The following is a 144179-nucleotide window of genomic DNA, read 5'->3' as shown; positions in this document are numbered from 1 at the left end:
GTGTGCTTAATAAATACCACATAATACAAGGAATAAATTAATATATTTACACTGTATTTTCAAAGCGTCTTTATTTCTGATAGATATTAATTGGTTGTGGTCTTGTCACTCACTTTAATTATGTTTTTTCATACAGACTCTGTAGGAAGTATAGTAAAATACACACACACACACACACACACACACACACTTAAATGTCTGAGACTCTGTTGGTCAAATAACTACAAAGAACATAATTTTGAAAAGTAAATATTCTTTAATTATCTAATTTCTAACTTCAGTGTTGTGTGTTTCATTTTCTAAAATAGTAGAGATAAGACTTATAAAAATACAGGAAGATATTAGCCAGATCCATTAAGTCTTGGAATCTTCAGAACACAAAAATATGCTTCCAGAGCATCGGAAATCCACCCTAATAAAAAGGTTGATGCTACATAGCACATAGGATTGTCAGTGAAGGATGAATACCCTAACTAGAATGATGACACAAGGGTTAGCATTCATCTCAGCAACTGAAATACTGTCCAGTTTCAGTTTGTGCTTCTTATGCCAAGGTTGAGGAAGAAGTAAGGAATAAGCTCAATTTTCGCAAGTGATAAGATTTATAGACTTGACTGCTCTTTCTACAGCATCCTTTTTAAAAAAAAAATCAAGCATATGTGACTTCTCAATATGCTTCTAATTATTACTTAATATTTTAAAGAATAAAAATGGCATCAATGTTACAAATAAGATCAGCGATCTAAATCAAAATAGTTTTCATTCTTACAAGCCCTATATTTTGTGACTCTAGTTTCTGTCTGCTAATACCTAGGATAATTTCGGGCAATGTCCAAAAATCAAAGAGAAAATGATGTTAATCTCTGTAAGTATTGAATACTTACAAAGCAATAGCTTTCTCCTCTGCATATTATGTTTTATGCATTTTTAGGCAAACTCAAAGTCAGCTTCCAAAAGTATTCATCACAGGATTATAGAGACAAAGAGATGGTTCTTTATAAAGATTAAATGACTTGCTGTTGTACAGATAGTCAGTACTGGAGAATGAATTTAGAAACAATGGAATTTGGAGTAGGCGAGCTTTAAAAACATCTTCTGCATCTGATAACTTAGTCATAATTTGGCATGAGGTTCTAATGAGCCAAAAGAAAATCTCTCTCCTTTTGTTCTTGATCCCTTTGTCTGCTATTTGTACCTTGTCAGTCTATAGGCTATTAGCTTTATTGGCCTACTCAAGGATTTGGCATATTTGATGTGCATATTTTGTTTCTAACTTGCTTGGGGTTTGCAGACATGCAATAGTGTAGTTTTGTTATCCAGAAGGAAGAATTGAAGTCTAAGCCCTGACATTGTCAAGCATGCCGAGTAGAGTATGTATGACTTTTAGGTAGATTCTGGAGTTGTGTGTGTTGAAACAGCTCCTGCATTGTGGAAGGCTGAAATTCATCAGAAATGACACACTGGTGGAGACATTGGACCCAGATCCCACTGTTCTTGCTTTGGGCAGGCCCAGCATTCTATTTCCTGCCATAAAGTTGAGAGGAAAATGACTTTCTTAGGAGTGAAATTTTTAACCAAGTGTCTGAAAAACAATCCTGATTTTTTTTTTCCAACTGGAATGAAAAACTGAGCTTTGAGGAAGTGAGAGGCCAATTGGAGAAAGAACGTGTAGGAACAAAGCATGTCATGCTATCTGAAATGAAAAGTCTTGACAGGTGAATAAAAGGACACTGAACTCCAGTGAAAGCCACTGGGGTGAATAAACTACATAGATGGTGAAGGTGAGGGCCAATAAAAATACAATTATGTAAGAAAAAGAAGACTGATAAAGTGTAACAGTATTCAATGAGTGAGCTAATGGAAATATAAAACACATTGATTCAAGCCAGTTAAAAACACAAAGGTGAAAAATACAAGACAAAAGAAAAGAAAGAAAGAGTAACTACTTTTGAATTATGGCAGTGGGCAACAACCATTAGAAATTTTTAGTGGTCTGTGATATGTTGCATGTTAGGTCTGTTAGCTTTCTGCCTCTGTGACAAACCACTTGAGGAAAACAACTTAAATAGGAAAAAATTTTCAGCTCATAGTGACTGAGGTTTCAGAGGTTTCGGTTCATAGTGACTTGGCTCAGTAGTTTCTGGGCCTGGGGTGAGGTAGAAACCTTAGCAGGGATGGAGAGGCAACCAGAAACCAGAAATAGGGACAGGGAAGAGAAACACCCAAAGGGTTCATAGGTACAGATTCCAGCCCCACGACCTGAAGCCTGCCTTGTCCAAATAGGCCCTACCTGACAACAATCCCATTGAATATGAACTCATTAATGGATTAGTCCATTGATGAACCTAGAACCCTTATGAGCAAATCGTTTCTCAAAAGCCCATCAGCTGGCAACTAAGCCTTCAACACAATAAACTTTTGGGTGACAATTTGGATCCCAGATGTAACACTATTGTTTGAACATCAACAAGAATTCAATGTTTGTGGCTTTCCAAATCCACACAGCCTCTAAACTCAAGATGTCATTTTCTAGGACTAATTTCTATTCACCAGAGAACACATACTTCTTGTAATGAGAGTCAACAAACACCAAGCCTATCCTTTGCAAAACAGTGCAGGAGTTGGCACTGAGACAGACATTCCAGGGAGGCAGATATATTTCTTCCAATTTTTTGGCATAAGTAAGAAACTTGAGGTTCAGGAACACAATTTACTGAAAGACCAGGCATACCTTTTTTGCTGCATGACTTTCTTTCACTAACCAAGGAACTTGATCTGGAGCAGCAGAGTTAACAGTTAATCTAACAGCAGAGTTAAATTTGTTGTTCTGGATTTATTTTAGTGTGTTTCTTTGGCCAACAAAACTTCATTTGAAAGCAGTTTTGGAAACAAACCCATGCATGTAGTATTGGTTATTAATGTATAAAATATGTATGTTTCTGTAAAAATACACATCTGAAACTTGTGCTGTAAATAACAGTTGTATTTTCTAAAAAGATCAGTTAACATTAAATGCTGTCATCTATTTATGGTTGTTTTAATTATGTATTATTCCTAAGTATAAGGAGTGTATTTAAAGTTCTAAAATAATTATAATAACAAATTAATGCATTTGCCGTTTGAAAGAAGCTGGAATATATACAACATGCTTGCAGAAAGGTAACTTAAATGTGCACAATGTCATCTCTATGATAAATATACACATGTCTCTAAGTTCAGTAAAAATAAAAGGCTTTTTCAAACAATCTAAACACACGAGAAATAATAGGAGGGAAGGTAATAGTTGACAATAGTTGACAAGGACTGAATCCGACTCAGGCAAGATGAGTTGGCATATATTTGGTGCCTATAGAAAAGAAGATATGAGAGAAAGAGGGATTGAATTTGCTATGCAGAAACTCAGAAAACAGGAACCAGCCACCTTATAAAGCGTGAAAGCAGCATGAGAATGAATGCCATGAATCTGTACGTGCAACAGTTAAACACATTGGGTTACCTGTCTATTAGACTGGGATTCTCACTTGTGGCTGCATTTCCGTGTCTCCAACTGGTCAAATTTACAACTGTTCCTCATCAGCTGAAGTTCAACTTCTTTAGTTATTGAACTAGAACATTTTTTACTTCAGTTACTCCAGATTAAGTGAGAGACAGGGTCAGGTTCAGGGCTAAAATTAAGATGACAGATTGTACTGACATCTGCATATTCATAAGCTCTCCACCTCTTCTTCTAGAAAACAGATCAGGAGGACACTTCCCTATCCAAGTAGAAGAAAGGAGTGCATTTTGCTAAATCAGAATTTCCTTAAAAAATTAAAATTAATAAAATCTCTCACATAAAACTTTTCTTATTAATCAAACACCCTATAATAAGATTCAACATTAACAAGTTGCATGCTAATATATATCTATATCTATGTCTATATCTATATCTATCTATCTATCTATCTATATATATATATATATATATATATATACTTGATGTTTAAACAATGAAAATTGACAGATAAGGTCCACAGATAATTGAAAAATCAAAAAGAAAAAGCAAAGAAAAGGCTTTTAGGGAATAAAAAATAAATAAAGAACACTTAAAAGTGACAGTAGCATATTATTTTAAGAGAAATAAGCAAAGAGCCAATACATAATAATGAAGAAATAGAATATTGGAACAGATCAGTAGCAGATGAAATTGAGTCTGTAATAAAAAGTGAGCTATCAGTGAAAAAGCTAATACTGGTGACTCCTGCAATGATTTCTATCAAATGTTTAAAGAATTAATACTTTTCTTTGCTTCTTTTTTTTTTTTTAAAGAATTAATAGTTTTCAAACTCTTCCAAAAGTGAAAAGATAGGAACACTTTCAAACTCATTTTATAAGTTCAAAATTAGCATGATGTCAAATCCAGGTAAGGATACCATACAAACCAAAATGTAATAGGCCAGTATCCCTGATGAAAATAGATGCAAAACTCCTCAATAAAATAATTGTGAATTGAATTCAACAGCACATTCAAGGACTTGTATACCCCAAACAATGAGATTTACCTAGAAATGCAAGGATAGTTCAACATATATAAAATCTATAAATGAAATGCAACACTTTAGCGGGACAAAGGACAAAACCATATGACAATTTCAACAGATGTGGATAAAATGTTTCATAAGACTCAATCTTTCATGATAAAAACTTTCAATAAATTACTTAAAAAGAATACAAACATAGTGAAGACCACTTAAACACAACAAAGGTCCTTCTTGACAAACTCACAGATTGCATCATGTTTACCATAGAAAATTCAGAAGCTTTTCCCCTAATAGGCAAAACAAGGCAAGGATGCCCACTTATATTACTTCCATTACAATACTAGAGGTTCTAGACAGAGCAATTAGGCAAAACAAAGAAATAAAAGGCATTCAATTTAGAAAGACAGATCACATTCATCATAGGGAGTTTGCACCTGTACATGAAATAGTTTGCTTCCTTTTTCCCTCTTCCTCTCCCTCTCTTCAACCTCACACTCCCTGTTCCTTTGCAAAAGCTTTGCTTCCATTTTTCCTCCTATTCTTCTTTTTCTCGTCCTTTTTTTCTTTTCCCCACCATCTTCCCTTGTTTCCTTTCTCATTTGAATGTTTTCTTCTCATTTCTCAACATCTATTATACATTTTGACCCTCTGCCCACATTGTTTCTCTTACAAAGATATGACCTTTATTTTGACATCCCTGAAGATATCATCAAAAATCTGTTAGATATAGGGGATTAACTTCAGTGGTTCAAGTGCTTGCCTGGTAAGCATAAGGTCACAAGTTTGATGTCCGGTACCAAAAAAAAAAAAAAAAAAAAAAAAAAAGTGTAAAAAATTATTAGGTGTAGAATAATTCAGTGTATTTGCAGCATATAGAATCAAAATACAATATTCACTAGCAAAAATGTTCATATGTTAATACTGAAATGTATATATATATATATATATATATAGGCATAATTATTGTGAAATACATGTATGTGTATATGAAATACCTATAACTGAAAACCATGAAACACTGATGAAAGAAATAGAACAATTGTATTTTGTATTCTTAGGTTGAAGAATCAATATCATAAAATCAATATCATACTATTCAAGGAGTCTACAGATGAAATACGATCTCTGTCAAAACTTCCATGGATGTTTTCATGGAACATCCAAAGAGAAAGAGAAAGAGAAAGAGAAAAGACAAAACCAACCCCAAAATTCATATGGAACCAGAAAAAGACCTTTAAAAAGCCAAAGTCATCTTGAACCAAAACAATAAAGCTGGGGGCATCACAAACATACTACCAGCTATTGTAATGAGTGTAGTGTAGTCTTGGCATGGAAACAGAAATAATGAAATATATGCTACTGGAGCAGAACAGATAGCCCAAAAATCCTAGTGTGCATTTGTATCAATTAACTTTCGATGGAGCTACAAAGAATACATTGTAGGGAATACTGTTCTTCAATACATAGCATTAGGATAACTAGGTATGTACATTCCTAAAAGTGCAATTAGACTCTTGTAATACCCTATATACAAAAATAAATTCATACTACACTGAAGAATTAAATTTAATATCTAAAAGTATAAAATAATTACAATAAAACAGAGGAAAATCTACATGACACTTATTTACACTATGGTGTTTTCAGATACAAACCTCTTGGTATGGACAACAAAAGCAAAAATACGTGAATGAGATTATATCAAACTGGGAAGCTTCTGTAATGTTAAGAAAACAACAGAGTGAAGAGACAGCCTGTGGAATGGGAGGAAATATTTATAAAGCACTTATCTAATTCCTACTATCCAAAATGTATAAGGAACTCAACTTTGTAGTACGAAAAAATAAATAACCTGATTGACAACAGGCAAAAGAACCAAATAGAGATTTCTCAAGATCGGTCAAATGGTCAATTTGTACATGAAAGAGTGCTCAAGATGACTAGCAGTCTTAGGAATACAAATGAAGACCACAGTGAGATGTCACTTTAGGCTCGTTGGAATGCTTTTAGCAAACAGATGAGCTGCAGCTGTGTAAGGAGGAATGTGCAGTAAAGGGAATCCTTGCATACTCTGCTGGGAATGTGAATTGGTGTAACCATTCTGGAAAATAGTCTGAATGTTCCTCAAAAATTAAGAAGGAAATATCACATAATCCAGGAATCCCACCTCCTGGTGTATTTATCCAAAGGTTATGAAGTCATGGTGTTGAACAGATAACGGCACACTCATGTTCACCGAGCCTTGGTCACAATGCCAGTAGCCGTGAGAGGAGTTAAGTTCAATCCAACAGGAGATGAATGAATAAGCAAGTGAGATTCCTGTCTATATCTACTTACATATCGCTGTCTCTAAAATGGAAATATTTTAAAAAAAGAAATATTAGTTACTGTAAATGACTTATGTGAGGTGAAATAAGCCAGACATGGAAAGGCAAACTCCGCATGTCACTTATACAGAGAAACTAAAAATATTGAGCTTATGTTATTAGTAGAATGGTAGTCACTGGGGGCAGGAATGGGACGATTGAGGAGATGTTGATCATAAATTGGATAGGGGGAATAAATTCAAGAGATCTATTGTACAATAAGGTGGCTAACCCTGTCAATTATTGCATTCTTTAAAATTGCTAAGGCAGTAGATTTTAAGAGTTCTGACCATAAAAATTGATAAGCATGTAATATAATATGTATCTTAATTAGGCCTATTCACCCATTTTTAAATGTATGCATATTTCAAAAAAATTATACATAGAATTTTTATAATTTTATTTTTATCTTATTTTATTTCATTTTTTGATATTTGAGTTGGGGCCTCACTATGTAGTTCAGGTTGGATTTGAACTCACAATGTAGCCTAGAGTGACCCAACCTTATGGAACTCCTCCTGCCTCAGTCTCTTTAGTGTGGGGATTGCAAGAATGTGGCACCATGGCCTGCAAATATTTGCAATTTTTAATCAACAATTTAGATTAATCAATTTGTTAATTAAATTAGAAATAACCAAAGATACCATATGTATGAAGAAGGACAAGACTCGAAAAGTAGAAACAACAATAAAAATGAGGTTTTAGATAGATAATGAAAATTTAATAGGTTATATTTATGCAGTTGAAAACATCTCTCTAGAAAGCAAAATGACAGAATAGACAATGGATGATGTGGGTAAAAATATAATGTAAGAAAATTAAATGACCCATTGTGGAGATCCTATAACTAGTTCCAGAAAAGCGAGAACAGACTATAAAGCAGAGAAAATTATAAAAGAAATTATACAACAAAAGCTTTTACTATTTTTAAAGTCATGTCTCTGTGTTGAAAGAGAATACCAAATAATAACTGCAAATGAAATCACAAAAGAAAGAACATTGCTTAGGAGCCAGTGTTGCCTATTGTTACAAAAGCCAGGAAAGAGTGACTGGAAAAAGTTACAAGGTTATTTTGTCTCCTATGCCATCTCTCTCCTTTTCGATGTTCCTGGCATTGAAAACCATACTTCATGGTATTGAGAACCAAAGCCCATTGTACTTGTTATCTGTCATCTGTGAAACGTGCCTTCCTCTATTTTTATGATGGTTGCTTTGGTTCCTGTCATCGCATCTGTGTGACAGCCCAGCAGGAGGGGAAGAAATGGAGAGTGGGATCGTCTCCATTTTGGTGCAGAGCCTCCTGGAGAAACTATACCAAATTTCTGCTCACATCCAGTTGTTCCCAGATAAACAATGAATGTTGAAATAAGGACATTTTTCCCCTACAAAGTTTCAGAAACCAATTGTCCTTCAATGCATTCTTTCTTACGTATGTTCTAAAATCTAACCAAGGGTAGACTAAGATTTGATGAAGGAAGTCGTTGGATTTCAGGCAGGCCAATCCAATGCAGGAGATTTACAAGGTGAAATCTGGCTTAACGTGAGACCGAGGGAGAATTAAGTACAGAATGGAGCAGGTCTGAGCAAAGGATTTTGTTTTGCCTTGGGTGGATAGAACCCAAGCTATGATGTGAAAGGAGTTCCTATTGCCTAGGAACCTGTCAGGTGGACAGCTCTGCCAGCTGAGAGTTGCAACACTAAGCCAAGGAGACATTGGTAGGAATGAGACTGGAGTTAGAATGTACCTAGAATTTTCAAGGATGCATCACTTTCTTGGAAGAGAGAAGAAGAGAAGGTGGATACTTCAGCAAGCCTAAGGGTAAAATTGAAGCACCAAAGGCTTGTATCAAATTTTAGAAAGAAATACAGATACCACGCAGAGCAGTAGAAGAATCAGGATTTTGTTTCAGCAAAGGTAAGGGTTGGCTACCCCACATTTCCCTCAAGAGGAGAGTAGAGCAAAACAGACTCTTCTTTTACGTGCTTCTCCTTTGGGAATGTTGGAGGCTGTCTTGGACAGTAAATTTATTCAGATGCACAGAGAGCTTTCAAGTAGAGTCTTTGTTTGTTTCTTGACACAGGGGATTTCAGGTAGAGTCCAAAGCTGGAATTGCAGCTTGCACTCAAAGGTTTCTCAAGATTTAGTCAGCAAGTGAATGTGCTGCATCTCCAGAGCAAGTGACTGAGCTCTCCAGGGGTGAGATGGACCTATCTTTGCAGAGAGAATAGAATCCTACTGGAGTCTGAGATACTTGTGGATGGATAGTTCCTGGACTATAAGCATTTTCTGGTGAATAGGAAGAAACTCAGAAGAGATGTTGAAAGCAATGGTGTAGAAAGTCATAGTGAGAACTAGTGTAGGGCCATCTGTCCAGGTTGTGCTATGAGGTGAGATTAAAATATACCGTGGATGTTTAATTTTTAAAAAAATAACAGTAAATTATGCACTACATTAATCTTCTTCAGTTTACCCGATCCCATACATATAATTTGAACACATATATCCTATCATTCTCAAACTTTCCAAAGTGGTTCCTGGAGTTCTCTTTTGTATCTTTAGTTGTGCTGTGATAGCAGACATGCTGTCCTGAGTCAACTCATGGCCATTTACCTTTCATGGCCATTTTCACTTTGAGGAAGAGTCAGATGTTGCACTGTGCTAGATCCAGTAGATAAGGGGACAAGGACACACCACCATGTTTTCAGGAGCCTTTCTGTTGGATGACACTCAGTAGCAGAATCTACCTTTTTTAAAAATGACACCAGGTAAAGACACTCATGAGAGAACTTCCAGAGCCACAAAAGTTCTAAGAATGATTGGATCAGTGTGTTTGAAGTGATTGGAAATGTTCTGGAAGGAGATGACTGGGAGTGCTTTTCACTATAATACATCTTAAGACTTCACCCTATATTTTGATCACGCACCACATTTTCAATTTTGTTATTATCTGTATATTACAATGTTGTGATTTCCATGAAGAACAATATTATTATTTAGTATCTGATTGAGGAACTGGATCAAATTAGATTCCAATCTGCCTGAATGCAACTCTTTTGAAGATCATTTCCCATTCCTTTTCCATGTACACTAATTAGCTGAGAAAATGTTTCTATTTAACTGTGGATTAGTGGTTTTTGAAGAATAACAGATTGTCCTTCACAGGATTTAAGAATGACAATATTAAAAGGCGGAAGGAAAAGTTGGGTTCTAGGTATGAGAGACAGGCCATAAAAGGCTGGGATGTAAGCCAGAAAAATATTGGACTGAGTATTGAAAAAAAAAATAAGATTCCTTTCAAAGATTAAAGACCAGATGAGGGTTAGGGTTGTTGATGGAAGCATGCATTTTAACTATTCGGGGTTGGAACAAACTGCAGTTAGCTAGTAACTCACTGCTTGCTCCATGATCCTAATCATATATGTCAGAATATACTGCAGAAGGAAAATGCTATTATAGAACTTTTCTCTCAGTGGAGAACCCTAAGGATTTTGTGAGAAGTGTACTTTCAAGATTTTTTTTTTCTGGAGTAAAGGGCTTCCAATTTAAACCCTGTTGAGATTTGCTCATCAGTCTTTGTTAAGCCTTCAATATATTTTGACAATAGAGCATAATAATAATTATTGTATTATACATACTTGTAACTGCCTAAATTAGGATATGCAGAGAGTGGAGAAGAGGGGTGAACATTTTGTGTACTTTATTAGCTCATTCATTATGTGAGGTGACATTGGTTATGTTGAGATTTGTATAACAATCTAGTTTGAAGTATGGATTTTTTTCATAAAACAGCATGGGTATATCATGCAAAAGTAATATGAATGCTAAAGTATATCCATCATAGATTAATAAAGAAGAGGGAAAATCATTTTACAAATGGGACACAGAATGCATTTGCTGTCATAGCTGCCAGTTGGTTGTCTGATAAAAGAGCCGATGCAGAAGAATCAGGATGCCGTTATGGTTGGTAAAATGGCACTTCAGCCTAGTGAGCAGGATTCCACAGATCTACAGAGTAGTGGACCTCTGAACACACTAGCTCGCTGTGCTGCTGGAGTCTCGTTCCAGCTTCTTCTCTCAGAAACCTTAATTATTCTAGCACATTACCTCTCTGGGCTGTAATGAGCCATAATGTCTTCATCTGTCAAATGAGAGGTTTGGAAAAAATCTTTTCCCAGTTTCAAAATATCATATTATAATTTGGAGTAGCATGGACATACAGTGACAAGCTAGAGCTCTGAGGATGGAGTACTCTTGCTGACCAATTTTAAGAGGTCAGTTCCTATCTAAGAAACACTGTGGAAAATGCTTACAAACCACTGTGTCAAGGATGTCTGAGAAGGAAAAAACCGACTCACAAGTCTCATACTGCTGGGTATGTGGAGCGGATGGGGAATGTTTGATCAATTGGCTCCCTTGGCAATGTCCTACTGTGAGGGGATGGTTTAGGACGCCCTCATTGTATTAAAGAAGCAGGAAGGAAGGAGATCTTGCTGTCAAAAAGCTGAGTGAGTCCGAAAGCAGCAGATTGCGAAGGGTATGTATGTGTGCACGTGAGTGTGCATGTGTGTTCACATGCAGGAAGCCCTAGTCCTGTTGTACTTTTCTTTTGCTTTTAGATATTGTTTAACAAATTCAACTTGAACACTCAAAATCAAAATATGTTCAGGATCTCTCTGTCTCTGTCTCTCTGTCTTTCTCTGTGGCTCTCTCTCTGGTAAAGTACATACAGGTAAAAGTTTCTTTTTATTATAATTCCAAAACCTTGTGTTGAAAGACTAAACTTTGAAATCTGTCAACATTTAAAAGAATTAATTTTCTGTGTCCTTTCTATTATAATGTTCAGAAAAAAAGGCAGAAATTTTTTTAAAAAATCATATTCTGCAATGAAATGCCAAAACACATGAAAATTTAGTCTCTGGCCAATGAATTGATGAGCGATACGGGGAACTTTGGAGTACATGAAGAAAGATACAAAACTTACGAGTTAATACCATGAATTTTGTAATCAGACAGGTATAGTTTGATATCTCTCCTCACCACTTACCAACCATTTGACTTTGGACTATTAAAGTCTTTCAGACAAGATTGACTGATTTGGAAAAGAAAGATTATATCTTGTATCTCCTTGTGTGAAAATTGAAAGAAGCGATGTGTGGGATATACTTAGCACAGCGTCTGGAACACAGTGCCTGATGAATTGTCATTACAGTCTTTAACACTCACTCTTCAATAGTAGGTACTTGAAAAGCTTTTGTCTTATTAGTATTTCTGACAGTCATAGGTTCAGGACACCCCAGTGTCATCCTCACTATTGGCATTATTAATGCAACTCTATGACAAGGCTTCTTCCCTGACAAGTCCACCCACGAACACATTACTGTGCGTTCTTCCCTTGTGTGGTCTGGGAGTTAAGACTCATCATCGTACCTCATGAACCTGCTAAGAATTACAGGAAGGGGAAGAGCAGAGGCTTTGACAAGGAGCACTTCTGGGCGAGGAGGAGAACTTAAAAGTTGGTGGAAGCAGACATCATCGACTATGAAAAATATGATTGATCGTAAAGGACCAGGCCCAGACTCGGTCTTTTGTTTATTCCTTTATTCCTTCCCTGTCCATTCTTTCCCTCTCCTCCTCCCATCTCCCTCTTCCTGTTCTGTCCTTCCTTCCTTCATCACCTATTTTCACCCTCTTCTTCTCCTCCTCTCCTTTCTTTCCTCCTGTTCTCTTCTCCTTTCTGCCTTTTCCTTCTCAGTTACCCCATTTTCCTTCCAATTCCTTTCAAATTTCTTAGAAAGTCATCTCCACAGGGAAACCAGGAGCCCAACAGATTGAGCAGGACTTAAATTGAGAGGACAATTTTTGCAGTCTTTCAAACTGCTTTCTGTGAAACCTCAGAAAGCTTCACATTGAATTCAGTTAAAATCGTAGATCATTTCTTTCAAAAATTAGACCAAAACAAAACAAAGCAAAACAAAACTTCTCATATCCAGCAAAAACAAACAACAAAATGTGATATTTGATCATTATTAGTTCTCTGGAGAACATAAGGCATGTCGTGTGCCTTGGATTTAATTTGCTTTCATATAGATTTCATGTCCTGACTCCTTTTTTAATGCATGCATATGACCTTCCTATAAATGTGTAATTGATTAGAAAGGAGAGCCTTCTGCTCTCATTGCTCTTGGAATTCAACTTGCACACGTCTCCTCATGTAAAGTTATACAAGGGAGTTCACTAGTTCAGCGCATGTGTACTATGCTCAATTAAATGCCAGGCTGAGCCGAGGCACAGCTGCTCCACTCGGGCTCTTATCATGGCTTATTAGACAATTGTGCAATAGCGAATGAGCTCTGCACACTGTGTCATGACCATATTGTCTTAAAGATAGTGTCAGATGTTGCTTGCCTAAATTAAACACACATATACGTGTAACAGTGAAAACAGAATAAAAATAACTGCTCTTCCAACCAGAAATTGATCATTAATTAAAAACAGGAAGTTTCAGAAGGTAGAATTTCATGATAGCTATCATAAATATTACCAGAATCAGATGACACAAGTTAAGTTATACCAGCCTCGAACAGTGCTTTGTACACGAAGTTCTTATTGTGGTTTGTGAAATTAAAATTTCTAAAAGTCACTTCTGGGTGAATTCTGATAGCTTCCGGTTCTGAAATAAAATCTTTACCATTAAAACAATGCTCCCAGCATTTGTTAGTGCAACTTGAGCCGCTTAGTGTTGCTAAGAGAGTGTACGTAAAAATGTTAATCTGTCAATATAATAGTCTTTATTGTACAATTTGGAACTATTACGCTGTAAGTAAAGGTAAAGCACAAGAATACGAAGATACTCATTCAACCCTGTGCTATTGATTTTGCAACAATCATGGTAGATGAGTAGGTAAGGAACACACATTACTGCCACTACTTTAAAATAGTGTTTGAAAAGGACATTAAGAGGGTACTTGTGGGGAATTGCTTATTTCAAAAAGCAAAATTACATGAAACCATTGCAATTCAATTTCCAGGTATGAACACTGTGTGTTACCTCAGTTTGCTGCTTTTTGTAAGCCCAGATAAGTAAGTATCAAATATCCATGTATTGCTAGGTAAAATCTTTTAATTGCATACCACAAGAAAAGTGGTTAAGTCTTATGTTAATTTTAAAAATATGCCATCAAATGAGTGGTCAAAAATATATGGGGATGAAATTAGCATATATTTCAGCAAGTAATGGCTGGAAAAGCTACAAGAATTTTGATTTATATATGAGCAGTTTCCAAAATGCACTCAGATAATTGTGGTATGTTGTATAGACAACCACTCACTATTAAGCAGATTGATGAATAGCTTGCAAAACAACGTTGGTTTTGTGATAGATTTTTCCCGTTTTTAAAATGTACTCTTTATAATGCAGAATTTTTAGCATTGTTTGTGGTTGCACAGATGAGTTCCAAAGTTCACTTTTCAGTTGAGGTTAGTTGCTGCAACCAAAGGCCAAGATTTACTACAAATCTTTCAAATAATAATCAACAAAATTTTTATTCAAAACATGATAGTTCTTGCTTTTGTCTCTTATTGACATTTCTAAATAAACTAAAAGAACTCTATGCCAATGCTACCCTGCCATATTAATCTCATTCAGAACTGTGTAAAAAATATTAGTAAAAAAATTGAAATTTAAAGGTTGGATTCAATATGCAAATAAAGTAAATTAGACACTTATGCATCTCTGAATGATTGTGATAAAAAATCAACATTTTGATATATGAGATTCCTTCATTGTTTACTGAATATCTCAATCTTTCAAGGTATATGGATCTCATATATGCAGATATATTTATACACTGAGAAGGGACTATATTTGTTGAGAAACTTTGTGAAATGTAATTCTGAGGCATGGGCTGGTTATTGAAATTGGAAGTGAAAACTTTTATTACTCCTTTTTCAAATTTTTGGATGTGGTTAACTGAAGACATGAAAATGCTAAGCAGAGAGTTAAAAATTAGTCATCTCTGTAATTTGGAATTTTTCTTTCTTCTAAACAACTAAAACAAACACAGAAATAAATAATATATTTTACTGAAATCTGATTCCAACTGTCAGTCATAATATGATTCCAAGTTTTACATTTGGTCTAATAATCTTACTTCTGTTAGGCTTTGAGCAACTATTACAAATTCAAAGTGATAAAGTAACATCACACTGAAAATACATTTTCATATTGGACTGACTGCTTGAGATTTCATTTGTTTCATTTCAATTTTTTCCCCTTCTTTTCACTTTCATAGTTGTGTAACCTTTCATTTATATTCCTGGAACATCTGTTATGTGTCAGTAATGTTTTGGGTTGTGAGAATTTAAGGGTGAAAAAACTGGACAAGTTTGCTGATTACAGGAAAGCTGTATTTTTTTCCTCCTCAAAAAATCGAAGTGCTGTTAAATTTTTGAAAATAATAGATCGGTAGTTTCACTTCCACAGTAAGGAAAAGCAACCTAAGTCTGCAAATTCTGCTTTTCTTAGAGAGGAATGGAAATGGAGCAGACCTGGAGCAGAAATCAGAAGTGAGCAAATAGCAGACTTTATCACTGAGGCGGAAGCAAAAAAGGATGTATTTGGTTCAGAGTGATCTGAAAAGTTTTGGATTTTTATGTGGGCCCAGAATTTTTAAAAATATAAAACCCATAAAACCTATCACTTTAACAAGCCTCCCATTTGGTGTGGAGACCACAAAGGACACAGCATAGCCACACAGTGGATTTGGGTTTGTAGTTTGACACTTGGTCTCTAAAAGGTTCACCGCCACTGGTTTGGGCTATACGCTAGGGGAAGAAAAATTGCAATTTTAGACTCTAACAGGACCCTCCAGATATGACATGTTAGGGGAAAGGGGCCATTTTTTGTCTCTGAAAATTCCACAAAGATGCTATTAATGTTACTTGAAGGGAATATTTAGCCTGCTTAAAATAGTTTAACAATAAACATCAAGAAAATTGAAAACTAATGGATTGTTTCTGTGGTGCCAGATTTCCTGGCTTGAGTTAGGAAATCAAATAAAATTCCATCGGTGGATCAATTGCTTTGTTCTATGTCAGATCAAAACAGATACTAGTGTAACCAGCCAGCTTAATATCTGCTCAGATCCCCGCACCCCGTTTTCTTCACTGCAATATTCTTTGCACTCTTCTAAATAAGAGTTCAACTTTATTAGTGAGAATTAGGGATAATAATTTTGGAAATAGGGTCCTGAGTTAATGCACATTTAATAATAGTAATCAATAGAAGAAACGGATGTTTAAGTACTAAATGTTCACAGTGTCGTCACTGATATTTGTCATTATATTCACAAAGGGCGATCAAGAGAAAGTCAGCATGACATAAAAGAAAATGAACTGACTTTAGGGCCAGATAGATTTGGGCTCAAATTCTGGTTTTCATATTTGTGGTCTGACTATGGATAACTTACGGTACTGAGGTGACTGGCTTCAATTTTCTTATTTGTTAAACAGAGTTAATCATATTCACTTCATTAATAATGAGGCATATATGAAATAATATTCAGTAGTAGAGAATCTAATGTACTCCTGGCAGCAAATAATTAAACTAACAATATTTTCTTTAGGATTATATATAAACAAGCAAAACACATCTAATTATTCTGGTATTCCAGCATTTATGGACATATTTATGGAAACTTCCTCTGTAACCTCAAATCCCTTTTGTGTTATAAATATGTGACAGGATTCTAATTTCCTTTGCAAGTTCAGAGCAAAAGTCCATACCATTAGTGCTGAGGTACATGTGAAGCAGTTGCGGACTGTGTTTGCCTGACAGGAAATATACAGGGGTTTTAGGAACCACATTTGAAAGAGTGTCTCTGGATTTGAGTTTGAGGCTGGGCCAAACTGAGCTAATACCTAGAGTGAGGACTGTACTGAGTAGGAGAGGGCTGTAGTTTCTGTTTTGCAGTTGAGCCAGATTTATGTACCTGTTTCTCTATGGATGTCAGAATTTAAGATTGCACACAGCAATCTGGGATCACACTTAAAGGATCAATGAAGCAGGAAAGCGTCATCACACACATCAGTGTAATGGTGATACTACTTTCGTGATATTAAACCAATGTACTTGTCAGCCTCAAATCATGTTTCCTTTTAGAATTCCATTTCCAGGGCTGAGCAGTGAAGCTTATTGCCTTAGGGAAAGAGAGAGTGGTTCCTTCCCAGAACCCATAGGTCACTGATGCGCTTTGAATCTCAAAGCTGGCTGTTTTTAGTACAAGGTAATAATAGTGGAACTCAAACAATGTCAGAAGGGAAAAACTTGTTCTAAATTCTATTGGTCCTTATTTACAAGATCCTTGATCACTAGAGAATAGAATGAATAGTTTTTAACTGTGCCAAGGGGAACAGATAGAGGTACCCAGGATGGGTCAGACTGAGCTGACCGGCTTCCATCCTATTTAATTCCTTCTTTCCTGTTCAATAGTGTGTGGATCAATGGTGAGTGTAGTAATAGTAAATTTTATCATACTAATAGGCTTTTAGTGCTAAAATTCCCTTCTCCTGGAGAGATAAGACCTTGTTCATTTTTACTTATTTTCTTCACCAATCCATATTAGAAAAAAGATATCGAAAAAAGAGTTGGTTCAAAAGTATCTTTTACTCATTCTTATCAGCCGATACCTTTCACTTATCTTTTAGTATCATAAATAGATTTGTTTTTTATACCACAATCACAAAAGTCTAAAGTTTAACACATTAAAACAAAACCACAGACACTTTTATTAATTCTGATTTTGGTGTTTGCCCTAGAAGATGTTAATCCTTTCTCCACTGCCAACCCTTCCTGACTTATTTACCCACCATCCCAAACCTCAGCTGGTTAAGAACACTGATCTATCCATGTGCTTGTAAGTCAAGGACAGGCAACCTCGCATAGTAGACATAGACATTTTCTAGGAAATTATAATTCTACTTGAATGGATGGCTGATAGTTTTGAAATTACTTTAATCTCTCTTATAGGTTGAATAATGTTCCAGTAGCAAATGTCAGTGTCTTGACCTGATGTATTTCTAAATATGCCCTTATTTGAAAATGCCTTTGTAGATGGTCAAGATGGGATCGTTAGGTTGGGTGCTAATTTAATATGATTGCTACGCGTATAAAGGAGGAGAAATTTGGACACATAAATAGGTTGAGAGGAAGAGAATATAAAGATGCAGGGAGATAGAGACCACAAAGTGAGGAATGCTAGACTCCTTCAGAAGGTTGGAGAAGGGCGTGTAGCAGATTATCTCTCACCTCTGCCAGAAGAAAACAATGCTTTGGGGTTCTACACTGCATGACTGTGAGACAATGCATTCCTGTTTCTTAGGAAATCACTTTGTGGCATGTTGTTATGCCAGTCCCATCCCACTGTCGATGGTTTTCATTGGAGAAAATTAAAAAGCTCATGAGACATGGCTTCTAGAAGGTATGACTAAGGCTTCACCCTAACTCACCCCATCATTCCTAGACGGTCCTTGCCAAACATTTTATTGAACACACTGAAAAAACTTCTACATATTTCCACCTATTTCAGGGTAAAAAGTCATCTCCAGTGACACTCATATACAAGTGTATATAAATCACAGAGGAAGAGGATTGTTAAATGCCTTCTTCATTTTTCAAGGAAAGACCCCTGGTCCCGTATCTGGATTTTCAACCCTGGGACTCGGGCCTCTGGAAACATGCCTTGAGGTAATGAAGGCAAGATCTCAAGCCTGCAACAATTTTCTCCCCTTCTCTATTAAATTCTATTTCTTCCCTGAAGCCATAAAACAAAGCTTGTGTCTTCAGAGCAAAAGAGAAATACAGAGTGGGTAATTATCCTGTTAATTTTAAGAGTATAATTTTAGGCCCCTAGGTGAATACTTTTTATTGGAATTATCCCGTTTGGCTAAGTAGAAGAAGCCAAAGAAAACATGAGTGAAACATATTTTTGTTTTGTTCCAAATCTGTGGCTCCTGACCTTTCAGAAAGTGGTTTGAGCTTTGAAAATGAATTCCTCTCATTGCCAGGTATTCCATTAATGTGCAGGAGTATTTTTGTGCTATAGTTTAGCAGGCAAGCAGTGGTATTGTGTAAGCTGTACCATAGGGAACAGGGTGTGATTAAAAACATTTGTGGCTCATCGTTAAATATAGAAATCATTATAATTGGATTAATTTAGGAAATACACTGTGATGTCTGAGTTTCCCCTTGAGAGCCAAATGTACATTAAGAGCTAAATTTTCAAAAAGGATGAAGTTGACTTTCTCTCATAAAAAATGTGGATTCATAATTCAGACTCTCTTAATCCCAAGCCACACTAAAGAAAGTATAATATGTTGTTGCCATTCTGAGTGGTAATTTTACTTGAATCAAAGCCATCTTCTCTTGAAACTCTGACTATGAATTTCTGCAGACAAACCTTTCAATGCTCCATGAAAATTGACTCCTGCAGGTACACCAGGGCCTTAGAAAATGCCACTGGAAGCTGTTACATCAATCTTGGTAGGAGAAAGGAGAGTGACTGGTACAGGAACTGTAAGTGATGGAATAGTCATAGAACAAAATACTTGCAACATAGCTTTTGTTATGTAACATTACTCGTGGCATGTCTATCAGTAATATTGTCAGAAGCTGTAATTGAAAAGATGTATTAATTATTATCAGTCACCTCCAGCGATCCTGCAGCTGATAGAGTGATGCCTTTATAAAAGGATGATACAGATGTTGTCTGGTGTGCAGGAAGCTGCAGAGATAGAATTTTTTTTGATAGTAGGTTAAGATGCATGGGATTGGATTTCCTGTTAGCATCACTCTTAAGTGCCTGGATGCAAAACTCCTATAGATAAAATGTGCAGCTTTCTTCCTGCTTTCTCATTTCAGTTCTGCTTTGGGAAAAGAAAAATGAAGACCACTTTGTGCTCACCCCGCTCAGTGGCACGGACTGGGAGGACTGGGGGAGGCTTCGGCTCCTAAGCAAGTCTGAAACATTCGGCTGCTTCTTGCTCAGCCTCCGGCCCATCCTCCCCTTATGCGTGTCTGTGCAGAACCAGTTGTGATAAATTAAGGCAGCTCCGAGCCTGCCCCTTGTTTTCTCCATCTCCTCCCTTACAAGCTGCAATTTTGTAGAGACAGGTAGTGGGTTGTTACGAGAAAGTAATAGATTCGCTACAAGTTGGGAGAGGCTTTTCACTATTCAGCAGTTGTTTTTAATTGAAATTGGGAAAATATATGCAGAATAAACCATGGTCATTTTCAACTTCATTCTTCTCCCAGCAATTGAAGACAGTATGTGGAATTATAATAAACTCTCTTGTGTCTTCTTTGTTAGGTCAAAGTCTATTTGACAAAAGCAGGAGTCAGAACAGTTCTTCCAAAGCAGCAGTGACAAGGTGGCAGCAGTGACACTAGGAGTCTCTCCAGCTTGCTAGAAATGATTCCAGTGTGACGGGGTAGAGAGTGGAGAAGGGCACCCCAGAGAGGCCATCCCTACAGCGAGGAAGGAGGGAAAATGACAGTAAAAGTCTGTCATTTTTCCCTACCAGATCCTGTCCAGTGAGAGAGAGAGAGAGAGAGAGAGAGAGAGAGAGAGAGAGAGAGAGAGAAGAGAGAGACAGAGACAGAGAGACAGAGAGACAGAGACAGAGAATGTGTGTTTCTGGAACACTTTTGTGTCATTATCTTCCAATTGTTACTGAGCATTTTCAAATATTGAAACTCCAGTAAAAACGTTGGTAGAAAAGTGTTCACTATTTATGGTATTTATGGCACAAAAACCAGACTAGGGGAACTGAGGAGGAAGTGGTGGCTAGCAGTTTGCTTATGGGTAGTTCCTGATAATGAACTACTTGGCTAGATGCTATCAGATTTCCCACTAATAACATTTTTTTTGATCATCACAGTTATTAAGTTAGGTTGTTAATTTAATTATAAGAATATTATATCATCATAATTTGATCTTCAATATTCCAGACTCTTTTGAATTATTCAACAAAGTTAAACTTAAAAGTTGCGTTTGTTTTCCAGGTGTTATTTTTGTATTGAAATCTGAGTACAAATGTTGGAAATTCAGACTCTTAACAATTATGTGTGTCCCCAGGTGACCTGTGATTAAAGGCACTTTCAGACATGTCTTTTTCTTTCTCTGATTTCACACAAATCCACATTCAAGCACATATTGGTTTCTTGCAATCACAGTGTTTATCTAATTTGGAGTCAACAGGTTTGAAAATATCTTTCTCCTTGTCTACCTCTAAACAACGTACTTTGATGCTAAAATTCATCAGCTATATTAAAGAAATGGGAGTTTAAAATTTGCAAAGTATTTGGCTCTGGGAAATTTCCTTTCTGGAGTTGTTAAATTTCCTGGTGAGATCTGTTCAGTATCATTAAAAATATTAATCCACTACAATCTTTCATGTCTGCTAAAGGAATTTAAAAAGTAATTTTGTTCTTCGAAATCTCAGAACATTGAATGCTATAACTCTTATTTAAATCTTCTCTATAAAACTCAAGGAATTGAAAAATTAAGTTGTCTAAGCTATTTTTTAAAAACTCATTTTCCCAGATGAACACCTTTTCTTTTCCTTAATACCCTTACTTTTTATGAACTAATTTCTCCCAACACACAATTTGCCTTCGATGTATGTAACATACTATTTGAAAAGTTTGGACCAGTCAAAAACAGCTGATACTAGAGATTATGCATCCCTTCCCTCTCAGTTGAGAGCTCTGAAATGTCATCACCTTTCATCTTTAAATTACCTTACAACAATTTGGAGGGGCTAGAAGGTCATATAGTACAATGGTTAAGAAAATGGGTTTTAAGGTTTGAAGGACCCATTTAGAAATACTGGTCTCTTCATTTTAGGCAAATTATTTAATATCTCTCTTCCTTCATTTTGTCAGCTATAAAAATGAAGATAATGATAGAATCCATCTCATTGCCATGAGGGTTAAACGAGATATTATAAGGGAAGTATGTCACGTGTCATACACATGCACTAAATTGAAGATGTTAAGATGTTGGTTTATCACTTTAAAGGTATCAAAGATTCTGCCCAAAAATAGAAATTTATTTCTTAGACACTATTTTACCTTCTTGGTATAATTTATTATTGGAGAACTACTGTCTTAGTTACTTTTACCTCATTGCTGAGACAAAATACCTGACACTTAAAGTTAAAGGGAGGAAAGTTTATTTAGCTTATAGTTTGTGGAGGTTTCAGTCCATAATCACCTGGCTCTGAGGAAGAGTGACATGGCAGATGGCTATTACAGAGGAGAGACTGTTGTGCCCACAAAGTAACAAAAACAACCAGGGGAGATCAGTTCATGGCAGCCAGAAGGTAGCAAAGCAAGCAAGGGAATGGGAGATAAGCCTCTTTCTGTCCCTTTTCTTGTATCCAGTCTGCTGGAATAAGGGTGGTGCCAATCCAGTCAGTGGACTGATCCACCAATAAACCACCCTTAATCCCAATATTCTTAATCCTAGCATTGCACTATGAATCAATCACATACTCTGGATTCAGTGACCTCCGGAAAATCCCCATCTAAAATTGCATGAGGCTTTGGGGGGACATCTAGACACAAACCACAACAACAGCCATTCTAAATTATTTAATAAAAGAGTTAGCCTTTGTTTAGGATATTTGTGTTTTCTAGTTACAATGTGGAGTTCTCAGCCTATTGCAGATTTTACAAAATGGCCATTCTAATTCCAGTGGGCACAGGGCTTTCTGAAGAAATATGCATGCCCTAATTCAGATTCTGCAATTAGTGTATCATGCCTGGAAAAGGATGAGCAGAAACTTCTGATATGGTTTTGGTTCGTGAGTGTACAACAAGCTGCTCTGCTGATACTGGGAAGAGTCCCGGTGCACTAGAGGTTACTAAAATTGAATTCAGTCTCACTTGTCACTCTCTGAAAGGGCTTGTTGGCTGAGCAATTCCTTTGGGGGTGTTAGTTTTTACATATATTGGGTTAATAATTATGCTTCATAGTGTTGCTAGAATTAGACATGATATGTACAACTCATCAGATCCATATTTGGTAAAAATAAGTGTGTTCTTAATCTCTATTTGTTAAATTTTTTAAAAACTGTACACTGCCTTAGGTCTGTTGGTGAATTACTTTCTAACATTTCACCAGTGAGAAGTGAACTTTATAGTGCTTATCTGTGTGCAAATACTTCACAGCTCTTCTTTTTTGGCCCTCATTTAGACTTGACTTTGGTAATTCCTGCGCACTGGACAAAGGATATTCAGAGGCTTCGTGTGCTAGGATTTTCTGCTGTTCATTCTGCAATTGTCAGTTTTCAGCTGTGAAGAGAACATTTTATCTGAAGATGTGAAGAGAGTATTTTATGGGGTGTGAGTTGGTTTACCATGCCAGATAGATTAAAATACATTAAATGCAATTAAACAAATTTCATCAAACCTCTGATGTCTTTGACTACAAAGGGACATACCGATTTCAGAAAATGTACAGTTCAGATTCCATGCAATATAGCAATGTTTAATCTTCAAGTGTTTATCCTCTTTGGGAACTGAATTTATGCTTTGTGATTTGAGTTCCCTCTTTACTCTGCCTAATGGACTGATTAGTACTTACAAGGACAAGAAGACCTAGGCAACAAGCTTTGACAAATATTCTTGGATGCATTTCTTGGTCTATTAAAAAATACTCACACAATTTCTGAGGCAGCTATTTTAATGCTAATTTAACTCTTAAAACATTGACAGTGTAATAATTTCTCATTAAACATAACTAAGTGTAGTCATTTTATTGTGTTTGAAGATCAAACAGTTTACAACAATTGACAATGTATACATTTGATAAATATGAACTTACAATTTATATCTAAAATCTTTATGATCATACTGGACTACGTGGCTTACAGTTATTTGGACTGTTAAGTGTTACATTAGCAGTAACTATTGTTTGTTATATTTTAAATAAAACATTTAATGATTTTAACATATATGCTCTCTCTTAGCCAAGCTTCCAAATGTATGGCAGAACACATATTTTTAACAGACAAGTTTATGTGGATGAAAAATGCCTTGCTTAACACAATATTGAGGTCTCTGGTTTTCCCACTGTTTGTTTCAGACCTGTAATTCTTATTATGTGAAGTTCCTTTCCAATTTATGAAAAAATCTGGTCTGCAAATGATTTGGCCTTCAAGATTCTTTATGCAATCTCATGTACTCTGATTTCTAAACCTGGAAATTTACAGTGGCCAATGGGTCTGACACATTGGGTCAGTGTAGAAAACAATAACAACAGGAATTTAATTCTTTTGGTAGAATTATAAACAAATTTATTAAAATGACTGTAAGGGAAAATATAAAGCCACATGTGACATATATATATATATATATATATATATATATATATATGCATGCATACACGTAGTGGAACCATGTATAATATCATATCTCAAAACTTTAGCAAGTATTTTCAGAAAATAAAATAATAAACGTACCTTGGGATGGGTGCGTTTTGTGAGATGGATATTCAAGGTGGCATGATGACCTGGTCCAGGCTTCCAGTCAAAGGAAATACTCTAGTTCTTTTTGTAAAGTAGCTATGACTTTGGGTGTCACTTGTTTTTCCTGTATTTCAGTTTTCTAATGTGCATAAAACAAGCAAATATCATCCTTATACATGTTTTGAGAAGTTGGTTGAGGTAAAGCACGTGAAAAAATGAAATTCTATGTCTCTATGTCTCAGACAGAATAAGTGCTCAAGAAAATGTTTGCTCCAAAAATCAGCCTTGTGCAGTTATGACTGTATAAAACACGGTCATGCAAACCAGAATGCAAATGACATAGTATATCTCTCCGGTTAAGAATACCAAATTGCAGTTTATCCGTAATACGGGTTTCAGTGCCTCTTCCCATGATTCGTGGCCTCCATCAGCGGATTCAGGAGGAGACCTTGGACAGATACTGACCCATTCCTTCGTTCTTTATCATTCTAGCCTCATCACTATTTGCTTGAAGACCTCCAGATTGAACCACATTATTCTTTCTGTTTCTTTTTCTATTTTTGGTATCAGAAATCAAACTCAAGACCTTGTGCTTGCCAGGCAGGTGCTTATGCCACTGAGATACAGTCCCAGTCCTTTTTTTATTTATCCCCAGAAAGAGCTCTAGAATCTCAATTCATTCCACTAACATCATTACACTCTTTCAGGAAATCTTGACACAGGATAATCTGAAAATTATGGCCAATTATCCACAATGCCCTCTGGACACTCAGCATCTAGCAGAGCTTTGCCTCCTTGCTTTAACAAGAAGCTTGGCTCCTGATGCTACTGTGCCTTCTCCAGTGGGGGTGGTATTTACCTTGTTCACCTTACTGTTTCCATTCATTTTCCTAGCCATCCTTCATAAACCCTCCCACCTTTGAATCTCACGTCACTTACCTTTCTCCACTACCATCCTTGTTTAGATCACATCCCAATCCTTGGAATGCTTCCCCCCTCCATTACTTGAAGATTTGGCTCTCAGCTCGTTATTTCTATATCCAGATCTGACATAATCCTTGGTGATCTCACTATCCCAAAGTGGATCAGTCTACATGATGGACCTTCACGTTGATATCCTCCTGCAGTGATGATGTCTCCCACAGCCTGGAGCCAATTGTGTACCCTCACAGTCACATGTTCCATTTATAAAGGTCATTCCATAATCCCAATTTCATGATTCTCACTCAAGTCCACCACCCGTTATTTTCTAAACTCAATTCTTTTAGTATCTTGAGTCCAAAAATCTTTACATCTTTCTGGAATCTCCATCCAGTGATTGTCCCATTTTCACTGTCCATTGTGCATCTTATGTTCTTGCTTCCTCCTTAGATTTAATTTCATATTTAACTAGTAAAGTCACCTTATGTCATTTATCCTCATTTTGCTTAGTTGTGAAAGGGTCTGTTTTTTAGACTTGGAGAATATGTTGATCAAATGTTCTTTTGAAGAAGAACTTAGCAATCAGAGAGAGGGATACAGCTACCTAAGTGAGGGTGTGGCTGTTAATAACCTCCTAGATTTTAACAACTTTTGGTTTACTGTTAACTCCTTAGGGTGGCCACAGATAATGCCTGAGTAGGGTGTTGATTCCAAGGGTAGCTGTTTCCTCTACGTGAAGGACTTCTATAATAACCTCCGGTTCTGCTGGAGGAGATTGTCAGTTGGCATCATGGTTTGTTGGTTCTCTTTCCAGTCTTGCTTGCCACTCCTTCCATTTCTGAGGCATTACATCCCTTTTAATTCCAAATTCCGTCTCAGCAATTGGCATAACAGGCAAAAGTACAACCCTTGTAAGGTTGTATCTCTGTCCATTTTGTATCTACACATGGACACTGATTTTTAGTTTCACTTTAAATTTATGATCAACTAGATGAAGTGGGTCCTTTGTGCTGCATGGCAATAATCCTAAATTTTCTTAGTCCATTTACTATCTGATCCTCCTAAACTACTATTTCACATCCTGTTTTACTCTCACCTTCTACATATTGATAACTGTCAAATTTATCTTTCCATGCCAGAATTTATTCTAAAGCTTCAGGCTCAGTTATGTATGGTCTAACCTCCATCTGTGCTAAAAGTTTAAATAGGCTCCAAACAGAATGGATCACTGCCTCCTTGGTATTGGTTCAAACCTGACGTTCTTATAGTTTTTCTCAATTTTGTTTATGGTAGTTTCATTTTTCCATACTCCAAGACATCATGATTCTTGAAGCTTTGCATTTGTCTCTAATTTATTTGAGCAATGAGCAAATGCTTTGCCTTTCACTTTAAGGTATGCCCTGGATTTGATCACTTTTTATGAGGTCTTCTACTATAATCCATGTGGAAGTCACGACCTTCTTTTACCTGGATTGCTGCACAGTGTACTAGCTGGTCTCTCTGCTTCATTCCATGTGCTTCATAGGACCAAAGCTATAGTGTCGCTGTTGAGGTATAAAAACGAGTTCAATCATTACATTCTGCTCAAATGTTCTCAGTGGTTTCATTTAGAATAAAAACTTGTAAGAGCCAAAGTTTTTAAGAACATCTAAGAGTCTGATGTAATAGGAGCACTTGTTACCTTTCTGACCAGTTTTTCCTTGCTTTCTTTACTCTTCCACAAAATATTTTGGCTGTTCTTTGAACACTCTAGGAATTTTATTATCTCATAATTTTTGCCTTTTCCTGGAAATATCTTCCTTTGGATATTTACAATGCTCACTCTAAGACTTCTTTCAAATTATTAAAATGGAAATCTTTGCTGGTCAATCTATTTCAAATTAACTGTCTTCTCCTCCAGTATTCCATACTCTCCTTTTGTGCATCATATAACTTCAAAGCACCTATCACCATTCAATATACTGTTTTACTTCTTTTAAGAAGTTTCAGATGTTGTTTTTCCACTTCTTTATTTCCAGTGCACAAAACAATGATAACATGTACTAGGTACTCAGAAATGCTTGCAGAATATTCAAGTATAAATGAATTCCTTCATGGGTTCCCAGCATCTTGTTGGCAGGTCTAGAGATTAGAAATAAAATGCGTATCTAATTTATGCTTTGTTCTTTTTATTACCTAGCTGGGTAATTTTATTGTGCCTTTGTATATCCAAGTAAATTAATATTTTATTAGAACCCTTAGTTATTATAGCCCCTAGGAACATCAGAAGTCCTAAGTACAGTAGAATTAGAGACTTATTGTCCATCTTTGTACAGAAAGCAGTGCTAATTCTTTGGTGTCCTGACTTTTAGAGTTTAGTGATGTTTAATTCAACCTTTAATTTGCATGTTTTGTCAATTGTTTAATAGTTTCAAATGGGTAATTCTCATTTTAAACAGAATAACTTAACAGCCTAGTAGAAATCAAAACTGTGTTATTTAATCTAGACCAAGAGATGTTGCAAGCATTCCAATTCTTGAATATTTGAGTTAATTAAAATGATTTTCTGTAGTAACAATTCTGATTAAAGCAGAAGGTCTAAATAATTAGCTTTCAACATAGAAGTTTAAACAGAAAACAATTTGAATTTCCTTACTGCCCTATTACCATTTATATAATTATAACATTTCACGATTTATCTCTAGCCCAGATCTCTACTGATTGCCTGACCCAGACACATCTACTCCTCTACCTACTGTATATTTCTATCCAATTGTGTCTGTTGGCATCAGAAACACAATCTAGCTCATGGGTTTAAAGCTCCCTTTATTTATTTATTTATTTATTTATTATTATTCTTGCTTCAATGAATGCTATCACCTCCATTCAGTTTCCCAAGACAGAAATTGGGTGTCACCACAGATCATCTCTGTGTGCATTGTAGAATGTTGAATGCAAAATTGATTAAGGTAAAGATAATGTCTTAGAGTGTACATTATCTGAAAAAAGAAATGGTAATAAAATTACAGTTTCACCTCATTGTGGTTATCGGTAAGAGTGAGGGAAATAAAGTCTTTTCTCTAAAATTACATTGGAAATTTATGAAAAATTCCCTCTACTAAATACTGAAGGCCAGATTTCCAGGTTCTGAATTAAAAAGAATAGTTTAAATTGAGATATCAGTCAAACAAATGCACAAATGAATTACAAATCTTGAAGACTTAAATCTGGTATGATTCATTTGTATAGCAGTGTATAGCACAATATGTAAGGCATAATATGTAAGGCAGTAAATGTCAAGTAAGAAGTTACATGAATAGATATGGATAAGCTAAGTCCTGCATTTCATGCTGAGAAGATGTGGGCAATAGGCAACCATAGAAAGATGTTAAGTAGAAGTATACATGGTGAGACTTGATTTTAGGTTCACTGCTTTAATTGTAGGGAATGAACAGTAAAAAGTAGAAAAGATTGGAGGGAGATGAATTAGAAAGCTTTTGTTTCAGTCCAGGAAGACAAGCAAGGATAATAAGAAAAGAGCAGGTGACAGATATAAGCAACAATCCAGGGTAAATTTTTAAGTGTTAGGTTATTAGTCATGTGCCAAGTGATGAAAGGGAACTAGTTAGAATGACAGGTTTATTGTTTTAGAGATAACAGAGAGTTTTCTGCTAATATCTAAAAGGGAGGTAGGCACTTTTTAGAGATAACATGAGTCCTGCTTAGTATATGCCAATTTGACAATGTCAGAAGATGATATATACAGAAACTAGGTGAATAGGTAACTCTGAGACTAAGAAGTCATGGAGGATATTGTAATGGAAATCATCAGGCTACAAGTGTTCTTTGGCATCACTGGGGTGGATTTCTCAAAGAGGAAAAATAGAAAAGAGAATGAATTGCCAAGAATAGAACCTGGAAGAAAAATAAATCAATATTTGGGTAGTATACGGGTCCCTGAAGAATGTAAAGAAAAAAAAAAACACAATAGTCAACATGATATGGAGAACTAGAAGAAGATCTAGAATACTTTATTATTTGAAAAGTCAGGAAAGCTAAATTCCATGAGAGTGGCTTCACTAACTTAAGGGCCAAATGTGTTTATTGAATCTGGTATTAGAATTTGGGAGTGAGATGGGTAATTGTAATTTTAGCTGTGGAGATAGAAATGGGAATTGGTTTACAATGAATAGTTTACATAAAACAACATAAAAATATCAATTACTCTTTTAAGGCCTTAGTTAACAAAAAATGACAAGAAATTGAGTTTGGGGTAGTGGAATTTAAATTTATGGGTATCTTACAGACAAGGAAAACAATGCTTAAAAAGATCAAATAATTTGTCTAAAGACACCTGGTGCTATGGTTTGTATCTAGATGTTCCCCCAAAGCCTCATGCAGTCATGGGGTCAGGTTTCTATAATTTGTGATTTATTCATGGTCCAATTCTGGGTTTATGGATGTGAATGCTACACCAACCCTAGGATGGATAGCCTACAAACACATAAGGGACAGAAAGAGTCTTTTCTTGTGCTCCTCCCCTACTTGCTCATGTTACTTTTGCTATTCTCCACCACTATGAACTTTTGTCCTCTACCATGAGCCACCCTGCCCTGGACCCAGCATATTATGAACTGAAACCTCCACAAACTGTGAGCTAAATAAACTTTTCCTTTCTTAATTCTTGGCATCAGGTATTTTTTTTTCCTCAAAAATGAGAGAAAAGTAATTAAGATAGAATCTGCTACGAGGAGTAGGGGGTCATTGCTTGATTATACTTGACCATGTGGTTCAAAAGTTTTTGAGAATGGCTTGTGGGAGTGTTTGGAAAGATTTGGAGATGTCACCTGAAAGAGTAGAGTGGGAGTACCTTAAGCTGTTCTGTATGGGAGATTTGGGCAGAGCTCAAAATATTAGTTGATTGATAGAAATTCTGCTGGTAGACACCAGGTTTGGGAGGTTTCTGCTGGGAAGAGGGACTGCACTAGTTGTTAGACTCCAGATGCATGTATTATGGTTTGGGAAAAAGTTTGTCTGTATTTTTATCTTGTCCAAAGACTTTACCTGAGACTGAGAAGGGTAGTGGACTAATTAATTTGGCAGAAGAAATGTCCAGGCAGTCAAATGCTGAGTCTGTGGTGTAGATATTGTTGAGGGCTTTTAGACAGATAATGTTGTGAATCAAGAGCTAAGAGCCCAGAAGAATGACTTAAAATGTTGTGAGTTTGGCCAGAAAGAAAGCTCTAGCGAAATCATGGATTGCAAAGATACAGCTGAGGAAATGTCAATTGCTGAGAAGGAACAGGAGGATAGAAAAGATGGCCTGAGGGCATCACAAGAAGCAGCAAGTTTCCACCCTTTGCAGCCTCAAAACTGGAAAGTGAAAGAATTTTCTCTGAGATGAAAGCCACAGAATGCCAGAACGGTAGGCATTTCACCGTATGTTGGAATGACAGCACCAGGTTTCAAAATGGTAGTAGCATAGAGAATTCATTATTCAGAATTAGGTTCAGAGTGTTCAGTGATACAGGTAATCAACTCCTACATCAAGAGAGAAGAAAACCTGGCTACTGCTCTAGCTAGCAGCAGATCTTAGTATCATTCACACGGTGCTGCTTTAACATACGTGCAGAATGCAAGGGCTAAGGTGCTTCCTCTTTCATTTCAGAAGAAGGCCTGGGAGGCTAGGCAGTGTACCCCTGAGAAGGCAATGTGTGAAGCCAAGGGAGCAGCAGAGACCACAGAAGTTAGGAGAAGCCAGGAATGTGGATCATCTGAGGAAAACTGCAAGGAGGGAGCAAAGCAGGCCAAGGAGAGAAGCCATGGAGCTACTACCACTACCACTGGAAGTGCCATGGGGTGGAGCCGCAGAAACCCTTTGGTGCTCACAACTTGCCACATGTTCCATAGGGAAAATACAAAGTTTAATGTTTGCTCTTCTGAATTTTGGACTTACTTTGATCTCAATTCTTTGTAATCCCCAGTTTGTACCTTTTGGAATGGCAATGTCTATCCTGTACCTTTGAATGTTAGAAGTGCTTAACTTTTCATTTGGTCAAAGGTTCACAGTGAAGAGTTTGTCTTTGATCTTGGAGGAGTCTTGCAACTTGGATTTTCCAGCAATGCTGAAACTATTAGGATACTAGCAACTCTTAGATATGGACTAAAATGCCTTTTGCAGAAAGGGATGTACATGAGTCTTTGGGAGACCGGGGGCATAATGATATGGTTTGTGTCTAGATGGCTCCCAAAAACCTCCTACAGTCATGGGGGATAGGCTTCCAGTCTGTAAATGATTCATTGTCCAATGCTGGGATTATGGATGTGGGTGCTGCATCCTCCCTAGGGCAGGTAGCCTGCATACAATATAAAGGAGGGAAAGAGCCTGGCTCTTTTGATCCTCCCCTTTATGCTCTCTTTGCTTTTGCTGCTTTCCACTGCTGTGAACTGTTACCCTCTGCTATTTGCCACTCTGTCTTGGAGCCAGTTGAGTATGAACTGAAACCTCCACAAACTGTAAGCTAAATAAACCTTTCTTCTGGGTGCTGGATATTTGTTCTAGCAATGACAGAAAAGTACCCAAGACACTTGGTTTTAACTGTTATATTCAAAATTCATAATTTTTGACTACAAAATATATTTTTGTTTAAGTAAAATAGACAATGTAGCATTTATAAGTAATAAAATTGTAAAAAAAAAAAAAAACCACCCCAATATTCTATCCTTTTCCCACTATACTGCATTTCTTTGCAACCGTAGCCACATCTTGTTTTATCAAGATAATCTTGGCAACCAGGGAGAAAATGGGTTGAAGAGGAGGCTGTGCAAGCTGCATGGGAGGCGGGGAGTGAGAGTTGTCAAGGATATCTTTAGGGTTTCTGGGTTGGCTGGCTGAATTAATGGTGATACCATTACAAAGAAAAGGCAACACTAGTGAAGAAGCTGTATACTGTACTGGGAAAGGAAGAAGGAAGAAATGGGAAATTGGATGGAACTTGTGATAATGAAGGCTTACAGTTCCTTAGTATCTACACTACAGTGCATTTTGGCATTCTGTACCCGACCGATTTTTCATCAGTAAAAAGAATTTTATAGTTAGTGGAATATCAAACAGATATTCCACTAAAGAAAAATAGTAGACTGAATAGAAACCACCTTATTTGGGAGCAGCTTAGTTGATTGCTGGAGTAATGTGCTAGGTGGGATTTTTAAGCAGTGAAATGGGCTAAGGTCATAAACACAGCACTTTTGTGTGTGTATTGATAGAAGAGAAAGTTGTGGAAACTAATGAAGAGGCTGAACGAAAACACGAGGAGAGAGAAACATGTTGCCTAGCTTTTTCAGGTGAAGAACTTGTCTTTTCCCTCTAGAGATAGAACTTTCATCTTTTCATCTTTCTGTTTGTCAGAGTTCAATTATGATAGGAAATTTTTTAACCCACTATTTATCTGGACACCATTTAGAAATTTGCTAAATAAAATAACTAAATAGTAAAAGATAAATTAAAATGTAACTTGAATCCACTGCTCCATCAAATATAGAGTTTATACTTATATCTTTTGGAAACACAAACCTTAAAAATAGTTGTCTGCTCAAATTATTTGGTGTAAAAGCCTAGTGACAAAGAAAAACACATCATCATTAAATGAAAAAAAAGAAGTCAAAATTAATGCTTCTTAACTTTGTCAGCAGGCCCACTGACTGGTACTTTGGAAGTTACAAAAATCGAGCAGAGCAAAAAACAAATTTTAAATGAAATCTTTAACAAACTTCATTTTCTTGATTAATGAGGGCAATGACCTTTGAGTGCATGGTCCAAACATTTTTGAAGTGAGTTCCAATGAACGCAATGTTTTCTTTGTGTTTTAGAGTGTGTAAGTATTCTGATGGCAATATCTATATCACAGCCTTTACTTCTACTACTCTGAAAGACTGAGGTCAGAACAATGGCAGAAATCATCTGTAAGCAGCCTGGGTTTAAAAATTTCAGCTGTGCATTTGTTCTCCTGGTATTCTTCCCTAAAAATTGCCCTGAGAGCTGCCGGTAAAGAAAGGGTCAGTATTAATTACAGCAGGTTTAACGTTCCTGCATATTGCAGGAGACGTGAGGATAATAATAGTCTCCTACCACGTACTTTTGCATTCTGTTAATGAGCCTCAGGAAGGCAACGTGCCAGGAAGACTACACAGCCTTCTACTTTTGCCGGAGGTATCTGCGTTTTAATCCGAAATATCTGTTTAAGTTTCATTTCCCAGAAGAGACGCGAATGAGTCTACTCTGTCTTATGAAACCCTTCACTGTGCCAGTGAGTGATCTTCATGTTGCAGTGCCGTCGATGCACTCCAGGTCTGCAGCAAGTGTTCCTGAAAAAGACGCCTCGGTGCCTCGCTTCTTCTCTGGATATAGCGTTGGCAATAGTCCAGTGAGACTGAGAAAATACTCTCAAATTAGGCATGGGCTAGTGATAATTGCTAATCATTGAGTGTCAGTGGGTGAGAAAAGAAAAACCCACCTAATGGCAAATTGAGAGAATATAAAAGTGCCAACCACACTGTCGATCCATCAGTCTTCATAAATGAAGGGCAAATTCAATTAGGATAAGTAGGTGGTTATTTAACAATAGTCAATAAAATATTTATTTACTGTATGGTAAATAAGAGTTATATTTAACCACAGCTTACTATATTCCAAAGTTAATATCAGGGCAGTTTGTTTTCATAGCTTGATCTAAACAACACTTTATGTTGACACTTCTATTGCGTATTTAATGAACTCATATCAAATATGCATGGCAAATAAATACTATGCTCCTGGTAAACCTTTATTCCTTCCCTGCTCTCTTGATCTTCTCAAGTGAAGTAATACACTTTTCACAACATATTTCTTCTCTCATAAAGATGCATATCACAACATTGTAACTAAATCTTATTTCAATATTTTTGCGAGACAGAAAAAGAAAAATCTATATCATCACGAGTGCAGACATGCTGCTATTTAAAATGCAGCTCTGAATTCTATCTCTGTTGCCGCTGAGCAGCCAGTCTATTGAGAAACATCTTTTTGACAGAAAGGATTAAGCCTTCTGACAGTCCTTAATCTGCTGCCCATACGGAAGAGCATTATGGCAATGCATAGGATGTACCCAATAAAAATCAAGGCGCTCAGTAGTGATTGCACTTAGCTTTAGTTGGAAAAGATCACACAGGAAAGGGGCCACAGTGTGGTTTCATGTCTAAGCACAGCCACAAGGCACTGTTACATTCTCCCAAGAACAAAGTAAGGAGTGCATCTTCATTGTCCAAGAGGCTGACACAAAATAGCATTGTAAGTGACGTGGTTTGTAAGAGTGGAAATCACCAGGTAACTGGCAGATGCCTGCATCTCCTGCCTCACCCATTCCTGAAAGCACAAGCAAAAAGCAGAACAGTGGAAAGACAGGAAAATGCGCACAGTCTATGTGTTGCCTCTTGATTTCTGGCCAAGACACATTTAGATTGTGCTTCTGCCACAAGAGTCACTTTTACCAAGGGAGCAGAAGATAGCAATTTGCTCTCCAGGTTTTTTAGAACTGCCATGGGGCTCAGCCAAACAGAGAGCAAAACAGTGATTTCTTCCTTTTTCTGAAGATAAATATGAAGATAGCTACTGCTATGTGGTGTTTGTCTTACCCAGGTACCGTATGTGATCTGGAAGAGTTTTCTTGGTAATTAAATTTCTTAAAGGATATGAATCCCTTTATTTGTTCTGGATAACTTTGAGACCAAAAATAACAAATGTTTGATTCTTGAGTTCAATAGACTTTGAAATAAATGCTTATTTTTGTTTATCTCCAGCTTTGGGTATTTTTGAGTTGCAGCTTTAAAGCTAGCCTTCCTTGTAACTCACTATGGGATAGCTTTATATACCGCTGACAGTAATACAACTCATTTTGGGTGATTAACTTAACCCCCAGTATTGCTAGTGTCAGGCTGCATTAGCATATCTTCCAAGGAATAGTTGTAGTGTGAGAAAATTGCCTGTAGGATTATTTGCAACTAGGAACCTGTGAAATGTAAAATAAAATTGAAGACTATAAAGTAAAACATCAAAGCTACCTAAAATATTAATAGCCAGAACTCTAAAAAGTAATTTAGAAGATTGCATGAGGTAGTGAAAATTATTAATTTAAAAAGAGTTAAAAAAACAGAAGTTAGAACAAACAATGGACAATATAAATTCATTTTGTTCAAATCATAAAAGGACTTCAAGGGATATTGAAGTCCTATAAGTTGGGAAGATCCAAAGTTCAATATTTGACCATTCTGAATTGAAAAAAAATAAAGAAAGCAAAGCCAGTATTTTCTTGGATTCAAAGCTGAAGGGGAACTAGAAGGTACCCTTAGTAAAATATTATAGTGGATACAAATAATGCTTTCAACACCCATTGAAAATTTTGTTTCACTGAGTCACTTATTTTTTTTAATTTGCTCTGTAGTATCTGTCTGTGGTCATTTGATTGACTATTTCTTTTTCTTCTTCTTCTTCCTTTTTTTTTAGCGGTACTGGGGATCATGACCTTGTACTTGCCAGGCAGGCACTTGTGCCACTGAGCGAAATCCCCGGCCCAGATTGACTATTTCTTAAGCATATTCCTGATTCAGAGCTAAGCTTGTGAGTATTCTGTCATTTCCATTAAATGCTCGGCTTCTGTTTTGAGAGCAAGTGTGTCTAGTGATGTGGGGGATGTGTTTCCCTTCCTCGGAGTGCAGCATTGGTTTATAGGCGCAAAGCCTAGATTTTACAGCCATGCACACATGATTCATAACTTATGCCTGCCATTTGTTAGCTATGTGACCTTGGGCAAGTTGATTAACGTAGCTTAGCCTTAGTTTCCTCACTTGAAAATAAGGTATATCTACCTTGATGGGATCGAAGATTCCAGGAGAGATTGAACATAAAATTTCAGCACATCACATAGTAAACAGCAAACGTCTAAAAAACATATAGCCTATAAAAAGTGACTCATTGTTCAAGACAAAAGTTTGAGAAGCAAGAGACAAGGCCTGGAGTTACAGTGAATGTTGTGAAATAGCTCACACATGGCCATTTCTTCATAGGTAAAAAAGTTTTCTGCACATATGGGTCGTAGGTGCAAAAGTAGCCAGGGGATTACAGAACAGAAGACCTGGTGGTGGAACAGAAGGGAGGTCTATATTTATGAATGTATTTTGAGACACAGCCTTGCTTCGTAGTTCAGTTTAGCTTTGAACTCACTATATATGAATCATGCTTTGAACTCCAAGGGGATCCTCCTGCCTCAGCCTCCGAAGTACTGGGATTGCAGGGATGCCCCAACCATGCCTGGTTGATTTATATATATATATATATATTTGTTGTGCTTCTCTTAGGTGATGTTTGAGATAGTACAGTTTTGTACAAATTTGAATTAGAATTTTGAAATAGGAGCTATGTATATTAAATAAAGTACTATTTAGTAAAAACAACAAAAAGAAAAAATACATATATTAGAGTAAAAATAATGAAAACAAAACATAACTTATATATATCATATATATCATTATATATCATATGTATATCATTACATATCATATATATTATTATATGCATTATGTGTATATACTGCATACTAAATTTTGTCATTATAGCACAATGAGTATCTTTAATTTATTTGTGCATATAAACAGTGATTTTTAATATTAACTAAACAATCATTAGAAGCATATTGCTTCACAAAATGTGCCAAGGAATTCATAAGGCACAGAACATAATACTTTCCTTTATATTTTAGTGTTGATGTCTAGTCCTTATCAGGTTATATTCTGTGTTTAGCATTGCACTAGGGTTCTGTGGAAATAAAGGAAGGAAACAGTACTCTGTGTTGTTCTGTGACCCTACAGCTTAGGATCATGAAACTTAAGAATCACCACAACATATACATACTAAAAAGCAAAGAATTTTAATAAATAATGTGGCTCAACCATTGCTATAAGAATTCAAAAATAAGCCATGTAGTTAGAATATTTTGGAAAGATTATTAAGAACTATTGGGAGCTAGGCTTGGGGGTACAGCTCAGTGGCACAGTGCCTGCCTGGCAAACATGAAGTTGTGAGCTTGATCCCCGGTATAAAAAAAGAAAGAAAAAAAGAATGAAAGAAAGAAAGATTGACAATTAATTTGTGAGAGACCACATGAATAACGTAATGAAAGTATTAAAAAGAAGCACTGAAAAATTGTTTCTATTCTTGACATAGAATAGGAAAGGCATAACCATGATTAAAAACTAAAAGTCTGAAAAGCAAAAATTTTGCTATACAGAAGTACCAATCATCTACTGAGTGGAAAATGTTTTAATCAAGAGTAAAACTCAATGGACCATCAGTTTAACCAGGACATGAGACAAAAAGTTCAATCTCCTAAATACTTATCTGATAGACTTTAAGAGAGGGGCAAACTTCCTCAGAGAAAAGTGGACACAGGATTTTAACTGAATTTGGCTGGAAAGAAAGTAAATGGTTGAGCACATAAGATCTGCATGACTTCACTCTTGATAAGACATGGAAACTCACAGACACTGAGGTGCTACTTTTCAGTAATCTAAAGTAGCATGGAAACCCAAACAAACCACAAGGACTCTCCAGGAAAACAGATTCTTCAAAAGAATTCGATATAATGATATAGAAAAAGGAGGAATAGATGCTGGATATCAATCATTATAATAAGAAAAACCACTATCAAGTATAAATGCTAAACCTCTTCTATGTCATGATTTCATCTTGATGTATGCATTTCTGCTGAAGCGGTTAAATGTTCAGGAAATGTTCAGAATATTTAGTGCACTCAAGTATGTTTTCAATCAAAATGGATTGCCAGCAAATCATCCTCCCATGTGAGACAACAAAAAAATGAACAAAGCATATTAAACTAGCATGTTTAAGCTATTGAACATTACAGAATGAAGGACAATGATTCTAAAGTCGGGGAAAAATGAGGTAAGCCCACAAACTACCCCAATTTACCGCCTAAGAGCACTTCCACGTTGCAGCCCATGAACAGGGAAGCCAGGCTGTACCAGAATACTTCTGAGCTGGGGAGGAGCGGAAAACCCAGAGAGACCATCCTGGCTTGAGTTCATGTTGCAGAGTCCTGAAAAGGAAAAATGTGTCTGAACAAAAGCAAAGTCAAATCCTCTAGATGTCTGCAGGGGTTCCCCTTTGAATAGTTAACAAGTACTGCCTAGCTAATATATCTGGGAAGGTACTGGGGGCCACAGAAAGAATTATCTGATAGCATTAAAAGCAACAGTATTCAGAACTGACACAGTGCTAAGAACATTACTTATTCCCCAACCAGACTGGAAAATCGTGTAATTTGTAGGGAATTGGGTAAATACTCAGAAGAATCTTTTCTGAGTAGAGGGGAAAAATTAGATACAGACTACTGTTTTACTTTAGTCTAACAAATCTTAAAAGCAAGACCCCAAAGGATCAAACTGTATCCAAGTTGCTTAATGGAGTCTCAGAACAAAGATCAAGAATTTTAAAGGAATTTAAAAATATCCAACATCCAACAATGCATGAGCCCTGATTTCTGGCATGCAATTAACAAATTACTAGGCATGACAAGAAACAGAAAAATGAAATCCGTAATGAGGAGAAAAATTAATCAATTGAAACCAACGCAGCTCTGAAACAGATGTTAGAATTAACAGACAAGTGCATAAAAATAGTTATAACTCTATATATTTAAAAAAAGAAAAAGTTTGAAAATATTACAGAGACACATAGATGAAACAAAAGAATCAAAATGAAGCTTTTTCCACAGATGAAAAACTATGTGTCTAAGATGAAAAATATACTAGGTGGGATTAATGGAAGATCAGACTTTGCAAGAAAAAAGTGTAGAAATAAAAACTATTTAGAATGAAAAATATGTAAGAATATACTTGACACAAAAGTAAACAAATGAACAAGGAGCTGAGGCGTAACTGTTGGTATCTTAATGTGTGTAATTGGAATCTTCAACGGAAAGGAAAAGGAGAAAAAATCAACTAGATTTGAGGAAATAACAGAAAAAAGTTTCTCAATTTGATGGGAACTACAAACCCACAGATGCAAGCTCACCAAACCCCTTGTATAAAACCACACACAATTAAATCTACTTGAAAAACAAAAATGCAAATCTTACAGGCAGGCACTGCTATCTACAGAGGGTCAACGATAAAAATGGCAGAATACTTCTGGTTGGAAATAACTCAAATGCAAACACAGTGGAGCACCATTTTAAAAGCCCGGAAAAAGGAAGAAATTTCAAAGTGTAGTCCTATAAATAGATTATATTCTAGTTCTGCTTAGAAGTGGAGAGATGCGGGAAAGAAAGACTATCACATTAAGAAAAATTCAGGATAATTGGTATGTGAGTTTATTGAACTTACCAAACAATTGCCAATCTTGAGATAAGGAATTAACTGAGAGAAACAGGACCCAACTGTGTGCTTATCTGGTACAGATGCCACTGGCTGCCATGCATGAAAAGCCAGTCAGATGATACAGCGATCAATTGTGGTTTGCTTGATTTATTTACTTATTTTTGTATCAGGAATTGAACTCACAACCCTGCACTCGTCAGGCAGACATTTGTGCTGCTGAGCTAAACCCTCAGCCTTATAGCTGTCAATTATTAACAAACCATTAAAGATGGAACATAACTAGCACGAAAGTGAAAAATTTGGGGTGACTTCAGATACCCTAAGTCTCACATTCTTACTGTAAAAATCATAACTAGTTTTCAACAGGGATGATGGGGAGAAATCCTCAGATAAATTCTGACGGTGCTCAATGAGGGAATGATAGAGCAGATACTGCTTAAACTCCCCCAAAGGCCATTTCTCCTTTCTGTCTCTCATTCACATCAAGGCTCCTCAGTCTACTAGACAGGGTGTGGTCATGAAGAGTGATTAAGATGTTATTGGAGGACGCTGGAGAAAGCACATTGCTGTCTGGGTAAGAGAATTTTTCTAAGGCATCACCCACAGGAGGAGCAAATGAAAGTTCCAGACTCAGCATTACAGAAGGAAGAAAAGCAAAAGCATCGTGAAGCATACATGCCTTTTGCATCCACAAACACTATTTTAACCTAAGGTCGAGTTTTAATTAAAATCTTTGTGAATGCCCCCCTTTTCCCCTTCTACTACCATGCTAACAGCTGCTGAGTAAAAACAGCAGTGGAAAATAGCTAAGCGAGCTATGAGAAACATGCAAACACATAAAAATCACCTTAGGCAAGAACCTTTAGGCTTTTAACCTAAAGATAGGGATTTGAAGGCGAGGCTAGCCATATACAGCAACAAACCTCAAATACGGTCCAATTTCTGACTGGATTAATTAACATAAACCCCTCACTAATAGGCTTTTGAGAGAAAAAAAAAAGTGCTTATTGCCAAACATAGAGATATTTAGCTCACTATCTACTGTCCAACATAAGATGCCTGGTTTTCTACAAGAGTCTGTCAAGCCATAAAAACAAAAAGGCAAGAAAAAAACACTTGTTTTAAAGAGAAAGCAATCATGAGATTAATTCATTAAAAACTCTAATGGAAAAGTTAGACTGTGCACAGGATCAGATGGGTCATTTCAATACAGAGGTAGAAGCCACAAAGAATTGAATAGCAATGTAAGAAAAAATGTCTTAACATATATGGTATTATGATTGATACACTGTGTCAACATGAGAAGTTTAGAAGTTTTGCTGAGAGACTCAGCAGGGAGCCAGGATGTTTACTTTGTAAATATGCTTATCCTGTGTAAGAGGAGGGCACAGAGATTTTGTGTGTGCTATACCAGCCCTGGGTGTGGAGGGTGGGTGTTGTGCTGGTCTGTGTACATACAAGGGAGGAATGAGAAAAAAAGTAAGCAAGACAGGTGGAGAATATTTCGTAGTCTCATCAGTGGCCCTGACACAGCTAAGCAAAGAATCAGTGAACTTGAAGAAAGGTTAATAGATCACACCAACTAAAATGCAAAATGCAGAGTTATGGGTGTGGCGGGGGATACTGGAGGATTGAAAAAGGAACAAGACATGAGAGCTGTGGGACAATAGCGAATGGTTTAATATAGATGTTACTGTATTTGCAGGAGAAGAGAAAGACCAATAGAAATATTTGAAGAAATAATAGCTGAAAGCTTTCTAAAATTATTGATAGCCATTAAGCAAGTGAATCCAAGAAGGTTAGAGCATCAAATAAGGTAAATACCATAAAATCTACACTTAACAAGTTCACATTAATGCCTCTGTTAAATGCTTCTTTCTGCAAAAAATTGAGATAATAAACAAAAGTGCTCAGCAAAATTTTGTTTTGGTTCATAAACTCCCGGTCAGGTAACAAACACAAATGCAGCCATCTTCCCCCAAATCATAACCAAATTAAGTTCATAAAGCAAGGCACTACTGTATGTTAAAAACCCTATGACAACTGCTAAAATTTTAAAAGATGCAGTAATTCAATGGAAATGATAAAACAATGGAAATGATAAAAAAATATAAAAATGGATCAGTTAGACCCCTGAAAGCAGAAAGAGAAAAAAAGAACAAGTGAAAACATAATTCGGCCATTCAATTCGTAGATATTTAGTTAAGCAAGATGAAAACCTATGTCTATGGAAAGAATTGTATGTAAATGTTCATAGCTGATTTATTTGTAAATTCTAAAACCTGGAGCCAACTTAAATATACATCAAAAGATAATTGAATAAGAACTTTTTTTTGAATTCAGATAATGTAATATTTCTTGACAATCAAAAGGAATGCAATATTGATATATACAATATATATGAATCAAAAAACAATTGCAGTGAAAGAGATGAGTAAAAAAGATGCATTTTAAAAATTGTATAATATTCTAGAAAAGGTAAACTAATCCACTGTGACAAAAAGTAGGTTGGGGTGTGTCTAGAAATAGGGGCATGGATGGGGAAGTTGTGGGGAATATGTACACAATGTGGTGTAAGAAAATATTAGGGAAAATGTTTATCTCAGGGTGATAGTTTCACAAATATTTTTGTGTCCATCTATAAACAATGTTTTAACTATTATACACCTGTGGCTTCTTGGGGGTCAATTTCACTTCAATAAAACTGCTGAAAAATTATGTTCATGCTCACATGACAGCCCTTTTCCATTGGAAATGGTATTTCTAAAAACTTTCGTTACACCTTTACTGAAGTTGCATACAGTTGTCCTTCTAATTTTCTATTGCAGAATAGGTATATCATTACTAGTTTCATTTGTAGAAGAGTTGTAACCCTCAAATATGAAAATATTTGCTACACAAAATATGCTACTTTGTAGTATCACATTCAAAATTCTAACTTCTAATTTCCACCCAGGGTTCTCTCCACTTAATTATTATGTGACTAACTACTCATCAAATTCTTCTGCTCTTTTTCCTGAGTACACATCTACACTACAGATCCTCTCCTGTCTTACAATCATAAGAAGTTATAAGAAATAGATATGTGACTGAGTTCTAGCTAGTGGTTTATAAGCAGAGTGATAGGCACTCTGTTCTAACTTAGTCCTTACACATTATTTTTATTTTTGTATTTGACATTCTTTTTCTTTATCTATTTTCTGGTTAAATAATGGCCTCTCCAAGAAACAAAGAAAGGCAGATAGTTACACTTAAAAAGTACACTCATTTGTAAATTAAAAAGGACAAAGCTGCCTGCTAGTCAGGGATAGCGGAATTACAGTGTTATGTGTCATGAATTAAACTTTATTAGGATAAGCTAAGAAATTTGGTGGTTGATTTGATGTAGCACCCATATTTTCATAACTAATACATGCTATTATCTTATAGCATTGTGAAATTGACTTGTAAGATGAGAATTTCTTCCACTGGCTAACTTTTTTGGGACGTTCTTTTATTAGTTATTTTGGTGTTCAATTCATGGTAGGTACAGTGCATACTACATGCCTTTTAACTTTGATTTTTATACAGCAAAAATTACAATATTTTATTTGTTTTAATGCCCATTTATCTATGATAAAACTAAAATTAACTTTTAGGAGTTTTGACAATATAAAGTCCTTGTCTCACAGGAGCTTTCTAAGTTACCTGCAAGACTAAAAAATACTGTGGTTTAGAAAAATAATTACTATTGAAACAGTGCATATGAGGGTTGTAGTTACTGGCCTAACACTCACACTTTTGATCAAAACACCATTATAAAATTTAAAATTATGTTTTCAAAAACAAATGTCTTGTAAGACAAAATATTCTTCTTTAGTGCAAAATCATCTTGTAAAAAATGATTTTCATGGATAGAATATATTTCTGTTGTTTACTTTCAATGAAACTATGAGATGGTTCTACTTCTCTGCAGTATTTATTAAAACAAGCTTGAGTGCACTAGTGCAGAAAAAATATTGCACTTTGGTTCCGTCATCCAAGGTAATGGGTAATTGTTAAAAAAAAAAAAAAAAAAAGTGACACCATGGTGTGCCCTTCTTGGAGGCAGCAATGTCACCTCCATTAGGTGCTCATTTCCCTGTGCTTGTGGCATAGTCAAAAACTCAAAATTCTAAAAGACCCAGAGGAGGTAGAAAACGCATCCCTTCCTAAATTGTAAAGTAGCCTTTCTGAAGCAATGAATGCAGCAAAGCACAGTTGCTTTTCCTTCCACATCGCTTGTGGACAGTAAGGTGCCTATGGAGGTGAGAGTGGGAGATATGAAACGGCCACTCGTGATGCAAAAAAGCACTTCCTTTGCAGCACATTGTTGAGTGGCGCTCTGACGTGCCAGGCACAGATGGACTCTGAAAGAAGTGAGCAAACTTGTTCAGAGGGCAGGGTCACCTGTGCTAGGTGCTTTGCACGCTGAGATCACAGATGCACAAGGAGCTTTGAGATATTCATGATGAAGCTCCGTTCTTACTACTGTGCTTACTTATTAGAAATATATATTCACTAGAGAACTATAGGGCTGTTTGGCAACAGGCAGACTCATTGAAATGAAATCTTTCTCCAAAGAATGGGAGGTTTAAGTGCTGGAGTAGGCCGTGAATATGTATGCTCAGGAGAGGCTGAAAAGAAAGCCTTGATGCGGTTCATGGGTCACGGACCTTTGGATGAGTCAGGAGTCACTCAAACCCCTCCTCTGTTCCTTATTCAAAATGTATCAAGGACTTAATGTGAATAAATCAACTCCATTCTTCTTTCCTGGAAGATTATAAATAGCAAAATCAAAGAGCTAAAATCAGAGAGCTAAAAAAAGTATTTGGAGAAGTCACACAGTTCACCAGTTTGCCTCCCAGCATAGGCCGGTCTCTTGGTTTAACAAGGCAGGTGATGAATATTCGTAAGGGTGGCTGGTGGTTCACACTGTTCAAACGGATGTCCAAGTGCTGTTTATTAAAGAAAGAACTTCTTCTTTGCTCTAAAATTAGTAAAAGAATCCTTGTAACTGAACTGGATTAAACATCAAAACCACTCATGCTCTTACAGAGGTGTGTAGTTTTTGAACTTCCCACCAACACCAGGCAGAGGGATTTAGAACTGTCACTTTTAATTCATTTATTCACAGACTGATGAGATAAAATTTTCTAAACACTGTTTTGCCTTTACTTTTCTCCTTCTCTAGAATAGCTGGGGATGGGCTTTTAATATATTTTTCTACTGTTTTTGTCCAACTTCTTTTTCTTTTCCCTCTGCCATATTCCTGGGAGTCTAATGGGATGGGAGTCAAGAGACTGAGATGCTGGCATTGTAGGGTGCCTTTTGAAATCTTTGGGCAATTTTTTGTCCTCTTCGAGGAGGTTTTAATGACCATAAAGCATATCTTAATTAAATCAAAACTGTCTGTTGAATACCTCCCAAATCTACAGTTAGTCTGGGAATGGAAGGAATTATGTTAGGAACACTGGGGAAGAAAAGACTTTTCATTTTAGGTCCAATTTCTGTGAATAATAAAATAATTAAAAACAATGAAAATTAGGAATTTGCATGCAAATAGAAGACTAAGATATATTAAAAATCAGAATATATTGGCTTTGGAAATATCCACCTATATTCAATGATACAAAAGGAGCTGTAGAAAAGTCCTAATTACTTTCTAGCTTAACTATGATCAAATTCAAAAACTTTGACCATCTTTCTGATAGTGAACATGCAAACAACAAATATACTCCAGAATTGTCAGTACTGGCCAATAACTTAGGTTAGTGTTCCTCACTGAGACATTTGGTGATGTGTGGAGACATTTTTGCCTGTGGGAAAAATGGGGAGTGTGTGTACTAATAACTCATAGTGGGTAGAAGTCAATGTGTGAAACAAATCCCGGTGACCACCTCCTTCAACCTGACATCGAACTACAAACTCATCCGTGAACTAATCCACTGATTGGTTTCACACCCCCAAATCCAAACACCACCCCTAAAGCCCCATCTATGAGTGAATGAGGCTTTGTGGGGGGACATCAAAATATAAGCCATAACAGTTTCAGATAGTGTGGCAGAGGCTTTGCTCAATGCTAGAAGAGCATCATAAATTCCCAGTTGGCCAGTAGAGGAAATATCTTGGATGTGATTTGGCCAAGTAAAAGAAGATGACAGTGCATGAAAGGATTGTACTCCAGGCACAGGAAATAGTGTAAGCAAAGCTGAAAAGCTGTTGAATGGCACAGTTCATTTAGTGTTTAGACATTATTAATGTATAGAGTGGAGAGCATGAGCTCTGTAACTAGCCTGGAGATATAGAAGCAGGCCAGTTCACGGAGGGGCTGATACTCAGAAGTGGCTTGTGAATATAGCACTGGTATGTTTTTAGATATTATTCTTTCTCAAGGCTCTTTCTTTCCAGGAGAATATTCCTAGAACTTGCTAGCAAGGTTGCTATGATAGAGCTGGAACCAGAGTGGTAGATCTACGGAGAACAGAGCCCAAGAGAGAAATAAAGAGAGTTTTACAGCCCTGCCCAGCTGTGCCTTCTCTCAGTGATGCCTTCTGATGAGCTACCCTGCTGGCCAGAACAGTTGCCATCTCATAAGCTTTCAAGCACTATGTCTGTAGTTTAGATTCTGATAGCTTTAATTCAGGTCAAAGGTTGCTCTGAGTTTAGGAGGAAACAAGGTTATCACACAAGTAGTAGACCAGATGTTCCATTTGCACGCAAGCCTATAGGTCCCAGAGCATCTAGGAGACTATCTCTTTCTTCTATTGCATCCTAACCCAGTGAAGTTTAGTATTATTTCCCTTCCTAAATAGGCAGACAAGGGCTAAACAGCACTAAAATATTGTCTGAACCACCATTTCCTCAAAGTAACTTAGGTCACAAAGAAAGGTCCAACATTACTGGCACTTGTCACATTGAGAAAGTCAATTTCCTTTAAAATGGTGCAGCAGGGCAGCTTTTGTTCCATAAATGAGAGTAAATAAGTTGAGATGAAATTTTGGAGAGTTCACGAAGCAATGAACTGGAAACCCTGGGGGGCTCACTCATGTGATCACAGCAGCAGGTGTGGTGAAAGTGCATGCTGCTACCTCAGTTGGTTCCAATCTTGTGTTCATGCCCACCTCAGGAGAGTCAAGGATGCTCTCTCCCAGCTAAGCAGGTGAACAGTAAGAAAGAACAGTGCATTGGTAGGACATTTCTAGCTCTTGCCCAAGAAACCCTCTGATATTTACATCCAAAGAGAAAAGTGTGATGCTAGTTTGGCAAAGGATTGCTAATGAATACATGAGTCTCCATATCTCAAACTACAAATAAGTAAACAAAATTTTTAAAAAGTACGAAAGGAAGGAAAAAGCTTTTGGCTTGAATCGCAGCTTCCTTAGAATTCTGATGAGCTTCAGTTTTAGGTAGAGATTTCTGCTCTTCTGTCCATGTTAAGATGCAGTTCTTCCTGACATCTTATGCCATGTAGGGGAAGAACTTTCTGTTTCTCTTGGAGTGCCCATGGCTGTCTAAATTACAACTACAGAGCAATGAACTTTCAGGAGAATGGACCTAGCCTATGCCACTAATTATTTATTGCCCAAAGGTCTGTTTCTTCCTTCCAGTCTCTCCTGGAGAGACAGCTATCACCCCTCCACATGTGTGTACGCTATTTTGTGAGCATCTTCCAGGAATCTCTGGGTCCTCACAAGTAATGGGAGCACATATTCCTGGGTTCAAGGAAAGTAAAGAGGCTACAGTCCAGAGTCACACAGTGAAAGCCCTATTTCACCTTTTACTGTGTACACACCACCACAAGATTATTTTTATTAATACTAATTGTTGGCAGTCTATTGCATACAAAGCAATTTTATGTGAGATTACAATGCAGAGTTTCCATTAGCAATTTAAACAAACAATTCTGAGATTATTTTGTGGCAGTACAGTTTAAGAAACAAACCTTAGCTATGTTTAATGGATATCCAATGCTCTATATTTGATTAGTTATGGGTAAATTATTTCCCATAACATTATAGTATTTGTCTTCAGACATAGGATCAAAGTAAAATGTCTTAATTTTTAATATTGCACCATTAATTAGTTCCATTATGATTTATTCTGTGAGCTTCTAGGGTGCTATTTTTGTTAATATGCATTTTCACAAAATAAGTGGTTTGAGAAAAAGTAATTATACAGTGCAACAAAAGAGGTTTACATATTTCTCACCCAAAAGTGTTTTACCAAAAGCACAATTTTTGTTTTATTTTTCACAATGTAAAAATTAAAAGCAGATCTTAGGACAAATAATTGCCTCAACTCGATGGAGCTTGCTTCTTGGCTCTGGGTTTTCGTTGCATGTAATGGATGACGAGGGTTCAGTGGGACAGTTCTATTATTTAATTTGATGTCTTGACATTCTAATGTTTTCATCAGGACATCTAGTTGTCTCAGATCTCTTTATGCTGTTTTCTGGGAGTGACAGGACTAAAAAAAAAAAATACATGCCTCTTTAAGCTGTCATTCTGCTTAACTCCTCCTTTGCAATTACATTTGCATGCATAATACATCATAACAAATTAGATGCTGCAAAGGCACACTACAAGAATTATGTGAGCATGTGGCAAGAGATGTAGCTGATGCAATAGGAGAGGAGAGTGAAGGGTAAGGGAGAGGAGAGAAAGAAAACTAATGAATGAAAACCTCTGCCGAAATGGAAGCTGTAATCTGTCTTCTCTTCTTTGTAAGGCCTGCGATCAGCTGCAAACAAGTAAATGAAAAGAAAATAAAAATGTAAAATTGATTTTGTTGCTTTGCCAGTGTGCAAAAAATTAAAGTGTAGTTGGTTGTGGAGGGGAAGTTATTCATTGGGTTTTGTAGGCAGTGAAAGTAACTATGGCTGAGAAAAACCCTTTATTTCACATGTTAACCTGAGATAATAAAAGGAAGATATTGGGGTTGTAATTCAAGCTTATTGGGAACGTTTTCTAGTAGACTGGAAACAATCTTGACTGAATGAATCTCAGCCGAAATTACAGCTATACCTATAAACACCATAGCCATAGTTCTGTTCCTACCTTATAATGACTGGATTAAAGTGTTTTTCTTATGTGATTGTATGTCTTCTGCCCTCCTGACACATGAAATTGGCCAATTTAGAAACACTGGTACTGATGGTCATTGAAAGGCCATTGTCCCCAAAGTGCTATTAGGACATGTCATACGTTGGCCAATCACTGGTGCCAGGACCAGGTCTGTCTCTACAAGGTCTGAAAAGCCAGTTTCAAAATGGCGTAGATCAGCCAATATCTGCTGGTGATTTTAAATGTTTTACTAGGCCTGACAAAAGCAGGAGAAACAGAAATTGGATTCACAGTCCTCTCTGTTTCTTCTCTCTTCTTCTTCGTTTTTTTTCCCTGTCCTTTTCCATTTCTCTTACTCATTTGCTGTCTGTTTTCTACAAATCCATAAGGGAAACAATAAATTTTCAGTACCATAGAAGTTGGATTAAGTTCAAGTAAAGCCCCAAATATTAGAGTGGTTACGATACAAGCTATAAATCTTTTGTTTCTGTCCTGCTCTCCTCAGGTTCTATTTCCTTTCCTTTCGTCGCAGTCCTATTACTTCTCCTCTCATCTCAGGCCAGGCATTCCGCTCTGCAAGGAGGAATGTAACAGATTGCTTCAGCGACGCATTTGCCATTCTCTAGGCTTTTCTCATCATTCTCTAGCAGCCTTTTTCCAAAGCTCCTGACAACGTGGAAGGGGTCCCCAGCCAATCATTCTCTGGCATTCCACTGGTTCCATGGCGGGACCCGAGGAAGCCCATCAGCCTCTGCTAGGCTGATAACTATCATTGCTTCTAATGTGTGCTTCGGCATTTTTCATCACAGCATGCATCTGTTGGGGAGATAAAAGGAGAGATTTACAAATACATAATCAGCAGATGCATGAAGGCTGTTGGGGCAAAGTAGACTAAGAAGAAAGCATAGCCACATTTTCTTGGGGGTAAGCAGAGATAAATAGGCTGGCTTTTGTATGATTAGGTCATTACTAACACCTGGAGGCTGTCTTGGTCCTTGGAGGAAAACCATGGAGAATATTTGGTGAGGAACACATTTGGTTCACAGAGGGGGTTATTCGGAGCCAGATTGGAAAACATTTTAAAATGGAATATTGCCTGCATAAAAGAGGCAGATATTTCAGCTCTGCTACATAACAGGAGTTCTCTAGTGGATCCTTCCACATAATGGAGCCTTATGGTAAGTCTATGGAATATCACAGTCTAATGTCAGGAAAGCGTACATATTCTTAGCCAAACGTTTTCATGCACACTGGAGCATATACAGTATTATTTAATCACTTTCTCCTGGGCCCTTGTGTTTTAGTGCCACAGTCTCGGTTGCATAAGGAACTTCACTTAAACCCAGTAGGGTTTCTGAATACTAATGGGAAGTTTTCATAATTGTAGTCTTTCGAATATTGTTGAAGTCTCTCTCCTGTTACTTTTAAGCATCCTCTTGTTTTTCCCTTGAAATTTCCTGCGCAAAAGCTAGGATAAATTTTGGAAAGTTTTAGAACAAACAGCAAAGGAATTTTGTATTTGAAGCTTTCTGTTTACCTTAATGCAAAACCAGTGGATATAATCGTTTCTCTACAAAACACTTTATGGATGAATTTCTCTAGTACCAACGTGTGTTGGAACCCAGACATTTAAAAGACAGAACATAAACCTGAAAGCAAGGAAACAAATGCCATGACATTAATTACCTGGCCTTTATTTGATACCAAGAAAAACACAACACCATGGACCCAGATTTCTAGAAAACTATACAGGAGCAGCTCTGTGGGGCACAGTAAGCCACAAGGATACTGGGAGGTCACATTAGGGTGACACTGTCCAACAGAGAGGAATTGCCTGTCCCAGCAAAAGGTTAAAAATTTACTAATCTAGGATATTATAACGCGCTGGGTCTCTTTCTGTTCTTTCCCATTTTTCCTCTCATATTGCCTCATAGTTCTCTCCTTTCTGTTCTAGGGTAAAAATCTTGTGCTTTTAAAAAAAATTTTAACTTATTTTTCAACTTTTCTTTTGTAGATGAATAATCTCACTGGGTGAAATTTCAATCAAACTTGACTTTCCATATGCTGGAGTTAGAGAACAGAATTAATCTGGGTGCTGGGCATCTTGTCTCCAAAAAAGCCAAACAATAGTGATTTGGGAGTAGAATTAAAATGTAGAAAGGTGTTACAGTGCGAGTGGCCCAGGACAATGTAAACACGGGCATCCGATATGCTGGCTTCCTTGGTTCAACATTACTGCAGCTATTTCAGGACACAGGCACCTGTCTCTAATGGTTACAAATCTGCTTTCATCTCCAGAGTGAGATGGAAAAGAAATTATATCTGTTTTTCTTCATTGTCTAAAAGGTATAAGCATAATCTATATGATAAACATGTGGCAAGCAACTGGCACATAAATAATTCAGGAATGTTGAACAAGGGATACATTACAGAAACCGGTCCCCCTTCCCGTCTGCAGCCTGACAGACATGTTCAATTTGAAATCGAGGGAACGTCTCAGATTCCAAGTGCAGAAACAAAACAAAATAAAGTCGAATGAGACCATTTCATTTTTAAAGTACTGTACGGCCTTTGTAAGCGACAAGTTTACCCCCACTCTTCTACTCAAGTAATTTCAAAACGCCGATACAGCTGGATTTGGAGAGGGCTTGTCTCTCCTCACTTACTTCCTACTTCACAGAATTTCTGAGTCATACTGTTTTAAGATTTCATAAAAAAATACACTTGGTATTATACCAATTTAATGTTCTCAAGGAAACGTTTGCCCTTGAGAGTCTTCTAATATGCTGCATTTGGATTCAATGAAAGAGTTTATGTTCATAATGCCTGGCATCTTCTGGGATTTTCTTTGTGGTCTGTCTTATGGTAATTTGGGTATAAGAGAGGAAATAGGAATCAATACTGTATTATCAGTTCTGCTAATCACCACTGGCGTTTGTCCCTCTCTCTCACACATTACCTACACAAACCTCTCCTCTTAGGGCATTAGTATATGATAATGTTTTGTTTCACAGCTCAAGCATAATGTTGCAGAGGGAAGAAAAAGAGAGAGAGAGAGAAAAAAAAAACATTTAAGAGCAGTTATTGGTTCTGTGGCCAAACTTTCATTTAGATCTTGATGCAAAAAGTACAAATGGCAAATTTTCATGTTTCTCATACATTCGATGGCTAACCTGCCTATTTTTGTTCATATGATAGAAAGCTTATTTTGTCTGATAGAAACAACTTTACAATTCTTAATTTAAATATTTAATTCAACACTGAAAAAATGTAAGAGATTCAAAAGTTTATAATATTATGCTATCTTTCACACATACAGCTTTCCCTCTGTGCGGGTACTGGTGAGCAGATACTAACAATAACACTTGGAGAACTTTATTATCCAATTTTGTGTGCATTCAATAGGATTATGAGTTTTTGATCAAACAAATGCAAAAGAGATTTGGCAGTAACAGGAAGTAACATAGTTCTAGAAGTGCAATTTCCATTTTATTAATCTGAGATAGAACTACTTTTTCCAAATTGCTACACAGCTTGAATTATCTGTTCAGCTTTCTGTTTATTCCTTGTACCACTAACCTCAGAATGTTGGTGGTTTGCATAAATTCACAATCCTATGAAATCTAGGGGGATGGAAACCTTTGGATGCTATCCACACGACTAAGTTTAGGCCAATACAATTTTTAGCTTTCTTTGTGGGTGGTCCCTGGTAGTCTTGCTTAGTGACCTGTGTAAGTTAGAAGCAACGAAGAAGACTCTAGAGATTTATTTAAGGTAAATAATTTTAATAGCTCACAAATTTACTGGAACACTTTCTAATATGCCTTTGACATCTGTGCTGACATCCTCCTTCTAGATGAGAAACTCCTGAAATGAGGTACTTCAGCAACTAAGTGTAGTAAAAAGATCTCTCCAATTTTTAACTATATGCCATTCCAGTATGGTGGATGACATGGTTCCAGTAGTAGCCTTATTGAAAGGTCAAGGCCCAGACGTCTGCCACAGAAAGTGTCCTTCTAGAGCTCAAATCACCTCTTTCATACTATGCCACCTTTACTCAAAATACACTCATTGCCAGGCCATTTGCACAACCCTTTGATTATCATCTGTGTTCCATCAGCATCTCTTATCTTGGACATTGATCGCATTTCACTGTCTTCCTCTCCACCATACTCCTACCTCCATCTCCAGTCTCCATGCAACTAACACACACAACAACAAAATTTAATTTTGAACCTTTCCATCTAATAAACCCTTTCCATGCTCACGTGACCTAAATCAGTGCCAGGACTCTACTACTTCATTATCCTACTCTAACCATAGCACCCCGCCCCCACCCTGGTCCCTTACTCTCCCAGTCCATGTAAAATCCTCTTCTGTCTCTCCCAAATCCTGTATCCCTCCATTTTCTCCATATCCATCATTATTTCTCTGACTGTACTTTATGTTGTACAATGCAAAGGCTTCATTTGCTAAACCTTCAAATTTCTCTAATCTTTCTCTTAGATGAATCTGTTCTATGTTTTCCAAATCTGAAATTAGAGTTCTATCTGATTCAATTTTGAAATTATGGAAAGATTATCATTCTTTATATTATTTCTCAGTTGCTTTTTTAAATGAATTAATATCAGAAGATCTTGATGAATTAAATTTAATGTCAAGTTTCAACCCTTGGTGATTGGGTTAGTAATGGAGCCAGGAGCAGAAGGAACAGTGATTCTTTTTAGTACTGGGAATTGAACTCAGGACCTCACACATGCCAGGCAGGAGCTGTGGTGCTGAGCTGTATCCCTGGCCCAAATGGTAACTTGTTTGACAGGTGGGAGTCTACAGTAAAGTGGAGGTAAGCAATTATCAACTACGTTACTGGTTGTAAGATAAATGAATGTAGGAAACGCTCCTTAGAAAATACCAAAGTACTTATCAACTGATGGATGATTAGGGAGATTGTGGTACATATGCATAACTGAATATTACCTAACCATGAAGAAGGAAATCTGATGAGGCAATATAAATGGAACTGGAGATCATTACATTGAGTGAAATAGGTCAAACACATACAAAAATACTGCATGGTCTCACTTGCGTGTCATCTAAAAAAGTTGGTCTCATAGAACTTGAAGGTAAAAAAAATGATTACCAGAGGCTGGGGAGGCTCAAGGGGAGGGCTTCAAGGGGAAGGGGTGATTAATGGCTACTCAGTTAGTTAGAGAGGACCAACAAGTTCTGGTGTGCTACTGTAGGGGGAGATGAAACACTGATGGTTGGCTTTTTTTTCCAAAGTGTAGAGAAAGGCTTTTGATTATTTTCCTGATAAATAAATGATAAATGTTCATGTAAATACATCTGTTTAATCTGTTTTAAATGGTACACAATGTATATAAATTTCCCAAAGCATGCCATGTTGATATATATAATTTTTGTGATTTCATATATCTGTTAAAGCAAAATAAATTCAAATGCATAATTTTAAACTTCTGGAGATGTAAGTGCTCAGTCATTAGAAATTGTTTGAATAGTTTTTATTCCCTGAAAAGATCAGTTGGCACTGACCGCAGTTCCTGTGTGTTTCAGATTCCATCACAGGTTCCTGCATGAGTGTTACCTCCCTGGCAACTGAAAGCAAGGATAAGATTATTCCTACTTCACAATTAGGAAACTAAACTTAGGGACTCGATAGATTTAGCTACAAACAATCCAAATGAAAAAGCATAAAAGAAACAGAGTCTAAATGAATAAGACAGATTTAGTGTAAGTGGTTCGTTAATTGATTTAATAGGATCACAAAGACACAGGGAAAAGTGAACTTAAGGAAAAATGAAGTGGTGTTTGACACCTCGTGTCAACTGTTCCGGGGAGTAACAAAAGAGATGCTCAGGCATTCTCAGCTCACTCATGGGCAAATATCTGAGAATGCAGCTCAGTAGAGTGAGGAGGACAGAAGCAAATCATGTCACTCTGGAGAAATACAACAGCTTGGAGCGGTACAGGAGTGAATGAGTGGAGAGAAGTGCCAGGAGAGGTAAGTGACGATTTGTCTCAAATTATTTCTCTGTCTACAAAGGTAGATTAGCTAACAGAAAGCCCAGTGGGTACTGTAGGTAGCTGCCATTCCAACTGGTCACTATAGATCATGTCAGCAGGACAACCTGCATCCAGGTGACCCAGCCAGGTTCTGGTTCCCAGGCTAGACAGACTGGAGTAGGTCTTGAGCTCACAGCTGTCAGCCAAAACAATCAGGGCCCCAAAGTTACCTACAAAGGAGGCTGGACAATGTAGGGGCCCCTGTGTGATATTTGATGAGTACAACTCTTCCTGTCACACAAGCGAGTTAGTCACATGCTTACCGAGATCTTAAAAGTATTTATATGTGTTGAACTTCACCATGGGTCTTGCACAGTTTCAGTTCAAATTGATGACTCTGGAGCGGCTGGAGGGATCCATTTAGACATTTCTCCTAATCAGCTACCAGCAGAACTCCTCACTCTATGTGTATGTAGTGCATTTTCTCCCTCAACAAGTGAAGAGTTCGGAATGGTAATTTTGAAAATATTTACCCACAAAATGTACCATAGCATCTGTCAGTTTCATGGATGTGTGATCTGGCCTGGGACTGGCGGCCTGCTGGTCTGGGTGGAGAGGTTGAAAAGTAGCGTTCTGCCAAGGCTCGGGAAATATAAAGAATAATAAATGGATCAGTAGCACTGGCTCCCTTTGGAAGCTCTGGGATTAAAGCCTCATCCTGTACCTTCTTGATTACATTTTACAGATTTGCTCCACCCATCATTTGCATATAGCTGATTTGAGGCCCATGGCCAGGGCGGACTATGCTGTGTTCTTTAACTTCCTCTGTGCCAGCCTTAGTCACTTGCACTGCTTTTCAGGTTGGAGACTCAGAATCCAGGTTTTTCTAGCTTTCAGTATGTGCCATGATTGCTGTTCCTTTCTCCCCAGTTCTCAGGACACCAGCAGGATGGCTGATCTTAACAAAACCCTGAAAGCTACTATAAGAGGGTTTTAAAACCTCAAAAAGAAGAGCCCGAGGAAGTGGCACCACTGTCAAGGCAAACTAGCATCACCCAGTGGAAAAAGCAGGCTCTCTCCTTTCCGTAAAAGGGACAGTCACAAGCAAGCCTGTCTCTGGGTGCACTGCAGCTTTCCTGAGGGCCTGGGAACCAGCAGGTTGGGCTTCATTTTAAGACAAATGATCTGATACAACGTGATGATTGATGGGTGAGATTTCAGCAGATAAAAAAGTGGTAAGTTGTCCAAAAACAAAGCCCAGACTCCTATAGTCAGCAAAGAAGAAAACATGGATGAAGTCCATAAACTTACGGCTCAGAGAAAATATTCATTCTCTCTCCTTCTCTCCCTCTTTCCCTCTCCCCCTCTCCCCTGTTTTTTGGAATCCTTTCTTCTAATCACCCTTAAGAACAGTCAAATGTTTCAAAACAGAATGTCTCTCTGCTTGCCGAAGCTGCTAGCAGGGGCAGGGTGTGTGAGAGTGGAGGCAGAGGTCTTGGCCAGGCGCCCTCTCTGCCCTCTCCCTGCAACTGTCCCATCTTTGAAAATTATAAGACTCCAGAGAGCCAGGGGCAAAAATCATGGGTCCAGAGCGAAATAAAGTAGCATTCAGTGATTGCAATACATTTATAAAATGTTGTATTTGCTAAGAATAAATCGAAGTCTGTGTTTATTATTCTGCATTCTTTCTGCCCATGTTAAAGATTTTCCCAACATTCCGAGGCCCTGACTTTTAGGTTCCTGTACGGTCTCACTGCTCCCTTCATTTCTGATGTCACCAGCTCCATCTACTCTTCGTTTTTTGTGTCCAGAGCCCCTCCTCCCTTTTTTCTTCCTCTTCAGGTTTTCCTTCTGTTTTTGCTTGGTGACTCCCAGCTCATCTAGTAGGTCTCAGCTTATGTCCATCCTGGAAAACTTCAGGAAAATCTGAAATATATTCTAGGCCTCGTTTTGTGCTCTAAAAAATGTTCTTCATCCATAATTTTGACATGATTTCAATTATAAAGTTATTGGTGTGATTATCTGCTTAATGTCCAGCTTCCCTTATTAAACGTTCCATCTGTGAAAGTTTATATGCTTTATCATGTTTTCTGTAAATAGCTACAATAAAATGGATGGGAAATGATGAAAGTTTAGTAAAGATTTTCTAGATAAGTAAATGCTATAATCAGATAAGCCTATTTTTTTTTATCTTGTCTTAAGGCAAATAGAAAGTTGCATCTCAAATACACTAGAACTGTATATATTTCAACTTTAAATCTCATGGGCATTATTCCATTGATGGTCCAACAATCAGATTTCTCTTTTCGCATAAGTAATGATCTTATATATTCTGATGATGCTTTTATTAAATTGCCTTCCCTTCTATGGTAGCATTTAATCTTCATACCAACCCTGTAAAAAATGACAGTCACTTATTATTATCTGGTGTGTGAGGAAACAAATCACCTGAGAACTTGTATCTTGCTTTACTTCTAAAAATAATTAGTGGTAGAACTACAATAAGACTCACAGATCCTAGCACAGTGGTGAGAACTTTAAAAAGAATTACATATATAGAGGCAACTAAACATGGAATCTGACCTAGGATTAGTCTAAGAAAATTAAAAATACATTTCCATTAAAGTCAGTACAGCTGCCCCTTTTAGCTATAGCTACACTTTCCATATTGTTACTTAATGTGGTCAACCATGGCCTAAACACAAGAAATAGAAAATCTGAGAAATAAACAAAGCATCCATTTAAAATTTTGCAGCATTCTGAGCAGCAACATGAAATCATGAGTGTCCTGCTCTATCCTGCTGTATATGCTACCCACCTGGACTTGGGTCAACTTTGATGAGATCACAGAGTTTGTGTTTAAGTAACCCTTTATTTTATGTGGGCAAGACCCCAAGGTGCAAGGGTAGTTACGCTGATAATTCAGATGCCGAGAAAGAAGGTGAACACACATCCATTAACTAGTAAGAAGACTGAATTCCTTTAAAGCTTCCCAGAGTTGCTTCTTTGTTTCAGTTACTATTATTTCAGGTATTTCAAGCAAATAGTGTGTATTTTCTTCTACGTACATGGCTCCTTGGCTTTCTTGGGATGGTTTGTAATTTGAACAACTATTTCTAAGATGACAATATGTAATCTATTAACTAGTGATTTCTTACTGTATATTTTTTTCTTGAAATTCTGTATCACTTGTACCCTTTCACTGTTTTGTTTTCTCTTTAAATAAAAAAAAATTAAAAAAAAACTAGTAAGAAGAAAGGTGAGTACTGTACAGTTAGACAGTTTGAAAGAAAGGAAGATCAAGTTCACCTAACTTTCATCACAGTATATTGTAATTGTTTTCTAGTTTATTGGTTAACGTTCTTAATCTCATACTCAGCTTGCTTTGTAAGCTAAACTTTATCATGAGTACGTGTATACAGGAAAAGACATAGAGTAGACAGAATTAGGTACTCTCCATAATTTCAGGTATCTACTCAGAATTTTGGGTAAGGGGAGGGCTCTGTTCCTTATGATTTGCTATCTTTTCAGATTGTAGTTTTTCAAAATTACCAAAGAAAAAAAAATAAGTGCTGGCTTATCTAACTGTGTGAGTGGAATTCCCTAAGCGGGTTTCTGGCTATATGATCAGGTTGTCATTTTATTCACATCTTGATATATATAGACATATGTTACCCTCTCCTAACACATCCAAATGTAACTACTCAAAATTGACAAAATGTTAAAGCAAGTGGTAGAATCAGGACATCCCGTTAGACAGCTGCGTCCTAAATACTTGGACAGAAATGAGATTGAAATCCCTTCTATGAAACTACTGTGGTGAATGTAATTTCAGTAACCAAAAGGTTAAAAAGTGAAAAATACGCAGAGGAAACCTTGTTAAAGGAATTAGTAATAGGATATGGGAGCATGTTATCTTTAATTTGTGGGCATGAATCCAGGCTCAATTATTAGTGACCAAAAATCTATTGCACTTGGGAATTTTAAGAGCTCTGGTGGAATAATTTAGAATGGAACGCCTCTGTTTAATGGGTCTTTGTACACTGACATTTTTGTTTTAAAATCATTTTCCATGCATGTGTGTTTTCTTTTCTGATTCTTGTTACTTATTGCTGAACAGGTATTTCTCTTGACTTATTCTTTTTTTCATTGTTCCACGCTAAAGATTTTCTGTTCGCAATGCACTGTAAGACTACTTGTTTCTGAAAACAGTTTCACAATTAAAGCAAATCCTTTTTGAATTCCACTGAATTAATTTAATTTCCGAGATAACAATTACTTCTCATTCCACTGTAGTCATATTACAGGAAGGTTCCAAACTCTTAGAACCCAGGAGACAGCGTCATAAGAAGCCTTGGTGACTTCTCACGAGCTTCTGCATGGACTGTGAGGCACATGGTTGGGTAAAGCACACAGTCTACCAAAGGAAAGGCCTGAAGGAGAAGGGGTAGAGAAAGAAGGGCCAAGAACAGAGCTGTGGCCATGGGCGGTGCCTGCACTGTCCTCAGCACATAATTTATTTTCATTGGAAGGCACTGAGGAGCCCCTATGATATTAGTGGCCCTGGGCCAACTAAAGAAGGAAATGAGTCAAAATTATATGAGGTAATACATTAGAGAAGAAATGTGAGAAATGTGTTTATTTCCAGGGTCAGCTGATTCTGACAAAAAATCTAAATTGCAATTGTTGGTTTTAAAGATACTCTAAAAAAATAAAGTGGGGCAGGGGGTCACAGAGGCTCAGCTTTGTCCAATCCTAATAGTGGAGCATTTGGACAAAGTTAAGGTGTATTAATGGATTTGGGGTAAATGTATAATGTCTTATGTGCCACTCCCTGAACTGCACCTGTTCACTGGTGAAATAGAGGACTTTGCTTAGGAAAACAAGCACCTTCCATGAGCACTCAACTAACTTGTTTGAAAAAGTAATTGGAGAAAAACAAAGAGATTCTTGTTCAGTCTGAAATTCTAAAGCAACTCTTGCCAACTGTATGAATGATGAGAGTTCCACTTTCCATGTTGAAATTGCTGGCCCTGTTGCTGATATCCATAAATTAAGCAGCTGGGTTGTTGAGTTTTTTTTTTTTTTCTTCTCCCCTCTTTTGCAATTAAACATGCAGTGTTCACAATGCACAATAGGTCCCTTAGAAGTGTGTCTAATCTGTCTACGCCCATTTTGAAAAAAAAAAAAAAAAGGCTGGATACAGGATCATAAACAAAGAGTCAGTTACAGTACATCTGTGCAAAGCTGGAGAGTTGAGTTCCAAGAGGACTTGCATTGGGAAAATCCCCAAAGCAATAGGAGAGACAAGCACAAACGCGTCCGCACTCCAAGTAGTGAGGCAAATTCTGCTCCCAAGCCAGCACACTGTTTCAAAGGATTGGAAAGCTTGCGTGTAACAAAACGTAATTCAAATCACTGTGTTCAGAGCATCTGCAGGTTGCTTGTAATGATTGTTTAAATGAAGAGGGACAACACAGAGTTATATTCTTGTGCAATATGCTAATTACTCACTGGAATGGTATCATGATTTGAAGTTCCTATTAACCAAAAGAAAGTTGATTTCCCCCACTCCAAGGAAGCTCAAAACAGACTTTTCACCAATGGTCAGATTCTTGCGTGTTGGCTAATGATAGACCTTCTTTAACATTTGAGAGTGCAAGAGTCACTGAGGTCTTTGGTCACATCTTGTTACTTACTTAGAGGAGTGCTGCAGTCACATTTCCCCAGCGTGGGTGTTGTGATGCTCCTGGGTTCACCTTCATCTCAAGCATGACAGAATGGACCGCAACCTGGAGGATTCTCTGGGGGCTGACTCTTGGCTGTTTATAAGCAACACCTGTGTTTATCTGTATTTAGGGGTACCAACTCCCTCTTTGTCAAAAATAGCAAAGTTCCACCAACATAATAGCCATTTCTGAAGAGGGCTTATGGCATTGTTTTCTTTTTCAGAGAATCCATCTTTCTCCAGCTTTCTACATTTAGCTAGATATGAATAGAATTAGAAATGTTCAGAGTCAGTAATTCTGGGGCTGCATTTCTAAACTCAAGTGATAGAAATAACTATTTGAAAGTGGTAATCCCCTTAATCTATTATTGAAAGAGATTCCCCTCTCCTTTATGCTCATTTTCTTTCTTTCTTTTTTTCCCCTAAGCAATCGTGTACATGTGTTTGGAGGCATAACAGCTCTAACTCATCTCCAGAAGCAGACACATTGAAATACCTCGCATTCGTGAATTTCAGTGCAGGATTTACTTTGGACCCTGAGCTCATTAGGGAAATATTTGACATCTCAACTCCAATTATTTAGTAGTCGCCAAGCTGCAAAGGCCACACGGAACTGCCTGCAACTGGTTATAATTGGAGGGGATCAGAAGAAGAATAGCAGAGGACTGCATTTCTCTTAATCTCCAAAGACAACAATACCTCAGGTCATGGTTCCTTTCCAAAGTACACTGGAAGGCTGGAAAACAATAGAACTTCTTTCAGATTAGAAGCAACCAAAATATTTCTGCAGATTGGAAATATTAGAAAGTCATCTCAGGAAAGTTTTATAGAGCTCCACATGTTTATTCTTCCTTTTTTCCTCTAGCTTTGTGTATAAATTATTCTTATTTCCTTTTCCCAAAAGCATCATTCATCGCAGAGCTGCCTGTTTCGTCTTCTCTTTTGTTCTTCCCTCTATTTCTGGTCCACACCAGTCGTCCAAGTCACCCAGCCAAGCATTTCCTTGCCAAGGGCAGATATTATTTTTTTCTGAAGGGTTCTTTTTGTGAAAAGAAACCATTCTCTTACTTAAACTATTTCCTTAATAAATTACTCTTCCCTTTCTGTGTTCTACAGTTGAACTGTTGCTATCTGTATTTCAACCGTCTTTATCATCCGGCAGGCTAGCTTCTCCCAATGCCTTGTTTACTTTCCTGGAGAAATCCACACAGTTGTCATGGATTTTGTGAAGAGAAGGATGAGCTTTATTTCCAAATATTTAGCTTTTTTAAAAAAAAAATACAGATTCTTGAAAAATGAAAGATTGTTTTTGTACTTCTTTCTACACTTTTTTCTCCTAACATTGATATATGTTTCTTTTTTTAAATAACACTGTCACTTAAGAACCTCTGTATTTTTTTAAAGAAGTCCCATATTTTTCACATCAGCCCAACACTTCTCCTCATCTGACTAAATTGTTTAATTTCTTTCTTATTTTTACACTTGAAGATGTGACAGTACAGCTGTAATACCATTTACCCAATTCTTATACTGTAGTATATTAGATTATTTCTAATTTCCCAATATTTGGATAAATGCTTTGATAAATATTATTTTTATATGCTTTACCTTTGATGTTTATGTTAATTTCCTTAAATACAGAGGCTATTTTTATATTCTTGCTACATATTGATAAATTATTTGCTAAAAGCTAATTACCAATTTATGCTTTCAGCCACAATTTTATTTTATATAATTATAAAGTTGCAAGTTAAAAATGGTTTCGTTTTGTTTTACCTTGTATTTCTTTCATTAATGGAACCCTAAAAAAGTTTATTTGGTTGTTACTCTAATTACATTTTGTCATTTTTTATCTGTTTCCATTTTTAGAGTTCTTTATATGAGATTTCTAGATCATAAAGACAGCATTTGAGAGCCAACAGTTTTTGAAGACAGATCATACAAAATGCGTATTTTCAGGTCAAAAGCTAATATAAAGGCTTTGTAAAAACTTTATTTGTTTTGGTTTGATCAGTGTTGAGTGAACACAGCAGATTTCATGGCCCCAGTAGTGTTCTCAAAGTGAATATCCTTTGCTTCTTGTCCTTGGGATACCAATCTATGAGAAAATGGAAACTACCTTAAGAAATTTAACTCCTTCCCAACTTGAAATTGGTATTATAATGCATTTTAAACTAATGTTTACCCAATAAGTACCCTCTTTTATTTTTTTTTTAGACTTTATTTAAGTATAGGGTGGAGGAGGAAGAGTTCTCAGAGAAGAGACTGCTAGGCAGCTTGCGATTCCAGGATCTGTTGCATTATGAGTTATTATGTCTGGCACTAATCCTGGATCTGCCTTTGATATTCAAGTGACTGTTTACCCACAAATATGCAATTATTGTTTACAAGTGAAAAATATATCTTTTGCTGCCACTTGCACCTCATTTCACCCCTGAGTGTTGGAAAGAAGAGTAACAGCGAAGGAAGATCTTGAAGGAAACAAAGATTAGAATGTCATGAAGAACCATGTATGGTTGGCACTGTGACTAAGAGCCCTGTAGGTCTGAAAGCCTGGTGTTATTGTAAGGACTCTCTCAAGGACAAGTTGCTGCACATGCCTTGGAATGTGAAAATATCTGTCTGACTACAATGCCATGTGCATGAGTGCATTTAATGGACATTTCCAACAGCCTTGAAAATTCGAGTATATATTTTAGGGGTACCCAATTTAGGAACACTCAACCTTTCTCTTCTCCACTCACTAATATCAGAATGACTTGCTCTTGTTCTGGGTAATCTGGTTCTTCAGGGAACTGCTCTATGATTCCAGCTAATTGCTCCATCTGGATTGTGGAATGATATTAATGTCTCATAATGATTTGATAATATACCTTGCCATCTTCACCTACTAACATAATAATTTTAGCAAGAGTTGTAGGTGCCCTAACTCAGAAGCATGCTTCTGATAGAAAAGTTAAGAAATGTAAATATTGGGAATGAGTATGGTGGTGGTGGGGCAGGTTCAAATCTTTACAGAGTTTACTACAGTCACTTAAATTTCTTATAGAGGGCTCCACTGGTTTATCAGTGGAGCAATGATTTAGGCCAACAGATAGATAGATAATAGATATGGAGAGCTAGACAGATAAACAGATAGAACTTTATGTAGAACAAATACCTATAAGAAAATTTAACTGAAATAGAAACATTTGTTTGTTCTATCTTCAATTCCAAGGTTAGTTCTCTATTGCTGTAGCAAAATAGAGTTTTGGCTGCATGTGTTTGTATATATCTGTAATCTTAGCACTTGGAGGCTAGAGAATTGCTATGAGCTTGAGGCCAGTCTAGGCCAAATAGTATGTCCAGGCCAGCCTGAACTAAGTGGCAAAACCTTCCTCAAAACAAACAAATAAACAAAAACAAAATAGATTTTTAAATTTGAAAAACATGCATCATACTGCCAATACCTACCAGTGGGATCTAGGCACCCTTAATTTCTGAGCCTCAGTTTATCTTATCTACAAAAAAATCAATTTGCATCTATCATTGCAGATCATTTTGAGGATTAATCAAGATTCCTCTCATGTTCAATTTAATATGCTGTTGAAATTATAACTGATGATAGAACTAGAAGATAAAAATTGCAACTTTAAAAAAAATCTAGGAAATTCTGATGCATCACATTATTTTCTCTATTTGTTAGAGAAAGTTATAATGAAGATGATAGAAATTATAGGATAGACTTGTTTTATATACTTCGAGAAGGTACAATTACTGAATTCAAAAATTAGAGGAATGCATTTTAAGGGAATATATTTCTTGTATTGTGTTCATTGGGATATTTGAGTGACTTCTAGTACCTGGCATTCAGGAGAATTGATTTCTTAGCACATTATAGAGGCAGGTGTGAAGATGAAAGCGGTCAGTAAATTCTTAAGATGTTCCAACCTGCCGTCTAGCAGGGACAGTGTACAATTCTCTGTGATGACGGTGCTGCCCCAGTGCTGCACTGAAATGGATTTCTATTGTGAATTGTTAATCTTGCTAAGTTCAAGCAGAAACTCTCTCAAGATTCATGTATCATTTCATTTTTGAAAACTAGAAATGCAGTATTTGATTCTTAAAAACCATATCTTTCATATTATTACACAATGAGGTGTTTTTATAAGATAGTATTTTATAATTTTATAGAAAAATAAATTACTAATGTTATTTAAAGTAAGGGCTCAATGAATCCACTTTGCAAATGATTTTGTTTTTATCACTTGAAATAATATACCAAGTGGATGGAGAGTTAACATTTCACTTATCTTGATCATTATAAGTGTGGGCTTGTTAGTTGTTTTGGTTGACTGTTGTCATTAAACAATCTACAAAACATTGATCTTTCAGTAGAGGACACAATTCTCACTTGAAATTATATCAGTAGGATGTTCTTCACCTAGGAGGGGGAGGCATTTCTCTCATGGCTGTCTATGTTAAAGCCAGTGTGAAACCTGTCTGTCATTGGATGAGTTGTTACTGTCTGATTCTGATTAGTGGGAAGAGCAGGATCTTTGTCATCAGAATGAAATGTGTTCCATCTCTTTTCTTTTGAATTCTAATTAGTAGAAGGGCTGGGTGCAGCCTTAGGAGAGAGTGTTCTTCACAGAGGGGTTCTTAATAAAATCTGAGAGGTCAGTTATCCCCAACAGCACGCTCAGGGAATTCTGAATGATACCTTCCCAAAAGATGATGGATCAAATGATAGGACTTACTGAGATGATCTCACAAGTCTTAAAATGTAATGATGGGTGGAAAAGTATAGTAATTAAAGAAGTCAGGCTTTGGACTCAACAGATTACAGTGCAGATCTTATCTGTATCATTGAGTGGTCGCAGCACAGGGCTTACTAATCCCCTTGGTTGCATGTCTACCAAATAGAAACATAATTCCTACCTCGGCATTGCTAGGATTACATGAGGTAAAACAGATAAAGCAGAATTCAAGACTCTATTGATATGAAATGCACTGAAGTTTCTTCAAAAATCCATTTCCCTAGATAAACTCCCCCTCGTTTAATAACCCTCTTCCTTCCCCGCTATTATGAACAGGCAGAAAGAATGCTATTTGGGGTATAATAGAAAATCTTTCTCAGATTTTCCTCCCACAGAGAACAAAGCATATAGTAAAAGGCACTCTATTCTTGGCCCATCATTATCCTCAATGTCTGCCTGACGTGGAGCACATGCTTGGCCATATTTGAATGCCCCGCTATTTCCTACAGCAGCAGTCAAGGTCAGGACGATACTGTTGGCCATCAAAAAGTATAATCTGTTGGATCTTGAAAGGCTTTAACTAGAAATTCTTCCCCTTCTCATATTCACCATCCTAAAGGCCAGTCTCAAAGCTTTTTAGTTTCTCTTTAGACTTTTATTTTTGGTCCTACATAGTGTAAGTGTGTGTTGCCTTGAACTATTTGAGGTTCATTGTTTACTTTCTTGTTCTTTGGAGTATATTTCAAGCATGGTATTCTTAGTGGTCTTTTGTCAAACCACTCAGAGCCTCAGGCTCTAAGACAACAATGAATTAAATGTTAATGTGTCATTATTTTTTTTCCTGCTTTAATTCTGTCTTAGTATTTGAGATGACTTCACTGGAGTAGCAAAGCTTTCAAATACCTGACTGTAAGCCCAACACAACACTTCAGATTTCTTTCACAATTTACAAAGAGCAGGAGAATGGTTTTCCTAATGTCACAGAGCCAGGAACACAAAGATTTTTAACCCTAAAAACTTGGGCAGTGGAATCAGGGGCAGACTGATAAATAAAAATATACTGAGATTTCCTGGTGCTTTAATGACATTTAACAACACTGGCTTCTTCCAGAGTTTCTATACTGATTTCATTCTTTTCTGTAGTAAACTTTAATTTCCTTATCTTTCCTTCTTAGTCAGTAGTCACTAGGTATTCTTTTAAAATATCATTTTTAGCTGCATATGATATAATCAAGTTATCAATTTAAAGGTTAAAAAAATAATTACTTTCTTTGTGTACTGTATAAAGCTGGGCACCAAACCACTTGTGTTAAAGAGACACTTGAATTCAGAATGTGATGGGTCACAAAGAATAGTGAGAAAAAAAATTCTACAGCTTAACCCTAGACCACTTATTTATTTCAAAAAAATAATTCAGAGTTTAAATTAGTGACTGAGCTGAACATGTGCATACTTTTGCATATTAGTTGCACTGACAAATACTCTAATTTTTGTTCCGTTCTGTCAGGTTGGAAACTGTAATCAAGAATACTAGAAGAACTTTATAAAATACATTGGTACAATACGTAGGAATCATTCAAGTAAGTCTTTGAGAAATCTCCATGACCACGTGGACTATTTCTTGACAGAACAGTGTAGATTATGAAGATATCAGCTTCATAACATAACATTTTACAGTACAGAAAGTTTTTCTAACTTGGAGTACTGGAGCGTGTTTGCATTTTTGGGGTTTGGATTCTGTTGAGAGATGGTTTAGATATTACACATAATTAATTTATGCATTGCACAATAGTTGAAGACACTTTCAAGTTGAAAAACGTTTACAAAAGAAAATAGGAAAAGAATATTTCAAGTGTGACAGAAATTGAAAGTTTAAGTTAGAACAAAACTGTCCTAATTGTAACTGCTCTGTTTGTTATAAGCCCAGAGCAATGGTGATGAATACTTTGTGCTTTCCAAGGAGCTGCCTGCTTTTTCACTTGGTTTTGAAGTAATAATGTTATAGAGCTCATACATCTTTCAGAGGAGTTTCTATAGACCAATCCTCACAATAACCATTTATGAGCATCACATTGAATATTGATTATTCATTTATCTAATTCATGACCTTAGCTGGCCCCTTTCTAATTCATGACCTTAACTGGCCCCTTTCTCATTTCTTTTAACTCCAAGTTGAAATTTTTCCAAATCTTATTTCAAAAATTGTAGTAGGTGATCAGGAATTCAGCAATTGTAATTCTTAACTTAGAAAGTTTCAAACCATGCTTAATTTTGTTTAAATTATTTTAGAGATCAGAGAAAGAGAATAATAAAACTTGGAAACTGATTATTAAATGATTGTTATATAATCTTACAGAGAGTTTGGGAAACAATGTTAACACAAGTTATCAATGGACTTATCATTTTTATCTCAACTGTATATTTTACTCATTTTATGCATAAAATAAAGATTTAGATACTCATAGTATAAAAAGCATTGCTGTCAGCTTTTACACCACTCTTTTTAATTTGAGACTTTGTCTTCTATGATTACCTCTGATCATTTTGTGATGTGCCTCTGAGGAAAGGAATCGACTGAGTATTAGCATGTAATGCTTTCGTGCAGGCTCCTGAAAACAGTGAACCTGTAGGAGAGAAAGGAACTTGCGTCAGTAACTGGGAAATAGCTTACTAAAGTGAATTAGTGGGCTGCACCAGGTTTCATCCAGCTCTGTAACATATGTTTACCTATCCTGCTATCTATTTATCTATCTAATGTGTGTGTTTACACACAATATATAAATGTTATGCAAAAAGTATATAGAAGCAGATGCCTTACAAAGATTAAATGTTATTTTTTATATGTCTCTAAAGTCTGTGTCTCATATTAATACAATGAATTGTCAGATTTTTCCATTGTTCCACTTCAAAGCATGCAATTATATTGCCTTAATTGGAAGCACTGATGTGTTTTCACCAAGGATGTTTATTTGTATTCTGACTACTGAGATATAAATATGGGGCCATTTGCTATTTTTAGTTTTCTCCTAACATAGATTTGAAGAAAAAAAAAAGACTTTTTAGCTTTATAAAAAGACACATAGTGTTTATTGCCAATTCAAAACCCCCGAATTTGTAGTAGGATTATATGAAAAACTCTTACTAGCTAAGTACTAAAGTGAATTTTATTTAAGGAAGAACGTAACAGGGACCTGAATATATAGCTCAGGAGCCAACTATGAGTTTAGCATGCATGAGAACCTGGGTTCAATTCCAAGGGCTAAAGAAATTAATAAATAAGGTAAGGAAAGTATAACAGACAAATTTGGGAACTTACCGAATTAATTATTACCTCAGATTCAATGGGCATGTGTTTTATTTAACAAGCTTTGATGTCCATTTGAACAGAAGATCATTAAATGTTTTGCAGCCTCTGATTAGATTGGTTGGTGTGGATTTAAAACAACTTTTTGATACGTTTTTAATGAAAACAGTTTGCTTCAAAACATTTCAAGGAGATAACTTTTCCCTAGATTTTAGTGGAAGTATACTTTTTATCTTGTCATGGAATATAAGAGTCATATTCTACTAACTGCTATTACACTAATCAGTGTCACAGATTTTTCTTTGACCTTTGTATGTCACCAAGGCTGTTGTGGCCAAAGGTGCCTGGCGTGAGCCTCCCTGTCCTGTACCTACAGCCTCAGTGAGAATAATTAGTCACTTAACTTAAGCCATCTTTGTTTTTGTCTACAGGAAGCCTCAGCTCTGAAAATGATAAGGTTGTTATGATTCAGTGTTTCGAGGGTCCTATTTCAAGTCTTTTAATGTTTTAACTCATCTAATCTTCATGGCATGCATGCATTTCACAACAGAAGAAACCAAGGCAAATGCAAGTGAAGCTGTTATGTGCTCTGATAAAATTAAGGTCATTATTTTTTAATTAACAAAAATGTCAAGACACATAGTATCTACTGAGTGTTCATTAAGAGACCATCTTAGCACCAATATTTCTTTTACTTTTCCCAGTAATTTTCTTCTTTATTGGGTGGGAATGTACCTCAAAGTGGTTTAAAATTGCTGCTGCAATGAATAACAATACTTTGATCATTCATTCGCACAGCAAATACTGTATTTATTGCACAGATGCCTGAGCCAGACACCTTTCTAGGCACAGAGGATACAAAAGGTTGCAGAGATCCTCAACTAAATGGCTAAGTTCATCACAGATGGTGTGTGTTGAGAAAACAGTGGATTCTGGAATGAAAACTACAAAGAACAAATTTCCTTTAGAAAGATAGTTACAAAAAGCTTCTTGAAGAGTTCTAAGAAGACCCAGAGCAAAATAGCAGCAAGATCCTCCTGATGAAAGTCAGAGCCTAGAATGTTCCAACAGAGGGAAGGACACTGTGGCTGGAGCCTGACAGCCAACAGGAGTTGTGTATCCGTGATGAGGCTCAGGAGGGTGCAGGGCCACATGTTGCTGTGGAACAAAGCAACTTAATTCCGTGCTCTGGCGCTTTCCCTGATGGTGATCATTAGCACAGCGTGGCCTCCATGGCATTGGCATTGATCTTGGTGAAGTGTGTGCTGCATGAGTGGTAGGAAAAAAGACTAACACCTCTTGTTTGGTAATCCCTAGCAGTTATTTTATGGTTTTTTTTTTTTTTTTTTTAACTTTTCTTCACTTGATGCTCACAGTTCTGTAAGTAAATTGGAGTTGTAATTATCTAAGTAAGTTGAAAAAAAAAACAGAAAGAGAAAAATTAGTAAACAACAACAGAGGCAAAATCAGGTCCAGGATACTTAAGGGTTAGGTGGGTCACAAGGCCATAGTGAGAAATGGAGCCTAGACTTGATCCCAAACCCCAGGTTTCTCTACTGGGCCACAGCTTCCTCTTGTGAGGGACAGAGCAGAGTGGAGAGGATGCCATCCAGCAATTCTACTTGGAAGGGCCAGGAGGAAGAGATGACCCCAGCGGAGGCACGCAGACCCCAGGGAAGCAGGGGCTGCAGTACTAAACTCGAGAGTCAGAGTTTCTTCGGACCAGAGTGGAGCTAGGGAGATCACAATCATTGTTCTCATTTCTCTAGGAGAATCTGTCCCTAGTCAGTGTTTAAGAGTAAGCGTGGGGGAAACAGGCAGGAGGCAATGGAGTGTTATCTGTGGAGCTGAATCAGTCTGGTCTAAGTCTCATCCTTAGTTTAGTACGTTCACTCTGACCATGCAAGGTGGTGACAGACATGAGACTAGCCGGAGGCTCAGAGCATGTTCTAAGAATATGACAATGGTCTGTGTGCGGTGACATCCCTAATAGACCTAAAGTGCTGAGTGAGGATTTCTACTTGGTTTGGGACTGAAAGGATGGGAACTTTGTACTTCCCGCATGGGTACTGGCATAATTTCCCCCTTTTGTATTCAAGTTACATCTGCATAATTCTTTTTTTTTAATGTGGCCACTGCTTTTTCTCTCCAGAAATTTGAGCCCCGATATCATGTTGTTCTTAGTTGTTCCATGGACAAGATGGGTTACAAGTCTGTGAATTTAAATGGTGGCCTATTGCTGCTTTTTAAATCACCAAGATCCCGAATATTAATTTCACATGTGCACGTCTTAGGCCATAATTAGGTTGAACAGCAATCTGATTGAAGGTTCCGTCTAATACAACTTAGAACTTATTCCCAGACTCTCTGGGGACTTTATTGTTTTCTCTTTCTGGTCAATGTCTTTCATTTGATACACCTGTTTTGAATTATATTTTTCCATGAAGTTATTTTAATTTAGGAGCTTTTTTATGGAAATAGATTCCCCACTTTTGGGCCTGTCTAGTAGGATTTAAAAAGTCATGTAAAGGAGTGAAATAAGATGAGCACTGCACTTAAAAAAAACAGATTTCTGACTGTGAAATAATGTGTGTGTGTGATTTCTTAATTGATAATTATTAATGTATAGGAATAGAAGAAAAGAGAAGTAGAGAGGAGGAAAACTGTGTTTCTTAATGGCCTATTTTCATTTTTTGAAAGAAATTTTTATGAAATTATGAGTTGGAAGACTTCTTCAAGTAACCATAGTTTCCTGATACATCAGTAAAAGAATGTTCTTGGCATGATTCTCTCAGGTGAAGAGGGTTTAGGATTTGGGGCAAGCACTTCATTATAAGCTCCTAGCTATCTGGGCTTGGCATAAATTAGAGTAGAAATTCTAAACAAGGATGATGACAAGTAACGTAATGGTCTAGGTGGTTTCCAAGCACAAAGTCCTGAGATTTCTACTCCACAATTCATATTGAATAGGGTAGGTGAGAAGTTGGTTGGGTTTGCAGATGGAGGACTTAGTGGCTGGGAGGGAGGAAGGTACAGCAATCTATGTAATTTTTAAAAGCTCCCTCAGGAACTCTGATGCATATAGCATGTTTATGAACTAGTGAGAAAAAAAATAAAGCCACAAGTGAGTGATAATGGCCATCCAGTCACTCGGATACCTCTTTCTCTAACTCAGCCCTCCCAGCAGGGGAAGAAATAGACCATGGGTCACTCTACAGATAAAAGTGTCCTAGGCACTGTAGAAACTAATTCTTCATGTTTCTTGGTTGATTTCTCTTCCTCTTCTCTCTCTCCTTCTTTTTTTATTAGTACATGTTTGCACTACGTAAAGAATGCATTCATTGTACGTGGTTGATACAGACACATGGCTTAAATTAGTTCTTTTTATGTCTTCTTTCTCTGGCCCCACCCTGTCTCTTGGTCCCTTTCCCATTTGCAAATGGTCTATCTCCTTGTTTCTCATTATCTATCTTTTATTTTGCTCTTTCGTTTTTGTATACTTTGGAATTCTCTTCTCCTTATTCATTTTCTTCCTTTTTATCTCCTTGAATCCATGTTATTAGTTTTTTGCAGAAAGTAAAGGAATTCTGTTCTATGAGAGGTTATAAAAATGCTATTAAATATGGGCAGAAAAGAAAAGATATGGACTGGAGTTATTTGAAAAATTAAAATGTATTTGATGAGAAGACATTTTTTTTCCTGCACTAAATTTATTCCACAAAAATCTGGGCTGTTTAGACCCTCCTTCTCTTCTTTGTCTCTGGTGGACAGATTCTGTCCCACAAGCCAGCTCCTGTAGCTCTGTTTCTCTGCAGTTGAACCCAGCATCCCTGGTCCTCTCAAACCCTAAATGTTAATGTCTAGGATTTCCACAGATCCACTTTCCCTGAGCTTGATTATTTTAGCACCTGCTTCGCATATTCTCCTCTGCACAGTTTTTGTCATAGATTTCAGCAGTTTTAACATCATGGTCCATCGGACATTATCCTTGTGATTGTACTGCTTAGACCATTCTCTCTCTTTTGGTTAGGCCATTATGACCATTTTCCGGATTTCATCATCACATTGATCTTGAAGCATTTGTTATTCATAGGTGAAACTTCTTTATAGATTGCTTCCTCTTCTTCTGAAAAAAAATCTGCCAAATTTTGATGTGTTGCCCTTCCTAATTCTTAGTCATTATACATCTTAAGATACCACACTGGTTTTTTTTTTTTTTTTTTTTTTAGACATTGGAATTCTAGTGTGAAAACATTTAAGTGTATTAGTCCAATATACACTATAAAATGACAGCTATATGGAATGTTATGCAAACAGAAAAAATACATAGTCCAGTACCAAGTGTCAAGGAAGAAGAGTTTCTGTAGGACATCAGTTAATTCATGTAAGTTCTTGAGAGTGTGAGAAAGTTAGAAGAGAAAAGAAGTCAGGAGCATTGTGTGGGCAAGCAGCCTCATCCCTACCAACATGGAGAAGTGAGGAGCTACTGGAAGGAAAGATGGAGCCCGGCTGGGAGGGGCAGGGGTGAAATGGAGAGGCGGGCAGGACCACCATGAAGAAGGCCATGAGCATGGTGCCATGGCGCTTGGGTTGTTTCCTCTAGGCAGGCTCCTGCTGAGCAGGTCAGGTAGGGGATGGTTTGGTTAGGTTTGTGCTGCAGATTCGTCAATGTAGTTGGTTAGTGTGAGTGTGCATCCAAGCAGTGTTGCTGGAAACAAAAGAGGTCAGAGCACGGTAGTGATAGCCTGCAACTTTGATTAAGGCAGAAATCGTGATAAGAAAAAAAAAAAAAGCCACAAGATTTAAGAAATATTTTTAAAAGTTTTCAGTTAGATGTTTAGATCTTAGATTTTTTTACATCTTACTAGTTTTAACACCAGTAGTCTCTGAGGTCTTGCTGTAGGCCAGCCAACAGGCCAGGCAGACGAAGGTCCTACAGCAAATCCTACAAGCACCTCTGCCCTCACCAAGTTGTCTTTTAGTGGGCAAGCAAGACAGTAACAGAAAGCAATTGTGTCTTACACTGCATGTGACCAGTTCTATGCAGCAGAGCAAGTGATAGGAATTCAGAGTGGGATCACTGGGTTTAAAAAAAAAGTACAGCACTTGGTTACATTTGGACTTGAAAACGGCAATGCATAATGATTTTTTACTTCAAGTATATTTCCTTTTGGGGGGACCTGGCTACCCTAAAAATAAATGTGTTGTTTATCTGAAAATTAAATGGAACTAGGTGCTCTGTATTTTATCATGGAAGCCTGTGTGAGGGAGGAGGTACTATTTATAGAGGGGAGTAAAGTCTGCATGGATGAGCCGAGTGTCAGGCAGAAGGCGTGCAAAGGGAAAGATGCTGCTCTGTCTGCAAAGAGCGCTCCGAGGAGGGACCTGCAAGGCAGAGGCCGAGCCAGGAGGACCTGATCTGCCAAGAGCCCAAGGAGGTCAGCGTGCTAGAAGGAGAAAGCAATCTCAGATGAACAGTTCCAGCTTCACAGAGGAAGGACCAGCGCAAATACAGTTGTGGAGACTTGCTTGTAAGAAAATGCTGCAAAATTTAAATGCGAGTAGATATTTATTTACAATGCATGGTAAAAATTAGAAATGCAAAACACTGCAAATGTCACAAAAATTCAGAAAAATAAAATATTAACTGACATACTTCTCTAGCTCTCCTGTAGTTTTAGCTGTAATATGATCTCATTTTTTATGAAAACAATTTTATAATGTTTTTTTCTTTAGAATGAAAACCAGAATCAGTCTTTCTTCAACCATAATTAAAATTTATCCTTTATTCTCGATGATTTAGAAAATTTTCCTTCACCTTTACAATTAGTGACAATAACATATGAAGCTTTAGATTTTTGTCCATTTCAAGGGACAATTTCCCCAAGCCTTTTTAAAATTATTATTTTTCCAAAAAACAAGATTTCCAGATTTCAGATTTTCTTGGACAGAAACTAATTGTGAATACGTCTGAATCAGCAGCTCTCAAGCGGTGTGTCAGTAATATTCTCATTGTATCAGCATATTGCAAATTTTATTTTGTATTTGTTGATGTCGTTTCATATTCTAAGAAAAGAGGACTATTTCGAGTAGTCTTTTCCTCCATGTCTCATAGGCTAGCTTCAGGCTGTGTACATTTGCAATTTCTCTAGTTTTCTCCTCTAGATTTTTAAGTGCTTAACTATTTAGTACCTGTTTGTAATGCGATACCTTTTCGTTTGTTCCAATGTCATGACTTTTAGTGAATAAGACTCAACTAGAGTAATTACACATGAAAGTACAAATTGTATGAAGGTATCTCTCTATTAAGCTTACAAACCCAAATTAAACTTACAATCATATCTACTGCCTCTTCAGATATGATTAGGACCAGACAATTGTTTTTGTCCGTTATTGCTATTGTGACAAAATACTAGAGTTAGGGCTGTTCATAAAAAAAAAAAAAAAAAAATTACTTCTCGTAGTTATAGAGGCTGGAGTTTTAAGATCAGTGTTTACAGGTAGGTTCACTAGCTAGTGAGAGCTTCTCTCTCCAAGATGGTGGCTGTTTTGCTGCATACTTCAGAATAGGTGAACACCATAACCTGAGGCAAGGATCAATCTTGACTGTGCACTGGATTGGCTTGAAAGAGTCCCAAGAGATTAGTAAAGCACAATTTTTGGTATGTCTGAGTGGGTCGTGAATTCGTGATCTAAGGGTATGCCGTCCCTGGCTTTTTCCTCTCTGTTGCTCTTATCTTGTATTCTGTTTATCTATCACCATGAACTGACCAAAACTGTGATCTACCATGTGTGTTACCATGTTGTTCCTGTCTGGGAGTTAGCCAACCATGGACTGAAACTTCTGAAATGGTGAACTAAAAATAAAACTCTTCTTTAAGTCTCAGGCACAGGAAAATTGACCAACACAAGTGGTACAGGACAGATTTTCTGTAATTGATTTGGTGACACTACATAATATTTGCATATTAGAATATCAATGCTTGAGGAATTGAGATAGTAAAGTAGATATATTTACTAATATTCTTAAAGTGGGAGAAAACAGTTTATCTAGTTGTTATAATCCAAGGTCTTTTACTATCTTAAAAAATTCCATTATGAAAATTGTACAATCAACTTTTGTTACATTTTTGTGATGTTGGTAATTGAATTCATTGACTTCACACATTAGGCAAGGGCTTTACTACTGAGTTTTGTCTGTATTCCCCTTGATAAAAATATTTTATCTTGAGACAGATTCTCACTATTTTGCCCAGACCTTTTTTAAACTTGTGGTTCTCCTGTCTCAGGCTCCTAAGTAGTTAGGATTATGCACCAGCCCACCACCACACTCAGCTATTAGCAATATTTTTGACTGTACAAAGGATGGCAGTGCATGGAAAGTAAGATTCTGAGGCCAAATAGGTGACTTGTGGCAGTCAGATTCTGAACTGGGAAAAAATAAGCGTACCTTAAAGTATTTATTTTGCTTGTATTTTCATATTGTGTTAGAAAGATACATGATAAAATCTATATCTGGTTAATGCAGAAAGAACTGTTTCAACAAAAAGTCTAGGATAAGAATGTTTTGTGTCATTGTTTAATTGGCAGAATTTTTCATTCTTAGTGCTGTGTGAAATGATACTGTCTCTTAAAATCAATGGTTTCCTAGAGTGATAAATCATAATAAGTGTATAGTAGGAATGGGTGGCATGGCTGCCCATGTATGTGAGTATGGGCAGGGTTAATGAAAATGATGTTTATTCTCATCTTCCCTAGGAGGAAATTGATATACACTGCCTAAATCTGAAAAATTGAGAAACAATGTATATATTCTTCGAAGAAGAGAATATTGTATTAGCATGCTTCATCTGCCATGACAAAGTGCGGGCATTTTTCTACCTACAATATAGCATTACATTCCAATAATCTCATCATAGAGTTGAAAATTCGTTTATATCCAGTATCTTGGTTTGGATATAAAATGTCCTTCAAAAAAGTCTCTTGTGCTCAGAGGTGAGGCTCTTGAGATGTTACTAGATTGTAGAAGTTCTGTGCTTTTCATGAATTAACCCGTTGATGATTTCATTATTGAATGTGCTATGAGGAGTTCAGTATTGAATGCCTGATTGGAGGAAGTGGGTCATGGGGTCAAGACCTGAGGAAGTATATTTTTGGCTCAAATGCACCATCTCTCTCTGCTTTCTGGGTGCCATGGTTTGAGCAGCAATCCCTTTGCATACAGTTTCTTTCACCTTGGCATTTCTGCCTGGGAACCAGTTAACTATGAATTAAACCCTCTGAAACTGTGAGCCAGAATACATTTCTCTCCCTTTAAATTACATGTGTTGAGTATTTTTTTCCAGTGCTAGGAAATTTGAATAATACATTCAGCCATTATTAGTTGGAGACCATCTGTACCATAGGCTTAATGGCTTAAAGGAAAGAATCTTATTTCTTATAATTTTGGAGTTTACAAGTCTGAGATCAAGATGTTAACAGACTTGGTTTCTCCCAAGGCCTCTCTGCTTGGCTTGTAAATAGCTGACTCATTCTATGTCTCTACACAGTCTTCCCTCTCTGGCTATCAGCCTCCAAATTTTCTCTTTCTATGAAAGTTTACATTGGTTTAGGATACTCCCCTAGTCATTTTCCCTATCACCAAATATAATCATTTTCTGAGTTAGTGTGGATTTCTACATGAGTTTGAGAGAGAAGAGACATGACTCAGCTTTTAACAATGCAGCTAAATATTTTAAAAGTTCTTGACACCGAGGAAGGTAACATGGGATAATATTTCCTTAACAAGATTTGCATTTGAGCTAATGTATGTACAACTTTGATTTTAAAAAAGGAAAGCTATAAAGGAGGAGGGAGAGAATTGAAGGAGAAAGTGGAGATAGAAGACAACCCTTTTTATAAAGCGTTTTTTTTTTTTAAGATAAAAGGGTGTTTTTATAAAGGCATTAAAAAGCAATAGTAAGTAAGCAGAAACACAGGTAGAAAGAAGTTATTAGTATTTTTAATAGTAAGTATGTTTATTATGGGAATGATCCAAGGGACAGAAAATGAGAAGGAGATTGAGGCTGATCCAGAGGGCACAGTAGACTGAGTTCCTAGGTGGCTGGTGTGAGGAGACTCAGGTTAGGAGGGTTCCCAAGCCCAGGAGACAGAAGCCGCCCAGACTGTTGAGGAAGACTCGGGCCGTTTCTGTCGCTCAGTAAAATGCTATGCAGTGCTCTCAGCTGAGAATGAGGGTCAGGTAGAAGAAGTCGTGAAGTGGTAATTTAGGAGAAGGAGGAATTGTCTGGAAAAGCTGCAGTGTTGCAAAGATCATGATGAAGTTTCACACTTCAGCATGGAACATGCTAGGCAGCAAGAGTTTAGCAGAGGGAAAGCGCCCAGTGTACACAGCTTCCCAGTTACTGCCTTGAGCGACAACACAGCCAGTGAGTTCCAGTTTTGCAGGTGGAAACAGGTACAATGACGGAGTATAAAATGGTGGGAATTTAATTTTTAAAATATGAAGTAAGATGTGCCTACAGAATATTCAAGTGGATAGGTTACCAAAATTTAAATATGTAAACTCTGGGCAGCAAAGGAAGATTTTAGTTTTAGTGATGTGAGTTCACATCATCAAAGCATAAAAACCAGAAATGGCTGCAGGGGGCCAGGCAGGATCTTTAGAATGAGACTTGATGCCATGTGTGTTGGTTTTAAAACGCCTATGAGTTATTAAAGAGGAGCGCATGCGAGATATTCGAGAATGGAGAGGCAAAGGGCTTTGTACAGGGAGAGGCGAGCACAAGCTCTGTACCTTAACTGAGCCATGGAGTTGCACTGGAATTGTTTATCCAGGGTAGTAGGGTATGAGGGAGTACATGGTTCCAAACATCGCTCTGTTCTTTCACTGTTTTTCTCCTTTATTGCCCATTATTTTTTTTTATTAAAAAAATATATTTATTTACTTAGAGGTATTTTGGAATAAGATTATCAGTTGAATAAATGTATAATCAAGTACTGTATTCTTTCAGCTTTAAATGTACATCAGAATATTTGTGTTACATAAATGCTATGTAATAGATGTGATAATTGATGGAATAGAGTCCAAATAAAAATGTCTTTATCAATTATGTCATGTTAAAAATCTATGATGTATTATAACATTATTTTGAAAAAATGGCAATTTAAAATGTTCTTTCATAGATGTTTAAAACTGGACTCATAAGTATACAATTTTTTAAAATTTTCTCAGATTTTAAAATCTCTTTTTAGCTCATCTTCTAAATAGATCAAAATTAGAAAAATTAACCATTAGAACAGTATTTAATCCTTGTCTGGATTAATTACAGAAACAGCTTCAGATGCCTAAAAATCATGCAGTATAGTTTAATTATGCACCAAATACATCTTGAAATGGTTTATAATTAAATAATCCAAAAAACAATTACAAAAACCAATAGTGCCCAGGTAATGTTTAGAGAATAAATTAAACCATTTAGTCATATACCCAATGGCAGAGAAAAAAATGCTTTAAAGAGAACTGTATTAATGCAGCTTTAATAGTATTCTACATCATCAGTATTAGTATTATGAAATTGATCAGATTGACTTAATATGGTACAGCACACTATTATTAAATTATATTCAAGTTCTATGCTTTGTAATCATTTAAAACAGAACTGTCACATTTAATTTTATAATGTGCTAAATAGTTAAATAATTTGATATGAAAAATTTAATGTACCACTTTGATAATGTATCAGGATTTATAGAAAATTAGTTTCTTTTATCTTTAATTTCCAACCCTCTAAAATAAAGAGTGTCAGCATGTGAGACTCAATTTGTACTTTCCCCTGGAAAGATTTTTCTCCTGTGAATTTAGAATACAAGACTTTCAGAGATCTAATAAAAGATTGAAAATTGAAATGAGTGCATTTAATCATGATTTTCTGAGCCACATACATATTTATCCTTCTGTGTCTTTTTGTGAGACAGATGTTATTTAATCTCCAGGTGAAGTAATGTACAACAAACAAACCATTGAAATGGTCTCAAGTTCTGTATCTGTTGTGTGTTTGCATGTGTATATTTGTGTGCTCAATGCTGTGGTTGATACAATCTCAAGTAATTCTGTTTATTTACATTTACTTACCCCTGCTGTATTTTGTATACATCTTTCTTTTCCTCCTCCTGGTCCTCCCAACCTTCCAGTTTATATTATAGTTTCTGTGTTTCATTACCTTGTGTATTCTTCTTTTATCTCCATACACAGATACAGCCAATCATCTAGTAAGTTTTGGTTTGCTCTAAGTACCCAAATAGTTTTCTTATTAAAGCAGGACTTATATCAGTTTTGAGCATAAACTTTGAAATTAGACAATTTAAGATTCATCCTGCCATTTTCTAGCTGTGTGATTCTAAATAAATTACATGAACTCTAAGCTTTGATTCCTTGTCTGCAAGCTAGGAAAAACAATACATAGAAGGATACTTAACCTTTCCAGGTTTTCCTAAACATAAGACAAAACAACATTATTCAATCATTGAGTAATATGCTTTGCTTCTGGTAATTGTTACGATGTTAATACTGTTTTAATTAAGGTGGGTTAGATTACTTTCCAAGCTCTAATCCTATAGGTGAACTTGGAATCTGTAGTGGGGACGATGAGTGGAATGACTTTTTAACAAAGCACAATGTCCCCCTTTCTGAGACAGACACTGACATTGAAGTGGGCCTTGTGACATAGTCTCTCTGAATGGACTTAGCTGATATAAGCTGATATAAGGAAAGGACCTGGGCTGAGTCATCAGGTCAAACTAAAGCTGGAGAAAAATAGCATTTCCTTTCCCTCTGAGGTGGGAGATAAAAGCTGTGATTTTCAAAACAACTTGTGCCTTGCATAGAACTACGTGAAGAGATCAGGATGTCAATCGGAGACTCTAGTCACAAGAAGAATGTTACTACTTCCATTTTTTTGCCCTATGTTTATTAAACTACTATCCACTTCACATATCCACAGTGAGGAGAACCAGACTACTGCTCTTTGGAGCAAGTCAGCTAATGCAATGCTAATGGCAGATCCTGAATTCTAATTCCTTGGTTTGACAGACTTAACCATAATCAGCTCACCCTCTGCATTGATTTCTTCCAACTTTTACAGGAATCACAATTTACATTGTAACTTTAGGGAGATATAAGGTGACAAAGCCAAGAAATTTATGTAAATCTCTCAGCATAATAGGCACAGGGTACACCCAGAGGTCAATATATATTTGTCTGCATCAAGTCTAAGAGGGACACAAGAAGAGGCTGACAGCATAGCTGACGGGCTGAGAGTTTGTCTGCTTGCTGTTTGGGGAAGATCACCATGTCTGTGGGGTAGAAAGAAGATCTGAGGAAGGTGGCATTAGATGTAAGTAGGCCAGATAGAGAGCAACTGCCAGGCATGAAGGCTGAATGGTGGCAGCTTGGATGAGAGTGGTGGCAGAGGAGAGCTCAGATTTTGAAGTTTGAGGAAATGAAAGTTATAGGACTTGGGTAGACCAGTTGCCAGTGACATAAAGGTAAAGAAGATACCTGGAGAAGCATGGAAATTCTAAGAGATGATCACAAATGTAGTGGCTTGAAGTAACATAAAATTATTCTCTCCCATCTCGGTGGTTTAGAAGGCTGGCCCAGCTGTCAATGCTCTAAAATCAAGATGCTCCCAGAGTTGTGCTCCATCCAGGAAGCTGCGGGGGAGACGCTGCTCCAGGCCCACCCTCTTTCTTGGCAGAATTCAGATCTACACAGCCGTGGGACTGAGCTTCCCTCTCCTTTCGGGTTGATAGATGGGAGTCCTCTACAACTCCAGGAAGCTGCCTCAGTTACCTTCAATTTCAAAGACCTTAAAGGTGGGCCACCTCCTTTTCACGCTCAGCCCTTTGATTTCTGTAGCTCTTCTCCCCTGTTTCCTCCTCCATCTTTCTTTTGACTTTACCTGGAGACAATTCTTGCTTTTCAAGACTTATGTGATTAGACTGATGATATCTGGACAATCCAGTATATTGATAATCTTCCTTTTTTGAGGGTTCCTAAAACTGGTGAAGTCTGCAGAGGTTTTCTTTCTTTCTTTTTTTTTTTTTCTGTTTGTCTATGCAACAAAGTTACGTACTCATAGGATTAGGCTATGGAAATCTTTGGGGTTTATTTCTTCCACTTACCAGTGTGCATTCCTAAATCATTATCTGTTTAAATCTATACTATCAAAGTTATAAGATTTTTCTCTTTTTTTTACTAGTAAATAATTTTTTAAAAATATATATAAAATATGTGCTTCATTGTTAGGAGAAAGTTTGTAAATCTTACTTATATTGCATAGCATTATTTTATTATTTCTGAAATTACTATTAAATTACACATATTTGGTGACTCCCTTTGAAGTAAATGAGTAACATTTATTCTCAATAAAGCTTCCATTTTAACTAAGCACATTTGATATCATTAGCACAAATTTATTACAAATTACATTCCAGATTTCATACAGGGTTTATTTGTCCAGCATTTGTTATATATGAAAAGTCAACTAGATAATATTAACATTAGTTTTAGTAAATACCCTAGAGTTAATGAGAATCTACCTAATAGGAAAAACAATTCTTGCTCTGTTTTGTACGATTCACTGTGGACAATATCTAATCCATGTTTAGTTTGTTCTTATTAATCTTGCCATTCTACATTTATTTTCATTCTAATGATATATGTAAATTTAAAAGCATAATTTAAAATAGACAGATTGTGAGTTCCAAACTTTGCTGCTTTATGTCATTAATTATGCTAAAACGTACATAAAATTCTCTATAATTACCCAGCTTATCACTATTTTACTGTAACATCCTCTTTTAAAAATGTAATTTAGGCTTTTTGGCATTAGTCCTTGATTCATATTTTATCCAAGCACGGCAGTCTTGGATATCCCCTGCAGAGATAGATCCATCCCTAACAAGGGTCTTTTTTTGGAACTTGGTAATAATTATAATACTGATGACAATCCCTGTCACTCTTTTTAGGCTCTAGCTTTTCAAGGCAGAGTGGTGCTCCCTGATCCTTCTTAAGCCCCTGTTTAAATGTAAATTAGAGAAGACTTAATTTACATTACTTATTCCAGGCATCCATATGCAATACCAGATTGCAAAGAGAAATATTTGTAAGCTATCCCTATATTTATCTTATGACACCCATCACTATGACACTTCAGTGCTGGAGCAGCCAAATCAGCATCATTTCAATTATCTACCTAAGGGAAAAATCATCCACAACAGACAGACCTTTGTTTTTCAGAGCGGGCTTGAAGTAAGAGAGAATGACTTTTACTGCTCTTGGTCTAATTAGGCAGCAGTTTGGTCAAAGGAGTTATTTGCATCTTTTCATGAATTAGAGAGATTAAATGTCCTTAACTGGATTTTGAAAGGTGGAAAGAGACCTTAGAGAGTGCAGTATCACCTTCTCTAACTGCAGATTTTAATTTTTAAGCATTCTAACTCAAGGTAAACAATGGTACGGCATCATGGGGAGAAGATAATGATTAGCAGTATTCAAGGACAAAGAAGAGAAAAGCAGTAAGGCAAAAGGCAGTGAAAACTTGGGCTTTGCTGAGGAAAAGAAAAAGTTCTTTCTCTAAATGTTCATCGTTTTCTACTGAATCTTAACTTTGGAGATTTAGTACACTGCTAATGTACAAACCCCCTTTGAAAATGTTTCTTAACAGACTGCAATTATTATCAACAAACATCACCATGATTTGAAAACCGAGAGGCCAGGAAAGCACAATTTCTTTTGGTTGTATTTAATGACTGCATAAGTCTCACTGGTATTCTTTGTGCAAATGTCACCTAAAATCCTTGGGAATGACTTGCTTTCCCTTTTCTAAAGTCTGGAAGTTTAATTCTCAGAGGTGTACTACCTGCATTGCAAAGTACTGTCAGTAACACTTATTTCAAAAGTTTCTTTTCATTGTTATTTGAAATAATGCTTGTGAAGTCTTTTGCTTATATTTATTATCTAGGTGCTCAACAAATAGAATATTTTGTTATCTTTTTTTGATTAATGCTCACAGGAAAACTGTGAAATAGGCCAGGAAAGCCAATAATAACAACAACAATAACAACTTATTGTCACTTGGCAGTTGAAGAAACTGAAGCTTGGAATTAGGTGGAGGCTACTTGTATATGACGGGAAATCCACAGTGATTTCTTCCACGCAGCACTGCTGTTTTTGTTGTCTTTACTTTGGATACTGAGAATCAAACTCAGCACCTCACGCTTGCCAGGCTGGTGCTGTGCCACTGAGATATCCCTGGCTCCAGTGCTGCTTCTTAGTCACTCAGTTGCCCAGCTTGATCAAAAGGAAGTAATTTAGCTTATCTTTGTGATTTTAAGATATATGTTCTTCTGTAACACGCATTATATACTGGAGGAAGCGGTGCATGCTCGCCAAACCCATTTCCTGTTCAGCAGGCCCGGGCGACTTGGATGCTGGTCTTTCCTAACTCAAACAGTAGACTCAAAATCATAGCCAGGTTGTTGAGGTCAGCAGTGAAAGAATGCTCTGGACTCGGTGCAAACACTGGATTTACTCTGCAGTCTTTATTCTTTTCAACATAACCACACTGTATTAATTTTTTAAAAAAATCTTTTCTCCTTCATTTGGTAGACTTTTATTAGAAGAGACACCTGACCTCTCATAAGTAAATGCATTTTCCTTTATGCATTTATTTTAATATCTCTGAAAAAAACAAATGACTACTCTGGAGAAAGGAAAAACAGGTTTATTTTCATCTTACTACAGAAATTGGCTGTCATTGCATCTTTAGGAACTCAGTGAATGGGATCAGGGATGTAGCTCAGTGGCAAAGCATCTCCCTGGCAAGAGTGAGGTGCTGACTTGTATTTCAGATACAAAAACAAAACAAAACAAAACAAACAAACAAAAAAGAACAAAGCTAACAAGACTTTTGAATTTTTCATTCCTAATTTAGAAATTAATCAGCATTCACTGAAAGAAGCATATATAATTCTAAAAAGTGTTGGGTTGTTAAGAGGAAAATAGATGTTTTTTTTTTTATAATCTTTTAAAAATGACATTTAAAAGAATTAGTATTTTCTTTTGAATGGCACAAACAGACTGCTGAAGGCTCCTGCAACCTGAGTGTAGTATTTGGTCACTAACCTGCTGACAGATGACTATTGTTTTCCACAGCGTGAGGACATAAGAAACAATCAGATAGGTTGAGTTGTGTGTGTGTGTTTTATGTGTGGGCAGATATGGGTGTGTATGTGTTAGGTAATTAGAGTAGGAGGGAATTAAGACTGGGGAAGAGAAGAAAAACAACATACAATGGCTAACACAAAGAATTCAAAGTCTCCCGAGCCCTAAGCCCTGATTTTGGTGAGAGTCCAGTGGAGCGAACACCTAGAAGTCTCTTATCCTCCTCTTCCACGCTGTTGGGTCTGTTTTAAATCTGTTGAGTAATAAAGCAACACTGGTGAGCTATACATTTTCCCCCCTCTACTTTCATTTCAATGTGAGGTTTGTGTAACTGGAAAAGTCTGTTGTGAGGCAAATACCATGACCCACGGCACAAGGCTATTTCTGAATGATAAAGAACTGCGGTAGATTTGATATAGGAAATTCCAATAGCTATCTTTTCTGATGTCGCGTCTTGTGGCTCAGTCTTAAAACAACTATCTTGGCATAGGAACGGAGGTACTTTGTCTTACTTTTTGTTTTGTTGAATTGCGATGATGTAATCAAGAAATGAGAAATGGCCAGAATACTTACTCACGGTGTATATGGGAACAGATAACACCTTTTGGAGTGTTTTTCCACAAAATGTTTTGCACATCCCATAATTAACTTCGTTTTGAATTCAGTATGTCCATTTTATTTTGATTTCTTTTCTTTAATTTATTTATTTATTTTTGGTTTTTTGAGGGAGAGTCTTGCTATGCCATTCAGGCTGAACTTGAACTCACTTTGTAGCCTAGGCTGGCCTCGAACTCACAGCAATCCTTCTACCTCAGCCTCCCAGTTGCTGAGAATGGAGATGTGTGCCACCATGTCCAACTCCATTATACTTTAAAGCCCAGCATATGTTACACAGCACAATGGACTACTTTTCAGCATATCTGTGGGGCGAGGTAAATTTCCCTTTATAAAAAACTGTGACCATATTTCTGAATTTCAGAGTTAGGTGGTAGTTTATAATAAGTCATGCAGTTTAATTAACTGTCATTTAATAAATATATTAGCCACTTCATATGGAGACATAGAAATTTGCCAGATTTTGTATAGCAAGATAGTGAAAAGTTCTGAATAAGGACAAGTTTATGCTTCCAGGAAATGTCAAATATTAGAAAAAGCTAGGCATTCTCAGAAAGAAGAAAACATGATAAAGAAGCATGAAATTATTGCTGAATTAAAGATAGTACAAATGGTTTGACTCATTTAACAACAGAAAAAAATCGACTACATTTTTGGAACCTAGGGATGTGTGGCGCTCCGATAATCTAGTTCTTTCAGCTGTTGCTACCCAACGTGCTTCTTTCTGGCGAACGCAACCTCACAGCTGAAGCGAGTTTATGGGACACTGCAGTTCCCTGGGCGCTCTTTGTTCAGTGGAGCACCGGAGAACTTCAGTCTCAGAGACTGTGAAGCTACTGCCTTTCATCAGCCTGGAGTGCATTTTAAATCAGTGTCAGACTGGCTGCAAAATTGATGTCAACAACTTCATAGTAACTCCTGCTGCCCCCACTGGCCTGTTAGGTACCTGTCTTAATTACACATGCTAAACCATAAGAAGTGAACACAACAATTATTTTATGCTGACTCTGAGATAAGAGCTGAAAATGACACAATTACAAAACCAGAGATCAAAAAGAATAATCCTAGCCACCGTCATAGAGGGAAAAGAATAAAAAAAGTACTTCCTGAGTGTATCATCATAAGTATGAAGAAAAAAGAAATACACACACACATATATGCTTTATGTTGTCATATATATTAAAGTGAAACTATTAAATTTCAGTGTCTTCTGTGGAGCATGTCACAAATCTTTCGTTTTCTTCTGTCTGGTATTTCTGAAGCTATTTTTTTCTCACATCTGAATTTGGTTAGTAACTATTTCAAACATTATTATAGTGAAAACGCTATTATAATGAAAACTCAAATAATATGATTTTGCCTGTAGGTCTCAGATTCCACACAGAATTCTTTAATTACTACTGAGGAAGGTTTGATTTTTTCCATATTGAAACCAGTCCTTTTAGTACTTCTTGGACACAAATATCTTTGGTATTAATTTTGTGTCACTAATGTAGTCATCAGAGTGTACATTTTATTATTTATTATTTCTCTGGTGACTATCAACCAGACTAGAAGTGGGAAAGTACTTCACGGAGTAATAGGTGCCTGCATGTATAATTCAGTGGGCTGTGGTTTTGTTGCATTAAGAAATTTGACCACAATTTGAGGGCTTGATAATATATTTCTTAATTGGTATGGCTGGGGATATTGTGAAGAACATGGTTACACTGGTCAGTGTTGTAATACTATTCGAATTAGAGAGAAAAATGTAGAGCTGTTTAGGGGCAGAAAGTCATGATACCTTTTCCCCTATTATAAGGGTTATACTAGACACTTCAGTATCAGAAGACAGGTTAAGAAGAAAAAATATAAAAAATTTATTGACTAAAGTTTTATGTGACATGAGGCCCTTCAGAAACGAAGACCTGAAACTCAGGCAAAACTATTTTTATGCTTAGGTTTGATGAGTCATGGAGAACTGTATAGCAATGTAATTGAATAAAGTTTATGGTGTGGTAGTAGTAACAGTCTGAGCTGGACAGCCTGGCAGCCTTGTCTGTTCAGTCCTCCCTGGCTACTTCAACAACTTCATAATAACTCCCGCTGCCCCCTCTGGCCTGTTAGGTGCCTGTCTTAATCACATATGCTAAAGCATAAGAAATGAGCACAACAATGATTTTGTGCTGGCTTTGAGATAAGAGCTGAAAATGACACAATTACAAAACAGGAGATCAGAAAGAATAATCCTAGCCACCGTCATAGAGGGAAAAGAATAAAAAAAGCTTTCTGAGTATATTATCATAAATATGAAAAAAAAAAGAAATATATCTATACACACACACATATATGCTTTATGTTGCAATATATTTTAAAGTGGAACTATTAAATTTCCATGTCTTCCTTCCTTCCAGGAGGGCAGGACCACTCTTGAAAGAGGGTTTTAGGAATAATCTACGGTCACACAAAGGTCAGAGAATTTCTGTACAGCCAACTCCTGCACACAAACGTGGGGGAAGATTAATGTTTCGAATTTCTGTCACCCGTCTTGAGGAAGAGGACTTCTGGCTTGTATGGATGCTATCAGGAGGAGAAACACAGGAAAGAAACCAGGGCAGCATGTTGGGGTGGCTGTTTTGAGGTCTAACAGGTCCCTCAGTCTAAGCATTCAGCATGGTAGTGCACTGTGTTTGGAGTCTGATTCATTCTCTGAACCCAACATTTGCAGCCACACAGAAGAATAAGGGGAAAGTAACACAGAAAGAAAAGAAGAAAGAAAGAATGGAAGAAAGAAAGAAAGAAAGAAAGAGAAAGGAAAAAGAAAAGAATCAACAACAGAGACATTTCAAGGTAAATGGATGCACCTGAGATCATACTCCTACATGAAATAAATTAGACAAACTTTTAAATACTGCATTGTTTCTCTGGTGTGAGGAACAGGAAGTATAAATAAGGACCAAAACTATAATAGATATATAGGAATGTAGGAGGAGGAGAGGGAGAAGGAAGAGACAAGAAAAAAAGAGAGCCTAGAAGGGAAAAATGGAAACAAAGCCTTTGTAAATGAGGGGAAAAGGTTGAAGAGATGGGAATGAGAAAATAGAATCAAGATATATCACGTACAGGTGCAAATTCCCTAAAATGCATATTATTATCATGTGTTTCTAAAATGTACCAATAAAATAAAAAAAAATAAATCAACTACAGCAAAAAAAGTTTTGAAATAAAAAAAGAACAAGAGAATGTGTCAGAGAGAGAGAGAGAGAGAGAGAGAGAGAGAGAGAGAGAGCCAGCTCTCTTGTCTCTGCCAGTTGTGTGGGAGAAGCAGGGGTGGAGGAGAGGGAACAGTTTTCATCTAACAGACAGGCAGCAACAGAGGGCAATGGTTAAATATTCAGATTGCAGAGCCAGAATTCCTGGGCTGGAAGTTTATCTTGATACTTCATGCTGTGCCAATAATGGAAACCTGCTCAAGCTAAGTTGCCTTCCCTTAGCTCAGAAATGGGGCTAATAATAGTACCTACCTCATAGATCCACTGGGAAGATCCTGAGATAAACCGAGTCTTGGGCCTTAGTCCAGGGCATGACCCTCTCTAAATGTTAGCTGTTATTATTACTTAATCTCAAGAGTGTGTTGTGGTCATGTATGGGAGAGCTCTAAGGAAAACTGTAAAACCAAAGCAACAGAGTATAAAATTAGTTTTGGAGATAAAAGGGATTTGATAAGATAAATGTATGGTACAATGGCTACAATGTAAACTTGCTGGAAATAGCTTTGGAAAAAAAAAAAAGGTATGGGATTGCAATAGGCAATTTGAAGTTGGAAGAAAAGTAGGGTTATTATTTTTTAGGTCCAAGTAGAATTGCCTAATGGATTCCATACGTAATGTCAGGCTATATGCCTTGCGTCCTTTCCCCAGCTCAGAGTGTAGTGGGAGAGTGAGAGAGGCAGAGAAGGTGACTTGGCATGCTAAACAGCACAATCTGTGTATTCATTGTCCCCGGGGCCCCTGGGGAGACAGGAGCTACAGAAGCTGCTGGAAAGGGGAAAGGAGTTTCCGTCTAATCCTGTTAGGCCAGAAAACAATTGTCAGGCCGGGGTTCTCATTCACTACTGGACTGGGCTTAACCTAAAAAGAATCCTGGGCTAGGAAGGTTAAACAGGTAGAAACTAAGTGTAATATCTACGTTCAGTTAGAATAGGGGATGGAGGGTTAGGCTCCCCTATGGGTACCAAATGCCACATCTTTCAACTGGTATAATCAGAATGTTCTCATTGACAGGTTGTAAGAATTAGTGGTATTGGGGCTGGGGATTTAGCTCAGCGGCATAAGCGCCTGCCTTACAAGCAGGCGGTCGTGAGTTCGATCCCTGGTACCGATAAAAAGGAAACACACACACACACACACACACACACACACACACAAGAATTAGTGGTATTAATTATTAAAACAACTCTCTGATCCAATACTTGGTGCCTCGTAGCTTCTCACAAGGACAAACTCTCTTTTCAGTTACCTTTTGGGTTAGTGTTTCTTCCAGTCACCTTGCGGCCACTCTCTTGTTCACACACATTGAGAGCATGACGAGTTGGAATGCATCTTCTGCCTGGTTGACATCTTAGTGCTTTTCCCTGCAAACCTTGTTTCCTTTATCCAGTTTTGTGGTCCTGTGATGGATTGCCTTTTTCAGGTCTCTTCTGTGCTCAGTATCTTCTGCTCAAGCCGGTAGATTCTTTTGCTCACTTCTGTACCCTGCTCTGATTAATAATGAACTTTATCAGTGGTTCCATGCTCTCCAGTGTCTAGATGGGCTTGACCAATGTAGAGAGTGAAAGCACCTAATAGGAGAAATGTCTTTCCTTATTCCCCTTATGTGAGCTGACCGTGGGCTAGCTGTGTTAGGTTAGGGTATCTTTCCTCCTGGCTCTGTTTCCTCATTCCAGTGAGCAATCCCACGTCTTTTCCTGCGGCCCTCCTGGTATTTCCCTACTGTTGCCAGCCCATGATCTTTATGAAAAGTTTCCCTTTAGATTCTTCTTTAACTGCCAATTTTATACATGGTACCTTGGTGTTGCTAGAACCATGGAAAGATGCACTGCCTTTGCACTCGGATTCTATCTTTCTGGACCATATTTCTCTATATTAATATAAATACCTGTCTCACATATAGGAGGTCTCAAATTGATATGAAAAATCAAATAATATGTAAACGTTTGCTCGAATTGATTTCTCAGATTTCAAGGCTTCTCTCATTTAATTATTAGTTCCTGAGTAGGTGAGTTTTTCACCTGTAAATCCACTGTACAACATGAAACTGGGATAATGATGTAATCTATATTGTAGAATCTCAATCTGTGTTAAGCAGTTTTCTTTCAGTATTTTCTGTTTAGAAAATAATGCCTGGTTTTCATTTTATAAATAAGAGGCTTCCATATATGAACCTATGAATAGAAGTATAGTGAGGACTCATGCTGTTTGTATTTATGTTTAAATAAATATATACCCCTATCACTAATACACACATTAGATTAAAAGGATAGGTTATTTTGGTGTATTTTAACTGGAAATGACACTGTTTAAAATCTTTTATTACTTAAAATTTCAAAGGTTCAAAATCAAAACCTAAGTAGAAAGATACACAAAATGTAAAACTTACAAAGAAAGGAGATTTATTAGACATTAGATGCCTTAAATGACATTAATTAGATCTGTTTTCATATGTGAGGAAAATCAAATGGCCTTTAGCAAACATTTAGCGAGCATGGTGTTTTATTTGGAAAGGTATGGAGCATAATGATCAGTTGTGAGGCTGCATACCATTCTTTTATCTTTGTCTGCTCTGTTAAAATTCAAAGTGCTCTGTTACACTACAGGATATACTTTAGTAGTCTTATTAGATGTGTATATTTATTTGCTAATTAGTGTTGGTAGTTCCTCAATTTGTTGTCAAAAGGATGGTAGGCATTGGATCAGAAATTTGTGTGACATGTACTAGTAGAAATCAAAGCTAATTTTATTATATTTCCTATTTTTCTAGAAAGTTTTAAGAAAGAATATTTTGATGCTGATGCATTTTCTGGGAATATGCATGTTAAAACAATTTAATATCCTGGTACACAAAGAACTGGCTATCCCTGCTGTTGGTAGGTAATACCAGGTAAATTTAATATCATGGAGTACTGTAAAATTCCACAAACCAGGCCCAACTGAGATTTTTTTTTTAAGTATCACACTTCAAATATGACATGATATTTGTGTTAACCAATTATACATTAAATCAATATAATGCATATTTATGATTACTATAAGTCTATTGATCTCACTCCTATTTATTGATTTATTTAGTGATTTTATTGAGATTAGTGATTGAGTTTAAGGATTTTATTTTATTGAGAACTTCTAATGCTCTGGGCTCTAGAGCTGCTACAGTGAACTCACCACATTCTCATGAACATTATATATGATTAAATCTTTGCTATAGATATGAATAATTTTCTCCAGAAATAATATAGCATTTAGAACGATTCAGACACAGAAATGGAAAAGTAAAAGAAGGATTCAAATCAAAGCCTTTTTTAAGACAGCAATTTTCCACTTAAATTTGGAAAGGCATTAATCTCAAATTCAAATACTGAGCCTCAAGATATCTTTTATTCATTCCTATTTTGGTCAGAGTAATTTTTTCCTGTTAACAAATTTAAAACTTCATTTCTCTTAAACCTAATTAATATTGATTGATTGATTGATTGATTGATTGATTGATTGAATGTTTGGTTGTCATTTTCAGACAGGGTCTCACTATGCAGTTCAGGCTGCCCTGAGCTCACTTGGTAGCCCAGGCTGGTCTCAAACTCGCAACGATCCTTTGTCTCAGCCTCCTGAGCGCTAGGGGTACAGGTGTGCATCCTCACATTCAGGTGTATTAGTTTATAATTTTTAAAATGTACTTTGCTTGTACTATTGCTGCTATAAATAAAATCTTATGTGATTTGATCTGATTTAGATATCATTAAATTAAATAACATCTTTGTGGTATTGTATTTCTATGCATATCATAGTTTTTGCCAAGAATGGTGGCATTTCTATATTACCAAGAATTAATCTTTCATTATGTGTCTCAGGTTTTCTATATTATATATAATTTTCAGATTGAAAGAGAAAAAAAATACCCTAAATTGACCAACACACTGACTATAGTGGCAGGAGCAGGAGATTCCCAAAGTGACCTGAACAAGGGTATGCTTAATGACCAGTTAGTAGAGGCCAATTTAAGAGCCCTGCTGGCACCCTCAACGTAGGGTCAAAGATTTTATTAATTTTATAACCTTTATTAAAAATAAGAATAGTAAAAATAGCATAATATAATCTGATGATAAAAATAAGGATGCTAAATTATTAATGGCATAATAAAATGAAAATATTTTATTAAAATATAGTAGAACTGGATACAGCATAGCCCATAACCATATATTTTAAAAGGGCATTAAATTCCAACTGTTCCCAGCATGGTCACCCAAGTTGAATATCATGAAATGGCTAATGGTTCATTTGATACTTCTCAAAGTTTAGAGTAGCAGGGGTAGAAAAATTCATTTGTCATTGAGTGCTTTTAAATGACTGAGAGAAATATGTTCCCATTCACATTCACCAGACATCTACAGGAAGCATGGGAGGCTAGTGTCAGAAGCCTGTGACATCCGACTCAGGAACTGAAGGATGTGCAGTTGTTGACAAAGGAAGAGAATGCTGTTGGTTAGAGCAGGAGGGAAACCATATCCCCTGGAAGGGAAGGCAGGATCCTGGCCAGAAGGAATTTCAGGTCACATAATATTGAAATTATGGGTCCTGCAAGTAGAAGTGTAGTCTTGAGTCGTTAATGCCTGTATTCTGCAATAATTGGCCAATGATTGTTCTCCCCATCCTGTGGCATGGAGCACGAAGTAATGTGGAGAAGCCTGTGGTTATCAAGCATCGTGGCACGTAATGACTCACAAGTTTGGGAGTCCAGACATTGTCCCCCTAATTTCACTCTCTTAGCCTGCAGGATTATTTTGAACCATTTTTTTTTTTAAAATTATAGAACAGAATTGGTGAAAAGGTTAACAAAATATTCATAAAACATTTAAAAGATTGAATCATAAAAGAAGATCGGAGAGTGAAGTTAACAAAAAGCCTTAAAAACTATTTATTGAAGGAAAAATAAAAGAATTAGAATCATGAGCCATTCTGTGGGTGAAGAAAGGTGAGTGGATTCCTGAGGACTATATTCTGAGTAGAGTGCTTCTGTGCGTCTGCACCTCTGTGACCTGAATAGGCCAAGTAATATTGCTATTCTCCTAGTGACACAGAATTAGGTGGACTGGAGGCTGGTAATGGTAAGAACCCAATTTCAAATTCAAAGCATAGTTTTGAGAACCTTCCATGGTGCACCCTGGTAACCCTCATACTTAGGAAGCTGAGTTCAAGACCTGTCTGGGCTATATACTGAGTTTAGGGCTAGCCTCAACTGCCAAACAGTCCCTGTTTTGGGAACAAAGAAAACAAAGAGAATATTTTCTAGATTCTTAAAACTATGTACTGGTTTTCAAAATCCTTGAAATAAAAGTGAATATATATAAGAATGATTTTATTCCTTACATCATCCAGAAGTTATTATATTCAGTCTCATGTAGGGCAGGGTTTTAGTCTCTAGCCAAGAAATTTCTATAAAGTTTGTGAAGGGCAGAAATCCTTGGGTTGTATTTTACTGAGTGCTTTACAGGTAATATATAAAGAGTTAGTGAGGAGAGATTACAAAAATTATAACCCTGTAACTCTTTCAGTTTTAAAAAGAGTTATCTGTACATTAAATGCTGATGGTGTGAGCTAAAAATATGTAAGGAGAACTGAAGTGTATGTACAGAACATAGATGAGTGTTTTATTTTCTACTTTCTCTGGCTATTTTCAGTCATCAAGCAGATAATTAACTTTCTAATCCATTAACAAGGATTTTTTTCACTATAATGTACTCAAATTAAAAATCTAGAGCTGTCCCAAATCTTACTGAAGTGGATTATTATTTTGCCTCTTTGTTTCAACCAACTGATTGCTAAAGTCAAGCCATACTGTAGCTAAGACTGACCTTTGAGTCTGGTGCTCAAATGTGCAAACCTTGTATGCCTTGCTTAAAAAAATAAAAAGAGCGCCTGCCTGGTGAGAGCAACATCGTGAGTTCGATCCTCGGTACAAAAACAAAAACAAAAACAAAAACAAAAACAAAAACTCATAAAAAAAACCAAAAAGGTTTTGTGATCACGCCCCTTGTGACACTGGTAAAGTCATTCAGAAAATTTGGAATAAGAAAAGTGGGTTAGTGATTGGAAGTCCGAGGGCCAGCAGTGCACAAACTGGAGTGTTGGGTGTGTCAGGTTTGTGAAAGGACCCCTGGCTAACTTCGATCAGAGCTGCCCATGTGTACCCTAGCTTACTTCTGAGGCTGAAGTGCTTATACTTGTACTCATTAGGAAAACAAAATGGGTGAAATGGACAGAAGTCATGCAATCTGCAGATAAGCTGGTATTTTTACAAGTAAATGATGAAAGCATTTTCTGATATGCAGTTCCTTCAGCATTTTGACCAGGAATTATACATGAGCAATTAGAGGAAATGTCATCTGAAACCCTTTGAAAATATAAATGAATTTTGAAAAAGGAAAAAATGAAGCAGGGAAGAGAAAAGCCGGGACTAGTACTTTTTAAGATTTAAATTTAGGAGCTGAAGCTTGTCAGTTTTTATTGGTTAATAAGACTGAAGAAATAGGTGGTGACTGCAGGTAGTAAAGAGACTATATTCAAAGCCTGTATCGTGCTCATGGTTCTTTCCCAGAATGCTCTTTTTTCTTACTTGACACACTCTCCGAGGATTTAGTCCTCAGTTCCACCTTTAACTTCCGCCTCCATCCTGATGACATCTACATAAATTTCTCCTTTCCGGATACCTCTCATGAGCTAGAGACCTGCGTGTCCAGATTTTACTGCCATCTGAACCGAGGTGTTTTATAGCTGCTGAAGGTTAACCTGTTCATTGTTTTCACACTGCGTTTCAGACCTTACTGCATTCATCCATTATTTTAATTAATGGCCACCATTTGCACAATAAATACAGCTGAAAGTATCAAAGCAAAGCTTAGCTACTCTCCCATCACAGCCTCCTAAATCTAGCCCATTAACAAAAAATTTTACAAAGCTTTTTTTAATAACATTGCTGTAGTTTTATCTTTATCATTTATTTTGCAAGTGATTGATGAAGCTTTCACTTAAGTGCATTGAGTCTCTCCTCCAAAGTGTTTCAACTAACTTTCAATATTTTTCTTTTGTGAATAAATTTAACTTCTTTAACTGACACATAAAACCAAATTATATATATATATATATATATATATATATATATATATATATCCAAATATATATGTATATATGCAAAACATTCTGGTATATATTTTTGCTTTTCTTCCTAAGTTTTTGGAGTCTTGTCCAAAAAATATTTGCCCCTTTCAGTGTCCTGAGGAATAATTTCTTCTAGTAGTTTTAGAGTTGTAGATCTTTCAATTAAGTCTTTAATACATTTTGAGTTAATTTTTGTAACTGGTGAGAGATAGCTCCATTCATCTGCATGTGGGTATCTAATTTCTGTAGCACCATTTATTAAAAATATTTTTCTTTTTCCAACAAATGTTCTTAGCACTTTTGTCAAAACTCAATTGGCTATCAAGTCCTTCCCGGGGAATTTAACATTTCTGTCTTGAAATAAAACTGGTCTTGCAATGTAGCTTTGTGTAAAGGTATTGAGTTCAGTGCCCAATAGTACACACAGCATCAGCTGTCATGGGCTTATTCGGCTCTCTGTGCTATTCTACTGGTTCAATAATTCTTTAATGTATTCTTTTTTTTTTTTTTTTCCTGGGAAACAAACTTATGACCTTGCACTTGCCAGGAAAGTTCAATAATTCTTGTTAAAGAGACATACACATGTCTTTACCCATTCTTAAAAACATTTGGTGATATTTAAAGAATTGTTCAAATTCTTTAACTTGCATCATCTATTTCATGAGCATTAAGTTCAGTGGTTATTTCACAAGAAAAAAAATATTTTATGCCTCTTTAGTTTGCTCTAGGAATTCCATCTGCTTACAATTATGTTCTGTCCAGTTTTTTTCTTTCCCTGTGATGGCAATCAAACCCAGCACTTTAGACACATGAAGCCATTGCCATGTCAATGAGCTACATCCCCAGCCTTGTCCAATATCTTCTTATAGAATTTGTGGTTTTTCTTTAACTCCCCAATCAAGAATCACATTGCCTGTTGCACTTTTCTGATTCTATTCTTCTATTTGTATAATATTTCTATTACCTCATGAATCAAATTGTATTGCAATTTTTAAAACATTGCTTGTTTATGATCTGTATCCCTTATCTGCTCCATTATTTATCTTTTACTTATTCTTTTAATCCTATTTCCTTCCTTTCATGAGACTGTGAGATCCCTGAAGATGAGGACTTTGGATGACTAGTGGCATGTAGAAGACTGTGTGCTAGTATATAGCTTCCTGAGTTTCAGGAATGGAGTAGATAAACTTAGAGTGAGAAGGAGATGTGAAAATTGTGGAAAATGTTGTTGAATAGGAATGAATGAAATTTATTTCTCAGTGCTCCTGAAAGTTCATATGAAGTGGGTGGGAATCACGTTTTCATTATAAATGCAATCAGTAGGTGCTATACTAGAGGTAGGTGTGCCAGAATAATAAAGGACAAAAGACATTTTAAACTTGTAATATCAATATTGTGACTGAAGTGACTATTACAGAGTTCTCATAGAGGAGCAAAATAAAGTCAAAACAGAGCAATGTATTAAAGTGTGCTTGAGACTGTGGTCATTTTCCACATACATGAGTTGCTGTAGAAGTGGGAAATCCAATCTTCACATGAGGTGAGGGGTAGAGGTAATATTATTGGAAAAGGTTCATTCATCTGACTTCAACATTTCCTGTCAAACACATGGGGGTGTTAGTAATTTCATGGCAGAAAAGCCAGGGAAAAATTTGCTTTGGATCTAGATTTTTGGTAATCACACTTAGTAAATTAAAAGGAGCAGTATGAATAAGTCTAATTCAAAGGCAAGAAATGGGCTTCAGGATCTAAATGGATGTAATTGTTACTGCTCCTTTGCTTTAGTTTTTTGACTTCACCTTTCCATTAGCATAAAAAATTTAACTTCTCTTTAATTACTTTTCTATTCACTTACCATCTTCTTTCTTTAGTGACCCTTACAACAAAACTCCTGGAAAACACTATGCACGCTCTCTCTGATTCTCTTTTCTTTTCTCTTTCACCTTAAGATTCTGCACACAAGTTTCAGTTGAAATTCCTTCCCAACTTCACTTAGTCTTAACTGACCACTGCCATCAGATGGTAAATAGATCACTCCCTCCTTCTTGAAATGCTTTTGTCAGTTGGCTTCCAGGACATTACAGTCTTTTGTTTTCCTTTCTGCTTCAGTGGCTGCAGCTTCTCAATCTTCTGTGCTAAGCTCTGGTTTCTACAGACTTGCAAAATTTCAGATATCACTCCCTGGGTATGTCTCTGTCTCTCTTTCCTTTCATTTCTCTCATTAAATGAGCTTCACATCCTAGATTCCTGTGATTTCAATAGCTATCTATCATTGATAATTTCCAAGTGTATATTTTCAGATTAAAATTTCCTTTTAACTATAGACTCAACTGTGTATTTTGCATTTCAATTTGGATGAGCAATGGCCATCTCACACTTAATATATCCAAAACCACATTCCTGATTTCCCTCTTCAACCTACCCTTCCTGTAATAACTCTCATCTCTGTAATTCTGTTTTTCTAGATGTTTAGGCTAAAGTGGCAAAAAACAAAAACCCCAAAAAACAACAACAACAAAAAAATAAAACCTTGACCCATTTCTTTTTCTCACACTTCACATCTCATCTGACATCAAAACATATTGGTTTTACTTTCAAAGTGTATCTCCAATTTGACCATTTATTTCCATCCCACCACTCTCCTAGTCAAAGACTTCGACTTTTTTTTTTTACCTGATATATTGCACTGGTCTCATAAATGGTTTCCTGCCTCATTTCAAACTATTGGCAGTGCAATAGCCGGTGTGAACCTGTATAAACGACAGTGAGCATGCTAATAATACTGGACCCTAAACCTTCCAACAGTACTTTGGTGTACCCTGCCTGTTCCCCCAGGTTTATCCAGTATGGTTCTTGCTCTCACTAAGCCTTAACACTGCGACCACTTTTACCCTAAAGCTTTGTACTTAGTTCCTTCTATCTGGAATGTTTTTTTCTAGGATAACAAACATTAATTTATTATCTAACTTCCTTCTTTTTTGCCTAAATGTCACCCAGTGCCTTGGCTACCCAATTTAGTATTCTAAAATCTCCCATTTTTCCTGCTCGCCACTTTCCTTTGTCCTTTATCACTGTTATGGTATAGTTTTAAAATGTCCTCCAAACTCTCCTGTGTTTCATCTTTGCCCAGCACCCTCCTTCCTCTTCCCTACTGATTTATTTCCTTTCTTTTTTCTAACAGCTTGCATTCTACTTTCAAGTCCCCCCCAGATTACTCATATATAGAAATCATGTAATATTTGACTTCTAGAGTCTAGCTTATTTCACTTAATGTGGCAGTCAATCTCCAGTTCCATCCATTTTCCTATAAATGACATTATTTTTTTTTTCTTCTTTATGGTTAAATACTATTTTACTTAGAAATTACACATTTTAAACAATAAATTTGCGCTTTAGTTTGACACAATGATGTTTTCTTTCTTTTTTTTTTCTTGTTATTATTGTTGTTGGTTGTTTTTGTTTTTTTTTGAGACAAGAGTCTCACTGTGTAGTTCAGGCTGGTCTTGAACTCACTATGTAGCCCAGGCTGGCCTGGAACTCTTGGCAATCCTCCTGTCCCAAGTGCTGGAATTACAGGCATGCACTACTACACCTGGGTGAGACAATGATGTTTTCAGTCTATGTGACAGTGGAGCGTGTAATGAAATTGAAAGTGAAAATTAGGCATCCAGATAGAAAAACATTGTATGAATAAAGTTGTAGCACAATATCCAGGAGTGATAAATGATAAGAAAAACAAAAATATTATAAAATCTAAAAGTGAAAGGGTAGAAACTGTATTCAGGGATGAAACAGAAGAAAGACTTTAATGCTACTGTGAGTTGTTAGCTTGATGCCAGAGTAGGATGAATAAAGATTTGTGCAGATACAAGTCATTTTGAAAAAGAGGGAGAAATAAAGATAACAGTAGGAAGAGACTACAGAACTAGACAGAAGAGTGAGGAGAAGGAGGGAAGAAGTGTGGGAAAGCATTGTGAGAGGAGGAGAGAGGCTGGGAGTGCAGGAAACCTGTGCTCAGGTGCTGGTCTGGGTGGAGGATGGAAGTGGAGATTCGGAGACTTAATTTCTGGCTTAGAATCTGATACTAACTCTTTGGATGGTTTTAAACTCTTCATTTAATCCCTTTGATGATGAAACATATGCACCTATGATTAAGTTAATTCTGAAGATGTGTGGCTAGCGGACAACATGGAAAAGTCACGTCTTGACAGTGTGGAGCACTGGTGACAGGAGCTGTGAATCTGGGCAGAGACAGCCAGACATTCCCTGAGGCACATTTTCATTTTCTCCTGGGCATCGTTTTATCCTATGTGCAAGTCTCTCTTCTGGGAAAGTGTAACCAGTCCACTGAGTCATGGCCAATGCTATATCGGCCCCAAGTAATAGGTGCAACCTCTGAGTTGGGTATAAAAACAAAAACGAAGACAAAAGAAACACCAAATTCTGGCACAATCCTTTATTCTTCCTCTTTATATCTATGAGCCAGAACACAAGAGAATGGAGAAAGGATCCTCAGTCCTCATGGATGGGATGAGTCAGTGGTGGGAGACCTTAGAATGGATCTATTGTGGGTCCATTGCATGAGCAGTCCACAAGGTTAGAGTCCTGTCTCCTGTGAGGAATCATTTGTATAGGAGAGGCAATGAAAGCAGAGATTTGTGTCATAGAAAGACTCAGAAGATTGATGAATGAAGAACCCAAGACAGAGTCCCAAGAAGCACAATTGAGATTCTTAACAGATTAAAAGAAGTCAATCAAGAAAAAACAGTTGGAAAAGAATTTAAGATTGTTCATCACCACAGAAATCAACATTGAAAAATCTCAATAAAGGAGTAGGTCAAGATAAGTCAGAAAAATGCCATTTAGATCTGCTAGAAAGAGTTTACTGCTAAATTAACTGGGCACAATTGGCAGAAGTTTATTTAAAATAGGAATAACCTGAGCCTTCTGGAAGGCGGGAGCATGAGAGCCAATATGGAGAGGTTAATTGAAGAAGCTAAGGAGAGTCCTTTGGGATTAAATTATCATAGAAAGTGGGAAGGAATAAGTTTTCTAGTACGGCTATGTGCAGCAAATTCAGACAGAAAAGGAAACTTTCTCTGAAAGGAAAGATGAGAGCTATCCTGATTAAAAAAAGACACATGCTTTATGTTTCATTTCTTTAAAATAACACAAAAGGAATGGAAAACAACATTCATATTGATTATTATAGATTAAAGCTATGCTGCGAATAGATCATGGACGATTATAAAATCTTCTTGACTTTGTGATCAATCTCTGGCAGTGTTCAATTACAAAAACAAATGTGGAATCCAGGAAGAAGAAAAATTTATATATGCCATGATATATTTTTAGACCATTTAAAACACATCCATCTCTTCCAATAACAATTAAGCAACTAATTTGACTTGCGTAGCTACAGTGATATAAAGAATTGCAGACCCAGAACACAAAAGACATTGTCTTTATCAAATGAAATGTCTAACAAATGGCAATGATAAAAAAGCAATTCTTGATATAATGCCCTCTTTTCAAGTAAAATAAGTTAATAAACAATCATTGATCACATTCATGACTTATTGTTCTATTTTTTTTTTCTTGGAAGACTTCTTTATTAGGATGCTTGTAAGACTAGGACACTAACATATCTGTTATAAGAATATAGAATAACTATATTTGTCCTCTCTGTTGCCTTAGTTCATTATACATAGTTTCACCAAGCATCAACATCCTTTCAGGTTATACAAAAACTTCTATAATGCTAGAAGTGTAGACTTTCCATTGATTCAACTTGTTGAAAAGATTACTCATTCAGAGAAATTCAGGTAAGCACACTGACCAATCCTCTGACATTAGAGAAAAGGAGTTAAATACGAAGTATATTCTAGACTAAGTAAGATAAGCAAGAGGAAGTAAATATGATCAAGATGTGAAATGTCTATGTACCAATTCTCCATGGTGAACGTCACTATTATAAATCAGACATATACTAATTAAGAAGGAGACAATTGTTAACACATTTTTCATAACAGTAAACATGGGCATTGGGAAAAATACCCTCTTCTCCTTTCATCCAAAGGGTAAAGACTATTTCCTTCACACCTTAAAATGCTTAGCAACTATCTAAATGCTAATTCTAATTCTAAAACTGTTATGATTCAGATTTTCTGGCTAGTACTGAATGGCATTTAAGACAATGCTGTACAGAGAGGAAAGATACAAATTGTTTGTTTACAGACAAGGAACAATATGATAAACACTGTCACAATTGCTTCCTATGTAGCCTGTGCATTAATGTGAGTGATTATACTATTTGTATGCAAACTCGAAAACTAATAGTATTAGTATTCATAACACAGCACACGTCTACTTAGATCCTAATAGGATTTCCCATAATATTTTATATGGTGTAAGGACTTTCAGAATTTGGCTTCTCTCTTGCAGTAAACTAGCTTTGTCAACTCCAAAATTCCTTGTATGTTTTGATATAGAGGCCATAATACCTTTCTTTGGGCAAAATAAAATTCTAACTGTAACCAGTTAGCACATATGCTGTCATACATGTAAGCAAAATATTGTGAAACTCAAATACGGGGATGTTTTGCTAAGAAAGTCTTTAACAATGAGGAATAGTAATTCCATGATTTATTAAGCAGAATCATACATGCTTTGTGACTAAGTGTTAAAGAGATATATCAAGTCAGGGAATATTGGAAATGGGATGCTTTCTGCCATTATCACCTTATTTTATTCTTTCTGTGAAATAAACACTAATAAGGAGCAGCTCAAAAGTTTAGAGAAAGAGATAGCATCATTCTTTTTCCTGATTAGTCTGTGAAAGCAATTAAGCAAGGAGTTAAAAAGCAGAATTTTTCCTTTCAATTTTTTATTTGGGAGGCAGATATGGAATGTTATATAATCACAATCCTTTTGAATGTTATTCTACATGTTGAGATGCCTAAGGTCCCTTACTAATTGGAATATTTTGCATGCATCTTGTGTTGGGATGGCACATCTTACTGAGGGAGCCATGAGAGGTATAAGACACATAGTGAGATAGTTTTTATACTTTTATAATTTCTCTGTGCATTTCAAGTTTTGCATAGGTCAATTAACTGTTTCATCTATTATTAAGTGTTGACTAGATCTTCCTCTATTTTTAGGTTGTGCTTCCTCTCTGACTTCATAACTTAGGCCCAAGGCAGTGGCTGCCTGCCTGATTCCTGTGTCTGTCTTTAACCTGGAACTGTTGAGTGAGTGGCAGTGTCTCAAACGCAAGACACAGGGATTTTTTGTTCCACGGAAGCTTGCTAATTCTGGTCATAGAGAGGAACAGTTTTGTTTCTGAAGGTTTTTTTTTTTTTTTTTTTTTTTTTATGTCTGCTCTGTGTGATCTGATTTCAATGATACAAAATGGAAAAGCATTGGTTTGGACTGAGGGCACCTGGTTCAAATCTTGTCTCCTTTTGGTAAAACCTAGGCAAGTGACTTTACGGTTTGATTCTGCTCAAATATTTGCTACAGCAAAATATCTTTGTCTGGAGTTTTGTAAGTAAGAGAAATACGTTGCTTACATTTCTGTTAGCTAGGAAGTCTAAGATTAAAGTCCTAACAGATTAGGTTAGGTGCAGGTTTCCTGTGGCCTCACTGGACAGAAGGCTAACAGGGAGGTGCTTGCTTCTTCAAACCTCTTTATAAAAAGACACCAATCCCACCCGGAAAGCGAGTCTTCATAACCTGTTCACCTCTTAAATGCACCACTCCTTAATACTATTTCTCTGGAGATTAAGTTTCTAGATGAATTTTGCCAAGCCATTGTCCATTGTATCATAGTTCACTTAATATGCCATGACTCAGTTTCCACCTCTGTGAGTCAAGAATTAACAGGAGTTATTCTTCAGATTTGTTGAAGAATCCTGGTAGAAGATTTACAGTTAGCACAGCTTTCATCCAGAAGACACTCGGTCTGAATTCCGAGGAGGTGTGGAGGAAAAGAAGGTATTTTCTGAAAAGAATGTATGATCTGCCTGTGCTGACAGCAAGGGACCTGGAGGAGGTGTGGTTCCTTAGGAAATGGACAGAAAAAACTGAGTTCAAAGCCAAAGCCACAGGCAGCAACTTTCCAGGCAGGTTGACTTGATGAGCACAAGTTCAAGCCTGGCAGTAAGGTATGGTCAGGAGGAAAGGAGGGCATTTCCCCTAGGAACCTGGATACAGCCTAGATCTGCCACCTGTGGGGCAGAGCCATGGAGATGCAGAAGTGGCACTTGTAGCTGAAGATAGGAACTGTTTACTCTCTGTTCTGGTTATGAACCGCTTTCCTTCCAGCAATAAAAGGTTGTATTCTGGGTAATTTTATTAGTTCATGCAGGATTAGTTTAGCTCTCCTCATTTCTTTGGGATCTTATATAACAGAGATTTCTAAATTTAATTTTTTTTTTCCTTTTTATCGGTACCAGGGATCAAACTCATGACTGCCTGTTTGCAAGGCAGACGCTTATGCCGCTGAGCTAAATCCCCAGCCCCCCAAAAGTAATTTTTAATTAGAGGCAAAAACCCCGTGGAGTTGTGTCAATGGAATTTATTCTTATTCCTTATGTTAACTGGTAATTGATCATATCAAATTGCATAATAAGCAATTTGATAGGAACTGCATATTTATACTTGAACTTCTTCAAGCCCAAAATCCATATATTAGCTATAAACTTGGCCCATATATAATATCAAAAAATGGGGGTAAAGTGAGAAGATTATAGATCAAGTAAACTAGTATTTTACTAATATTTCTGATACTTAATGTACACTAATTATCATTAACTAAAACAGGGAGGAAAGTAGAACAAAGTAGCAAAATCCTGTTTATTTAAGCATCATTTCTTCATTGGAATTTTAGAAATTATGCCTGGAAAGGATGTAGATATTCCAAGAAATGGGACAAACATTCTGAATTGTTCAGTGTTTCTTATTTAATTATGCATATTATGTTACCTTGAATATATTCCCTCTTACTTTTGCATAATCCATGTGTGTAGTTCAGATACTCAGAGAGAAAGAGAGATGATTTCTATGTCAGCACCACTCTTGTGTAAACATATTTTTATGAAATTGACATTTTTAAAAAGTAAAGATGGAAAGGAAAAGAAAAGGAAAAAAGATAAAAAAGAGATAACATGGAAACAAGGCTTTGTAAATAAGAGAGGAAGAGGAGTTGATGGAAGAGGAGGGAACTGGGAAAATCAGGAATCAAAATATACCATGTACAGGTGCAAACTCCCTATGATGAATATGGTCATTATGTATATCTAAAATGTACCAATAAACTTAATTTTAAAAAACCCAAAAAATAAGTATGCCATCGTCTGCTGCATTAAAAAAAGAAAAGATGTCTCATTAATAATGAAAAGACAAATTTATTTGCTTTTCTTTTTTGCTTTGTTTCTTCAGAAATCTCTCAAGCATTTCTATCAGCATGAAACAAGTCAGGATTCCACTGGGCACAGAGTTACTCTTTTGGATAAACGGTCATATTAAAAAATCTATTGACTTATCATCTAGTTATAGTCACCCAACTACCATTCTGCCTAATGTGAAGAGCTCCTGGCAGACTCATCAGAAGTCGATTAAAAGTTTTAAAAAAGCAGAGTCTGCTGCAGTGTAGGAAATGGACTCTCCCTCATATACACTGAGGCTGAGAGTGAAACTGGCTGAATATTTTTCTGGAAGGGAGTTTGATATGTATAGCAACAGTCTTAAATGTGGTTACTCCGGGCTGGGGATATATCTCAGGGGTATAAGTACCTGCCTGGCAAGTGCAAGGTCCTGAGTTCAATTCCTGGTACCCCCTAAAATAAAATAAAATAAAATAAAATAAAATAAAATAAAATAAAAGTGGTTACTTTTTGATCTGGCAATTGTACATTTGTGAAATAATTCTAAAGAAGTAACTAGATAAATGTATAAATATATACATGTACAAAGATGTTCACTGTAGCATTGTTCATAATGGTTAAAATTGGAAACTTTAAAAGATCATCATGATGGGCTTTATATGTTAATTTTGTATTACAGAAAAGTAAGTAAATACTTGAAATGATCATAATCATCCATAATCTCATTTGTGTAAAATCAAGGTAGACAAACATGTTTAGGTAACATCCTATTTTATCATAAAATGCTTATGCTTATTGTACTTGGAAAAACTGAAAGAATGTGTGTATTAGATAAGAATTGCCCCAAAGTCATAGATAATTTTATTTTCTTATTACAGTATTGGTCCTATAATCAACACGCTTTAATTTGTAATCACTTATGCATAACTATTAAATAGAAATGAAACTTTTGTGTTTTTTATGCATGAATTTTTATCTCCGATTCGCTGCTGTATGAATGATACTTAGGACAATGAGTATTTAAGACCTCAATCAATATTCTCCTATATGAGAACTTGTCTTCAAGGTAGATTCCAGAAACTTAGTTGTCAAACTTTATGACAACTACAATCCAAGACCATGATTTAGGCTTCTTCTATCAGACATGCGCAAGCAATTTTATAATTGTGAAATGCGTGGAAGGAAGTAGGAGGCATAAAGCAAAACACGTTTACCGGCAAAAGTGATAGAGAGCTACTTAGACTTGTTGGGCTTCCAATAGTTGCCACTTGAGATCCTAAAAGGCAGGAAAATCTGAGGCGTCTGTTCCAGCAGCAGTGGGACCCTGCGCTGTTTGTGATCTTTCACTGTAGTTTGGTGTTATCCCAAGTGAACAGATTTCAGTGATTCTTTCATCTTCTCAGGGAGCTTATCTGGCAGCAGATCTTTTTAACTGGCTTTGATTTCTCCCTTATCACACCCCCCTACTTCAATTTTAGGCATACCCACCTTTAATGGCTGTTCTTTCTTCTATATCACTCTTTCAAGCTCCTTTACTTAAATAATTCTTTGGAACATTTGTCCTAGCTTGTTTACTGTCTGTCACTACCATTCGTGGCCTCTCTTGCCTCCCTGCTTGGCTTGTTCTATGATCCATGATCGTAAGGCATTATTTGCATTTACTCTTAGTTACTCTGACAGTCTTTCTCCACCAGATTCCTCTGGGAAGTCCCTATGCTTGTTAAATCCAACTCCTTCCTATTTCACCTTGAATACAGGAAGCAAAGTGAGACCAATCTAAAACACAGTGACATGCTGAATCATCACATTTTATGCTCACAACCAAGAATATCAAAAGGTTCTTTAGTGCTGTGCCTTTTTTTAGCACTCATACCTTTTTCCTCAACTCTCACCATCTATAGGATGTTCAGCCACTGTCTTTCCTGCACTGCTTGCATCTGTATCTCTGCCCACAGTAGTTGAACTATCCCTGGTCTGAAAAGGCAACCCAACTCTTTCAATCCAACTCTTGTACCATTTGCTGAAAGTCATGGCAAGTGGCCATTTGTAAACCAACATCATCCTTTTCAACTTAAGCTAAATTAGAGCAGTCTGAAACACACTAACATGTGTGCTGATCCTATGATTACCCTTGGGCCTTACTGTCCTGCACACTGTATTGACCATTTCTCCACTCGTTCTCTCGCACACTTCACACTTGCCAGTGTCCCTTGCTTTCTCTTTCCTGTGCCTGCAATCACCCCAGGGTGAGCAGCTACCTTTGGTTTAAACCCAGGCTACTGCAGTGGCCTTGGGGATGGTTTCCCTGAGTCCTGACTTACAAAGCTACCCAAAGCAGCTGGAGTGAGGTTTTAACTTGAAACAAGGTCAAGTCACTCCTTCCTCAAAATTTCCCAATACTTTCATTGCACTAAAATAAAACCCTGAAACCCTTGCCAGCACCCAGAGGAGTTTGAGTTGGCACCAGGCTACTGTTCTGACCTCACTGCCTCCTGCTCTCCCCTCCACACTCTGTCCTCTTGCTGCCCTTCAAACATTCCAAGTACGAGCTCACCTCCAGGGCTGCATTGCTCTTCCTCCTTTGCACGCTCTTCTTTTCGCAGCCACCAGCTTCCCTCACTTGGTTCTGAGCTGTCTCCAGCATTACATTCTCATGGAGGATCTTCTTCCGCCTCTATACTTGGGTTTCACCTGGTTACGTTTTCTACAGTGCCTTTTTACCTCTGCCATATATTATGCGCTTATTTGTTTATTATCTATTTCCACTAGATTATTATCTCCATGAGAGTGAGAACACTGTTTTGATCTCTGCAGTATCCTCACTGCTTATAGGCATTGAATAAATATTCGTAAGTATTGAGTAAATATTTGTGGAAAGAGTCCCTGTGGTTTTATGAGAGCAAAGGAGGGGTTGCAGTAGTTGGTGTAGGAGATCCTTCTCTTGAGACAGGTATGGAGAGTGAGGAGATATGCCAGGCAACAAGCAAAGGAGAAACGGGAGAACACTGTAGTCCCAGGTATGCTATGGTTAGAAGTACAGTGGATGAAAATTTTAGTTAGAGAGAAAATTATACTCTTTATAACTAGAACTTAAGAGTAAAAGGAGCAGAACATGGAGTAGGGCTTTTAGAGTTCCTATAGGTGGGTTAGCCTTGGTTAGCCTTAGATTTCCAGGGAAGCAGTGTAACTTCATGGTACTATATCACTGTAAGATTTTTTTTTTTTTTTTGTCTTTTTGAGACAGGGTCTCGCTATGTAGTTCAGGCTGGCCTTGAGCTCACTTTGTAGCCTAGCCTGGTCTCAAACTTGCAAGGATCCTCCTGCTCAGTCTCCCAAGTGCTGGATTTACAGGCATCAGCCACTATACCTGGCTCACCCGAAGATTTTTCTATATCTTTCATATGCTTATTTTATTGAGTATTGAAGAAAACAAAACAAGTCACTTTATAGAGGTGTGGATTAAATGGTACAGAACTAAAATCCAGCTGCCAGACTTACACCTTCCTCTCTGAAAAAGCACCTAGTACTTTTATTAATTTCCAGCCTCCCCCAAGTGGTGTATGTAAACTATATATATACCTATATATACTTTTTTTATGTAGACTATGACTATGAATTAAGTATGTATGAAGTGAGATCAAATTGGAGATCAAATCATTTCCTTATCTGAATGAACAGAATTGACGACTCAAAGAAAAATATGCATAAACAGCACAAGCAATTTTGAAGAGTGTATAAACAGTTCTGTGCCCTTTTTGTGCAGAAAAATGAACAGATCTAAGGATGGTCAGGAAAAAATAAAGAATTATGAAAGAAAAGTTGACATCCCCTTTTTCAGATTTTACTTACCAAAACAGATCATATATCCATTTGTAAAATAATCATTGACAAGTATAACTGGATAACTTGATAGAAATTATTTGGGATCTATTCCTGAGCTGAGAACAGAATTATACTGATTAAGGTAGGAAAGTGTGGATAAAATAGGAGTTTATTTGGCAAGAAATAAAGGTAAAGTCAGGTGAGGCAATCATTAGTCTTTTTTGCAAGAGTTCAACAACAGCATTCAAAAGAAAGCTTTGTTTTGGAAAAATAAGGTTTTTTGAATATGTGTTTATAACATTGACTGGTGGTGATTGGAAGAAAAATGTCAGAAAATCATTAGCTTGATAGGAATCAATTACCATGCTTATCAAATAAAAATAAAATGATTATTTATAAAATAAAATGATTATGGTTTTACCTGCAATATCTGCTAATATTTGAGGGCAAATGGGTCATAGTTGTAATGAATAAATCATTCATTATTTTTGAGACTGGTTTTTCTAATGTAGATGCCATAAAGCAACCTGTCCTGCCAACGTCAGAGATTTACCTTGGAAGCCCAAATTATTATGTATATGAAGCTTCATTATAAAGCATAAAACATATTTTAAAAAAATGTTAGTCCACAGGAAACTCTGCAGTGAAATTTGTGAATTATCCAAGAGCTTTTTCAAGTAATCTTTATATATTTCTCTGTAAGTTAAAAACAACTTACGAGATTTTTTTTTAGTCTCCTTTTAGATTCCAAAGCACTTGTCACAAGTGATCTTATTGAACTGCTATTGATAAGGTGGTTTGTAAGTGCTATTATTCCTTGTTTAGAAATAAAGCCATTTACAGATCTTGAGTTGCATAGATACCATAGGTCATGGAGCTAGAAATAGAATTATGTTTTTTAACGTCTAGCTTAGTTTTTCTTCACAGGGTTTGACCAATTTGACATTAGAAATACATTCTAACATTTTTGTCTTAATTTCTTTTGTCATGTATAACAGTGGCTTCAAAACCTTTTGACTGTAAGCAAGAATTTAATTTTATGCTATAAACTGGTATGTATGCATACGGCACTAATGTAGTCATACGGATATGTAGATATTAAAAAAGGCATATGCAAGTACCAGAAAATAATATGTACTCCTCCATGTGCATCTCTGGTCATCATATTTTCTATATTGTTTAGTTTCACTAAAGATGAGGTTACGACTTACTAAATTGATTTCACGACCAGCCATTGGATTGCAACCTATAGCATAAAAGACATTGTAGCCTTGAACAGTGATGGCAAATATTTTAGAGACTGAGTGCCCACACTGCAACCCAAAACGCACTTATTTATCACAAAGTGCCAACACTGCAATTAAACTAAAATACCCGATGCTTGGCTGCTGAAGTGGCCTGGCTCGTGTGCCAGCTCAGCTCACGTCCCACGGGCTCTTCATCTCTGACTTTGACGCTGGAGCACTGTCCATCCACCAGCGACCCTACAGAACTGTTTCGCTATCCCTGAGAACTTGTGCTTATGTGCTGGTTTGCTTTAATTAGCAACATTTTCATATCAGACCTATTACATTACAATCCCTAAGGTAAGACACAAGTGTATGTATTGAGCAAATGCACCTAGGAACACATTTTATGTTTTTCCTGAAAAATCTCATCCAACCCCAAGATCTTGCCCTCACCTCTTCTGCTAGATTGGATGTATTTCTCAAGCTCAATATTTACTAAATTGAAGTGAAAAACTTCAGATGATTTTTCTTGGCCGTCCCTCCTGTTACAGTCAATGACTTTTTCCCATACACATGTTAGAGTCTATTACGGTTACCGAGCTCTACAATTTGACCTCTGTGGAAGATGTCACCGTAATATCACTGAAAAGTGAGTTAGTCTCCTTTTTTCACTCAGCTCCCCTCAACAAATAAATGTGTCAGTTTTATTCATTTCTTCTGCTCTCACAGGGCCTGCCTTAGTTCAGTACTTAATCGTACTCTACCTGGACTAGCGCGGTATCCCCATATAAGTTTCATTATCTCACTGTATTCTCTTAAAATCTGTTCTTGATGTCTCAGAACAGAAATGCCAGTGCTCTTTTAACATAAGCTACTCAATGACTATTTTATGATTGAATAAATCTCATACTCTTTTTGACAAGCAAAAATTAAAAAAAAATCAAGAGCCTTATTACCAGGCTTCAACTGACTTCACTTTATTACCAGGCCTAACTGACTTGTCCCATTATGACCACCGTAGCTCTCCTTTATATATGTGGTGATGAGGATGGAGTTACAGCTTGATGGATGTTGTCCCTGAGATTGGGGAACATACTTCTAAGTTTCTCAGTGTGTCTGGGTAGGTCATAGAAGCAAGGCCTGGGGGTTTGGCTCTGGTCCCTTGCCTATTCTGCTCAGACAGTCCTCTGCTTTGCTTCCTGGCCTCCGTGAGCTAACCAGCTTTGTTCCACTTTTCCCTTCCACCATGATATCTGCATTAGAAGCAGCTGACCACTAACTGAATCCTTTGAAATAATAAGCCAAATCAAACTTCTTCTCCTTCAAGCCGTGAATGTTGTGTATCATTCATGAGAAAGGTGACTCATGTACCTGGCTTCCCTTTGGCATGACCTCAGATTATCCTACGCCCACTCCATGTTTCTGTACCATTGTGCACACAAAGACCACTGACAAAGTTCCCTTTGGGACTACTGACTTTGTTTATTTCTTTATTTTAGTCCTTATTCTTCCCAACATGCACATAAGATGCGTGTGCTTCAATTCTGTTTCAGTCCCTGCAATGGTTACTTTTGTGTCACTTGATTATGCTAAGGTTTGCCAGACTGCTGGCAAAACGTTATTTCTGGGTTTGTTATGGAGGTGTTTCAGGAAGAGACTGAGATTTTTTTCTTAATTTCCCACTCGTTTATTAGCAAGCGTTGGTTATACAGATGGATGGGTTTCAGTTTGGCAGGCTCATGCCCATAGCATGCTTTATATTTCGCCCTCTTCCCTTGGTTTTTGGAGTTTCAGTGTATATAATATATTTTGATCACATTCATATTCCTTATTACCTGTCCCTAAATTCATTTTCCCTCCTGTTTCTCTTCCAATTGTATAATAACAGTCATTCTTCTATTTTTCCTGTCACTTTTTAGGCAGAATATGCAATGTTTTTCCTCTCTGAGTCTGACTCATTTCACTCAATATGATCTCCACATCCGCCCACTTTTCTGAAATGACTAATTCATACCCTTTTCTACAACTGAATAATAATACTTCATTGTGCATATGTACCACATTTTCTTCATCCACTGATCTGTTGATTAGCAAGGAAGATGAGTCCATACCCAGGCTATTTCATATTGTTCCAAATAAACATGGGGGTACAGGAATCTTCATGATATACTGACTTTAATTCCTCCAGATATAAGTCAAAGAGTGGTATAGTCAGATCAAATCATGGTTCTATTTTTAGTTTTTTTTTTCCAAGAATCTCCATATTGATTTCCATAGTGGCGGTATTAATTTACGTTCCCACTGGTAGTGTAGAAAGTTTCCTTTTTTTCCTCCCTTATCCTTGCTAGCATTTAGTGTCTTTTGTATTCTTGATGATAGCCATTCTTACTGGGTTGAGATATTAGGATTTAAATCAGTAGACTGAGTAAAAAGATCCATTTTCATCAATCTGAGTTGACTTCACCTAATTTGTTGAGGATCCAAATGAAATAAAAAGGCAGTGAAAAGGCAAATTTGCTCTCTTTCTTCTTGGGCTAAGACATCCATCTGTGCCTGTCCTCTAAAGTTGGAGCTTCTGATTCCCAGGCCTTTAGGTTAATACTGAATTATGCTAGTAGCTCTCTTGATTCTCCAGCTTGTAGGTAGCAGACAGTGAGAGTTCTTGACCTTCATGATGATGTGTGCCAATTCCCATAATAAATATCTCATGCATAAGTAAATAATTGGCATTCAAAATTTACTTTGGTAATATGATTAACATAATAATTATTTTTATAATGTAATATATATATATATATATGTATATATATATATTCTATTGTTCTGTTTCCCTGGAAAACCATGGTCTTAGGCAAGTTAGTTCTCTGTACTTGAGTCTGTCACTTTGATTTGCATGGACCTTGTGAGGTTTAGTATCAATTCATGTAAAATTCACAACATAACTCTGGAGTCTACACAGATATTCTCTAGTTATTGATCTCATGTTTGTACTTTTAAGCCTTAATCTTTTGTGTAGCAAGATTAACGCACTTAAAACTATTTGGTCTGAAAAATGGTGTGCTATCCTAAAATAATATTGAATTCTGCATTTATCAAACATCTGCTTTATACCAGACCTGAAGTTAAAAAGTGAATACATTATCTATTGTTTTGGATCAATTTCCACAAATTATTAACACTTTTTTATACATTCATACCATTCTGATAGCAAGAATGATTTCTGTTAAACATTTGTCTTGAAGACTCACTAACTTCTGTAAGCAAAGTATCACGATGCTTCAAAATGGCAATGACCACTCAATTTGGAGAGGTAGTGAAAGGTTGTATTTACATCACTGGCAGTATAAAAAAATCTCTAATGATCTGCGGAAGGGAGTAAATATAGCGCTTTAGTGAAATTTAAAAACAATGCCAGTATTTTCAAGAAAAGAATGATCCTAGAAATGGATCAGATCATCTTGCACATGAACAGGGCTTAGAGCTTACTGAGATTTAAGTGGAAAGTGGGACAAATTAACCAGGAACATAGGTGGACAATAAGCAGGGGTGGACGCTGGTAGAGAGGACTGCGAGGGCTCATGGGTATGTGGGCACATCTCTTCTTTGTTTGGAGAGTGCTGGAAAGAGCCATTTTCTTTTGCAGAGATCTTCAGGGCACAGTGCTAATATCATCCCCTTAGGGTCACAGCACAGCTGTGCACAAACCTTTTTCCTCGGGAGAGAGTTGTTTGCATTTCCTGGGAGCAGCCTCTCAGGCAAGTGAGAGAATCAGCCAGTCAGGATTTATTCAGGAAATGGAACCATCCAATTTAGAGTAAAACAGTGTAAGTATCCACAACAGAAAAAAAAAATTGTTTATATTGTCCAGGGAATTAAAATGAGAAGGAAGGTGAGCAAATTAGCAAAGTCAAATTTTACTTGACCTCTTGAGGAGAAGCAAGTAGAACTGTGCTCTTCAGAAATTGACTGCTAAGAAAGCCTTTGAAAGCTGTGACACTGCGCATACACTAATTTCCAGATGACAAAAGCTAAGATGTATTGCTTGAGACGGATCCTCTGTCAGAGCGAGATTGAATGGATAACCTATGTGGTCTTTCCCAGGTCCGGCTCTTTTTCACTTCCACCTCCATTATTTTGTGATTATACAAGAAAAAGGGAAATATAATACCGTTAAAGCTCAGGTATGATTTATTGACTTGCTCTATCTTTAAGATAACACATGCACTTCGTGTTGTTATACTTGATAGCATATTTTTTCATGAATAGTCGTGAGTAAGCAGACTCATAAAGTCTATTTAAAGTGTCAGTATGTAAGTTACTGCTGGTGGTGTTTGGGGGCTGCATTAACTTCTACACATAATTTGTCTTCCTTCCTCTTCTGTTCCTCCTCCTCTTTTTAATTAATAGATTTTCTCACTCACGAGCATTCAGCATCCCCTTGTTTGCTGGATGCCTGTCCCTCTGGGGTTTTCCCTGCGGATGCGGAAGAAGGACATGGGGGAAACAGCTTGATGAATCACGGTTTATTTTTTTTTAAGGCATTTATGGTAGCAGTGATAGAGAAATGGAATATTTGCAAAATGCCAGAGGTGAAGGAATAGGACACACATGAGTAAAGCTGCCATAAAATCAAAGCTGTCAAAGCAACAAAAGCCATAAAAAAGAAATATTCTGGCAACGTCAGTCTCCCACACATCAAGGGATATCAGGAAGCATATTACTGAAGAAAGTCCGTTAGGAGTTGAAGAAAAAAATTTCCCATTGACAAGGAAAACATGTGCTGAACTATAAATGCTCTCTGCCCCAGGAATTTTAGCCGAGACACCTGGGGACTGCAAGGTAGAAACCCATTTAGGAGCAAGCGCTGGCAGCACTGTTTGAAAGAGCGGAGCAAAGGTGAGCGGCCCTGAAGGAGGGAGTGAGTACTGGGAGGAAGGAAGTTCTCTGTGGTCCAGGCTAACTGCGGAGAACCATTTACAGGATGGGAATCTTGTGGGAGAAAACACCTGTTCCGTCCTTTCCTGATGGGAGGAGTGTCACTGAAGTATCCAAAATCCATTTCCTTCCCAGTCTCCACAACAATGGAGCAAGGGAAGCTGCTGACTGACAGAGAAAGCATGAATTCAGAAAAGACTCTGATTCCTTATCTATCAGCCAGGCAACTTGGAGGTGAAACTGGTTGGTTAGAAAGGGAAATGACTCTGGAACCTCACAAAGAGGCCTGAGTATCTAGGGAGGGATCAGGCAACCTCTACAGTGGTTGCTTTTGCTTCTCTGGCCTGATTCAAAGTGTCTTTGGAAGCTGTGCTCAGGGTCTGGGTGGAAAAACAAAGCAAGCTAAGAGGCTGCAAAAGAATAGATTTGTAAGTTGGGCTAATCAGAAACTGTTATAGCTCCCTGTTTGGAAAACAATACATACAATTTAACAAATTACACTGTTTCTGTCAGACTACTATTGGCATAGTCTGAAATATTTGTATGAATACAGATTAGTACTCAGTGGAGGTTTGCTCAATTTAGTTCTATTTAAATGCCTCATGACACCATGCGTCTAGGGCCACTTTGTGAGGAGAATTCAGAAAATTCTTTTCTACAAGGATTTTTGGGATCTCCAGCAGTAGAGGTAATGAGGCAGTGAGAATAAGGATGTAAAGCTAGAGAAACTGAAAAATGCGCTTGTTATAGGTGACTTCCCCTCCCAGAGGGCTGTCTCCAAAGACTGAGAAGAAGCAGAAACCACCTTCAGACAAGCAGGTAGGTGGGACACCAAATAGACCTCAAAAGGCCACTGGGGATCTCAATCTTCTACAGATTCTTTCCGTAAATTGTTGTTCAAACTTCCCAGAATGGCTCCTCTTGCAGATAAAAGTGATATTTGATTGCTTTCGACTCTTGAAAAAAATCCTACAGTAATAAATGTACCTTTCTTGAGGGACTGTGTTCCTGGAATGGAACTAATGCATCCAAAGAATCCAGCTCCCCTGTCTCCTATTCTGGTGCACAGCAGGTTAGGAGAGGCTTGGTTCTTAAAGGTATTTGATCTTGTGAAAGTCAACTATATCGTATTTCTCATTTTTCAAAACAAAGGAACTGATATCAGGTTGCTTATAAGGCTTATCTTGGTTGAAAAACTACAATTTTAAGTAAGTCAACCTCTCTGAGTCTGTTTTCCTGCCTATAAAATGGGGAAATTTTGATTAATTCCTTTTTTTCTCCCTCTTGGTACTGCTGTGAAACCCTAACCTGTTGCAAACTTTACAAGATGATGAAAGGAATCATTATCAACAGCAGCATCACCGTCACCTCTTTGTTTCTAACATTTTTCTGTAAACATAAAAAAATCACCTTTGGGAATGTGTTCAGTTTCTTTGAATGAATTGGAAAAAAGGAAGGAAAATGCACTTCTGTACACACTTCATGAATATTTGCTTTAATTTTTATTTGTAAATATCTGAACTCATCTTACAATAAAATGCATTCTGTATTTGTATGATTGCAATCATTTCCTTGGTTGGATTGGGGGTCGCACAGAAAGGTCTGATTCTTGATTGTAGGTTCAAGCTGTAGGAGAAACTGGCTTGGGACTAAATAAGCTCTTATTCAAGCAAAGCTGTCGAAAAACAGTGTCAAGAGAATACAGAAAATAACTGGGGAAGGAAATTGCTTTTGGAATAAATGTTCTGTTCTTTCAAGTTTGCTCTGGTAGAAAAGTGTCCCTTTGAAGAGACTTAATAGAACCATTAGAGGGACAAAACATGAAATATCTCATGAAATCTTAAAAGGTTTATTTTATAATCATTTTTCCTACAGGTATATGTGGAGGCAAGGGAAACCAAGGAGATGAAATTTGTACTCTTGTAGAAAAATGCACAAGACTATTTGATGTAGAACAATTACAGCTAAATCTATTCCACATATGCTATCTGATCTGTTCTTTCCGTTGTTTCTTGTTCTTGTTTATATAACCTATACTACCTTTATGTCTAGATATCAAATTAGCGTACTTTGTTTTTCCTTTACTGATCTTTTTACCAAAGTTTTACTGTTGCTCCTACCTCTTTGATTATAATCAGTTGAAGTTCTCCTCAATTTTGTTGAAAGTTTATTGCACAACTTGTCTTTCTGTATCTTTCCATTTAGTAGTTACTGAACATCCACTATGCAGCAGATGCTATCCATTCATCTAATTGACACATTTGATTTGATTGTCTATTTTCGGTGCTGGGCATAAAGAATATATGAGATACATTCATTCCCTGACCCTGATAATGTTTAGGTAGAATTTAAAATCTAGATCATTGAAATACAATAAGAAGGGGGCATGGATCCTATGAGGAGCACCTACTTCAATGTTGCCTGAAACAGGTGTCACAAGGTATTTGCAGAGATCCTTAGGAACTGATCTACCCAATTCAGGAATAAGGAGATGCGGAAAAAAGGGAGAAGAATATTCCTAAACCCAGAATGCAAGTGGGGTGAATAAGTCTGATAGAGCTGCCATGACAGATTATGGCAGATTGTATGGCTTAAACAATGGAAATTTATTTTTTTTAACAGGTCAGTAGAACTGAAGTCTGAGACCAACATGTTGTCAGAACTGGCTGCCTTCTTGTGTGACTTTTCAGGACCTTTTCTTTGTATGCATGGTCTTCTGGTCTCCTCCTTTTCTAATAATGACATCAAATCTATTAGATTAGGCTCTTACACTTAAGACCTCATTTAACTCCAGTTACCTTGTTAAAGATGCTGTCTCCAAAAATAAATACATTGAGATTTCAAGTTTCAACAAGAATTTCTGAGTGTGGCAAGCTCAGGGTCCTGAGTTCAATTCCAGGTACCAAAACAAAAAAAAGTTTAAAAAAGTGAATTTGAGGTGTTACAATTCAGTCCATAGCAGAGGGAACTGAACTTATATATACGGTTCAGCATCACATAAACTCAGTCACCGTGAGTGAAGCAATAGGAAAGATTTATGCATTTGAAATGGTATCTTGGGGTTCTGTTGAACAATTAAAGATGCTGTATCACTGGTGGTACTAGGCAGAAACCCTTTCTATGGATCATTCTGGGGATGAGATGAATGATAGGACCAAGGCCAGTGGCAGAGGGATGATCAGACACAGAAAGATTGATAAAGAGGGTGTTGTGAGCAAAACCAGGGACACAGATTGCCTGACTCAGAGGTAGACAGACCAGGGAGGATCTCAAGGGACAGAATCTATAGGAATCAATCATGTATAAAGAGCAAGGAAGGGAAAGTTGATAATGTTAGCTTTGTACTATTTGGAGTAACTAAAGAAGTAAGGCAATAAGAAATGAGAGATCACTAGTGGACTTAGGAATCAGTCAGAAGAAGAGATTTTCAGCATTGCCACAGAGAATTTGTGATAAAAAAAAAATACACAAGGAGTATGTAAATAAACCTGAATCGCCAAAAGGAAATCTTAGATGATGCTGGTTTGAAGTTAATTAGAACAAAGACAAGTTCAGCATTAGAGATGTGAGAGTAAAGAAATTACCTAGATTAAAGAAAAATGAGTGGATAGGGGAATACAAACTGCAAATAGTTAAGACGAATTTCCATTTTAGTTAAGAGTGCAGGAAGGAAATTTCTTTCTTCTTTGTGGTGGACTTGTGAAATATAATTTAAATATCACTCTACTTGTTAATTTGAGCCTACACAACAAATAAAAACAAATTATACTTGTATTATGATTTACCAAATGAATTGTATTACATTGATTTGTTTCTATGGTTCTTAAACATTTTTATTCTAATTCAAATTTCAATCTATGATTTGATTTTCAGCTTAAAGTCTTTTAAAGTCTAATTATTATTTTGGCTGCATTAATTTTCCAAGTATTCCAATTAGTATAAGATTAAAGCCCTAAATCCCTAATAACTAGAGATGGAGTTTTAAAATTTTGAATAACTCTATTAATGCCTTCAGATTTGGGAAATTTGGCTTTCAAAACATTGTGCTATTCTGTGCTTTTAGTTTCAAGTTGTGTAACTTAACAGCTATATCCCATTTGTAATATACACACCATACACACACACACACACACACACACAGACACACACACACACACAACACATGGGTCTATCCACTTGAAGATATTTACTATGATTGATTTCAGGAAATTGGTGAGGCTATCATGAAAGAAAAGACTCAATTATCAAGTAACTGTCTGTTGACTGTGGTACATTCAGTTGCTGTTACAGCATTGGGCTAGGTGCATTTAATGTGAGCAACAGAAGTGAACAGAACTACCAAACTTAGAGCAAACCTACTCTATTCGCCATCCTCTACGGTCTCATGATTTACAAATCAATATTGTGTGTATTCAAGGCATCCAATTTAATATAAGGTTATGAAATGATTACCAGAGTTAAGCTAATTAGTATGCCCATCACTTCACCTCATCTTACAGAATTATCTTTCTTTCTTACTTTCTTTTGCTGTTTTGGTGGCAGTGATGACATTTATGACCTACTTTTGTGGCAATTTAGTGCATTATTATTAACTACAGTATAATCACCATGCTATACACTGTATCCTCAGAAATTATTAATCTATAATTAAAAGTCTATATTCTTTGACCAGCATCCTCCTTTATCTGTCCTAGTAATGCCCATTTCATTCGCTGTTTTCACAAGTTCAACTTCTTTAGATTCCATATAGAAGACATATGTCATCGCCCCTCCCCATGCAATCATGGGAGCGGCTGAATCTAGCTTTTGTGATTGTTGTCTAGTGCTCGGATTGATGGAAAGAGTGCTACACCCAGGGATAGAACCACCATACAGTATAACGGCAAATGGGAAGAAGGCATGTCTTTGTCTCTTGTGGGTTAGCGCCTTGCTGTTTGAGGCTGGAACAGCTGCTCCCAGCCGTGCCACCCTGCCTTGAAGCCATCTGAGTATGGACTGAAACCTCCAAGAACTGTAAGACATAAACCTTCCTTTCCCTAATTTTGAGCATTAGGTATTTTGTCTTACCAACAAGAGAAAAGTAGCCAAAACAGAGTATCATGTGGTATTTGTCTTTGTGTGTCTTGTTTATTTCACTTTTCATAAGGTTCCCCAAGTTTCTTTATGCTGCAAATGACAAAAAAAAGCTTTCTCTTTTAATGGCTGAATAATATTCTATGGAATTCACACCAAATTTCCTTCATCCATTCGTTGCGTAGCCACTAAGTCTTGACTGGACTTAGTTTGTTTTCATATCTTGGCAACTGAGGATAACGCTTCAAGTGGATGTGGGAGTGCACATATGTCTTTGCAACAACGATTTTCTGTCCTTTGCATATTCCTTGTCAGCTTGTCTGTTTTATGAATGGTTCATAAAATTAATTTTTATGAACTTCTTTCTTACAATTTAGGATTGAGATGGCCAAGCCCTTTACTAGTAGTTTTCTAGGAGACAAACCATTGTAACTTGACTTTCTACTCCCAAAGATTGCATGAAAGCTTGTTGAGAGCAGCACTTCTTGATCCAAAGCTTGTTTCAAAATGGTTTAACCATTGACCTGAATTAAGATCAGTAACCATGAAATCATTCATTGCTGTACTCATGAGGTTAAAAATAAAGATAGCCTTTGGGGTCTCTTTCCTTCCAAATTTCTATTCATGGTTTTGCATTTCCAGGGTTCAATATTCAAGGACAGACTAAAACACGAGGGAAACAGGTATGAGGTGGGCCTGGTTATATAAAAACTGACTGCGCTTCGAATGATATAAAATCCGGTAAGAATCTGCAGGTAGGCATCTACTACCACTTGAATGTTGATTTCCAAGGATTTTTGAGTCAGTGTTTTAAAAAACTAACTTAAGGTAAGCAACTCTACTGTAATTATCTATATTAAATACTTGTATTTAAAGAAATGTAATTGTGCTGACAGATAAAGTGAAAATAATGTTTAAAATTTTGTTTTATCTTTTTGATTAATCTGTTTGATATTTATTGTATCTCCACTTAATAACATTTAGAAAAAGAAAAACATATGAAAAGTTTTATATTTGTTTTCCTAAAGAGAACTGTTAGATAAATATACAATTGCTTTAATTAGAAATAGTCCCACTTATCAAATGCATGATTATATTCATTACCCATTATTTTTCATATATGCCATATAATGGAAATGAAAAATATAATTAGAATGTTTTAAAATGCTTGAAATTTGAAAGGCATTTTGTTATTACACTAGACTAAGAACAGCAAGATTTTTTTGTCAAGGGCTCACTGTGATAGATGATGGATGTTAGGTTATTATCAAATGGTGACAGAAAAAGCTGTTGATTTGAAAACTTCTTTACAATCCTATCTATAATTTCTGTTAACATTTAACAGAGTTTCATGACATTAGAACCACCAAGTTCATTGAAATTCAACGATGGCAGAGTTTTATATTTATGCAGAGATAATGCTTCCGTTTCATGACAGAGACTCAAAATGAGTACCTCAAAAAGGAGATTAAAAAAAGGGAAAAGCTCATCTCATAATAAAATCAAGGGCAACAGAATAAGTACCATATTTTAAGTGATGGGAAGAACAGATTCAATTGATGGAAAATAGACTTTGTTACTAAAGTTCAGATGATTCATCCTTTCTGTCCTGTCAAGGCAATACCAATACATTTTAGAAAACAAATAGTAATAATTCAAATTACCAGAGGAGTGTTTTATCAACCTCAGTAGTTTAGAAAGAGTGATTAAAAAGATACCTCACAAATATACACCTTTCTAAAACTTTTAGAAATTGTTTTAAAATACTCATGTCCAAGAATTTTCCAATCTATGGACATTTTCCCCTTCTATCCATGTGTGAACACATTTATTTACGTAAATAGTTACTTTACAGTAATCTGGGAAAATTGATTCAATTTGATGACTCTTAAAGATGATCTCATATGCATTTGTTATAAAGCTGAAAAATAATCCATGTCTCCATTTCTGGAAAAAAATACATGGAAAAACTAGATACTGCATCTTTTATCCAGATCTTGCATTGAGAAAATAGCACATAAACTAGATCAAAATAAGTAGCAATATGTTTGTTGAATTATAAAAATTTTATTTTACCACATAAAGATGGGCAATATTTTCCCTAAACTTAGGTATTGTGTGTAGTTTATTAAGAATAAAGCATCAGTTGTTAAATAAAGTCTTTTTATGAGATGCTGCATATTAAAATTGTTCAGAACATGTGCAACATTTAAATCGGTACGATTATTTTTGCATTTCTAAAAGATAACCGTTTTCTCTGTTGGGGACACGTTAAGATTTACACAATGAATATGTATTACATGCCTATTATGTGTCAGGCATTGTGCTGCATTTCTAAATAAAAATGAAATCTGAACATACAGGCTGACTCTTTGCGCACTTGCCATATGTTTGTGTCTTCTTGTATGTCACAATCTCGATGTTCAAAATGCAATGAATAGAGAACTAATTAGTTTTTGAGGTTACAGCTAGTGCCTATAGTTATATTGTGAATGTGAAATTTGGAATTTGTAGAAGGAAACAATGTTCGATTCTATGAGAACAAAAGGATAGAACAGTTTGGAATTGTGACTGACCTACACAGTCTGAAATTTATAAGCTCCCTGCCTTGTGTACTACCAGGAATAATCTTCTTTAGATATGTTTGTGTGTGTGTGTTTACCTCTATGAATGTTAGAATTAAGATGAAAAAGCACTTTGCCCCTTTGAAATTTCTCGTGTCAAAGAGCCCAACTTTGGTTTCTACTTTGCACAGCTAAGCGCTTTCCACAGCCTATGGAGAGCCTTGCTGGTAATGGTTTGCTCTATTCTTGCAGTTTAATCTGTGTCTTTCTTCCCATTTTATTTCTAATTAGTTGTTGCTTTTGTGGAGCTGAAAGCCCTTTTTGCACCTTGAAAGGTGATGTGAACTTAATGAAAATATGCTGATTCAAGTTAAAGATGTTTCCTTGTACGAGTAAGGGCATCGAAGGTTAACCCTGACCTTCTCAGAAGGAAATTGTTCTACTGTGTTTCAGTTAAAATTATGCGTTACCATATTTCTTTCAGCTAAATCAGGCACATAATTTCAGGGTGAAAAGTGCTGTTTTCTATAGAGTTGCCTAACAAGAATTGATTTAAAAAGCTGCAAAAATAAAATCTCAACAGCAATAACCGTACTAGGATAAATTGTGATGTTTTTTCAAGAGCTTGTCAGTACGGAAGACCTGGCCCTCCCACTGGCTTTTCTCTGGCTGAGAAAATAATGATTCCTCAGCAATAACTTTTGAAATTTCCTTATGTATCTTGAAGCATCCTGTAGTAGATACCGTGATGTGCTGCCCAGATGCCCCTGTATGAAACATTTATTCATTCAGATCCTGAGAATTCTGTAGATGAAAATTTCAGCTGTCATCTCCTTCTGGGATTGCCACAATGCAGGGTGGTCCTGCACAAGGACACATTTTGCTCATATCAAATGATTACCTGTATCAAATGACTGGTCAGGGAGGGTAGAGAGACATAGGGGCTGGGACACTCTTCCCCAGTTGGAGAAGTTCTAAAGATCAGTCCAGTTTTCAGGTTGCCTGTAAAAAGATGGAGAAAAAGAACATTAAACACCCATACAGTCTTCGCTTGAGGTGCCCTATCGTGTTTGCTTTTCCTTTGCTGTACATGCATGAAAACTGTGGACTGTTAGAAGTTCCAGGCACTGTGAGGCATTTCCCAGAAACAAGCATTTATTGAAGAAAGGGGACATTCTCTTGCATAGCCACAATAGCATGGTCAGTCTCAATCCATGTAGCACTGAACCAGTCAGTCATCTAATATCCAGTCTATATCCTAATTTTCCCAGTTGTCCCAATAGTGTATTTATTTATAACTGTTTGAATTCATTATGGATCAAATACTGAATTTGTCCCTCTAGTTTTCTCTAATCTGTAATGCTTTCCCAACTTCCTCTTTTGACAAAAAATTATTACAGGATGTTGACATATAGGGATATTTTCAAGAGGGTTGTTTTGTATAATATTGTGTAAGTTGGGCTTCCTCAGGATTAAGTTCATTTTCCACATGTTTGGAAACAACATGACCTGTGTGACGTGTCCTCAGTGCACTACATCAGAAGCTACGCAAGGTCACCCATTGTTCTTTCAGTATTTGGTCTTTTTCTCCTCAATTTTAGGAGCTCTCTATGTAGTACACATTAGACAGAACATCCCTTTATTTGCTACATATGGTGCAAATGTTTATTCCTAGCTGGTCATTTGCATTTTGAGTTTGCATGTAACATTTTTTTTTAATCATGCGAATCATTTTAGTCAAATTTTTTGTCTTACTTGCATTGTGTTTGGATTTTGAGTATTAAGGGATTCAATCATGTTTTCATCCAATACTTACCTGGTTTCAGGTTTTGAGTACCTTTATGTTCCATGATGGTTAATTTTATGTGTTAATTTGACTGTGCCGTGGTACCCAGGTCATAGATCAATGTGATTCTGGTTCTTTCCTGAAGGCATTTTTGAATGATACTAACATTTAAATCAGTGGATTTAGAGGAAAGCAGATTACCTCCTATTATGGGAGGGAACCTCATCTAATGATTGAAAAGTCTTAAGAAAACAAAGAATGACCTTCTCACAGGAAGGCATTTTGCCAGCAGGCTGCCTTGTGTCTCAGCCTGCAGTCCTCTAATCTGTGGGCTCACTTTATCAGATTTTGGACTTGTCAAGGCTCCACAATTGCATGAGCCAAGTCCTCAAAATAAATCTCACTATATATGTATCTATGTCTCCTGTTGGTTCAGCTTTTCTAGAGAACCCTGACTAGTATGCATTTCCATCCATTTGGAATTTATTATGATGTATAGTATGAGGAATGGATCTCATTTTAGTTGTGATTCAAATGGATATCCAACACATCAACACTGTTTATTAAAATGCCTATCATTTCTCAGAGATTTAAGAGGTCACCTTTATCATATATAAAATCTTCATCTGTACTTTAGCCCATTTTTAGATATTTTTATTAAGTATTCTTGAAATAATAAATCATTTCTTGTTAAATTTTAGAAGTATAAAAGATTTTCCTTTTCTGCTTGTACTATTTTCCCACCCTAGAGTTTATCATGAGAAATTCTCCAATGTTCAGAAAGGGTGGAAGGATTTTACAGTCAATATCCATGTGCCATTGTCTATATCTTACCATTAATTTCTTCTAAACTTAGTTGGTTAGATATCTATCTGCCTATCCTTCCCTCTTTTAGTCCATCTTAGTTTTGAGAAATCTATTTCTACATAAGCTCTTCTGTATCACACACCTAAATATTCTAATACATATAAACTGAGATTAATTTTGTGTTCTACTTATTTTTTAGATAAATTTACATACAATGAAACCCACAAATTTTAAAATGTAGCCTTCAGGGACAAATTCATGTACTTAATGCCAGCTAAAATCTCTCATTTCCAATAAATACCCAATTGTAGGGAATCATACAGTGGAATCAAACACTAACTATAACTTTATGTAAGTCTTCTTTCAGCTAATAATTTTTTTCTGACCGTCATACAAATTGTATGTATGAGTAATTAAATGTCTCTAACTACTGAGTGGTACTCTAGTCTATACATATACCATACTTTGATAATCTTTTATTGATGAATATTTCAACTTTTTCTAGGTTTTGCTGTTATTAGCAGAGGTGAGTGTTTTGATGTACACAGCACTGTCACTCCTCCATCTAGTGTATACTAGTTCCAACTGCTTAGGCTTTTGGTATTGTCAGTCATGTTCATTTTATCTAATGTAGAGAAAATGTATTAACACTAAGGTCTTTTTTATTAAGTTTTATTTTCAGTAAATTTTCTTGAACTTTTTCATATCAACTTTGGAGTAAAATTTCCTAGTTATAGGAAATATTTGTAGATATATGTTTGATATTACATTAAATTTATATTGCTTTGGGAGAATAAATTTGTGATAATCCTTTCTAATGGAAAGGTATATTCATTTGTCCAAATCTACTTTTGTACCTTTGAGAAATATTTTAAAATTTTCCTTTCATTTTTCTTTTACAATTATTGTTTATACCTAAATATTTAATTTTTGTGTTATTATAAAGAAGCATTCACTTTTTTTCCAATTAGTTATTTTATATTTGTATGTTCACAATTTTATATTGTATAATAATGTATAATAGTTACAAAGTAAATATAATCATTGATGAATTTTTTCTTATACTAACTATTTTTTATTTTTCTGTTGAATTTTTTAGATGTATCATCAAATCATTTGGGAAGAGAGAAAATTTAAGAATCTTCCCTTATTTGTTGGATTTTTAATAATCATTAGTTTTCCCATTAGTTCTCACCTATAATAAAAGCTCAAATGATGTTTCTTTGAAATCCTATAATAAAATGTTAAATGACAGTGATGATTTTCAGAACCTGATGGACAGTTACTTGCCTTTTCAACAAGGTGGTAGTTTTAGATTATAGATATATGATTTTAGATCTTGGTAGATATGTTGATGACCATATATACATATATATATATGTATATATATATCCCTATGGGTGAGTCGTGATAATAAATACCATATATTTAAATTAAAAAATAATTATAGTCATTCTTGCTTTGGTAGCACATGAACTAAAAAAAAAGTTATAGAAAGAGACACACAGCTGTATTTCCCTCCAAATAGTTCCCTTGTTTCAAGCATAATTATCGCACTGTACTTTCCACTAAAGCTGCTGGGTGTCCTTTTTCTCGTCTGTCATTAGTTGTGCTGCTGTGACTGCTTTGATGTCCTGAATCACTTTCACTGTTATTTTGACTTCGGAGAAGAACCAGGAATTCAATTGCCAAATCTTGTGAATAAAGTGGGGGAAGACCCTGTGATGCTGTTACAAATCCTCCTTTCCTTTGTGTGGTACCCAGCAGTGACATTCATTATCACATCTCCTAAACGCTGTCACAAAAAAAGCCTTCCAGAACTGCTTCTGACCATGGCGAGAAAGATGAGGTGCATGTGCTCAAGATGAAGGGGGCATTTAAAGAAGTACTAATGTCAAATATCTTTTACAATAATAATATATTTTTAAAAATTTAAACATTCACCTTACATTGTGACCACTTCTTATATACTGTACACGCCTAGCTCTCCATCTACCTGTCTGCCTATCTACCTGCCTATTTATGTAATTACATAACAGAAGCATCACTACAGAAGGTTTGTTTTTGTGTATGTTATCAGGAATGGACATTTGTCAAAACACTGAGCATCAAAGGGAAATCATAAAGCTTTAAGTGATACAGAAATATTTAATGATTTCCTATGTATCAAATGATCATTTTATGTGTATGTTACCTGCTACCTGTTATCTTAGATATTTGACAAAATATCTGAGATAAATCAATTTAACAGAGAAAAAGCTTGTTTGGGCTTATGGCTTCATGTTTCAATCTACTATTCCCTGGCTCTGTTACTTTGTGCCTGAAGTAAGATCAAACCCCGATGGTGACATCATGTTGGATCAAAGATATTCACATCATGGTGGCCAAGCAGTAAGGGACTTGGATCCAATAGGTCCCTCAAGAAGCACCTCCCAATGAGCTCATTTCTTTCAGTAGTCTTTAGTTCTTAAAGGTTGCACCATCTCCAGTGGTGGCTTCAAATGGTGACAAATCTTCCAACACTAAAGCTTTGGGACATCTGTAAGTCCAGAATTACAACACCTTGTTATGCTATATTATTTTCTTAATTTGGTACTGGATTCTGTGTGCAAACATTTCACCTGGGAATTTGCTTTTGATATTACTAAGAGTTTTTAGTTTTCTCTCTTTTATTTTCTTTATTGTCTTCATGTTTTGCTTTAACAACTGATAAAATTCTTGTAAGATTATTTCTTTTTCTCTTTTTCTATGCCCTAGAACAATTAATATAGTATTGTTTTTATTTGGCCATAAGAGTTCAGTGAAATTTACCTATGAAACCATACTGCATTAGAGTTTTTTCATACTTTTTTTTAAAAGCAGAATATATTTGTTAAGAAAAGAAAGTTTCTGTCCGAGAGAGAGAGAGAGAGAGAGAGAGAAAGGGTCCTGAGTGATTACCAAGGACCCTGCCTTTTCTAGGAATTTTTATAGAGCAAAACTACAAGGTGAGGTAGGTCCAAGGTGAGGAAAAACGGGAACTTGCAAGGTGAGCATGAGGTGGGACAGGACTATGGTCAACAAATAGGATTATGAGTATAATTGCTCAAGTACAATTGATTAAATTGGGATCAAGTGGGAAAGCAAGTCACACAGCATCAGGCATGAACACAGAGCAAGGCCTTTGCCTGTAGGGGGTTGGGTTAGTGGCTCCTTCTGGCTTCCTCAAGGTGACCTGATATCTATTTAGAGTATCAATCCTTGACGTTTATGCTAAGAAGTATTTCTAATTTTTATGAGGACATTTGTCTACTTTAGTATTCTATTTTTAGTGCATAATTTTTGGTAAATTATTTAGAAAATCATTTTATCTAGACTTGGAATTTTATCACATAAAATGCTATAAAATTATTTTTATTTCAAATTTTCTCTTTTTATTTTAATGAAATAGCAAAAACACGAAGTGTTCTTACTGTATGTACTCACTATAGGTTTATGTGATACAATACCCTTCAGACTGAAGACTCAGCCCTTCAGACTGAAGATTCACCTGGGGTGAATTATCCATCATTAGGCCTCAACTGGTGAAGCATGGAGAGCTACACAGATCCAGCTGGACACGAAGGCCCTCCGATACATGCAGCAGGAGGATGCGATGTCTCCTCTCCCTGTTTTGCTTCTATGCTTGAATGTTCTGTACATTCTCCTTTATACAGGTACTCGCCATGTTCCTTGGTACTTTTATCTAACAGTAACATTGGCAATAAAATTTGTAATTTTAGCATTACAAACTTTCCTTTGTCACACTTAAGTGTCTTTTCAACAATAAGTAATTTATTCTAAAACCACTATATTTTATGACCATGAAATTTATTTTATACACATTTTAAAATTTATTTGCTATAAATTGACCACATTTGTAAATTTGGAATCTTTTTGTTTACTATGTATTCCAAGGGTATTTTATAATTTTTTAAAAAATGTTCTTTTTATCAAAAATTGAAGCTTTAATCTGGTCCTAAATTTGCTAATTCTACCTTTTCCTTTCTTTTCTCCTCTCTTCTATTCTCTTTTCTTTTCTTTAAATTGTAATAGTCTTGCATTCATTTCCCTAGCATGCGATTTTTAGTGTTTTTGAGACGCATGGTTTGCAGAGTGTCTAAGTACACAGTTGGCCTTAGCTTTGTTCAATCTGAGACTCCTCTTTTGTCAGTTTGTGTGTGCTTAGATTCTTTATTGACATGACATGCCTGCTTGGTCTTTTAAAGTACTTTATATTATGCTACCAGTGGTTAGTATTTCTGTTTTGTCCTTGGCTTTGTCTTGTATGTGGATTTTTTTTTGATAACATGAAAATTTTTCCCCTCATTTTCACTTATTTTAGTGATTGCATGAGTTCTATAACTATGGAAAGTGTACTGATGACTGCTCGGCGTCTGTGGAACATTAACTATTGAGTCTCTATCTTCTGTAATGACAAATTCTTGCAATACATTGTTCCTTTTATTCTCACTATGACGTTACAGGTGAACATAATGTTTCTTGAACATAATGTGTCTTTTAGCTTTTCTAATATGTACCATTACATATTTAAATAAAACATGCCTGTTACATATTTATGTTTTTAAAAAATATGTATCTTAGTCACTATCTATTAAAGATGAGAAAATACAGTTCTTACATCAATCCCTACCTTTTATTTTCAATTTGCCTCTAATTTTTAATCCTTATACTTTTGCTGTATTTTTGTGACATTTTCCTTTGGTTTTTAAACTATACTTGCTCAACAGTTGGGTCTGAATCTAGCAGTTAACTGAATACAATGTCCTAAGTAGTCATATTTCAACATTTGCTTTATTTGTCTTTTGGTTGTCTCTATTTCATAACTCATGAGAATTAGAATTCTTCAGATGCAAAATTGTTTATCTTTTGTCATTTGTATCCAAAGTTTCTGGATTAGAGTTTTTGTGGTATATTTTTCTGTCTCTCAAAACACAGCCAGTCTCTTTTGCTGTTGACAAATGTTGAATTAGAGTCTCTAAGTCACTCTATTAGTGACTTTATTTTTAACTTGATGCCTAATGGATCTGTTTTGTTTCATTTTATTTTGTTCTAGAAGACCCCTTACTGTACAAAACAAGTGTCCTTTAGTGTTGATCATTCTGTATCATTTTCTTCTAGATTTTTGGTATCACTTTTTGTTTATACTTTGTAACTCTGGCTTACATTTCTAGAAAGTATTTTCAAATTACATGCTTGACAATTTTTCACTTTATTCATGATTGCTGCTTTTTATCTCATTGCTTATGTACGAATTGATCTTTCTTAAAAATATTGACTTGCATTTATTTGTCTTGTTAGCATTGTAGTTTCTTTTGCATTCTGATCATTGAAGCTGTTTTGCTCTTTCATTCATTATTTTCCACTAATCTGTTAGCTCCCGTTTTTCTGGCACTCATCATATATTTTCGTTTAAGTTTTTTGTGTTGACATTTTGGATATTCTGATAATTAAAAAATTTTTCCATAATGTTTGGTAATTCTTTTGATGTTGTTTTTGTTATATTTTCTATTTGTAGTATTCTGAGGAAACTCTATTGGTTGCTTTGATTGCCTGAATGACACAAAGTCATCCTGGTTTTGTCTTTGTGCAGAAGGTCTGTATGAGACCAGCATGATGCCAGTCCTGTGGGCCAGTTGGAATGCAACTTGATGTACCAGGAACCTTAAAATGCTATGCTGGTTGAAATACATTTATTTTGACCATGACTTCTTTGTAACCTATAAATATCAATAAGTAGAAGAGGCTTCAAAATTGAGTTTCCTTCTTCCAGTTTGTGTTCGGTCTCTCCAGTCAGGTATGTTTGTGAGCTCTCTCATGGACTTCCTGAGCGATCGTGCTGACAAATGGCAGCCAGGGAAGTTTCCCACAACAGTCTGGGCATCCTGTTTCCTTTGTTTGAAACAGAAAAGATTTAAACAGGAGACATCAATGCTTCTTGGAATGCAGTCCTGCTCATGGATGGCTGTGCTTGGCTGGCTTTGTCTGAGGTCTGCTGATCTTCTCATTTGTTTGCTATCCCTGTCTGCTCTTTGCTACGGCTGGCAGTTCTTCCTCAAATATTGAGGTTGAAGGTTAGAGTGCCCTGTGATTTTAGAAAGGTAATATAGTTTGTATTTCTTCAGTAACCCACACTCTGAACAATTCCAAAGAGTAGAAAGAAACATAGGGCCAGGGATCTAGCTCAGTGGCACAGTGCCTGCTTAGCAAGTGCAAGGTTGTGAGATCAATCCCAGGTACCAAAACAAAACAAACAAAAACAATAGAAAGAAACAGGGATATTACTCTGTTCTTTGACTACTTAATAGTGAAATACTACAAAGATAGTACATAGTGAAATACTACAAAGAATGTAATGAATTTTAACTAACAAAAAAAAATCAATGAAAGTGACCATCAGATCTTATGTATCAGTAGTTTATGAAACTATGGCACACAGAGAGATGTAAGCAACGTACAGCATAAGGCCAGGGATTTAGCTTAGTGGCACAGTACCTGCCTGGCATGCACAAGGTCATGAGTTTGATCCCCCCCAAAAAAGTTACAGCACAGACTTTGAAGAATAAATTCACACTTACCTCCCAGTGTGTGATTTGATTTATTGAGGTATAACTTACAAAAAAGTAAATTTACCAGATTCTAGCTTTATTTTTTTGTACTTCTCACTTTTTCTGTATCTCTTTTCTCACAATAATCATTTATTTTGTCTTGTTTCCTGCCAAATATAATATTCAATAAAATGTTTTGTCTTCAGGTACCAAACAATCCAACTGCAAATGACTCATACTAGATGTGCTCAAACAATCGGGGGTCATTAAGATCACCAACCCAGTTTCTGACTATCAGTTTGGGGGTAGTGCCTGATAATCTGCATTTCTGAAAAGTTTTAGCTGACTTTGTGGGGCCCACGCTTTCAGAATTACTAGGTTGAAGAAGTTTTTGTTTTTGGTACCAGAGATTAAACTCATGAGCTCACACTTGCCAGGCAGGCATTTACGCCACTGAGCTAAATCTCCGGCCCTAAAGAAGTTTTATTATCTTGTGATGAAGGTGAGTTGGAAGCCTGTAGGCTACCTGACTTTGCATTTCAACAATAACATTATTTTCTGTTCTCAGGAACGTCATCTCTCTCACAGAATGAGTTGGTTGTAGGTTCTCAGCAGTCAGCAGGCTTCACAGTCAGAGGAAATGTAGATTCCTCCGCTTCCTTGTTTCTTTAAGAGCTACTGTGTTAGCTTCCTTTCACTGGACAAAAGACCCAAAAGGAGTAACTTAAAAACGAAGATAGTTTTATTCTGGCTCATGTTTTGGAGAGTTCCTGCCATGGCTGTTTTAACACAGTTGCTTTGGGTCTGTTGGGGCACAATACAGCATGGCAGAAGTGGGTGATGGATGAACCATACTTACCTCATGATGGCCAGGAAGCAAAAGAAAAACAGGAAGGGATCAGTCACTATTCCAGTATCCCCTTCAATGGCCTGTCCCCAGTGCGAAGCTTCTCTACTAGGTCCTGCCTCCTACAGACTCCACCACCTTCCAGTAGTGTCACAGACTTCTAACCAAACTTTTAACCCATGGGTCTCTGGGGACGCTTATCCACACCATAGCAACCACCTTTCCATGAAGCAGATTCATTCGTGGACATAAAGACATTAAGCTTCTCCAAGCCTAACGGATACCAAGGTTAGAACTACAGTTCATGGTTAATTTGGGCAAAGCAAACCTTACCTCCTGGTTCTGATCCCCATCTAAATAGCCAAGAGAGACCAGAGTTCGGAATTGAAAGGGTTGTGGTCCAGGTTGCTTAAATGGGGAAATGGCAGAGCTGCAAATGATTCCCTCTACACGTCTCCCAAGGCCTTTTTACAGCTTGAGCCAGTCTTCACCAGTTTATTTGCATCTGTTCAGTAGTTAAAATCTAAGTGTTAAATGCCACATTAACACTTCCTTGTTAATTAGCAAGAACAACAATGTCTCAACTGATTCTTTTAAATTCACAAGTTCTGCTCTTCCTGTCTTTAAGGGAATCAGATTCTGCTGTATTTGTGCTCTGCAAAATGCCTACTTCAGTGTTTGCCTTAGCTTTGATTTTTCTTTCATTTCTTGAATAAACTGATCAACTTTGTCTTTTGTCTTCAGGTGAAATTCTGGGCTACTTTTGGTTGTTTGCAAATGTTTTACTTCTTTATTTTTCCATGATTACTGTATAATATCTTTCTTCATTCCAGGTAATTATACGTTGTTTGTCTTATAATAAAAGGACTGATGAATTTTGCAGTGGAACTCAATATATGTTAAATGTTATTAGTTATAGACATTTTATAGAAGTACATAAAAATTACATATTAGCTTCATAAGCATGGGCTACTATTTATTTATTTATTTGGGCGTTTTTGAGACAGGGTTTCTGCTATGTAGTTCAGGCCGGCCTCAAATTCTTGGTGATTCTTTTGCCTCAGCTTCCTAAAGATGGGCACCAACACATCTAGCAACTGTTTTAAAACTAAGAACAGTGTTTCGAATATTATGTGTCCAAAACCACCCCTTCATATGTCTTCCTAAACACACTCCATTTCTTCACCAAAAAAGAGAATTTAGTTTAATTTTGCTAATTTTTGAAAAGCAGAATCACATAGAAGGAATTTTGTGCCACGCTTACTTTGTTCTGTGAGATTCATGCCTTTACATCCACACACCAAGTAGATGCCCTGGTTTACACTTTTAAGAATTTACAAACATTCCAGTGGCTTCTTGTCATGGCAATGCTTAGCATTTTCTATGTTTTCAATTTTATTTTGTTTTATCTATCAATCTATCATCTATTTATTTTTGCAGTTGTAGGGATCTTCACATTTAGATATGTTTCCAGGCTTTAAAATTTTTTATTTGATTTCATTTTTGAGAGGTTTCCCTAAGTCCTCATCACTTAAGCTGCTCAGTCTGGACACAGACTTGCATCCTTCCTGCCTTAGCCTCTCACAGTGCTGGGATTACAGGTGAGCACCCCACATACAGCTCATGGTTCCAATTTTAATAGTTACAGTGTGAAGTGTCAACTTGGTTTCAATTTGTTTTGATCTCATAGTTAATGAAGCAATTTTTCACCCCGAATTTATTGTCTTTAATACATATAAGACAATTCAGGTTTCTGGATTTTTTTTCAAAAGCTTCACTAAATTTCATTTTTGTAGTTATCTTTTCATACCCGTTTTCATATATATTTGCATATTGTTATTAATAGCTTAAAACTTCTGAAACTTTGAAAATTTACTATTCATGTCTTTTTCATAACTAGTAGTATTGATTACTTTCTTATACATACATACTTGTATATATTTTACATATAAGAATTTGGTATTTTTAAAACTAGAGCTTTGCTATTCTTATTCTTTCAAAATCGTAATTTTTGTTCCATTATTTTTCTCTGTTGAGGTTTTTTAAGTGTATAAGTAATTCCCCCACTTTACTTACTTCTTTCTCTTATCTGAATTTAAATAGCTGTTTGTTTCTGCTAACTTCTTATGATGGATTATATATACAATTTGTTATTATCTTTTCCATTTCAACATGAACATTTAATTTTGAAATGAGTTTAGATTTTCATTTAGTTAAAGTATCTTTTATTTACTCTGAGGTTTCTTTTTTGAGCCATGGCTAAGTAAGAATGATAGCACTTAAATTTCAAGGTTTTTGTTATCCTGGTATCATTATTTCTTCCTGTTGTCATTGTGGTCATTGTGTTCTCAGCCAGTGTGTTCAAAGTCTCACATATTTGAAAATTTTTTTCGGGTTTGGTGACACACACCTGTAATCCCAGCACTGGGGAAGCTGAGGCAGGAGTATTGCTGTGAGTTCAAGACCAGCTTGGGCTGCAAAGTGAGTTCATGGCCAGCCTGAACTGCACAGTAAGACCTTGTGTCAAAAAGAGAAAAAAAGAATGAAAAAGTAAAATTTTTTGTGCTTGCTTATGTGCTGTATGTGGCCAGCTCTGGAAATACTCTGCTGATGTGTGATGCTGCGCGCGCACCCAGGGACACACACACACACACACACACACACACACACACACACAATGAAATCTGTGAATCCAGTTGTGCAGGTCTACAGCCTTGGCTCTTTGCTTTTGCTGCTATAATCATTTCTAACTTCAACATCTTCTCTGTCTTAATCTCACAGAATTTAAGACCTGACAGCAAGAGGTCCATCACAATCTTGTCTTCCTCGGCCCCATACACAGCCTTGCAATGGTCAGCTTGTCATCCTGGGGTCACCCAAGTGCTTTTGCCGTAGGAACCTTTCCAAGTAAACCAAGGCCATGACTTAGAAAACCGCTCCTGTTTATAGACAAAAATACATGAAAACAACCAGGGGAATGGGTGCTCACCGGCACAATTATTTTTTAATGCCTTACTGGACACATCTGAAATGCAGTTGAGGTCCTCTGAGAGTGAAATTGGGAGAAGTTCTTTGTGTCCTCTTTTTGACATCTTGTGATGCGATCTTTGAGAAATAGCCGCATAGTTTGTACACCCTATCACATTCAGTTCTCCTGGAACGCCCAAATGCTGTTCAGATTTCATCAGTATCAAGCAGGCAACGAGCATGGGGCGGAGGAGACGAACGGTCTCTTTGTGGCTTTCTGGTTATCTTCTTTCTGTCAAACGCAGACACGAAAGACTTGGGCTTTCCGGTTTGAGCCTTAGCTCCTGTTCAGTTCCAAACCAGCAGAGCGCCCCCTTCGGGCGTCCTCGCTGCAAACCTGGAGGCCAGGGTAGGTATCAAGTCCCAAGCTAAAGTATTTGCTATTTTCCTTCCGGGTCCACAATTTTGAGAAGCTGTACCAAAATTTTCTTTTTGATTTCTTCTTTCCTTTATGCCCAATTTCCCTTTGTATATTTTGAGAACACGATTTTAGATAAATACTATATATATATATATATATATATATATATATAATTTTTCTTGATAAATGTAACTTTTTCTCCTTATCCTATTACTTTTCCATAACACACTCATTTAAATTCAGTCAAATCTTTAAAGATCCTGTTTCCATATATTTTTGCCTTCTGAGATCCAGGCTACAAACTATCAACATATAAAATTGAAGCAGACAATTCATCCCATAGAAGGAGTATTGAATATGATATTCACTACTGAAATTAGTAGGAAAATTTTTTATTATGTATTTTATTGGTTGTCATATGTCTTATAAACTAGGGAATATGACATCCTTCTTTGGGTAATATTTTTGTGTAATTAATATATTACCTTTTAAATTTTATGTGCACTTTAAAATTTTACAATATTTTGTATATGGATGGCTCACATTGCTTGCTCTTTAATGTGTAACCACAAGTATTCTTTCAGTCATTTACATGTGAAATTGACAAAGAGAATGTGGCATTTGTATATAAGACAGCTAGATACTAAGCTAGTCATCTCCAGTAAACTGTTCAAGCAGACAGATAATTTGAATATTTTTCTGACATTTTAGATTGTTTGCACTCAGTCAAACCACTCATATTGATGTAGGTCTGCATTATTTAAAAACTGAAAGTTTAGTGCTTTCTTATGAGGGTAGAAACTTAATTCCCAGTAAGATAGAGACCACAAATAACAATTTATAGCCATCAGTTTTTTACCTCTTCATGCTTGTGGGTTGTTTACCCAAAGCTGAGCAATCTAAATTTTATCCTAAACACATAAAGGGATCTTAGATAATAAGACAGACCTGTGCATTTTTAGAGAAATGGCATATTTCTCTTTCTTCTTAGAAACTATTTCAAGTAGATGCAAACCTGGAGGCCAGAGTAGGTCTCAAGATAGGTGCCCCATGTGCCTGACTTCTGGCCAATGGAAATGAAAGAGATTATGGAGACCACCTGCAGACCTAAGCAACCAAGACCTTCCGTGATCCTCTCCACTCTTCCCGCTTCTCTTGCTGAATGGAAAGTGCCCTATAGACCAAAAAAAAAGAAAAGCTACAAAATAGGCTACTGATATATTCTGACCCTGTAGAAGTTGTTCACTTTCCAGAAACATATAATTCATATGAATGGAAACATAATTTTATTATCATAAGCTGATAAGTCATGGAGTTTTACTCCTTACAGCAGCAAGTATTTACTTAACATGTACAGAAACTGAAAGTGCATCTCACTATATTTCATGTAACATTCATTGTCAGAAAATCATCCTTTTTGATTGTTATTACAGAAACATTTCAGAGCTCTTCAACTTTTTTCTCCTTGATGAAAATATCATTCAAATTCTGCACAATGTCCATGAAAAACTAGCATTTTCTCCAACTGCTTTTTACTTCTTATAGTCAGGGGTTATGAGGAGAACCATTAGAATCAGGACACAGAATTTATATTATTTTATGATGGTCACCCAGAGTTAAACACAGAAAGTGTAGGAAATCTGTCCCCAACACTAAAGACTCAGAATATTCAGCCAAGGGCCTGGATCCCACAGCAAAGTCCTGCATGAGTCCAGATGAAAACCTAGAGTCCGTGACAGTGCCTCCCATGAGTCCAACTGGAGGTCTAGAGCCCATGAAAAGGACTCACGCCAGTCTGTTTTATGGATCTGTGCCGGGAAGGTCCAAAGGTCAGTGGTGGAAGCTAGAAAGTCTATACCAGCGGGGTGAAGGAGCTGTGCTGGTGGGATGAGGGCTTTTCACTGGAGCTGAGAAGTCACACTCAAAATAAGACCCAGGACTGTCCTGCAAAGCACCACAGCCATCCTCAGTGATGCAGAGTTCTCAAGCTCTTCCGATGACGAGTCTGTCCTGGAGATTAAATGACACATGTCTTCCCCCCCAAAAGCGATGCTCCACATGAGGACCAGAGCTCCCCCAAAGTGAACCACAGCCACTCTCACCAGCAAGGTCCTGAGTCCTCCAAGGACAACGGTCTAACTCACACTGGGGAAGCTAGTCATCATGAGCTCCTCCAGAACTAAAGGCTCAAAACAGCATCACTTAGAGAAACCCACAATGCCTCACTCGTCTTCTCCACATCTCTATTTGTGCTGGCTACTTTCCTCAGGTGGAAGATCTACACTCAGCACCATGCTGATTTAGTTTAGCTGGTGTTAAGTTGATCACCAGTTTATTTATTTATTTATTTTGATACTGGGAATTGAACTGAGGATCTTGCACTTGCTAGACAGATAGGTGCTTATGCCGCTGAACTATATTCCTGGCCTGACCACCAGTTTTTAACCTGTAACACTTCTTCAATCTTACCTTTCTATACTCCATTACACACTATTTAGCAGGCTTGCCTAATTCTCCATTTATTATTTCTCAGACACTCCAATCATTCTGTGCATTTGTGTTTTTGGTATTTCTTGTTTATATTCACTTAAGCCCTGTATCAACTGATATAGATTTGACTATTTCCGAGGATATCCTTATGATTTTAATTTTCTGAGCCATTCTTTTGGCACTTGTCAAATTGATGTGCAGTATTAGGAGAAAGGAATCTGGCTGTTATCAAGTTCTTCTTATATACTATTGTTTATTATAATATATTTGATGGCTAAACTCAATTTAGTGCACAATCATGTGTCAGAACCCTTGAATGCAAACTTTCATTTAATCACCAGAACGATCTTATGTGGTGGATTTTTACATTTTCACTTTACGGAGAAAGATACCTGAAGATTAAAGAATTAAAGGAATTTTTATCTAGTGGGAATTTAAAATTCAAGTTTCTACACTACAGCAGTGCTACTTACCTTTCATGAACAGTTTCTTAAACTTGAAATGTATGTTGGTCTTCTAGAATAAGAAATCATGCTTTGCGTTAAAGTTGTTCGATAAATATTTGGTAATTAATATCTCCACTGGAGTTCTCTTCAGAGAGGTCTTCATTTCTGGAAAATGTACTTAGGTTTTAACTCTTTTGAGTTCCTGATCTTCGTGTTTAGTAAAGTCAACATTAGTGTTCACACCCACATCACTATATTTTCAGTCTGAAATCCTGTGAACCAAACCAGAATTTCTCTAAATTGTAACTCAAATTCACAGTTCCACATAGAAAATTTCAGATTTCTTGGAGTTATTCCATTCTTAAATAAAGAAGTTGGTGTGCACGTTAAGTAGGTCTAGACCATAGCTACATTATTGACATTTGTTGAAGTTCAAAGTTCATATGTTCACCAGCAAGAGTGTATTTTGGTATTTCCATGAAATATTAAGCATTTAGAATTTATCTGTTTCTTTGTAGCCTTATCATAATTTCTTATCTATGTTTCTTCAAAAAGTGAGAATTAGGGGATGTTTAAATGAGGATCAGAATGAAGAGTGTGTAATTAGGACTGCATTTGATTATAATCTTACTATATTTAATGTTATTTGAAATCTCATGTTGTATAATTATAAAACACAAGAAAAAACAGTGAATTATTTTAATTCTTAATGATATTCTTACAATGTTTTCAGGTTTTTATGAATTTTGCATATATTTATTATTTTATTACAATTTATATATTTTGTGCATTCCTGTTTTCAGCAAAAAAAGAACTGTAAATAAAGTAGGATAATTGCTAATATATATTCTATGACTTTAACAGGCTTGTCTTTCATGTGGACCATTATTAGTTTTCTCCTAAAATCCTTTTTAATTAATGAAAAGAAAACGAGATCTTTCCATTAATACCTGAGCATCTTTCACCTTAATTTGTTCTGAAGTGCATATGTGTCATGAATTTTGAGTCCTTGGACAGAGAGAAAAAAGGGACCTCTGTATTTTCTTATGTAGGTAAAATAGGGTCACTTTGTGATCTGGTAGGTTATAATGGTGTTCAATAACACCTTTCTTGCTGGACTTGTGTCTCCTAAAACACATTTATCTGGTTTTTTTTTTTTTTTTTTTTTTTGCCTTTTGTGCTTGATAAATCCTAGGAACAGGGTGTCCATAAATGTAGTAACATCAGATTCACTGACTGATTTTTCAAGTTATCTAAACCAAATCATATTACAGGCCTGAGATAAAGTAAGCATGTGTCACCAAACACTGCACTTACAGTGCATACTCAGCCAAACCACAAATGAAAAAGAATTAAATGCTAACCTATGGATTTTGAAAGAAGGAAAACAACAAGAAGTTCTGAGACTGCGTCTTTGTGGGTGACAGAAGTGCATAAGTGTATAAGGAATACCATGAAAAAGCTTGGGAATACTGAAAACCTAAATCAATCAAACAAACAAACCCTTACAGTTTTTTCATTCTTTTTTAATTTGTGTAGTTCTCAAATTATGAGATGGAGATTATCACTTAAAAACGTAAGTGTACACATAGAACAAAATCCCAAATGAGGGGAGGCTGTGGAAACACGGGTGACGAGAGCCCATTGTCACTGGGTGTTGTGCAACGCCCCCCAAATGAAATTACCACGAGCGTATTGTATATCCCTAACCGAATTCACTGTGATAGCGGAAGACAAGTGATAGTCCTTCTGATTTCCTAACTGGAAAGATGAGTGTGAGTCTGCACCTGGAATCTAATTACAGGCAAGCCACTAATAAAACCAACAAGATACTTGACAATATGCGAGGGAAAACTGTACAAACAGAAAATTTATGACAGTGATCCACAGCAGCCCTGCAATAAAAAAGAATCTAGTTTGAGTGACACTTTCTGAATAGTAATAAAAATTAGAAGCATAGTCAACCACCAGGGATAATATCAATATTTACTTCTCTTTTTGTTGTCGGGTTCATGTCATGTTCCCAAACCTCCTCTAAGGGAAAGAAAAAAAAAAAAAAAGGAGATTCTCCTCCCCTCAGGAAGTTAGGGAATAAATCTTTAGCTTTAAGGACTATTTTTCATTTTTTCTGCAGGCAAAAGTAATTCTTGAGAAAAGCTGCTCCCTGAATGAATAGCACAATTTTAGAGAGAGAAAGGTTTAAATTTGGGTCTTAACTTTTTCCTCTTTTCTATATATTAGAAGACTATTATTCTACTATTAAAGTAATAACTTGTTTTTCAGCATGAGGATGAAAATTAGTTGAGGAGTTATGGGAGAATGAAATAAGATATTATGTTAAGTGTAAAAGACAATGCCTTGCAAATGGTAAACACTCAATACATAGTAGAGTGGAGAAAATAGGGGGAGGAGAGAGAGAGACAGAGAGGGAGAGAGAGAGAGAGAGAGAGAGAGGGAGGGAGAGGGAGAGAGACAGAGAGAGAGAGAGGGAGAGAGAGAGAGAGAGAGAAACAGAGAGAGGTTCAGTCCTTGGTTGTGCAGCTATTTTTCAAGTAACATGGTCCAAGCTTCAAGGCAAAGATCTACTATTTTTCAAGCAGAAGTAAAAAAATAATAAATTTTGAAAAGTTAAGATAACTCTTTTTCTACTTAGAATTGTGATTTGCCTCTGACTTCATTGAATAGATTTTAGTTTAACGGCTCCATAATTAAAGATTAATTTTTATGTATTATTCATCATTAACTGATAAGATTCCTAAGGACACTCCCTAATTCTCATAGTATAAAAGCAGTTAAAGATACTGGGATGAGTGGCATGGAAATAATTTTCTGATGCAACTAATAACCATTTTTATGAGTACAGTTAATCATTGGTTAACATTTTTTTTTTTTTATTCCAGAGAATTATGGCTGTCCTAAGTGGTTTGTGAATTTATGACTTTTTCCATTCTTGGCCAAATATTAAGATGAGAATCATTCTACTCCAAAAAAATAACACTGGTCTGGAACATTCCATTATTTTAGGTTTTGGTAGAATTTCATGAGTCTTTACTGACTATGTCTTAATTCTCAAAGATAGTATCACTTTTCCTAATTGAGTTCAATTCCAAAAGCTTCACTAAGGACTAATTTCATGAGGTGTATAAGATGTGCTACTTTTATCTCTGGTTAGAAACCCAGAGACCTAGAATATCCAAGAGTAGTCTAAATTAATAAGCAGCTGCAAAGATACTTCCTGGCATATAGGGCATTTAGAAAAAAGTGTAAAAACCAAAAAATGCTATATAAATTGAGTACCATGCTCTACACAAAGAACTATTCCTAAAAATTTTCATATGAAAGATACATAGATATATATAGACAACTAGAGAAGTCACTACTGTTAAAATTCTCTTCCACATTCATCATAGTTGACTATGGGGAGAGAAGAAATATTCAACAGAAAGGAAGACTTTAAAAGAAGGATAGCAAAATGTAATCATTGTACTGTTATGCTTTATCATCTTTTTCACCAATGCAGAAAAGATGGGGTCCACATGATCTAACCATCAATGACTCTAACAATAGCCAGACTAAATTCTCAGTTGTCAGTTACAGAATTGTGTCGCTGGTGTACTGCTGTCTTTACATGATCCTTCAGCTCCTGGGAGTACATAGGACACTTCCCAATTGCATGGAAAAATACAAATTGCAAGTCATTTTATTTAGGTTTTGTACTAAGTGACTTTGAAATTGTGTCCAGTTTTACTTCAAGAGAAATTGGGCTATTTACTAGGACAGTAAGAGTTGTAAAATTTAGTATCCTTAAGCAAAAACAGCCTGTTACTAACACATGGAAGACCTCAGAGCAGTGTTCCAGTAGAGGTTATGGCTTCCACACTAATGACTTTCAAACAATTCTATAGAATTGAAAGTGAGGGAACACTTCCAAACTCATTCTGTTAGGACAGGAGCTGATGAAATTCAAAGACATAACAACAACAACAACAACAACAACAACAACAACAACATCAAACCAGAGATCAATTCCCTAATTAACATAAATGCTAAGATTCTTAACAAAATACTAGCAAATCAAATTCAACAACATGTGAAAAAGATCATAAACCACAATCAAGTTGGTTTCACTGAAGGGTGTATAAATGGCTAAACAGACACAAATCAATAAATGCATTACATTGCAAAAATTGAATGATGAAATGCATACAATCATTTCAATGGATTCAGAGAAAATATATTTGAGACAACTCGTTGTCTCTTCATGATAAAAGTCCTGAATACATTAGGTGGTGAAGGGTTTGACCTTAGCATAGTGAAGGCTATGTGTGATAGACCCATAGCCAACACCCTACTGAAGAGGGAAAACTGAGAACATTTCCTGTAAGGGGGGAAACATGACAAAGTTTTCTACTCTCATCAGTCCTTTTCAGTATGGTACTAGAAATTTAAGCCAGAGCTATTAGATGAAGGAAAGAAATAGGAAAGTTAAAAGTCAAACGATTCCTGTTTACAGATGACATGATTCTATATATAGAGAAACCTAAAAATCAACCAGAAGATTATTAGAACTGAAAGATTAACTTATTACAATGCAGTTGAAGGATACAAAACCAGCACAGGAAAATCAGTAACTTCTCTATACACCAATAATGAAATTTCTGAGAAATTATGAAAACAATCCTATTTATAATAGCTACAAATAATTAAAAACCTAGTAATACACTTAGCAAAGGAAGTGAAAGAGCTTTACAAGGAAAATTATGAAACTTTGAAAAGAGACAATTGAAAATGACACCCAAAGAGGAAAAGGCCTCCTGTATTGGAGGAATCGTTATTGTTAATATGTCTACACTATGCAGAGTGACTTCCAGATTCAATGCAAACCATATCAAAATACTGGCAACAAAAGACAATCCTAAAATTATAAAACAAAAACAAAAGAAGAC

Source organism: Cavia porcellus, unplaced genomic scaffold (assembly GCF_034190915.1).
Source record: "Cavia porcellus strain 051 isolate PalLab524CR breed Dunkin Hartley unplaced genomic scaffold, mCavPor4.1 scaffold_1, whole genome shotgun sequence".
Classification (NCBI taxonomy): Eukaryota; Metazoa; Chordata; class Mammalia; order Rodentia; family Caviidae; genus Cavia; species Cavia porcellus.
Note: the sequence above shows the minus strand (reverse complement) of the source record.